Raw genomic sequence first — 141,126 nt, forward strand, 5'->3', positions numbered from 1 at the left:
TTTCACAGTGAGGTTCAATATCCACCCTAGGGTGTGTATGTATGTGTGTATTAAAGTAATTAATATATATTAATATGTAATACATATTTGTGTGTATATATACGTATACATACATACATATATTGGACTATATTCCTTTCACAGTGAGATTCAATAGCCAATGTAGGGTGTGTGTATATATATACATATACACATACATACATATATATATACACATACATACAAATCTTGCGATTTGCAACAACATGGGTAAACCTGGAGGATACTACGCTAGGTGAATAAGCTTGCCAGAGAAAGACAAATACTATATTATCTTACTTATAAGTGGGATCTGAAAAAAACAAAACAAAAAAAAAGCCAAACTCACAGAAACAGAGAGTTGAATGGTGGTTACCAGGCTAGCGGGCAGGTGAATGGGGAGAAGATGATCTAGGGTACAAACCTTCAGTCAGAAGATGAATAAATTCTGGAGATGCAATGTACAGCATGGTGGGTATAGTTAGTAATACTGTATTTAATATTTCAGACTTGAACTTTGCTATGAGAGTAGTCTTAAAATTCTCATCACATACATATACAAAGGTAAACTGTGAGGTGATGGATGTATTAAGTAACCTGATTGTGGTAATTACTTCACAGTGTATACCTATATCAAATCATCACTTTAAATACATTCAATTCTACTAGTCAATTGTTCCTCAATAAAGCTGAGGAGAAAATAAAATGAGCTCCAGGGAATGAGCTGAAGCAGAAAGATACAGGAAGGACATTCTATCTCCTGAGACAGACAGGAGAGAGCCTCAGTTGACTAGATGACCTATTGGGGAAAAAACAGAGGAAGTTCTTATATTTTGGTGGAACAAGACATTACTTATTTCTACATTGCTATTTCAGGTTTTTTAATGTTTATTTATTTATTTTGAGGTAGAGTGCAAGTGGGGGATGGGCAGAGGGAAAGGGAGAGAGGGAATCCCAAGAAGGCTCCACAACGTCAGTGCAGAGCCCAATGCGGGGCTTGAACTCATGAATGGTGAGATCATGACCTGAGCCAAAGTCAAAAATCAGACTCTTACCCAACTGAGACACTCAGGCACACCAACTATTTAAGTTCTTTAATCAAAGTCAAATTTTCTGCCTAGCATAGAAATAAATCTTTGATCCAGTGCAAGATTTATATTACAGGATGTTACAGCCACCTCTACTTAGACAAATTTTGGTTTCCCCTAGCTCAAGTAATACCAGTCTTGATATCTTGGGGAGAAAATAGCCAAATATATAATCACTCTTTATTAACCCCCATTATGACAATAGATCATATTTAGTCAAATATGACTAACTTAAGCCATATTAGTTTTATATCAAAGTACTGCAAATATCAACAATATTTTAGCAACAATATCAAATATAAGTTTATGCTTTATTTTCCAAATTTTGTCTCATAGGTAGAAGTTTAAAAAAAAGTTGCTGAAGCACTCTTATTAATATATCAAAATATTACTGAATTTTAATGAAGAAACTCTCTGGTATTTAAACAAGCCTGGCATAATTTTATTAAAAAAATCCTCTAGCATTTTCCTTAAATTGTTAAGAGTCTTCACTTCTTTTATTTTAAAGTATCTACAGCATTAAAAATATATTGTCATTACTCCACTCAAAATTTCACCAACACAGATTCTAACAATATCAATCATTACCTCAGATTTCCTACTATAGGGAATATTTTTAATAGTGGAACAGTTATAATAATAAATATAAACAAAATTAGAATTAGAGTGTTTATTGTCTGGTAACACTGATTAGAAAATAGCAATGTCCTACATAATCAGAAGATGTAGCCTCCAATCCTTATGCCATTTATTATTTATATGTTGGGTGCCTGAACATCCTATATTTTACTACTTTATGTTCAAAGGAAAGAACAGTAAGATTGTTAAACTAGCTAGGAAGGAGATTATTTAAAAGTTTTCAAAAAGTTTTAAATTAACCATAAAATCTTGTCTCAAGAGCTTTTTCAACCCCTATGATCTCAAATTACTGAACAAGTCATAATGTAAAAGTAATGAAATACGCTACAAAAATGTTCAATAGAATTTAAAAATTTAACTTAAGGGAATTTGAAAGTGCAATCATTTTCAAAGAGGCTGTAGGGATGATTAAAATCTTGAAGGAAGCCTGAAAGAAAAGGGACACAGTCATTATTGAAAATGTAATACAATGTTAACTCTCAAGTTTCATGTTTAGACTAGAAAGCTTAAGTTCAAGGCCTTTACACCAATTTTTACAGAACTGTAATGTTTTCCAACTCATGGTCCCCCCTTTGAAAAGCTGTACATGGCTAACAATGATTTTCAGCTCAAGTTAGTCACACACACAGGAGTAAATTGGAAATGAAAAGCTTCTTCAATTACCAAAACTAACATAAATGATTTATTTCCTTCTGCTGACATGAAAGGAGAAGAGTTAAATGTTTGTGAAGCATAGCATTTATGCACTCTGCACTAAGGTCAGAGAGCTCACTCAGCACAAATATTCCCAGAAAAGGTTCAACTTGGCAGAAAAGAAACCATCTATTGCAAGAGGTCACCACGTCAGCTTGGCTTTTTGTCTGCTATGAGAAAAATACTGTCCAAGTTGGTTACCATAGGCAGCAGCTGTTCTATTGAACAATACCTTCCAAAAGAGAACAGTTTCTCATATGCACCAAGGCAAACCCTCCACTTCAGACTATTCCTTGTCTTCTCTGACACCATTCTTAGCCACAATCCCATGGCTTTGCTCTTCCATCTCAAATACCTACTCCCCTACCTTAATATAGGCTTAAACCCAGCTGAAAATCACACTTGACTGATAATTAGTCAAGTCTACTGCAACCCAAACTCTTTCTAATGGCCCGTGATCCCAGCCTCCATCTCCAGCTCAACCCCTTGCTCACTCCAACCACAGTGAACTTCAGTTTCTCCAACAGCCCAAGCTCTGTGTCATCCCAAGCTCCACCTGGTAATGTTCCTCTCCCTTACTTTGCTCCTAGCTGACTCCCTGTCATATTTTGGTCTTTGCTTAAATCCTACTCCCATAAAGGGGCTCTTCCTATTTATCTTAGGCACGTTCCTCACCTTTTCTTCCCCCAATTTCAGTCCCATCGTTTCTTCTCAGCAGTATCACACTGTTTAATTATATTCCTTAGCTCCTCAATTTTTTTTTTAATCTAGGCTGAGACGGTTCTTTCTTTTTCCCCCCAGCTTTCCTGAGATATAATTGGCATATAAACTGTGTAAACTTAAAGAGTGCAGTATGTTGATTTGATACATACTGCAAAATGATTACCACCATAGCCTTAGCTAGCGCCTCCATCACCTCACATAATTAACCATTTCTCTTTTGTGTCAGAATATTTTGTATCAGAATATTTTGTGTCAGTTCTACTCCCTTAGCAACTCTCAAGTATATAAAAGAGTCTTATTGGCTATAATCACCATGCCATACATTAGATTCTCAGAACTTACTCATTTTTTTTAACTGAAAGTTTGTGCCCTTTGACCACCATCTCTTCTTCACCCCTCTCCCCCGCAATATTGTCTGTTTTATACACAACATATTCCCAATGCCTGGCACAAAGAAAATGAAATAAATGCTTATTCAATCAGATCCATCTTACCTTGACCTGTTTTCTAATTATTTTGTTCTTATCAGAATCAGAGCAAAATGAGCTCATCATTTACTCAACTTTATTTCTATTATTTGAGTTAATATGTGCCAGAAACTACTATATGCTAGAAACTTATAAGGTGCTACTACATGGCTATTATTTACTTAGAGTTTATTCTGTGCCAGGCACTGCTATAAGTACTTTACATATGTTATCGCACTGTATCACTACAATCACATAAACAAGCAACTATTTTATCCCTATTTTGAAGATGAGGAAACTTAGACATAGAGAAGTTTTAATGTGCCCAAAACATTCTAAGCAGAAAGTGATAGAGCTGAAATTCTGTACTTTATTGAATTTCCACCTTCTAATATGTACCGAGAGAGGGGAAAGAAAAGTGAGATGGAAATTCAAGGGGAAAAGGTAACATCTGCTTAAGAGAGACCAGGAAAATTTGGATGAAGGTGGCATTAAGGTGAGATTTGAAAAAAAGTTAGAGTTTTGATAAATAAATACCAGCAATTGGTGCAAGAGGCCCTTATCAGAAAGAAAATAGTGAGAACAAAGATACAGGGAAAAGAGTTTGTACAGGAAGTAGATAAAGTAAAGTTTTTACATGCCATCCCATCTCTTGAGCCCAAATAGGGAAGAATTCTTCCCTTATCACTGAGACTTTATCTGTGGTCAAAAAATGAATAAAAATATAATTAAGATTTTAAAATAATAATTACTTTGGACTTATTCTCTAAGGTTTTGGTCATCTCTATTTCTGGTGGTTATTTTCTCAGCAACTAAATTTTAAGTTTTTTGATGGTGGGCGTCATGTCTTACATTTTGGTCAGAGGGGTTATGAAAACTGACTCTTGAAAATATCAGTGGACAAGAGGAAAAGTCAGAGAAGAAAAGAGAGAGGAGTGGCACTGCACATAAGTGATATCAAAGGTATAGTGATAAAATATCATTATTGCATTCAAGGGGTTTATATTCTGTTCAAGGGGTTTGTATTTAAGAAATGAAATGATTGGTGTAAAGTCTACAAGATAGTAAGTAATATGTTAGAAGAAATACAAAGGGCTAGAGTACCAGAATTCTGCAAAGCAAATTTATTTTAAAATTAATTTTAGAAGGTATTTAACTTTTAATGGTATTTTCCAAGAGTGTTTATACACACAGCCTCTTCGACTGAGAACAGTAAATTTCAGGAATAAAAGGTACAGCATAAGGAACAGAGTCAATGGTGCTGTAATAATATTGCACGATGATAGATGGAGGCTACATTTGTGTTGAGCATAGCACAATATGTAGAGTTGTCAAATTACTATGTTGTACACCTGAAATTATTGTAACATTGTGTATCAACTATACTTCAATAAAAAATGTTTTAATTAAGGGGCGCCTGGGTGGCTTAGTCGGTTGGGCGTCCAACATTTGTTTAGGTCATGATCTCGCGGTTTGTGGGTTCGAGCCCCGCGTCGGGCTCTGTGCTGACTGCCAGCTCAGAGCCTGGAGCCTGTTTCAGTCTGTGACTCCCTCTCTCTCTGACCCTCCCCTGCTCACACTGTCTCTCTCTCTCTCTCCTAGAAATAAATAAAAAAAATTTTAAAAAATGTTTTAATTAAGAGAAGTAAAATAAATTAATCTATTCTGTATTTGGGTTATTAAAAAATAAAGTTAACCTAATGAGTCATAAAAAAAAAACAGTAAATTTCTTTGATAAGGAGTACTTATAAATGTTTCTCTGCATTAGTTATTCACATGCAACAGTGGAGAGGCTCATCTAAAACTTTATTAATGTGGTTACCATAAATTCCCCTCAGTGAATAATTCAACTCAGCAGTTGCTTTTTAAGTTCCCTGCCTCTGGCTTTCTATAATCAAAGTTCTTGACTGGAGAAATTTAAATAACTTTTTTTCCTCTTACAGTAAAAAGCAATTACTTTGAATTCCCTTTACATATTCCCACCATATTCCCATTAGAACATTTATCTAAAGTCCCAAACAACTGAATATACTCAGACACACACAGGCACACATCCACACTTAGCACTGTACTAGGGAGGAGAGGGCTGAGTTGAAGATGTGTGGTCATTCTCCCTTATACATCCTGTTGAATGAACATCATTTTTTCCTTCATTTCATTCATTCACTCTAGTGAGCCCAAGATCCAACTTCATTTTACAAGTTCTGCAACTGGAAAACTGTGCTACAAAATCATGAAGAGTCATTTGCCTCCCCCCACTTTTTTTTAGTTATGATAAACAGGGTTCTGATAACCATAGAAATCTAGAGTTTTCACAATACCTTAGAAAGTATCCAATCAAGGGAAGACCAACTTAGACACAGTATTTCCTACCCCTTCCAGGGTGGGCCTCGAACTCATGACCTTGAGATCAAGAGCCTCACAGTCCTTTGACTGAGCCAGCCAGGCATGCTCCACCATCCCACCCCCTGCCCCATGCTCCCAACTCTTGACTGCAGTCCCTAGATGCATGTCTTGCCATTACCACAAATTCAATGTGAAAATGTCATTCTTCACACTAGAACCTGCTTGTTCTTCCTCCTGTTTTCCTTCTTTATATCAATAGCATCATTATCTTCCAATCATCCAAGCTGGAAACCTTGGGGTCTCCTTCAACTCCTCCTGCTCCTTCTAAATGATGACTAGGACTTGTGAATTCTAATCTGAAGTGTGATTCAAATCTGTCCTTCTTCAAAATTTCCACCGTCCTCATTTGAGCTTTCATCTGTGCCCACTTTAATGCCTGGCACTTTTCTGGTATCTGGTCTTCTTGCCTGAATTTCTTCCCTCTAAGCCATCCATCCACCCATCCCATCTCCCTGTTCCCCCACTAATACCATCAAGGTATGTTTCCTTACAAATTTGATTGTTATTCCCCACCTCTGCTTCAAAGTGCCTCTACTTTCCTTCAAAGTAAATTCAGTGTTTCCTACTACCTTTAAAATAAAGCTCAGTTCCTAAGTGTGGATTTCAGGGTTCTTCACAAATAAGGATGAGATGCCTTTCTCAACAAAGTGTTGTGATTTAAAGCTCAGACTCTAGAACCAGATTACCCAGCTTTGTGATATTATGCAGGACTACTGCACACACCAGTGAAGGCTGAGGGTCAGAGGGGAGACATCTGACTGAGGGACGAAGGATGAACAGGAGTAGAATATACTTCTCACCAAGCTGTGTCTCAGCCCAGGACCACTACAGGTGGCATCATTTTCTATTTCACATAAAGGCAACATAAGGGCTCCAGTTCCTTATCTATAAAGTGGTGCTAATACTAAGATATCTCATGGGCTTGTTGTGAAGATTCAATGAATTAACACATGTAACTCCCTTAGAATAATGCCAGGTACATGGTAAGTGCCCAGTAAGTGTCAGCTATTAATCCTATACCTTTCCTATTCCTTATACTTTAAATAAATTGTAGGACTTACTATTTTATTCACATATAATCTGTCCTTTTTCACGAACTTCATGGGTTTCATTACTCATTCTGCTTTTTCTTCCAAAAATTCTCCCCACTAACAGCTCCAATCTCTGCCTGTAGGTATGCTGTCCACTTTCAAACTCAGCTGAGCTGTCACGATGGCTGCCATTTAGTGCTACTTAATCCTGCAAACACAAGTTCTCTATACTTTCACTCAACTCTAGGCACCTGTGGGATGGAACCTACTATATTTTATACTATGGAAATTTATACTCGTCTCAAGGTCTTATCTTCCTTAAAAGATTTTAAAGAGCCTTAAGCTACCTGTAAGTTTCCTTTGCCTGTTCCCAAGTGCCTACAGAACTATACCAACATAATAGTCAGTATTAACATAACATGCAATAATAGAACTATTTATTGAGTACCTACTATGTGCCAGGTACTATTATAAAGGGCTTTACATATTGTATTTAAGTTACTTTTCATACAACTTTTATAGAGTTATTATTCCCCTTTTATACAGGAAGACTTAGTATTTAAATAATTTGCTAAGGATTAAATAGCTGACAGGTGATGGGCAGAGAGTAGAACCTAGGAAGTTGCTGATTTAGGGACTGTATTCTTTCTATTTCATGGTGGTAGGATGTATTTTGCCTGGCTCCTTCTTTTGATCAGGAGTTACCATTTATTGATTATATATTATATTCCAGGGGCTTTTCCTACATTACGGTTATTAAGTACCTTAATACATGGTTATTATTATTCCTATAGGCATAAGGAAATCAAAGCTCAGAGATGTTAAGCTATTTACCTTAAATCTCACAGCTAACAAATTCCAGATGCAACTTTTAAAACTGGCTGCATAACTCCCCTGTCCCCACACCTCAAAAAAACAACAACAAAAATACACTTGTCATATTTTAGGAGGAGTCCCTTGAGAAAAAAAAATACTATTGCCTTTATTATGATTATGATTATGATCATATTTTATTTGTCACAAGGTTTTATTTATATAGTCCTCCTTCATTTAGACATCCTTTTGTTAGAACCATCACTGTATACACATAGAAAAAAATTTCATTCCTGCCTTATATCTTGTCAATTTTTATCTTTACATATTAACTACATAATCCTACTTATTATAAATAACTGGGCAAAAAAATGCTGTACCTCCAAGAATTTGATGGAGTTTTACATTGAAATGATTTCAATATAAGATAAAAGTTATTGACATAAAATGATTGTTTATATAAATAACACAAGGTCAGGAATATGTTGAAGGATCTATAGTTAGTACTTGCCATAAGTTTCCCCAGGTCATTGTGTTTTGCCTGGTACTTCTGTTGCTTTCCATCTACTTAGAAGGTCAAGATAAAATACTACACCTCAAGAAACAAGTAGCTATTAATATAAATACCAAAATGAATCTGAACTAAATGCACAGAAAGAAGAGAGGGGAAAGGAAAGGTACAGGATCAGAATTAGCCAGTAGAGGGGCACTTGGGTGGCTCAGTAGGATAAGCTTCGGACTCTCAGTTTCAGCTCAGGTCATGGTCTCAGTTTCATGGGTCGGAGTCCTGCATCAGACTGTGTGCTGACAATGCAGAATCTGCTTGGGATTCTCTCTCTCCCTCTCTTTGCCCCTCCCCCACTCATGCTGTCTCTGTCTCTCTCAAAATAAATAAATAAACTTAAAAAAAAAGAATTAGCCATTCCATTGGAATTTAAAGGAATACAAAAATATAATTTTGAAAAAACAAATCATGCGATGGAGATTTTACTAGAAATTGCCTGAGTATTTTTTGAGAAAATAATACTCAATACCAAATTAACATGTGTGCAGTAACTACCAAGATTATTAAAAGATCCTTAAAATATAGATATTATTTAATGTTAAATGACTTGAGTATTATTATTCAATTTTGCCAATGCTCATTATTTGATTAGGAAAATCCTATCAGTTTTGAGGAGACAAAAAGTGAACGCTGAAAATTAATAAAAACAAAGTCTTCCCAAGCAAAGAAATAACTCCAAAAGAATATCCCTCCATTATAAAAGTACTAGTTTCTAGAGCTCCTGGAGGATTCTGAGTAAAACTAGACACACTTGCAATGCATTATAAATGTGTAATTACCATTTAAATGGAGGGAGAAAAACTGGTGAGTGAAAGGAGAAAAAAGCATTTTCTTATAGCCAACCAGATGCTGGCATTTCAGGCAATGATCATCTGATCTACAGAGTCAGGTTAACAAAGCTATTGTCATTCTGCCACTCACCCTTGGCCTTTTAACTGTCAGCTATCCTCCACCAGAAGGAAACACAGGTTAAATCTTTGTCCTTGATTATCAGTCACAATTTGCTCTCTTGCTTCTCCCTTATTAATTCCTTGGGCACTCAAATTACAAAAGTGAATGAAATATGGAAGCAAATCCCTATTGGCTGTACAATCCTAACAATTAGTAAGATCCTTTCCTCTCTTCTACAGTCCAACAAAGGCTTTCCTTAATAACATCCCTGTTTGTGGATTTGTCCAGGAAGCAACTTAGATGTGAAAAAATACCGCCTTATTCCACAAAGGGATTGGACATGTAGATTTCAAAACTCTGGAAAAATATTAGTTTTTATTGGTTAGCTGCAAAATAAGTATAAGAAGGTAAAAGATTTGTCAAAAGTCACACAAAATAAGCAGAAAGACCCCTTTCCCTGTCACATGTATACTCCAGAAGTTGAATCTATTCCTTTGGGTTACTGCCACATTTCTTATCATGAGATTAGCTACTTCTTATGATGTGTCTGTAAAAACCCATTTGGGTTTATCAGGGTAGCACCATGTCGGTTGGATAAATCATTGCTTTTATTTCAAAAAACTGATTATTTCTGAAGTAAGCATATAAATATGAGCATGAAAAACCTAGTAAATCATGACATGAAAGGCTGTGCATACATGATCAACCACGTAACAAAAGTGATAGGATTATGAGTTACAAATGGCTACTTTATTCTACCTTTCTCTATGTATCTTCTTTGGCCTCTTTTATTTTGTATCTTTAAAAGAATTATCACAATTTAACGTAAAAAGTTAGGCAAATACTGTTTGGCCATTCAGTGGTCTGTTTTTGCCATCTAAACGAGGGTTCCACAAACTATGGCTCAGACCAAATCTGGCCCTCTTGTGTTTTGTAAATGAGATATTGAAACACAGCCATGCACATTCACTTATGTGTTGCCTATGACTGATTTTGCACAATGACCATGAAGTTGAATAGATGATAAGGCCCTGAAAGCCTAAAGTATTTACTTTATAGAAAATGTTTGCCATTTCTGTGATCTGAACTGTTCCCTCTCTTAGTTTCTAGAAGAAAATTTTACTCTCTGACCGCAGTCTTGTCTGCCACTCTCTGTCCCATTAGATATGCTTATTCCTACTTCCCCAAGACATCCCATTTTTCAATTACCTCCTTTTTCTAATAAACCTACCATTATCAATATATATCTTTCCATTCTCAGTCACTATCACAATATAATTCCATTCCAAAATTTATTTAACCTGAAAATACAGTTGGTCACATTGACCCAGTCTGTGCATTGGGTCAAATCATCATCATCATCATCACCATCAATTCAATAACAATGGAAAGATAGAATTGAAAGAAGTTTAAATATTTACTTAAATTGTAAAGAAAGTACTAAAGTGGTGAAGGAGGATTTTAAGGAGCAGTTGAACATTTCAAAATCCTATCGTCCCAGCATCACTATTCTTAGTACTCTACCAGATCCATGACAGCTGGTATGGTAGATGCTAGGGTGCACTGGCTGACCTCCCTTTCGGGATCAAGGCACTCATTCTTCCAGCTGCCAGGCTTGATCTCTCTCTCTCTCTCTCTCTCTCAAAATTAATAAATAAACTTTTAACAAAGCTTGTTTTTGGACAGCGTCCCACCTCTAATGATGGTTGATACAGGGGCTTGGGCTCCTTTGCCTCAATTAGGGACGCCATTGAGGTTCCAGACCTCAACTATTCCCCCTGCTCAAGTCTGCTTCTATCTTACAAGTGTTGTACCTATAAGCATTCCCCCAATAACCTCCTGCAGGCCAGTCTTTGCCTCAGAGCCTATATACCCTGGAACCCAATTTAAGACAGCTGCTTCCTACAAATGCTTTCTCACCCCCTTCTCATCACCCAAACAAAGCTTCCCCAGTCCCAGTCATTCTTGCTCTTTATGTCTCTCTCCTCATAATTCTGTGTCCTAACAAGCCTGGTCAATTCCTTTCCTCTCCATAGAGTTCACTATCTTTTCTTTAAGTTTACCTACTAGATATGAAGAAGAATCTGTAAATAGCTCTATAATTTGTGTTAGTCTGTTTTTATGTCTAACATTTTAAGATGCTGCCATATAGAAGGCAGTTTTGGACTGGAATATCAGGTCTAAATGTTTAAATGTTTCAGTTTTATTTTTAACAGAATATCTAACCAAAAAGCATTAAAAATTGTGTCTTTTACATTATGCACTTAAAAGTCTTTATATGATCATTAAAAGGACAAATGTATAGTGAAAGCTTAGTTGATAAGAGGGTCCGAGTACTGGGTGAGGGTTTGGGCAGAATGACCTTTGTATGATGAGATGTAAGTGCCAAGATTCTGTGACTATGCTAGTAATACTGGTAGTAACAGTGTTGAGGAAAATTCTAAAAGTTTTATGTGTAAAATCTCATTTTGTCCTCAGAGCTACCCAATTATTTAGTCACTATGACTAAATAGTATTAACAAATGAGTAAACTAAGGCACAGACAGATTAAGTTACTTGTCCAATATGACATACTTAGTAAACAAAGCCCAGATTTCAAGTAAGGCAGCCTGACTGAGGAGCTATCATAGCTCCTTTTTTTGCTGCCTGCTATTACATGTTTTCAGGCACTGGAAATTATTTACATTTTACAGATTTGGTTTCCACTTACTTTCTTAATAACTCTGATTACATTTCTTAGAAGTTCCTTAATAAGAAGGAAAAGGCATACAGACAATTCACGCAATATAATTTGGAAACTTACCATTAAAGAAACTCCCTCTTTCTCTCTCTGGAAGATCTATCTTTTTCAGTTATCTATTCATCATATTCTATTAAAAAAGAAAATCAATTTACCTTTTCAAAGTCTTTCTAAAAAGTCAATGATGACTGACCTAACTTCTAAAGTGTTAAACACAATTATTTATAAATAACAATATGATTCCTACTATAAGATCTTTTTTCAGATTTTATTTTTATTTTTAAATTCTTTTAAAAAATATAATTTATTGTCAAATTTGTTTCCACATATTACTGTGATTTTAACATTTAGGGCTCACAGAGGCATAAGGCATTACCAACTTCAGTATGAATTTAACAAAGCAGAAAAGGTCAAATATTTGGTGGTGACCACAAGACTAGTTGTCTCCAGTGACAGAAAACTTATGGATGCATAATGAATCCATAATTTTAGCAAATCATCTTCTGAATTCACTTTCTAAAGAAGTATAGAAACAGGGACCGAGGGGTGACATTACCATCACTCCTGGAAAATAACTGTGGCTGAGGAGCATCATGGTCAAATAACACAGTGTATAATTTTTTTTTTTAATTGGTTCCTTACATTCCTATTCCACAAATCAGAAGTCTGCTTATTCTATGCCTCAAATAAATGCTCATAAGGCTACCAAATGCAAATAGGCTGGTTATCAGTAACCTCCCAATTTGCAAACCCAAAAGACACCCATGAATTTCACTCCCTCCATATTCAGACCCTCCTTTTCTGATCTCCATGGCACCACTGTCTTCCATTTTCCATCTTCAATTCCTTTTGACGAAACCTGTCTCCTTTACTCAACCCCTTAATGCAAGCATTCCCCCTGGGTTTGCAGATTATTCACTTGGGCGAAAAATAATCCTGCCTGTGAATTTGATTACATTGTATTCTCTACAATGAATCTAGTGTAACTGATTGTTCTCAATCTGTGAATAGATAACTGTTTCTACCAAAACAAATAAATACCCAACCTTGTGCTCTTTTCAGAGCATTTCTCCTAGCCCAGTTTGCTGTGAAGTTTTAAAATGAGGGAGGAAAAAATGAAACACAGAACTATTCTCTTCAGTCCTCCTGTTTGATTTCAGTCCCAGGAAGCAGCAATCACCCTGCACTTCAGCTCCCCAACTCAGAATGGCTTTTTGGAACAGCTTATAATCCTGTTACCAACAAAACAATTTCAACATAAGAAGATCCAGAAATTGTCAATGGAGTGTGTAATGTGCTTGACATTTCCTCCTTGCCCTTACAAAATTTACCTTGTTTCCTGTTCAGATTTAGTATTCTGTCCTGGAGGGCCAGAACAGCACAATAACCTGGAGGCCTCCCTCTCTCTCCCGGCAAATTACTTGTAATGGTAATTATAAAGCGCTTTGTAGGGCTGTTTTTTCAGTCATATTTTGATCTAAAAATTTTAATGGTCCAACTACCCAGGTGAAAGGGGGTGCAGAGGGCACAGTTCTGACTTCAGCTGGGGTTCTAGGACCCAGGCCTGGGTAGCAGGGGAGTAGGAGAGCCAGCCCAGGAGCTGTGCATGATGAGCTGAGGCAGCAAAGACTGGAGTTTTGTTAAGTAAGGGAAAGTTTAAAGAATCAGGCTGAGAAGGGTGGATAAAGGGTCAGTCAACTAGGTGAAATGAAGTAAATTAATGTGGGGAGAGCTTCCAAGGACTCCTCAAGGCAAAGGTCATCTGCTGTTGAGTTGCTTTTGTGGAGTGGGAGATGGGGGAGCTGAGAAAGTTATTAATATCCAGTATGGGTTGGATATTTTTACCTCTTTCTATCAACATGGTGGTTTTTGCCAATCATACATGAACTGTTGAGGTTATAAAAATGTGTCTTAGAAATTAGAACAAAGAAATCTACTGTCATGTTTCCCACTCATACTTTAATTTTGATGCCTGGAATAAGTAAGGGAAGGACTCCTAACTGTGGGTTACTGAGTGTCTGGTACATCCCATCAGGTAAATGAAAACACTTGCCAGCAGCTATAGTCCCATGGCAAATATAAACTGTGTGTCGTCTTCCAGAAATGATGACCTGAGCTCTGTTCAAAGCGATGATGAACTTTGAATTAATGAGGTTTAAGTTCAGAATAGTTAAGGTTATAACTAAGATTACAGTTGACACTTGAACAACATGCAGGTACTAACTGGATGACTGAAAATTCAGGTATAATTTTTGACTTCCCCAAAACTTAACTTCTAGTAGCCAACTAATGACAGGAAGCCTTACCGATAACATAACACAAATTGTTTATGCTATATGTATTGTATACTGTATTCTAACAATAAAGTCAGCTAAAGAAAATGTAATTGAGAAAATCATAAGGAAGAGAAAATATATTTACAGTACTGTACTGTATTGATCAAAAAAATTTTCATGTAAATGGACTTACACAGTTTCGAACCTGTGTTATTTAAGAATCGACTGTATTTCATTTCATTAGACTGCATTTCTGCAATTTTTTTTATTACCATTTCTTTATTAAATTAAATGCTCCTTTTACTTTCCAGCAGGAGAATTTCAGTGTTTGATTAAAAACACCACAATTAAAATACATGAAATATTAATGAAAATATCAATAATTTAGCAGTAGAATTAATAATTGTTTGTTTACTTGTCTGTGTCCCCTACTAGGATATAAGCTCCATGAAAGTGAGGGTTTAATCTCTCCTAGTCTCAAAGCCAACACTGCCTAGAGCATAACAGATACTCAATAAATATTTGCTGAAATAGATGAGACTCAAGGAGGCACTGAGTACATTAGTAGTTAAACATTTATATTCTCTAACATTTGGAACTTTTAAAAGTGCTTTAACTTTTAAATCATATCTGCTGAATAACAAGAATATTAGATCACTGGAGTAATCAATATTTTAATGCTCCATTAGTCATTCAAAGGTATTTTTAAATGAAAGATGGATGCTTCTGGAATGCAACTAGGATCTTTGGGTTATGAAGTGCAATAAGTCCTTAATAAGACAAATTCCTCTAACAGAATCCAGTGTTCATTGAATTAACAAGGTCTAGGAGATCTTTAAAAGCAACTGAAAAAGAAGAGAAGGTAAGTGAATAGCAGAGTTAACCAGAACTGAGTACAATTGTTGGACCATATTTGCAGAGAGGCTTCTAAGTTTTCTTTTTAAATTGTGTACAGAAGAAGCTCAGTGATGTATATTGGGCCAGGTCCCTACTCTCTGGTGGGCATAATTTGCCACTTTACTCAGCGCTATACTAAAAAAGTGATAACAATTTTAAGATGCCAGGATCCTGGGAAGAAAATATAAAAAGGAAAAGAACAATGTATTTGCCACAAACTCTTAACCACACGTGTAATATACCCACTGGTTACCTTTTCTGGATATATTTTTGTCCTAGAGGTAAAAAATAAGAAATAATTTCCCATCTTTTTTTAAATTAAATTTAATGTTTTTTTGAGAGTGGGATAGAGCACCACATTCGGGGGAGGGGCACACAGACAAACAGAGAAAGAGAGCGAGAGCAAGAGCAAGAGCGAGAGTGAGAGAGAGAGAGAGAGAGAGAGAGAGAGAGAGAGAATCCCAAGCAGGCTCCACATTGCCAGCACAGAGCCCAACGTGGGGCTCAAAATCATGAACCACGAGATCATGACCTCAGTGGAAATGAAGAGTCTGACACTTAACCAACCGAACCACCAAGGCACTCCATCTTCCATCTTACCTTTTCTTTTATTCCTGTTTGTTAATAAGGAAAAGACATAAAGTCTCAAAGCCAAAATACATAAAGTCCTAGACAAAGTAGAGGCCTCAGGTAAGCAAACAGAACATTTGGCTAACCCTTATCTTTTTATAAGCATGTTTTCCTTACAGATGAACCTATTACTTCTGAACCTACCTTATTTATGGGCCTTTCTATCCTTCTATGCGTCCTTCTTGGAAAAGGTGTACAATACAAGGAAAGAAAATAATAGCTTGCCAGGCTAAAGAAGAATGAAGAAAAACTAATTTTTTGGCATGTATGGACTATGGAAACAGTTTCCATATCTTTTGTGAACTCCTTTTGAAAAAGCTGCTTGAGGATATACTCCAGTAAAAGGGAGAAAAAAGAATCTTAAAAAGAGGAAGATACAGTATCCAAAAAATTCTTTTAAATCAGAAGAGCAGTAAAAGAAAACTAGTGTTTATAAATTAGAACAAGAACTCAGAAGACTTTTAGAAGAGTGTCTATAAGATGAAAAGGAGGGGCCCTAGGTGGCTTAGTCAGTTGAGCATCTGACTTCAGCTCAGGTCATGAACTTACAGTTCATGAGTTTGAGCCCTGCATCGGTCTCTGTGCTGACAGCTCAGAGCCTGGAGCCTGTTTTGGATTCTGTGTCTCCCTCTCCTTCTGTTCCTTCCCCCACTCACACTCTGTCTCTCTGTCTCTCAAAAACAAACAAAGATTAAAAAAAAAACTTAAGATAAAAAGGAGAATATTTTTCTAAATACTAAGATGAATGATCACAATAATGGGAATAAATATGCATGTCTGTCCTTGACAGGAAATAATGAAGGTAATTAAAAACCCTAGAAAATGCAGAAGCTAGATAAGAAAGTCACAATGTAACATGAAACAAGATGAAATATAGCATGATTTTTAGAAATGGAGAGTAAGGAAAGATCATCTATTTCATCTAGACACTAGATGTCACATTTCCTATTTCCACTTTGGTCTTTACTGAACAGTATTTATACAATCCTGGTATGTTTTATTACTTGTATTATTTTTAAAATTTTAGATTCAAACTATAGGGTATACATTTCAAGATATAAAGACATAATTATAGAAGCAAATATTATACACTGGATATGGTCAAATGAGTGAGAAAGCTTATAGAGTTTAGGAGATGGAGGAGAGGATACATAGAAGTACAGGGTTCCACATTTTCTTAAATAATATGGGAAAAATTGATGGATACAGAAACAGAGCACTAACTAGAACTCAAAGTAATTAAGTCAATCAAGTTGAAATGATAACCAAGAGAAGAAATGTTAGCAATCTTCAGAGCTAATAATGAAAAGCCATAGCTAAAATTCAAAAATATCAAAATGATAATACTCTCTAAGAACAAAACAAAAACAAAAATATGGATAGTGCAAGGTAAATTTTCAGCTTTCATGCTGGGGAGTCAATAGATTAACATCTGAAGTTAATAAATCAAGAAAAGGAGCCATAACCACATTGTTCCAATATAGAAAGTAACCAAAAGAACCACATTAGAATCATACTTGTAGGATTACTTCAGTTCAGGTGTCAGAGGTAGATAAGAGAGTGGAAAGGTAAACTTTCCTTTTCATTTTATAATTTTCTGTTACCTTCTGAATGTTTTATTCTTATAATATATATGTTATTTTTTATTACATAAAAAAGGTAAAACATTTCCCGATAACTAGTTTAGCATTCTCCTCAATGATATTATCCCCAAGTTCCTTCTTACTAAAGATAAAATGAACATACTTCTGCAGGTAATAGTGACAGGAGCAGCAATACCAAATGAGCAGTGTAATTAATATTATGATGAGTAGAAGCATCAGGAATCCAAACAAGTCAACTGAAATGTATGAAAAGAAATATACTTTAACAGAAGAGCAATAATTTCTTATATTTTTATCTTTTCTAGTACCGTGCAGTTTGATTCTTAAATACAAATTAACAAGTTATTGAAAATGATATACATCACGTACTCCAATAAAACTACCATTAACACTACAATCACCAACATTAGAAAACAATCTGAGCTGCTAAAAGGAGGTAGCATTCAATGTCCTTCATCTCCAAATTAGTGAACTATTAGGACACTGACTTATTTTTTTTTTCTGTATTTTCTCTCTAAATTCATTCCAGGCAACAACTCAACAGAAAATAGCAGATGTTTCGTTTGTCAGGAGTTCCTCATCAAAGAGACACCAAAGGCTTGCTGAGAAAGCAGATTTCTAGCATTTACAAATTCTACTTTCCCTCCCCATGATCATAGTATATACCTGTAAAATGAAAGTACAAGGGCAGAACATAAAATAGAAACCAGGCTTACCATTTATGCTAAACATATGAACTATTACTTGTTTATAAGCTCTTTGCTATGATCAATTATGATTTAAAATTTTTTTTTAATGTTTTATTTATTTCTAGGAGAGAGAGAGAGACAGCGCGAGCAGGGGAGGGTCAGAGAGAGGGAGTCACAGACTGAAACAGGCTCCAGGCTCTGAGCTGGCAGTCAGCACAGAGCCCGAAGCGGGGCTCGAACCCACGAACGGCGAGATCATGACCCAAGCGAAAGTCGGACGCTTAACCGACTAAGCCACCCGGGTACCCCACAATCAATTATGATTTAAATATACCTGATAGTACCTGAAAAAAAAATAGGGACTTGAGGGCCAAATTTATGTTTTTTCACTTCAATTAAGAAACAAACATATATTCTATTTTGGGTTTTCTCACATAGTTAGGGTTTACCTGGAAAGCTTTTCATTTTGCCTTTTTTGAAAACTCCTTAAAAAGGTTCTAGTGCATTTCCCTGCTTTGGTAAGTACCATATAACAAACCCAAAACACACATTACAGATATAAAGATAATTAAAGTTTGGACTCACTGTTCTGAATGGCAATTCTCAGTATAGAATAAATTAGTTGAAGAAATGTAAGTTATAGTAATGGTACTGAGCTCAATATGTCCTCACCCCTCAAGACCAGCGTATAAGAGAGTCCTGGAGTTACTGAAATAACAGAAGAGTACAAACCTCCCTTCACTGGGTGATAATTATCATACATTAAAGTATGTTAGAGCTGAAATGTAAAGTTTTTAACAGTTGGTATGGTAAGGTATCCACCAATCAGAATGAATGTTGACCTAACTTGAACCAACACTGGCTAGAAACAATCAGTATCAGCCTGTATCCAGGAAAACACCAATAAACAGATCGGCTATATTTTTAATAAATCAAATATAATAATTTATAATCCTCTAAATATAGTTAAATACAGTATTTGCAAGCTAGCTGAAACAAAAGTACATAAAAATACAAACATAGATACCTCACCTCTACAGTTTAACCAATGCATACAAATGAATCAACATTCAAAATATGGAAAACACATTTTTTTTGCAAGCCCCTTTCTACACTGCACCAAAAACACTGTATTTGGAAAGAAAAAAAAATAAAAGCAATATCCAAATATAATAACTACAATTCCAATAAGTGTTTAGTACTAGTTCCATAAACATTCCAAAAATAACAGCTATCATAGTTACCATATCATCATTACTCTTTTAATCATCATCATTATTATTATTGGTAATAGATGCTGTTGGTGGTCTGCCCTTTACCAGGCCCATGCATCCACACCCCCAATGCAACGAGTGTTGGATGCCAATGGCTCAAAATGCTCTTCTCCTTGAAATGTACTTGTGGATGGGGACCTTGTTGCCTGTGAGGTTACATCTGCCTCTGCCAATAACTGACAGATACATGGGGTTCCAATCATGTTCCAAAGTGGGCATCCTTGCCTCAGGACAGAGACAAATCTGCTATGTAATTTTTTGCCTTAGGGCTGTCTATGATTCAGGCCTAGTGTAGACTTTAGCAGAGACCATATCTTTTCTTGGTTCTTATCCCTTACTTGCCCTGAGTCCCTTTTTTTTTTTTTATTTCTTTTGATCAGTTCTTGCCACCCTCCTTCTCCTTCTGGAAACTAGATCCTCTCTCCTTTGTAGCCATCTTCTCTCAGGTCTATGTGGTTCTGCAGCTGTCAATCAGCAATTGCTCTACCACTTCTATACTACTGGAGTCATCTGACCCAGACAGTAGTATTCAGGGTAGCTCATATCACTGGCCCAGTAATTAGTGCTAGACTGGACATTAGATCCAAATAAAGCCAATTAGAATCTTCTGTGAAGTTGTATACAGACATTGGAAGGTATCTGCTAGGAGCCAGGCTCTTTCCCAGATATATGGAAAATGTCCACTTTTGCCATTGGAGAAAATGAGGTCAAAACATTGAGGGAGGCAGAGCTGAAAGATGAAAAGAGAGGAAATGGGAATAACACCCTTGGAGATTTAGCTGTGCATGATGCCAAGGCTACCCCTGGACTTCCCAATTTTATGAGTCAATAAAATCAGTTTGAACGGGGTTTCTTTTTATTAAATTAGTTTGAGTTGGGCTTCTGTAACTTACCACAAAATGATTTAACTAATACCTTAACTAAGACTAAAGAGTCTTCAAAGAGTATTCACATGATCCAGAGGAAGAGCATAATATATTCAACATCCTTAAATTGGTAATGCATAAGTTAGGATAAATTACACAGATTTTTTTATAGCAAAGAAAAGAAAATGACCTACATAAATACGACGCCATGCCAACCTGACTCTCAAGAGAATGACAAGTGAGAAGTCAGCTAAAAGATTTTAAAATGATGGTGAATATTGATCCAAGGAAAAACTAGAATATTCTTTTTAGGGTAGAATTCTATTCTAATAAGCTTATATGGACATGAAAATTGACATTTTTATGAGAAAATATCATTAAAATGAAAACAAATGCAGAAAGGGGAGGATACATAAAAATGTTTAGTGGTTTGTTAACATTGTGTAAACCAAACCATTTAATATTATACCTACAGAAAATATTAAATAACTTTATTGTGCAAAGGGATATTTTAAAGTAGTGGACATTGAGGTTTCTGGGTGGCTCAGTCAGTTAAGCATCCGACTTCAGCTCAAGTTATGATCTCATGTTTTGTGGGTTTGAGCCCTACATCAGGCTCTGTGCTGACAGCTCAGAGCCTGGTGCTTGCTTTGGATTCTATGTCTCCTTCTCTCTCTGCCTCTCCCCTGCTTGTATTCTGTCTGTCTCTCTCTCTCAAAAATAAATAATTTTTTTAAAAAAAAAGAATAGGGGATGGGAGAATAAGAAAAAGTTTTAAATAAATAAATAAATAGATAAGAGTAGTAGACATTGGGAGGATCAAAAGAACATTTACTCATGGATATATAAAGTACTGCTTTTGCTTTCTAGAGAGTGACAATTTAACTAGCAGGTATAATATGTACAATTAACAAAAAACGAAATCTCTTAAGTGGAAGAATATTGTAATTTCAAAAGGAGAGGACCAGATATAAAATGTAATAGAAGTTTAGAAGAGAAAGTATTAATGTCTAGTTGCAATGACTAGATAAGATTTCTTCCAGGGAAGAGGCAGAATTTGGCCTGAGCCTTGAGGAGAAGGGAAAATCTGCACAGGAAAGAACAGGGTCTTTGGTGTAGCAGCTATAGCAGAAGGAACAAACAGGCGTCCACCATAGCAGGAGTGAAAATCTGTCATAGTGGAAGTTTTGGAAAGGTAATGTGGAATTATTTGGAAAGGTAAACTTCTCTCAGATTGTGATGGGGTTTGAATGCCAGACTATGGAGTTTGTGTTTTACCTTAATAGGGATTCAACTGAATTATTATGAGCTAAAAGGTGACATGATGAAAGTCCTAATTGATGATAATGAACAGGCCATAAGGAAGGACTGTGGGGTAGGAAGTCTAGAATTGTTCCAGTTGAAAGAAAATAGGGAATTGACAGGACTTTGTGAAGTGTAGATGAAGAAAAAGTAAGAGAAAGGAGCCAAAGACGTCTAAAGCTATGGGTCTGGGAGAGAATATCAGAAATACATAAAGAAAGAATTAAATAAAATGAACTTCTTTGGGGCAGGTAAGAGACAAATTTAGTAGTAGAAAATGTGATCTTGAGGTGATGAAAAATTCCAGTAAGAAATGTCAATCAATTAATTTTGAATGTGACCCCAAGGCCCAGGGGGTCAATAGATCTAACAATATGAATTTGTGATTTCTTTATATGCAGGTACCAGCAGAGGTTGTGGCAGTAGGAGACATAGTACAAGGCTAAGAACATGGTATCTAAAAATGCTTAGCAGGGAGGTCCTGGGTGGCTTAAGTCATGATCCCAGGGTTGTGGGATTGAGACCTGAGTCTAGCTGAGTCTAGCTCCTAGCTGAGCCTAGAGGCTGCTTAAGACCAGACTCTCTCTCTGCCCCTCTCCCCTGCTTGCACATGCTCTCTCTCTGTGTCTCAAAAAAAAAAAAAAAATGCTTAAGTGTATGAGGACAGATCACAGAATGATGAGTTGAAATACAGAGGTAAGAAAATACAGAAGAAGATTTGGCTTTATTTTTTCCATTTGTCTATACTTGGGAAGGAAGGAACCAATGTAAAGAAATAGACTGAATTTTTCATAGAAGGAACAAAAAAATGAGAAAGGTTCTGAGTTTGTGAATGTGCATGTGTTTTCAAGTATGATGCATGCATGGAGGTAAAGACTAAGAAAATAGCCTTGGAACTGAGAATCAACTTCTTAAAGGGGAAAAGAGCATAAGAGAAAAGCTTTTGTTCAGAAAATGAGAGAACTTGAACCTGACAGATGGCCTTAAATTTCTCAAAAAAAAAAAAAAAAAATTCAACCTCTAGATGGATGGTCATGCCAAGAGCAGGTAAGGGAAATAGTTGCCTCGGAGAATAATCCATGAAACTGCTTTTCCACATTTTGTTTTTTGGCTGAGAGACTCTTGACAGGTGATATCCACGTGTTCGTTGGTATGTCCAGATTTGGATCCATGACCCTATACATCTCTCCTACTCTAGGCCCTAATACACTTATGGGTATAGGCACCGCAAAAAATTTTTCAGAAAAATAATATCAAGGTGGGCATTTTTGAGGAATGTGAGCTATGGCATTTATAAGTGCATTTTACATGCATGTAACTAATGGTCATTTTTTGTGAACTGTGCAGTAGATAAGGTAGTCTATGGAAGATTCCAAAAAACCCACTGGTTTGCTGTAACTTAATTTCTTTCTATCTTAAGCAATAATCCATATCAAGGTGCAATGAAAGAGAAAGGTGTGATTATGGAGAAAACCTAGAACCTACTCACTTGCAAAACCCAGTTTTCTAAATTGTCATTAGCAAAAAAAAAAATAAAAAATACTTAGACATGTTTTGTCATTGTGACACTGTGATTAAAAAGTATCATTCCAAGAATTCGTGGTAACATATAATGATTCTGAACAGCAATGACAGCCAGGTGAGAGTTAGCACTAAGTTTCTTAGCATGGTTTTTGAAATTTTATTTCTAATGAAGAAAAGATATCAACACAAATACAATGCTTTTCATATGCTGTGTTTATGAGCTATGTGTTGGGAGTAGTACTGAAAGTGAGTTATTTTTTATGGACATGTTTTTGGTAAGAATGTTTTCTAATTCTGAAAAGGCTAGTCATATACTACCGAATTGCAAGGAAATGTTTCAGATAGAATCTGAGGAAGATTTCCTTACAGTTAAGACAAATAAGTATATAATTTACCATTCAAACTAGAATATTTTGGGAATGAAAAGGAGTTGGTGTAATAATTTCTCCACATTAAAGGTAATGAGCACCACCATAAAATAGGACAGTCCTAGGCATACAAGGACATCTGTTGCAGTTCCTTTCAATGCAAGAACTAAGATGTTCTTGGTTGCTTCATGAATTGCCATTTATAAATTCCTACATTCCCTCTTGGAGTATGGGAGGTGGTAGACACTGTCATTAAAAGTCTGGGAAAGGGTGGGGATCATTTTCCCAAAGATGGCACCCTAATTCTGTATTGACCTTATGGAATTATCCCTTAGTTCACTTCTATGAGGTACTGGGAATATATTAAAAATCGCACTCAAATAATCATATCCCCAGAATTGCCATAATGGCTTATGTCTGTAAATATTTTAGGATAAAATTCTCTACCTTGTTACATTATAGAGTATATTATATATAGCTTAATGTCCTCTAATACTTTCTAATGGTTCAAGAGTTAATTCAAATCAATAGTTATCAAAAAACTATCATGTGCTGGGAAATGTGTGAAGTTGTTAGAGATGCAAAGATGAATGAAATATACACTCTGTCCTCAGGGAACTGAGAATAGGAGAAAGGTAAATATGCAAACAGTTTATATGATATCAGTTACAAATAAAAAATGTACATGTTCTAGGTCCCCAAACAGAAATACAAGGGAATTTAAGAGGAAGGGAAAAACGGAAAAGGATGAGTAACAATGACAGAAATTTTTATCAGTTTGGGGAGTCAAGTTTGCACCTAGAGGCTCTACTTTTGTCTATGAAATTAGAGAAAAACTCATCTGTTGATAATGAGTGAATGTGAGATAACATTGGAATGCTAACGATGGTAACAATGTTTTGGAATTGTTGCTGTGGGAAATTATCGGAAATTATAGGCAAGAAATGCATAGCACTGAAGCTCAGGTGAGACAAGAAGCTGTGAATTTGTAGTTGCACTAATACAGACTTCGATGCATTATGCTCCAGCAGCAATAGGCTAATAATGTATAGCAAATGAACAGACAGACCACAGGACCAATCAGGGAATGTAGATTCAACATAGTTACAGATGAGAAGGCAAGGACATTAGTGAAGTAGTGATTTGTTTTATCCTCCACAGTGGAATAAAATAATGGGTACAGGTAAGGATCATAAAGGCTGCTAACATCACAAAATATTCAACAAACTTATTTTCTTTCTAATGAAAATCTTCAGCATGAGATATTCCTGCCAAAAATTTAAACTGAAGCTGATCAAGCCTTGATATCTAATGATCAGCTTACCAAAAAAAAAAAAAAAAATAGGGAAAGGGGAACATGATAAAGCACATTATGGGGACATAACCAGCAAAATCCAGACTGGGAAACTGAATAGAACAAACAATTCAATTCCTACAACAAATAAGTAGCTATAAGAAAAAAGAGAGAGAAGGGGTATATAGATAAAAAGAGATTTAAGGAATATATCAGCCAACTGCAATGTATAGACTTCATTCAAATGAACTTTAAAGTTAAACTTTAAAAAATTATGAAACAAGAGAAATGTGATTATTTTCCTGGATGTTTGATGATATTAACAAGTTGTTCACTTTTAGGTATAATAATGGATTTGTGATACTTTTAAAGCAAAGTATTTATTATATATATACATATAAACACACACACACACACACACACACACACACACACACACACACCAAAAGCCAGAAAAAGAGAGAAGGGAAAAAAGAGTGAGAAATATTTGCAAGTAAAATGATATGGTATCCATATCCTTATTTGTTTCACAATAATCCATTTTGACAGGGCGAGGACATACATGAAATAAGATTGGCCAAGATGGATCTTGTGGGTTTACAGTTTTATCATACCATTTTCTTCACTTTCATATGTCTGAAAATTTCCATTGCGACATGCAAAAAATGTAGAATATTTCATTCAAGTGAACAGCCATGAGAATTTACAGGAAGGAAGGGAGTCCATAGGAGAGAGAGGGCCAATAAGCTGAGGGAAAAATGAGAGATTAAAGGACTACAGGGCAGTGCTGCTAAGGCCAAAAAGTACAGTGTAAGGGGAATGAGAATGTAAGAGCCATTGTAGATTATGCAGGGTTCAGGGTATGATGTCACTTCTTAATGCTGAGGAAGTCCAGGAACCTGAGGAAACAAGTGTGTCTGGGCCTTCACCAAGTTTGGAAAGCATGTAAATTGATGACAGGAATTGGGTGGAGAAGTTCATGAGGTAGGAGCCCAGGGCCCCATTAGATGTAGGAGTGACCTTGATGAAGAAGGGGAACAGGATGATGCATCCAGATAGCCATGACAGATACCAGTTACTAGAGTATGCCCTTATTTAATTAGTGATTTCATGTCTCTCTATCTTTGGTGTTAAGTGCAGCTTCTCCAATACTTGTTATGGTGGAATAGTTTTGTGAGGGTTTCTGCAAAGCTCTCTGTGACACCATATCCGTCATTTGTTATGGCATTTCTGCTTCCTTCCAAATCTGAAGTGAAGAATAATGATGTCAGCTACCTAATCAAGAGAGAAAGGACTTTAACTAACACTGTGGTTAAGGAACAGTATGTCATCCTTTCTAGTTCTGGGGAAACAGTAGAAAGGAGATTTTTGCTGCACCTCAAAGGGCTTATCTTTTCCTTACTTACAAAACTTTCTTCCTAAAGTGAGTATAATTCTTTCCAAACAAAAAAATTGTTTTGTTTTTGAAGCATAATATTCTAGAAGGAAGTACATGTTTGTACTAAAATTTTCTGTTGTTTATTTCCAGATTCTCAATGAATGGCTTGAAATGCTAAAATACATCTTAATAACTGCTATTAGTCATTCCTATTATAAAAAAATATTGCATAAAACAAAGCTTAACATATCTTTTAGAGTGCAACTTTAAATTGTGCAACTTTATAATATTCCCAAGACAATTTCCTCATGTATATGTTAACTTACTTTTTTATCTTCTGTGCATAGTTGACAATTTTTCTTTACAGCATATGCTATAAAATATTAAGGGTAAAATGTAAATGCAAAGACTATTTGTTGCTTAATTTTATATAAAAATGCATTTCATTTAGTCATTTATCTTTCATGGCATACTCATCCACACCCCAGTGTTTTATTTTATAATTTTCATTTATGTAGACACTTTCCCCATTGGTACTGTTTAAATCCATATCTTTCTTATTTCCTCCTATTGCTTGGAAAAACATGAAATGGCATCATCCAACCTTGATTAGACAACTAAGTTCTAAAAAATAACTTCCAAAAAATAGTAAGAACTTAAAACAAATTGGCAATGTCATTGCATATTTACAACATCATACTTTAAAAATGTCTTTTAGTAATTCCTTTGTTAATCAGCATGGTTTTTCAAGATATTCCTGGCTAACGAGTCAATTAAATATTTAAAAACTTAATTATCCATCTTGTGCCAAAAAGTCTTAAAAACTTCCCCCAGATGAAGATTTTTATTCTTCTTGTTTCATGAAAAATGATATGACTTATATTTGAAAGTTCTAGAATAAAAATGGTAAGTCTGAAAAAAAAGCCATTTTGATGTCTCTTTTTCTTACTCCAACATCTCTGTAAAGTAAGTAGAATCTGAAATTGATACCATATCTTTCATGTGATATAATAACAATAAAACTACTCTATTATTTTGGGGACAGGGTTCATAAGCTCTGTGAGAAAGGTCAGACCTTCCCATGTAATTTTAAATTGTTTGACTGGATACAGATCTGATTTGGCTGGGAAAAGAATTACAATAGTTTTTCATATTAAGTCCTATTGAATATTACTTCCCCCTACCCAAAAGTATCCCTGGAGTCCCCAAAGGGAAGTTGATTAAAAATCAAGGTAGATGAGAAAGATTCCACTGCTTCAGCTATATTGGGGACAGGGGATTTCAGGCTTACTTCAGCAGGCAGGAGCAGGGAAACAAAATGCATATATCTTAGCCACCATTCTCCAAATTCTACTTGCTTCCCACAGCTTTCTTTCTATAGTTAGCAATTTTTAGAATAATTTTAGATTTACAGAAAATTTTCAAAGAATATACAGAAAGTTCCTGTAAACCTCTCACCTGTTTCTTCTATGGCTAACATCTTAAATTATCATGGTATACTTATCAAAACTAAGAAACCAACTTTTAACTCAACTCCAAAGTTTACTAGGAGTTCATAGGTTTTTAAAGTGTTGTTTTTTTTTTTAATGTTTATTTATTTGTGAGAGAGAGAGGAAGAGAGGGAGACAGAGTGTGAACAGGGGAAGTTGCAGAGTGAGAGGGAGACACAGAATTTGAAGCAGGCTCCAGGCTCTGAGCTGTCAACATAGAGCCTGATGTGGGGCTGGAGCTCACAGACCACGAGATTATGACCTGAATGGAAGTGGCACACTTAACCAACTGAGCCACTCAGGTGCCCCACATCAGTTTTTATACTAATGTTCATTTTCTGTTCCAAGATCTAGGATCCTCTTTTGGCATTTGATCATCATGTCTCCTCTAGTGTGTGACAGTTTCTCAGCATTACCTTGTTTTTCATGACCCTGACAGTTTTGAAGTGTGTTGGCCAAATATTTTGTAGGATATTCCTCAATTTGGATTTTTCTGATGTTTTTATCATAATTAGACTGAAAATATGGGTTTTGGGGAAAGAATACTGCAGAGGTGAAGTTGACCTATCACATCATATCACCATGTACATGATATCAACGTGGTTTTTATTTAGCTTTTTTATATTTATATAGATTAGAGAAAGTTGAGACATAGGGCTACTGCTAGCACTAGTTGAAGGCAGGGTATCCTTTTGTAAACTAGAAAAAGGTGCATCTCTGAAAAAAATGGCTAGAAAAATGTAAACCCTTTCTGAGCAGCCACAGCCAGGAATTAATCCAGCTAAATGGGAAATATAAACTGCCCTTCACTCTGAGATCATATGGAATCCTTATTAATCAATTTATAAACATAAATGCTTATTCATAAGCAATTATAACCAGTTTTCACAATCCTGAAAGATTTGAAATTGTGAAATCCACTTTATTAATGAAGAAACTGACCTGAGAAAAGCCAAATAACACATTCAAGTTCACTTGCTAATAATGACAGAGTGGGGATTTGAGCTCTTTGACCACCAACACCTCTTCCTTCTCCTGGGAAATATAACCCTTCCTTCCTTTGCAGGACTTCTCTTTCCTCAGCATTAGACACATTAGACACATAGTACAATTAGTGACTGCCCTCTCCTACACAAACTCCATGGTCCCAGCCAGGCACCTAAGGCTGTGCACCTGAACCAAACAGGGCAATTCCCAGATCACACTCACTGGTTCAGGGAGAGGAAATATGACCACGTCAGGCCAATGAGAATCTTCCTCTGATGATTTACATAAACTTTGAGGGTTAAGAAGTGGCAGGGAGCCACTTTCTCTTTGTTTGTTAAGCTGAGAAGATGGAGCTCTCAGTGACCATGAAAGAAGTCCTGAGGAAGAAGCTAAAAGGAGAAAATGAAATTGATAAGCAGAGGAAAAGAGAGAAAACAGAAGAAGAAATGACCTGATGGTGATTTACTCATTTCTCAGGTCCCATGCATTCCTACTCTTGTTTCACTTACATTTCTCTTATATGTAAAATCTTGGTTTCTTACACTGTACCCCAAAACATTCCAGTTAATATAAAGTCCACATATTTGTTTCTTTCCACGAAGCCCTGGTACTTCCTTTCTTTTCATTCCTTCTACCTATCTTTTCTCCAAAATTAAAACAGGATTATTATCTTTAGGTAGTTATAAAAGTGATACATGTTCAATGTATGAAATGTGTACACATTACAAACACACTAAAATTCCACCATTAAGAAAAACTCTGATTCTTCATCTTAAACAAATTATTTCCATGCTCTCAACTTAGATTTTGCCATAATTCTGAATGGCTCCACCATGAAATCTTAAACTCCAATATTCTATTCTCTGACTAGAATCTTCCTTTCCTCTCTCACTTACATTTTGACCTCACTCAGAACTTCACTTTCTGTGACCTTTCCATTGTTTTCCAAATGTTTGCCTTTCATGGCCTCATATCCTTCTCCTTTAGCCTGAGCCTCATGTCAGTGAATGACAGATGTGGTCCTTTTCAGAGGTTTAGATTAAATATTTGCATAACCAACCTTTCCTATAGTTTTTCTTGCCCTAATTGGAGAACAAGTGAGGACAAGCTAACCTACATGATCATATTTTACATGAAGCAATAGGTTCTTTCTTTCACTCTATTCCTGAAGAAAGAGGTACTTGCTCTTTACACAGCCAGATACGAGATTCTTCCCTTACCTTAAAGGCTTAATTTTTGTATATCTATATTCTATCTAGTCCCTTCCATCATCTTGATTACATTTTTTCCCCAACTTCTGCAGCATCATTCTCTTCTAGTTCTCCCAGAACACCTCTGACCATTCTTTTTGAGTTTCCTTGACTGGCTTCATGTACTCTTATCAATGTCTGAAATGTTGCTATTCCATAAAGTTCCATCTTTGGTCCTCTTCTCCCATGAGTGAAACACCTAGGTATGCCAGGCATCAACATATATTATGCCAGATACCAAAAGAAGATCTTTCTGGTTTGACGGATACGGCAAGAGATTAATAAATTAATGATTTTAAAAAATAAAACAACTTAGTCAGACAAGCTGATTCTAATGTTTATCTGAAAGGGAAATTGGTTTTTTTTTTTAATGTTTTTATTTATTTCTAGGAGAGAGAGAGAGACAGCGCGAGCAGGGGAGGGTCAGAGAGAGAGGGAGTCACAGACAGAAACAGGCTCCAGGCTCTGAGCTGGCAGTCAGCACAGAGCCCGACGAGGGGCCCGAACCCACAAACTGCGAGATCATGACCTAAGCGAAAGTCAGACGCTTAACCGACTAAGCCACCCAGGCGCCTCTGGAAGGGAAATTGTTTTAAGAACATGTGAGAGGAAAAAAAAAAACAATGGGGGAAAATCACAAGGTTTTCTATATTATAATTCTCTGTACTGTATCCTTATATTTTATATACTTGGTCTGTTGATTTCTGATATAGGCATGTAAACTGATCCCATGTGGTTTTGAATTGGTCAAATGCTCTTTTTATTTCTGTCAACTTTTGTTGCATCTATTTCAAAACTATATTGTTTGATAAATAGTTTTGTATGTCATCTTCATGTACTGTGCTATAATATGAACATGGAATATCACTTCTACTTAAAAGATTTTCTTTGACTTAAATTCTATTTTATCTAGTATTAATATTGCCATACTTTCATTTTCAGTAGCATTTTTGAAAGGTATATTTTATTCCATAAATTTATTCTTTGTGCCTTTGTTTCCTCTATTGGTTTCTAAGTCACACTTCCTATTTCTACTTATATATAAACTATTATTTAAAAAATTTTTAGAGATATATTTTATATACCACTTTTTAATCTGCCTAATCAGGATCTACATACTCTATATATATAAGATCCTAATGTGCTTTTAATTTTTTCCTTTTCCCTCCCACACCACTTCCCAGGTAGATGTCATCTGGAATTCTAGTTACTATTAAATGATTATCACTTATTATTAAATTATTATTATATTTAAATTGCTGTAGACCTCCTATCAATCATTTAGAATTAACTTTTCAGTCATTGGTTTCTTTGTTTACTACTCTTTCTTGAATCCTCCATTTCCTTTTGGTTCATTTTCATTTGCAAAATAATATCTTTTTGAGTATATATTTCAGAGACAGTCTGTGAGTGATAGCAATCACTCTGAGTACTTAACATAGGAAACTTAGTACTGGGAACTGGGTGTACAGGTAATGGAAGAAACCAAGGAGTCTACCAAGGGAAAGACAGTGAAACTCCACTTCCTCCCAGCTACCAGCACAGCTTAGACTAGAAGAAGAGGAAGAAGGCAGCTATTGGAGCCCAAAAGAATATGTATACTTTAAAGTGTAAAAGACAAATATCCTGGTATGTTCACCATTAGCAGAAATATATGGTTGCTTACAGAGATTAGGAGAAAACCTGGAAGCCTTGCCTCATATTCAAATTATTTAGTCTTGATTGTATTTCCTCAGAGAAATCTGTCTTTTTATCTCATTCTCAGATCTTTTTTTTTTTTTTCAATTTATTCCTCAGAGAGAGAGAGAGACAGCGTGAGGAGGGGAGGGTCAGAGAGAGGGAGATACAGAATCTGAAGCAGGCTCCAGGCTCTGAGCTAGCTGTCAGCACAGAGCCCGACGCGGGGCTCGAACCCATGAACTGTGAGATCATGACCTGAGCCGAAGTTGGACGCTTAATCAACTGAGCCACCCAGGCGCCCCTCTCATTCTTAGATCTTTACTTTGAGACCAGTTTCATGGAATGGGTTCCCTAGCTCAGAGCACTGTGGGAAAATTTTCATTTGTTCCTTATGTTTCATTGGAGGGTAAATTATTCTTTTCTGTCATACTCCTTAATTTCATTATTTATTTTGTTAGCTACACACTGTTTGCATAGTTGCTCGGTTGTCTATTTTCATCTTACTAATGCTTGGATAGCTGTGTTCAGATCTTCTATTTGTGCTGACATGGTACGGGTGATACCTTGACCACCTTACAACTATCCTTGAGATATTTTTCTGAGAAACTATAGTTTTATGGTATTTTTACATTCTATTCATTCCGTTGTTTTCAGTACCTGACAAAGGGAAAGAACTCAAGTGAGGCTATGTCAGACTTGGTTAGAGTATCTGGATTCTACACTTTCTTCTGAGATTTTGCCATTTTCTTCTGCCAGGACTCTAGCTAATTGAAGGCATTTCCCATTTCCATAAGTGGAACCATAGATCTGCCCCTAAATTGAGCTTGTAGCCTAGTAACAGATGTTTCCATCAGAGACAGACTCATTGTTCAGTTTTTATTTTTCCCTTATTTCTCCTCTGTAACCATTCCCTCTGTTATTCTTCAGAACAGGGTAGAGTATAAGAAACCCACTGAATTTGCATCTCTCTAGTTCCAGTAGTCTTAATGAAAATTCTTGGAACTTAGTTACTCACTAGTTACTCTAAAGAGTGATAGTAGTATTTGGAGCACTGTCATGTTATACTATTCTATTCCTTCTCTTTTTTAAGTTTTTGGTTTTTTTTAAATTTTTATTATTATTTTTAATTTATTTATTTTGAGAAAGAGCAGGGGAGGGGCAGAGGGAGAGAGAAGGAGAGAGAGAATTCCAAGCAGGCTCCGGGGCTGTCAGCATAGAGCCTGATGTGGGGCTCTAACCCATGAACGATGAGATCATGACCTGAGCTGAAATCAAGAGTTGAACGTTTAATCAACTGAGCCACCCAGGTGCCCCATTAAGTTTTTATTTTTGAGAGAGAGAGTGCTTACACACACAATAAGGGGAGGTACAGAGAGAGAGGGAGAAAGAGAATCCCAAGCAGGCTCCACACTGTCAGTGCAGAGCCCAATGCAGGGCTCAGGTATCGTGAGATCATGACCTGAGCTGAAATCAAGAGTCTGACACAGACTAAGCCACCCAGTTGCAGATTCTGTTGCAGAATCTTTGATTTTTTTTCTCTTGGTTGCTACTTGTTTTTAGACTATGTCTCTGATTGGTTGCTCCTGATGAAAGAATTTGTCTATATTTTTGTGTGGTTTTTTAATTTATTCATTAGATACTGGGAGAAAAGATTCCTAACCCAAAGTTCCAAGTGCAACTGTAACTTCTTAGAAATTGCTCACATAGCTCTCAAATGTAAGTGAACATCAGGGTTAAAGCCTCTGGGGATCAAAGCAACCGCTTTGGGGTAGGTCTCAGTTGCTATAGAGTCATTCACAAAGTCCTGTGGGAAAGGCCTATTCACTGAGAGTGCTAGGAAGGACGGAGTTGGGGATCTCAGTGAGGGATTAGAATCAGTTTCTCAGTTTTGGAGCTGAAGGAATCATGATGTCTACGAAACCATATCCCTGTTAGATGGGAAGGTTGAAAACAAGCACAAAAGGAAAATGCCTCAGGTTAGGAAGCAAACATTTAGAGGAGGCCCAGGGCAGGCTGAACCAAGCTTTCCCTCACAAAGGGAAGCCTTTTCTTCAAAAACCTTGAACAGAGTTGGTCAGCCCTAGAATTGAGCTAACTAGATTCAGAAACCTCAGTCTTTGGAGATTAGACTATGTTATCTGTAATTCTTGATTTGTTTTTATTTTTGCTCACTTTTTTTTTTGTTCTTCATCAGCATTTTAATAAAGTCTTTTGAAAAATTCCAGTATGACTCCAGTGTGCTAGGGAACTAAAGGAAGGGTTTGTTTCCATGCTTGGGCTATATTTTCAGGCACTGTTTATGGGGAGAACATGGTGGGACTAGAACACTATTCCTCTTGGAATATGTATGGGGATGACTAAGAAGTCAAAAGAGAAAAATCAATGGGAAGGATGAAATCAAAAGAAACAAGGTAGGCCTTTTAATTCAGCCACTCCCTACTCCCTATTGTCTTAAAGGGGAGTCTCAAATCAGAGCAAAGCTGAGAGCTTTGGGTTTGGTTTTAGTAAGGAAGACTGATTCCCTTACAGATATTAACATTCTTTTAGACTCCAGAAACCAGACAGCAGAAATTCTTACAGTTTTTATACAAATGGCAATGGCTTTACAAGACATTTTCCAAATAATTCAAATCATAACTCACCCCTTATTCTCTCTATACAATTTCAATTTAGGATACTAAAAACCTTATTTCCAGGTTCATGAATTCAACTCAGCATCAATTTTAACTTCAAAATTTCTTCATTGGGAAATCTCCAGGGAAACCTTAAAGGGAAATCTCCAGACCAAAGTAAGTCTTTCCTGAGACACAAGTTAAGCAGGGGCACCTGGGTGGCTGGCTCAGTCAGTTAAGCATCCAACTTCAGCTCAGTTCAGGATCTCATCGTTTGTGGGTTTGAGCCTGGCATCGGGCTTTGTGCTGACAGCTCAGACCTTGGAGCCTGCTTCAGATTCTGTGTCTCCCTCTCTGTCTGCTCCTCCACAGCTCATGCTCTGTCTCTCTCTCTCAAAAATAAACAAACATTTAAAAAAGACACAAATTAAGCAATTTATTAACTAAAACCTTAAAACACTAAGAAAATTAGTTATGGCTATTCAGCAGAGTCTGATTAAAGCAAACCCAACAGCTTATTCAAACAGCATAAAGCTTATGTGCTATAGGTCATGCAAAAAGGGAGGGGGGAGGGGGGACATGCTTTCCCAATTTTTAAAACTGTTTTAATCGACTCTTCACATTTCTGATAAAGCCAATTAATTTGAGTCCAATTAAACTGTATTTCACCAAAAATGTCAAGAGCCTTTAAAAATATCTTCCTGCCAACACTAAATGGTAACTTTAAAGATGAAAATTTCAGCCTGCCAGGGTGGCACAACCAAAAGAAAATAGGGTGGCAGTGGTGTGTATAGGAATCAACCTCTGGGCTTGGGATGGCTCATCATCATCCAAAGATTTTTATCTCTGCTTGTCCTTCTGTCTAGAGATTAGGGAAAAATGATTCTCCGAGAAGCTGATAAGCAGCTGAATGAGAAAGAGGAAGAGGAAAACTGGCAAAAGGATTTGGCCCCATGCCCACAGCCAGCACATCTCTCCTCCAGCCTGGGTTCAGCCGGTTCCAGGCCAGTCAGACCTTGGCAGGCACCAGGTACCAGGTTGGACAGGCACGCCTGTCAGGGACTATGACCGAACCAAATTATAGCACCTTCTCAGGCAACCCCTTCTGAGCCCTGGACCCTAGCATAATTCACAGAACCTTAGAATTTGTAGCGTTCTGATCAGAATGCAGAATGTTGGTAATACAATTCTGGTTTGCCCTGGGCTCAGGTGTCCTAGGGCCCTGACCACTAGATAAAATTCTCCCACTGGACTTGATAGATCCCTGCTACCCCAATGCTTTTGGAGCAAGGCCTGGATTCTAATGCCACCAATACCATAGAAAGCAACTATACCTTTCTGTGCTCTTTTCCTCAGATATAAATGAATGTATCATCCACCCCACTCCATTGGGGGTTGCTGTGCCATAGATAAGGGGTGAAACTCACAGCTCTGTAAATCCTTGATTTTCTCCTTGACTAGTCCCTGAACCTATGGCATGCTTCAAGGTAGTTTCCCAAATATGGTATATTTTAAGTGGTATGCAGACAAATATCTTTTACATTCATAATTATGACTTTATTTTTAATGTGTATTGAAAAATTATAACTAGTAAGTACAGTCATATCATGGCAACAACATAAACTTTTCTTTTAAAATACATCTATGTTAAAATGTCAAGTTTCCGGGGCACCTGGGTGGCTCAGTCAGTTAAGCGTCCGACTTGATTTCAACTCAGGTCATGATCACATAGTCATGAGACTAAGCCTAGTATCAGGCTCCACACTGAGCATGGAGACAGCTTATGATTCTTTTTCTTTCTCTGCCCCTCTGCCCTGCTCTCTCTCAAAATAAATATTTTCTTTTAATGTCAAGTTCCAGAAATAGAAATCATACAAAATTTAAAGGATATGACAAAATTGTTTAGGTGGTTCTAGAATGACTGAAATTTGAGGAACATTGCCCCAGGGAGGAAAGGACGGGGCATGGAAATTGTCCTTCACTGGGGCCTATCTTGCTTTTTTTTTTTTTTTTTTTCCTAAAATGAATGATGAAGTTGTCCCAGCACTGCACATTCCTGGCATGTTGATCTAAACTGCACCCTGAGGATTATGATCTTTTACTGATTATAAAGATGGAGATGGGAAAAAGTGTGCAGAGTTGAGGCTTTTTCCTTGCCTATCTGCAATGCAGAGGTCTGACTGAGGATTATTAGCTATAATACAAAAAGTGTTCTTATAGACTGACAAGGATGAAAAAGAAAAACAATGGGGAAATGAACAAAAGATGTAAAGACTCTATCTATAGAAAGCAAATCCAAGTAGCCAGTGAATGTGTGAAAAAATATGCTAGACTAGGAAATTGTAAATTAAAGTAATAATTAGCTAGCACTTTGTATCCATCGGGAAGGTAAAAATATTAACAAAACTAACCCATACTGCTGGTGAAGATGTGGAGAAAAGTATTGTTTTATACTTTTTGGTGGAACTGTGAATTGTTATAATGTCTTTGGAAAGCAACTTGGCAACAGCAGTTAAAATTAAAAATACATACATTCTTTATGTGCATGTTTTTGTTTGGGAATCTGCCCTCCACCGCTGCTCAGTTTTCATGGTATGAGTGGGGCCCCAGTATCTATCCCGGAATTGGATGAAAACTAGACCTGAAAAAAAATCATAACATGGTATTTCCCTGAGGTGGGTGGGCATATGACCCAAACCAATCCAATCCAGGCCAATCTCAGGGTTTATGCTAGAAATGCTAGGACTTGTCTTTGTCTGGATTCAAACTTGAAAGGATTTAATCCCTATAGCTGCTAAAAGCCATTTTGAGACCATGTAGCATATGGCTGTGAAAATAGTCTAGTTTAGAGCATAAGTGACTGATGGCCTCTGTTATTATCCCTCAGATTCCTCCATCATATTCATACCAAAGTCATGCTTCCTATAGGCTACTCCTAGCCAAGACCAAACATGGTAAGAATACTAATGCAGAATGCCTTTAATGGAAGATTTTGGTTTAAGGACTCTCCATCAATCTGACTGAAACTTCTTTACAACTAGGCTGTACTCTTAAACTCTTCTAAACATATTTTCATTCCTTCACCTCTCCTTTACAGGATACATCCTTGTATCACTGTTTAAAGATTCTCTTCACCTTCACTAGCTCCCTCTCCTTTATCTTTCCCAACTGTTTCCCCCAATAAATCTCCTGCACTTCTAATCCCATCTTGGCAGCTGATCCTTGAAGGATACAAACTAACACAAATACTACTAGAAGTGTTCTGAGAAAACAAATGATAAGATAAAGCTTTGAAACTGGTTCAGTTACTATCCAATGGATAAAAAAGATGCCATTTTGAGCAGTATGTGGAGTATGAATAGTTTCTGAAAAGAGATGACAGCTGAATTACTAAAAAAATTCACAGGTGGTAAAATATTTTCCATTTAGAAAAATGAACTGATGGAGAGGAATGTCCTGGCAGGTGTACTGATTCAATCATTTGAAATATATGGGGGAGTAGTGCTTACAAGGACAGCAGAATGGATTGGCTATAGAGTTGTACTGATGCCCTGCAGAGGGGGTAATCAGAAACCAGGGGCCACTGACTAGAAGTTAAAGACTAAGTGGGAAAGCCAGAAGACCTCTTTAGTAGCCTTTATCCCCTGTATTGGGAATTGACACAACTAAGCAGCAGACTGAAGACCTGAGAGTGACAGAGTTCCTGAGATATTTATGTGTCTAGCCAGGCAGATAAGGCCAGAGTTCTTGCTGGGAAAACTTGGTTGAAACATGGCTTCTGTGTCTAAGTACTACCACCTGGTTTCTATTACTATGGGAACCTCATTAATCCCATGGATATTAATAAACCCAATTCTGTGACTGACTCTACTGTCAGTTTTGGTTTATAGAAGACGCTAAACTTCTTAGTGATGCAGTTCCCTTTTTACCACCAAATTCGTGATGGCCTTTGGAAATGGATGGATGCTCCAGAGGATGTGATGTTGACTCTGCAGGTGCCTCTGAAATCTCAGAGCTTGTGGAAGTGGACTCGCCATATGCTGGAAAATAAGGGTTTCAATAAGTGTCCTCTTATAAGTGTTTCAATATGGGTCCTCCCACACCCCTTCTCCTGGCTGATAGGCCAATAACTAGAATTAAATCTCAGTACAATCTAGATGAGGACATGCTGGGCAAGATAAGAGAGGAAAAAGTTATATTCCATAGTATAATTAGTTTGAATTGGCAGGAGTCAATGACTACCACTGATAATGAATCTTGAAGATGCTTGATCAAGGGGCTGGAATGGTAAACTGGAAAAGTAAGATTTCATTAACTAGGGTGTACTTTCATAGGACATGGGATTTAATACCCTGGCAAGACTCCAGAAGATGGGGCAAACTCATTATTAAGGTGACTTTTAGAAGCCTGAAGACAGCGATGGCCAGTCTTGAGGAAAGAGGTAATGAGTTGCCTACACAGGAGGAAGAGGAAAGAATAAAAATGCTGAGAGAATTGGACTCACTGAAGTAGATATATTTATTATGTGAGGCCAGAAAAACCACTAGATTAATATGTTCCAGGAGAGGGTCCAGAGAAAATATTAGGCCACCAGGAACATGCTGCTAAAAAGGGCACCAGTGTCACTAAGAAGTTCAGCAATGGAAACCATCAATTTAATATAGACTGTTGTGTAAAAACCGAATGATAATCACAAATCAAAAACCAGTAACAGTTATGCCAAAAATGAAAAGAAAGGAATCCAAGTATATCACTAAAAAAAGCCAACTAATCATAAGAGAAGAGAGAGCAAGAGAAGAAAGAAAGAGATAAATTACAAAAACAACCATAAAACAAGTAACAAAATGGCAATAAATATCTACGTATCAATAAATACTTCGAGTGTAAATGGACTAAATGCTCCAATCACTAGACATAGGGTGACATAATGGATTAAAAACAAACAAAAAACAAAACAAAAACCAAAAAACAAGACTCATCTATTTGCTGCTTACAAGAGACTCCTTTCAGGCCTAAAGACATACGTAGATTGAAAGTGAAAGGATGGAGAAGCATTTATCATGCAAATGGCTGTGAAAAGAAAGCCAGGGTAGCAATATGTATATTGGACAAAATAGACTTTAAAACAAAACTATTAACAAGAGACAAAAAGACACTTGATATAATCATCAGGGGAACAATCCAACAAGAAGATGTAACAATTGTAAATATTTATGTACCCAATATGAAAGCACCCAAATACTTAAAGCAGTATAACTATTTATACTTATATATAAAGTATATACATATGTATATACTTATATATATAAGCATAAAGAAATAATCAGTAATAGTAGGGGGGTTCAACACCCCCATTACATTAATGGACAGACCATCCAAACAGAAAATGAACAAGGAAGGCTTTGAATGACACACTGGACCAGATGGATTTAATAGACATATTCAGAACACTCCATCCTAAATAATCAGAACACACATTCTTTTCAGGTGCACATGGGATATTCTCCGGAATACATCACATATTAGGCCATAAAACAAGTATCAACAAATTTGAAAAGATCAAAGTCATCCTATGTATCTTTTCTGATGAAAACACTATGAAACTAGAAATCAACCACAAGAAAAAATCTAGAAAGAGCACAAATACATGGAGGTTAGATAAAATGCTACTAAACCATGAATGGGTCAACCAAGAAATCTAATAGGAAATTAAAAAAATACATGGTGACAATGAAAATGAAAACACAATGGTCCAAAATCTTTGAGATACAGCAAAAGCTGTTATAAGGGAGAAGTTTAGAGCAATACAGGTCTACCTCAAAAAGCAAGAAAAATATCAAATAAATAATCTTACACCTAAAGGAGCTAGAAAAACAAAAACCCTAAATAGTAGAAGAAAGGAAATAATAAAGATTAGAGCAGAATAAATTAAATAGAACTTAAAAAAAGAAAGAAAAAAAAAGAGAACAGATCAATGAAACCAGGAGCTGGTTCTTTGAAAAGGTGAACAAAATTGATAAACCTTTAGCTGGATACAGATGGAAGGAAGGAAGGAAGGAAGGAAGGAAGGAAGGAAGGAAGGAAGGAAGGGAGGGAGGGAGGAAGGGAGGAAGGGAGGGAGGGAGGGAGGGAGGAAGGAAGGGAGGAAGGGAGGAAGGAAGGAAGGGAGGAAAGAGAGAGGGGGGAATTTGTACAATCTACAAAATCAGAAATGAAAGAGGAGAAATAACAAGTGACATCCCAGAAATGTAAGGGATTATAAGAGAATATTATAAATAATTATATCCCAACAAATTGGATAACCTAGAAGAAATCAATAAATTCCTAGAAACATATACCCTACCAAAACTGAATTAGGAAGAAACAGAAAATATGAACAGACCTATTACCAGCAATGAAATCGACTCAGTAACCAAAAAACTTCCAACAAACAAAAATCCAGGACCAGATGGCTTCACAGGCAAATTCTACCAAACATTTAAAGAAGAGTTAGGGATACCTGGGTGGCTCAGTCACTTAAGTGTCAGACTCTTGATTTTGGCTCAGGTCATGATCTCAGTTTGTCAGCTGTGGGCTGACAGCATGGAGACTGCTTGGGATACTCTCTTTCCATCTCTCCTTCTATGCCCTTCCCCTGCTCACACGCACTCTCTTTCTCTCAAAATAAATAAACTTAAAAAAATAAAGAAGCAGGGGCGCTTGGTGGCTCAGTCGGTTAAGTGTCCGACTTCAGTTCAGGTCATGATCTCACAGTTTGTGGGTTCGAGCCCCGTGTCGGGCTCTGTGCTGACAGCTAGCTCAGAGCCTGGAGCCTGTTTCAGATTCTGTATCTCCCTCTCTCTCTGACCCTCCCCTGTTCATGCTGTCTCTCTCTCTCAGAAATAAATAAAACATTAAAATTTTTAAAAAAAGAATAATAACTATTCTTTTTTAATAATAACTATTCTTAATAGTTAACTAATAACCATTCTTCTCAAACTATTTCAAAAAAGAGAAAGGAAGAAAAACTTCCAAATTCATTCTATAAGGCATGCCGATACCAAAACCAGACAGACACTACAGAAACAGAGAGAGAGAGAGAGAAGAGAAGAGACAATTACATGACAAAATCTCTGAGGAACACAGATGTAAAACTCCTCAGCAAAATATTAGCAAACTGAATCCAACAATATTTTTTAAAAAAATCATTCACCACAATCAAGTAGGATTTATTCCCAGGATGCAAAGGTAGTTCAATATTCACAAATCAATCAATGCAATACATCACATCAATAAGAAAAAGGATTAAAATCATATGATCATTTTAATAAACACAGAAAAAGCACTTGACAAGTAAAACATCCATTTATGACAAAATCCTTCAACAAAGTAGGTTTAGAGGGAACATACTTCAACATAATATAGGCTATATATGAAAAAGACACAGCAAACATCATACTCAATGGTGAAAACTGAGAGTTTTGCCCCTAAGATCAGGAATATAAGAATGTCCACTCTCACCACTTTTATTCAACATAGTACTGTAAGTCCTAGTCACCGCAAACAGAAAACAAAAAGGAATAAAAGGCATCCAAATTGGTAAGAAAGGAGTAAAACCTTTACTAGTTGCAGATGACATGATACTCTATATAGAAAACCCTAAAGACTCCATCAAAAAACTACCTGAACTGATAAATAAATTCAGTAAAGTTGTGGGATACAAAATAAATGTACAGAGATCCATTCCATTTCTATGTACTAATAATAAAACAACAAAAGAAATTAAGAAAGCAATCCTATTATCAGTCACACCAAAAAGAATACAATACCTAAACTTAATATACTTATATTAAATTTAATATAAACTTAATATACAATATACAATAAAATACAATGAACTTAACCAGTGTACTCTAAAAACTATAAACATTGATGAAAGAAATTGAAAGTGACACAAAGAAATGGGAAGATATCTCATGCTCATGGACTAGAAGAGCAAATATTGTTAAAATGTCCATACTACACCAAGCAATCAACAGACTTAATGCAATCCCTATCAAAATACCAACAATATTTTTCACAGAATAGAACAAATAATCCTAAAATGTGTATGGAACCACAAAAGATCCAGAGGAGTCAAAACAGTCTCGAAGTAGAAAAACAAAGGGGAGGTATCACAATTCCAGATTTCTAGTTATAAGACAAAGCTGTAGTAATAAAAACAGTATGATACTGGCACAAAAATAGACACATATAAATTAACTGAACAGAACAGAAGGCCCAGAAACAAATCCGTGATTATATTGTCAATTAATCTTTGACAAAAGAAGCAAGGATATACAATGGGAAGTCATTTATTCAACAAAGGGTGCTGGGAAAATTGGACAGCTACATGCAAAAGAATGAAACTGGACCACTTTCTTACACCATACACAAAAATAATTTCAAGATGGATTAAAGACCTAAATGTGAGACCTGAAACCATAAAAATCCTCGAAGAGAGAACAGGCAGTAATTTCTCTGACATTGGCCATAGATAAAATCTTTTTTCTAGATAGGTTTCCTGAGGCAAGAGAAATAAAAGCAAAAATAAGTTATTGGGACTATTAAAAAAAGCCTCTGCATAGTGAAGGAAATAACCAAAAAATCTAAAAGACAACCTACTAAATGAGAGAAGCTAATTGCAAATGACACTCCCAATAAAGAACTAGTATCTAAAATATATCAGGAACTTATAAAACTCAACACTGTAAAACCAAATAATCCAATTAAAATGGACAAAAGACATGAATAGAAATTTCTGTAAGGAAGAAATACAGATGGCCAAGAAACACATGAAAAGATGCTCAACATTACTCATCATCAGGAAAATGCAAATCAAAACTGCAATGGGATATCACCTCATACCTGTCAGAATGGCTAAAATCAAATACACAAGAAACAACAAGTATTGGCAAGGATGTGGAGGAAAGGAACCCTTTGGTACTATTAGTGGGAATGCAAACTCGTGTAGCCACTTTGGAAATAATATGGAGGTTCCTCAAAGAGTTAAAAAATAGAGCTACCCTATGATCTAGTAATTGCACTATTAGGTATTTACCCAAAAAATACAAAAACACTAATTCAAAGGATACATGAACTCATATGTTTATTGCAGCATTATTTATAATAGCCAAGATATGGAAGCATCCCAAGTGTCCATCAATTGATGAACAGATAAAGAAATTGTGGTGTGTGTATATATATTTTTTCACTCATAAAAAAGAATGAAATCTTTCCATTTTCAATGACATAGACAGAGCTAGAGAGTATAATGGTAAGTAAAATAAGCCAGTCAGAGAAAGACAAGTAGTATATAATTTCACCCATATGTGGAATTTACGAAAGAAAACAAATCAAGAGAGAGAGACAAACCAAGAAATAGACTCTTAACTATAAAGAACAAACCGAGTTATCAGAGGGTAAGTGGGTGGGAGGATGGGTAAAACTGGTAAAGGGAATTAAGAGTATACTTATCGTGATGAGCACTGAGTAATGTACAGAATTGTTGAATCACTAAATTGTACACCTGAAGCTAACATAACATTGTATATTAACTATACTGGAATTAAAATTAAAAACTTAAATAAATAAATAAATAAGAAAGAAAGAAGGAAAGCTAGAAGGCAGGAAGGAGGAAAGGAAAGAAATAAAGCCAGGTAACACTTCTATTTAGAACCTTCCATCTTACTCAGAGTAATACCCAAGCTTTTTATAAAGAGCTGACACCTATGTGATCTGACACTTCCCCACCTTGCCTCTGCCTCATCTATTACTTTCCTCTTGTGTGATTAGGCTACAGCCATGCTGGCATCTTTTCTGTTTCTAACACATCATGCATACTGTAAGCTCTCTGCCTTTATGGTGGCTGGAACATACTTCCTTCAGATAGCCCCTCAGTTAACTCTCTCAGGTCCTCCAAGTCTTTGCTCAAATGGCATCTTCTCAATAAGGCTTAACCTGAACCATCTCCGAGACTACTGGAACCCACACCCCTTCATATCAGCAACCCCAGTCCCCTTATTATGCTCTGTTGTTCCCAGGCATTGTATTACCTAAAATACTATATAATTTACTTACTATGGTATTGCTTTCTTCCTTTCTTCTGTCCACTAAAATATATGATCCAAAGAGTAGGGGTTGTTTTCTCCTTTGTTTACTGATAGTACCCAAACATTAGAATAGTGCCCAGCACATAGTAGCTGCTCAACAGTTTTTAACGTTAAATCTATATCCCAAATCATTTATCACCTTAGTTCTGGTCTTATACTACTAGTTCCTTTTATTTTTTTTTTATTTTTAAAAATGTTGACTTATTTATTTAGAGAAAGAGTGCAGGTGGGAGAGGAGCAGAGAGAGTAGGAAAGAGATAATCCCAAGCAGGCTCTGTGCTGTTAGCACATAGTCTGACACAGGACTTGATCTCACAAACCATGAGATCATGACCCAAGCCAAAATCAAGAGTCGGACGCTTAACCAACTACATTACCTAGGCACCCCATCATAAGTTCCTTTTAGAAACTTTACCTGAATGTCCTTCAGACACCTTAAATTCACTACATCTAAAGTCAGAGTCATCTTCCTGTAGGGGTCAAGGACAGGCCACCCCAAGGTGGACAACTTTGGCATGACAATTATTCTGAACTGAAGACAATTGAGACCCTACAGTCTCAAGAGATACTTCTGCTCTTCCCTTAACTACACAGAATAATCTAAATTGGGGAGTCTCTCCCAGAATAAGGGTTAGTAGCAGAGATAAATTTTATTTGTGTGACCCATCTGTGTGGCAGAGAAAACATCTAATCACCAAACATCCCTGACTGTCTTTGGAATTTCCATACATATGTGGATTCCTTGTACATACACTATTAAATTTGATTTTCTTCTGTTAATCTTTCTCATGTCATTTTGATTTCTAGTCCAGCTAGAAGGACCCTTGAAGGGGACAGGAATTCTTGCTCTCTGACATTCTCTATCAAATTTGTTCTTTCTCCTGTTTTCTGAATTTGATTCATAGTATTAATATCCACCCAGTCACCTAGGAGAGAAGCCTCAAAGTCATTCTTCATTTCAAGTTTTAAAACAAATTCCTAGCCCTTTCCTAATGCTAACAGGCATTTATTGTATTAATTGTGATCCTTTAGCGATACACACATGCTTTGTTTTCATTGCCTTAGTCTCTTACATTAGTCCTCTGTGGATTGTTGTCCAATTGTTAGTGCATAAGCCTGCTCAGGCTGCCATAAAAAAATACCACAGACTAGGTGGCTTAAACAACATAAGTCTATTTTTCACAGTTCTGGAGGATAGAAATCCAAACACAGGACTGGTTTCTCCTGAGGCCTCTTTCCTTGGCTTGCAGATAGTCACTTTCATGCTGTGTTCTCACATGGCCTTTCCTCTGCGTGCATACTCCTGGTGTGTCTTCCTTATACCATAAGGACATCAATCCTGTTGGATTAGGGCCCCTCAATTATGACCTCATTTAACCTAAATTACTCCCTCAAAGTCTCTATCTTCAAAAACAGTAACATAGGAATTTAAGAGATGAATTTTGGGAGACACAATTCAGTTCCTAATAGTTAAGGCATCATGTTTTTTCCCCATCATGTGATTCTTTCTATGTCCTTTAGAATCTTTTTTTTTATCATTCCCGGTGCACAGGCAGAATTTGTTTTCTTCCTATTTTACATTTTTTCCAAATCACCTTTACTCTCGCCTTTATTAAAAGCAAATGTGTGCCCATTAAAATAGTTTTTTTCAACCCTTTAACAGCTTTTGCATTTAATAGATGGATAGAATTAATGTTTGTATAACATTTTAAAAATAGAGAAAAATAGCTCTTTTGGGTTTTGGTCACCAATTTCAATGTGTGTGTTGTGGGGAAGGGATCCTCAACACCAACAAACAATGCTCTGGACACCAGCTAGGTTTCTATAATTCAACTCAATTCTGACATTAGCTACACAGAGATAGCATTCAGATTCCACAGGTTCAGGGTTCAGTCCTACTAGATATCCCCACAAACTTCAGATACCAATCACAAACCCAGGTTATCACCTGTGCTTCTGACCAACCAACTATACATTAGAGGTTCCCACAGCTTCCTCCTTGAGTTTGATCAATTTGTTAGAGCAGCTCACAGAACTCAGAGAAACACTTTCTTCCTAATCACTCAAGACATAAATCAGGAACAGCCAGATGGAAGAGATGCATAGGGCAAGGTATGGGGAAAGAACACAGAGCTTCCAAGCCCTCTCTAGTCTTTCCTCTCTCCCCAAATTTCCAAAGGTTCACCAACCTGGGAGCTCTTTGAACCTAATCCTTTTGAATTTTTACAAAAGCTTCATGACATAGGTATGATTGATTCAACTTTGGCCACTGGCAATTGATTCAACCTTCAGTCCATCTCCCTTCCCTAGAGGTGGGGGGATGAGGGGTGGAGGAGTAGAACTGAGAGTTCCAAGCCTCTCATCACAGGGCTAGTCCCCATCTCTAGGTGAATTCTAAAAGTCACCTCATTGACATAACAAAAGACAACTTCATGGCTCTCCTCACTTAGGAAATACCAAATTAGGTAGCTCTGAGCCAGAAATATCAGATGCTTAACTGACTGAATCACTCATGTGGTTCACCCAATAAACATTTTTTAAAATAAGTAAATGAATGAATGTTTATTGTCTGTCCCCTGGCTTAAAAATCTTGCTTGGTTGAGCCTCTGACTTCAGCTCAGGTCATGATCTCATGGTTTCTGAGTTTGAGCCCTGTGTCAGGCTGTGTGCTGACAACTCAGAGCCTGAAGCCTGCTTCGGATTCTGTGTCTCCCTCTCTCTTTGCTCCTCCCCCACTTGCATTCTGTTTGTCTGTATCTCTCAAAAATAAACATAAAAAAAAAATTTATTTTAATCTTGCTGGGAGTAAAAAGGGTAAAGTACCCTACTTTATCTTATGTCTTAATGCCCAGTGAATTTCATCTGGTTCCTGAACACAATAAGGCAAACATGATAGTTTTTCTTGATTCCCCAGCTATAAGTTTATGTGAGAAATAAATTTAAATATCAAATTCTGAGTTTCTCCCATGGTTTGGCTTTTAAAAATAAAAATTTGCAGCATATTTTAAAATAGGACTAGCTCACTTATCTTTGCTTCTAGCTTTAAAAATCCACACTTTTAAATGGAAGTGATGAATTGAATTTATCTCCAAAAGAAGCACTAAAGTCAATACTTAAAACATTCAAATGTAGTCTCAAAGTTGAACTTTAATAACTAAACAGCTTGTTAGAAGGCCAGCAGATGAAGTCTCCAGGATACTACAGATTCATTAGTGAGCACTATTAAAGTCAAGGTCTAGGCCCCTGCCCCCAACACACAGAAATTATGTTTATGGTGACAGATATTACTTTGTTCTGACCATTATACCTGTCAATCTCTGAGCTGTGGAAGTTCTCTGAAATGACATTTGAGACAAATATGCAAGTGTACTCATCACTTGGTATCTAATTACAACAGTTGGCTTCATAACAGGGTTGCATCAATTTTTCAGTAGTACTGCAATAGTAGAGCAAATAGTTCTCCAAATGTCCTATTCCCTCTTACATGCCCAATCAGGGGGAAGAGAGCATGGTGGAGATTGTTTTCTTGGTATTTTGTTGTTCTAGAAAAGAAATGTTTACTATCTATTAGACATTTTTGAGGACACATAAAACATGAAAAGGACATTTCGATGAAAAACATACATTCTGGTTGGTTGTTGTTGTTAAGTGCGTTGTTCAGCAAATGTTCTGCTATATTGAGTTTCAGGCATCAGTTGAATTATATTATGGGGAAATTTGTGATTAAGGTAAGCTAACTCAAAATGACAAGCCAAGGGCTTTTAAAACCCACATTTCAATGAAATCTGGCAGCACAAAAACAGCTGCTCTAAGTCTGTTCCTCTAATATTTCAAAGGAAGACTAGCAATGGATTTCTGATACCATATGTGCCAACTGCAGAAATTCTAGAACAGCCTGAGAGACCTGGGTGAAAGGTCACACTCTACCTTATACAGATGGCACATTTAATTATTAAAGAGCAATTTTAATCATTTAATCATTCCAGACTTTGAAATGAGAGGTCTTCTCAGATATCTTGAAGCTTGCTGCAACCTAAACTCTGCCATCAAACGTCTATAGAGCCAGTAAATAGCATATGTGATTTCATATCCTAATTTGATTTACATTTTCATGTGAGTTAATTTTGTTTTGCAGGCTCTAAAAGACATTTCATGGGGGAAAAAAATTGAAGGTCATGTCTTTGGCAGAGAATTTGTCTACCCCTTGCAGGAAAATTAAATCTAAATCCTTGCTTCAGACTAAATCAGACTCCAATTCCTCTGGAGGATGGCTAAGTGGTCCCTTTTTTCAGCAGAGCTGCAAGCAGCTCTTCTAGAAAATTTTGCATCTAGCCTCAAAAAGTCTTTCAAGAAAATTCCCTTAGCTTTTGTTCATTACAAAAAATTAACAATCCCAGCAGAGTCTGGTATGTAGTGTTCAGTAATTGTTAGGCTGTCCTCTCATCCTCTCAGCAAATGCATGCATGCACACATTCACATTCATACACTGGAATTCAAATTTATGTAATTTGGCAAGAATCATGGAATAAAGTTGAGGATAATTCCACCAATCAAAGGACAAAATCAAGTGCAAATCAAAGGACAAAATCAAGTGCAATTCTTGGAATTAGTATGTCTGTTAAAATAAAAAGCTACTCTTGCTGAGTCAGGAATAATAGCAAATATTTATTGATAACTTGTATGTCAGGTACTGTGCTAAGCTCTTACCATGTTAATACTCATAACAGCTAAGATGGAAAAGTGCTATAGTTATTTCCATTTTATAAATGAGGAAACTGAGATACAAAGAAGTTAAGAGACCTCTAAGTTCATATTACTGGTAAATGGAGCCAGGATGCCAAACCAGGTCACTGAAATTTTAAAACCCACAATTGTGTCAATACCCTCCAGCTAAAGGCCACCAGGAACATACCTGAAGTTGAATAAATTGAGTATATTTCTTATTACAGAGAAGGAAGATGTACAACAGGGTGTTTGAAAGCAGTTATTACAGGATTTGGCCTTCTGTTTGGGGAAGAGCTTATGGAAGCAAGACTTTTCTCTGGATTGGATGCTCTCGGGAAATGGGGCTAATGCTATGAATGGGTATCTTAATCAATCTTATGAAGGAGGGAAGACTAGAGGGGTATAAGTGGTAAAGAAGCAGTGGTTACTCAGATTAGCCAGGATAGGGACATAGCGGGTCACAGGAAAGTAGGAAGAAGAATCAGGATTTGAACCCAGGTAGTTCACTCTGGAGTCTATACATTACCTGCTTTACAGGCAAAAACAACAGACGCACCAAAAGAAGCAAAAAATGATGGGAGAGATGTTTGGGAGAGAAACCTCCTTGGCTAAGTAGTTGAGCAGATGCAGTCTGATATCCCCAGTGAACTTGAAGGATGCTTCCCTCCACACATTCTCAGAGCCACTTTCAGAGGAGTTATCTCCTTCTGGGGTCTGAGACCCCTTTGATGCCACGCCAGGAGGCTGCTGCACTGAGCTTTGATAAAAGCATGTGGGAGAAGAGTGACATGAGTATCTATTGTGTCCTCCAGCACAGCAATTCTCCTCTTTACTTGAGTAAGAAAACCATGATTTCCTTTGGGAAGTTCTCTTCCCTAGCACATATAGTCCCAGAAGACATGGAAATGAAGGTGCCCTCCCTGCTGCCTCCTTCAGTTTACCAGCAACACATACCAAGGAGTGGCCACACTGGATGAGTCAGGCAAGTGAGTCTCTCCTTTCCAGGGGTCTGAATCTTGAATGGAGTAACAGACAGTAACAAGTGTCTGTTCTCTGCAGAGACATTGATTCATTCCTAGTGGCCTAGGTTCCCAGAACTGCCTCATCTTTTTCCCTTTGTCAACATTTCCTTTGACTCTCTGAGCTGCCTAGAATATTTCCAATCATTTTTTGCTTAAGTTAGACAATTCCTGCTGTTTGCATCCAAAGAAGCCTAATTGACATATAGATTTTATTTGATAATGTCTTTTATTGTGCAGAGTTTTGGAAAAATGTCCTTTAAAGATGTCTGTTCAAAATAATGAGAAAAGACATACGGTTAAAGCTCTGAATCCCAGTTCACATGGAAACCAGAGTATGCTTGCCCAGGAGACTTGCTTTATTAAGACTACTGGTCTTTGGCCAGTACTGATAGGTGATCAGAATAAATGGCCACAAAGATAATGTGTCTTTGACCTTGATTTTCATTATGTGACTCTTTAACTTTTCTTTTCAGTGGGAACAGATGATGTTAAGTTCACAGCTCATCTCCAACTTGTTTTATCGAAAAACAAAAATAGAACACCTTTATTTCAACTCACAAAGAAATCTGATTAGGAGCGTCCTAAATCTAAAGACTATTTCTCCAAAAAGTCCACTGTTCTATAAAATCACAGATATTCTTAAGTGGGATAATATGCTCTTCTTGAAATAATTGACCCATTTACTTCCAGTGCTTGAAGCTTATGGTGCTCCATCTGAAGTCACACCAAGCAGTCCTCTGAGACTCTAAAGTCTTAGTGTAACTGAGCAAGAAAAGAACATAGTTATAACTACTATACCTTTGGAAAAACATTCTGAATGGGAAATAGGAGGCATTTCCTGAATATATTCATTGGAATATATGTTTGTAGATATTGGAGAATGATTTTATTTTAGAAATTAGATATCCTGGGAGCTTTTTATTCTGTAAAGTAGCAGGTCAAACTGAGAAATATGATCATTTAAAAATGCTTGCCTGTGCTTATTTTCAGATGACTGCCCACATGGAAAATCCAAGAGAATCTACAAGCTATTAAAACTAATAAACGAGCTCAGAAAGTTTCCTTAATCCCAAACCAATAGTGTTCTCGTATACCAGTCATGACCAATTAGAAAATGTAATTGAAATGAAGATCCTATTCACAATATCACAAAAACTAAAGGCATAAATCCTATTAGTTTTCGATATGAAAATAAATCCCAAAACAACACTGAGTGTAAAAAACAAATTGTAGAACGGCAGATACAAGATATTTATATAAATGATAAAATTTAACTTTTTATATAAATACAAAAAATCTTATATTTAAAACAATTTAAATGCAAAAGTACTATATAAATATTTATGGATTAATATACGAAATGTAGCTTTCTGGTTTTACCTCTGGATAGTACAAGAATGGAACTGGGAAAACAGGGATTTTATTGCTTAAGAAAATATCTGAAGCAAACATGGAAAAATGTTAAGATATAGTATAGGTGGATTTTATTATCTAAAAGATCATCATTATTCTCTGTAACTTTATCTTTCATAACAAAAATTTTCCTTATTGTTCCCTTATGCCAAATGGAGAATCTGAGAATGAAACAAGAATCAGTCTAAATGTGTGGATAAATCTGGGGCACCTGGGTGGCTTAGTCGGTTGGGCGTCCGACTTTCGCTTAGGTCATGATCTCGCGATTCGTGGGTTCGAGCCCCGCGTCGGGCTCTGTGCTGACTGCCAGCTCAGAGCCTGGAGCCTATTTCAGAGTCTGTGACTCCCTCTCTCTCTGACCCTCCCCTGTTCACGCTGTCTCTCTCTCTCTCTGTCCTAGAAATAAATAAAAAAATATTTAAAAAAAAATAAATGTGTGGATAAATCTGTTGTTCCTAGAAACTTCACCAGCAATGTAGCCAGCAGATGAAATTATTATGCATGAAATAACTCAGAACCTATGTGATCAGAGTTGATGCTCTTTAAATAAACATCCATCTACATTTCCCCTTATGGAGAAACTTCTCCCTCAAGCTTTTATAAAACAGAGGTGGCAATGCTGGTCCTGGACAAGGGGGTGAGGGAAACGTTCTGAGCCTTGGTGCCAATCTTACTACTACCTGGTGACCTTGGAGAAGTTTACTTTCTCCTGTCTCCAGTTTCTTCATTTGTAAACTGTGAGTATTCCATTTCCCATTCTCACTGGCTTGTTATGTAGAGGGAATGAGATAATACGTATACAGGACTGCTTATTGCTACAAAATGTTGGGGGATTCTGTGTATACAGTTTTCACTGATTTCTAGACTGAATTTCACAAAAAGCCAAACATAGTTAAGTTGTTGGGAAGTGCAAATACAATCACTTTTTAGAGAAAAAGAGTAGAAGCCTCCTAATACTAAAGGCTCACTATCAGGAAAATGATAATTTGTAAACAGGATTTAATCCTGAGGATTATCTTTGGAAGAAAATGTACGGAAGTGTTTGTTATTTTAGTGCCTTTTCCTAACTTACTAGAGAACTTTATTTGAAGAATTTCATTCTTCTCTTATCAGACTAAGATGTTTGATAGAAATTAAGATGCCTTCGGTTATTTTTGTTGGGATAAAGGCTAACCCCTGAAATTTACTTTAATTGGAAAAAGAATGTCAACTATTTTTGTATTTTTATCCACAGATGTAAGAAGGCAATGGTTAAAAGCAATAACTCAGTAATTCCACTGGGTTTGAAACCAGACTTTGCCACTTACAATTGGATACCAAATAATTTAATCTCTCTGCTTCAATCTCTGAGCTGTTAGCCCAGAGCCCGACATGTGGCTTGAATCCACAGACTGTGAGATCATGACCTTAGCCAAAGTCGGATGCAAAACCAGGGAGCAACCCAGGCGCCCTAAGAATTTAACATTATATATATTAAATAAGTTATAAGGTCATAGAAAGAGTCTTGAAGCTTAAGCTTTATTAACTTCTTGGTATCCCTACCTCTGTTTTCCTCCACTTTCCAGGCCAAGAGCCAACTGAGAAAGTAGACACAAAAGTCACAGTTGGAGATCAAAACACAGCCAAGCAATCTGTTATTTACATTTCAAAATCCAAAATGTCCTAAACGCCAAAAATGTTTTTGTAACTAATTTGGCAGAAAAATCCAATATGATCTGAATTCCTTTGACAGTAAAACCTAATGTGATGTGATATGGTCTTAATTTATCCCACTCAGAGTGAATATTCATACCTTTTAGTACAGACATAATAGTGTTTGATAATGGAGAGCTGTCCCAGAAACTATTACTGAACCATATAACCTTTCTAAAATCTGGAAATTTTAAAGTTTGAAACTCACCTTCCTGGTCCCAGGAGTTTCAGATAAGAGATTGTGGACAGTGTCCCATTTATTACTGACAAAGCTGAATTTAGGAACACATCAGAACCCCAGAAGTACAAGGGCACAGTTCTCCAGAGCAAGCTTGGTATGCAGAGGGGTGGAGAACGCCCCCACCTTCCTGGCCTGGAGAACAAGCCTCCCTGAAGAAGGAGCTGCAGCTGCCCTTCCTTCTCTCAAACTCACCAACTGTCCCAAACTTGTCCAGAGGAGTAGGTTACTGAGGGGGCAGATTTGAGAAGTTCAAAGAATTACTCCCAAATGCTTCTGGCCTAGGGAGTCATGTGGAAACATGGGAAGCAGGAATAAATGTTCCACACTAGCAATGGAGTTATGGTGAAGATGAAATAAAATCTTAACTTAAAAAGCTTAGCTTTGTTCCTGATCCACAGGAAGCCTCAGTATCTGCTACCATCACAGGTAAACCTCCGGCACCTGAGCAATTTACTCTAGTCTCAATCTCAGGACAATGTGACCCTTTCCAATTCTGGTTTCTTTCTTGTGGGGTGAGGAAGCTGCTTGGAAGAGTTAGCATCACCCTCAAGAAGAGTGCTAGTCCTTAAGGGATAGATTTCATTTTATCACTCTTTATCTCTTATTTTCTTTGTTCTGATTTCTTTGCTTGTTTATTTTATATTCTATGTTATCTGGCTATTTTATTTATCTTGAAACCTTTGTGAATCTTTACTAACTACTTTAAATCCTTTCTGGAACAGGGTGAGTATATAAATAATTTTTAAGTAATCCAAAGAACAGCAGAAATATTTGCTACTTATTCCACATAAAATATAGATGAAATCAGTCAAGTATGGAGGAGAAATCCAAGAATTAAGAGGTTTTGCATGACTGAAATTTGGTCAGAGAAATAACTTTCATGTCAGATATCTTTGTATCCAATTATCTTCTGGCTCCATGAACCAGAAATTTCTCCTTTTAAAGGTATTAATGAAGTATATCATCTTATTTTATAAGAAATGTCTGATGAATCAAACTTTTTAAGAATGAAATCAGTCAATGGAATAGGGAATAGAGAGAAAGGCAGTGCTAGACCTTTGGGAGAATAAAACATAAGCTATGTGAAATCATACTTAAGGTTCCTTACAGAGATCTGTATATAAGAATTAATCAATTATGATGTATTTTTTACTTTTTATAATAAGTATATATGCATTGTTGAATGATTAAAAATAGAAATTAATACAAAAGAAAACAATAAAAGTTACCCAAATTCTTCAACTCCAAGATCATTAATATAGGTGTATATCCATCCAGTCATTTTTATTTGCATACTTCTTTTATTTTCTAAGCTGGGATCACATTTTACTTATTATTTTACAACTTGGCTTTTCAGCTAACTATAGATCCTAAATATCTTCCCAGGGTATTAAATATTCCTTTAAAATGACTGTTATAACATAATACATGTTCATAGTAGTATATTAAGATAGTAGAGAGTTGTAATGAGAAAAGAGTAAAATTCTGCTTATCTTACCAATATCCCATTGCAAATATGACATAAAACTAAAATTATAAAGGGAAAATTCCTGACTCCATAAAAATTTAAAACTTTGCAAAGTATAAAACACAAGGGCACCTGGGTAGCTCAGTTGGTTAAGTGTTGGACTCCATCTCACCTCAGGTCATGATCCTGTGGTTCGTGGGACTGAGCCCCACATCGGGTTCTACACTGATAGCACAAAGCCTGCTTGGGATTCTCTCTCTCACCCTCTCTCTTTGTCCCTCCCCCTCTTGTGTTTTCTCTCTCTCTCTCTCTCAAAATAAAAAAATTTTAAAAATCACGAAGTATAAACAATAAATGACAAACTGGGAAAAATGTTGTCAATGCAAATGATAAATAAGTGACTAATTTCCTCAATATGCAAAATGTTTTACACATACATACACACACACACTCAAAGATCAGTAAATTTCTAAAAATGGGATAAAGTTGTGGGTTGGCATTTCGCTGATAAAGAAATACAAGTGGCCAAACAAAAGAAAAAACAAAAGAAAAGAAAAAGAAGCCTTAAGAGGATGAAGTGAACCTTTTGTATAGAAGTGAAAATTAAAACAAAAATGAACACATTTGGTAAGATTCATTGTTGGGATGACGTAAAGAACTATCCTCATAGAGGAAGTGTAAATTGATGCAATCTTCTTTGAATGGTGAATTGGCAATAGCAACATTGTAAATACATACATCTTTTCACTCAGTGATTTTAATACTTGGTCTTTGTCCCTTATAATTAAGTATGTGAAGATATTTGTTACAGTATTTTATGAATGGCAAATTCCCATATTACATGAATTTAAGGAAAATAGCATGTGAAACCATTCACTGGAATTACTTAGTTTAACCACTAGATGTCACAATTGTCGCACAAAAATTTAGCTACAGACTGGTAAATAGAATTTGAAGGCTGGAATAAACTTTCCATATATGCTCCTTCACTTTAAAAGAATTGGTACTTGAAAAATATGGAAAAATTTGGAATAAACTTTCCATATATGCTCCTTCACCTTAAAAGAATTGGCACCTAGGTGGTCTAGTTGATTAAGTGCCCGACTCTTGATTTCAGCTCAGTGTATGATCTCACCGTTCATGAGATAGAGCCCCACGTCAGGCTGCATGCTGACAGCGCAGAGCCTGCTTGGATTTCTCTCTCTGCCCCCCTCTCTCTGCACCACCCCTGATCATGTGCTCTCTCTCTCTCAAAATAAATAAACTTTCAAAAATAAAATAATATACAATAAAATACAATACAATACAATAAAATAAAATAATTGGTGCTTATCATGCTCCCCAGTACAACTCTAAAGCAAGAACTATTTTGTATAACACAAAGTACTCTGCAAAAATAGAGTATTTCACAAAGTTATCTTCAAATTATCTTTTAAAAAATATTCTTCTCATAAAGAAGTCTCAAGTTTTCATGTGCTTTGACAAGGCTTTAGCTTAAAATGCACTATAACTGGGTAGGCTCACATGGTCTGATTTGGGAGTTTCCAGGAGAAACTCAGACTTCAAATATTCTTACCTCTTACATGAATAATACCTAAAACTCCACTGTTGCTGATTAATTTTTAGGAATTTAAGACTTTCTAATCTTTAGGAGTGGCATATTAACTGTAAAATATCTCTGGATGGAGTGACCCCTCAAGGACTTATTGCTGATTACAAATCCATTGGGCTGACCTAGGAAAAGAGATGCACTTTCCTAGGGGACAACTGCATACTAGGAAAAGATGGCTCTTAGTCTAGGCTTTGTGTGTCTCCTGTGTTGTCCTTTAACTCACTAGGACACAATTCAGTGCGATATTAACTACTGAGAAGTATGAATACCCCAGGAAACCTAAGACCTCAGACAACATTCAGCTTATCAAAATCCATACTGTCACAGGTATTTCCTACTGTTCTTCTACAAAGTTGCATATTTTATGTTGATCTAAAATAAATAAGCACAAATATATTAGGAAACAGATGTCACTTATTTGTTTATGTGCTCATAAACTAATTGCTAAGGCAAATATTGAAACCAAACCCATATTTAGTTTCTGATTAAGGAGTTCCAAATATAAAAATTGCATGTACACATGGGGCAAAATAAATGTTTGGTCTTAAAATAAAATTTTCTTCATCAAAGAAAGAAACAGGAGAGGCAAGTTGAACAGGAAAGCAAATCAACAGTGTTGGGTGATAACTTTTAGAAATAGATGCTCATTAATTTAGGTTTATATCAAGTATAAAATAAAATCATAATAATGAAAAGGGCTGAGAAGGTCTTATCTTGACAGGCCAAAATGTGGCATCAAACCTGAAGACACAGCTTTTTAATCATCTTTCATTTGAAAGGCATTATGTTAACAAAGTGGTATTTAGAAGCATATTTAGCTATAGATACTAGTAAATTCCTGAAACCTTCTGTTCATGGTACATTCTATAATTTTCAAAGCAGGCTTATATACCTTATTTTGTTTTCTCCTGAAGAATTACTTTTTTTTGCATCATATAGAAAATACTAACAGCCTGTTTATCAACTTTCTCTAGCCTATTTATAAGTTCAACTAAATTAAATATCTTTAACCTTAGATACTTTAACCTTAGGTAGATAAAGCAAAATTTATCTATTGAGTTTGTGGATAAACTTTTTGAAGTTAGAAATGACATCAGTGTCCCATTCCCCTTCCCCTCGCCCCAGGGTAGAACCCACTCACAGCTCTGGCACACATCTCCTTCAGATGGATGGGGCTTACAGCTGATGAAATAGGAATGCCTCTTCAAGAGCCATGGCATGTCCCATATGCCCTGCCCTAAATCTAAAGGTTTAGGGCTGCATCTTTTTCCTAATGTTACGGAAAAACAGTGCAATAGTTCCAAACTAGCTAAGGGCTGGGTCCTTTTTAAAGCTTTTCTTGTATGTCACTTTATTGGAGAATGATGCAAATATAGACCCTTCTCTCTTATAGGTCAGGAGTCTTTTTTTTTTTTTTTTAATGTTTTATTTATTTCTGAGAGAGAAAGAGACAGCGTGAGCAGGGGAGGGTCAGAGAGAGAGGGAAACACAGAATCTGAAACAGGCTCCTGGCTCTGAGCTAGCTGTCAGCACAGAGCCCGACACAGGGCTTGAAACCACAAACCACGAGATCATGACCAGAGCTGAAGTCAGATGCTTAACCGACTGAGCCACCCAGGCACCCCAAGGCCAGGAGTCTTCTAAGCAGAATGCACCCATGATGATCCACTAGGGCAGGGGTCAGCAAATTCCAGCCTAGCCAAGTCCAGCCCACCACTGTGTTTTAACTTTTTCTTCTATTTTTATTAAAACATATATAATATTAAATTTAACACCTTCACCATTTTTAAGTGGTTCAGTGGTATTGAATATATTCCTAATGTTTTGCGACCACAACCAAGGGTTGGGTCTTTGGAGTGTCTCCATCACCTACCCCAACTCCTGCACATCAGAGCAGAGTCAACTTTTCACTGCCCCTATCCCAACACTGCTACAGTACAAGTATTCTCATTCCCATATTTGCCTCTAAAATCCTAGAAGTAGGAGTAGGTTTTAAAACCACTGGCTCAATTACTTTATCTTACTTAGGAAGGGCAGTTTAACTAGAACACACTTATGGTTATATTGTGTTCCCTTGAATTCATAATGCATTTTTGAATGGAAACATACTTATTATCCAAATCCAAACATTAGCATAGACTTAGCTCTTGTTTTCTTTGGAGACAGCCATCTACATCTTCCATCTACAGAAGAAGATTCTGATACACAATATGACACTTTATGGCTTATGGTAACAGTAAATCAGAACTTAAAGAAAAATCCTTTGGATCCTCTCAATCACCCTTTTTGAAACAAGGCAGATCTTATTGGTCTCAGATTTGGAAACTGAGAAATAAGAATATGGAGTTCCAGATGCCTACCCTAGGTTGCCCAGCTGGTAAGACAAAGATGCAGCATTGTAGAGATCTCAGTTCTCCTGACTTCATGTCTAGGGTGCTCTCTGCTGCTTCTTACTGGAAAAGGAGGTGAGAGACAAGGCTGGATCTCATATCTATGTATATCTCTTAACCAACTTACTGTATTTTTTCCCTCAAGTCCACCAAGGTAGTGAAATCATTCCCTCTCAATTTCCATGTACAACTGAGTCTCATCATTGGTTGATTCCATATTTGTAAATTTGCCTACTCACTAAAATTTATTTGTAACCCCAAATCAATAATCATGGGCTTTCGTGGTCATTCCTGGAAAACAAGTAGAGCAGTAAAAAATTTGAATGGTGGGGCGTCTGGGTGGCTTAGTCGGTTAGCGTCCGACTTTCGCTTAGGTCATGATCTCGCGGTTCGTGGGTTCGAGCCCTGCGTCGGGCTCTGTGCTGACTGCCAGCTCAGAGCCTGGAGCCTGTTTCAGTCTGTGACTCCCTCTCTCTCTCTGACCCTCCCCTGTTCACGCTGTCTCTCTCTCTCCTAGAAATAAATAAAACATTTTAAAAAAATAAATAATAAAAAAAAAATTCAAATGGCCTTACTTGCATACTCCCAGCTGAGGTCAAAAACGGCAACACTGCCTTCTTGTTACAGCTCTCATAAAGAAGTGTTCTTTTTGCAATCTATTTAGTGCCACGTTTGTCACATTTTGGTTTTTTTTTTATTGGGGATTTTACTGTTTAAAAGCCCCTCAAGCATAGTGCTAAAGTGCTGTCTATTATCCTTAAGTGCAAGAGAGCTGTGCACTTCATAAAGGACTTCATATGTGCTTCATGAAGAAAACGTGTGTTAGATAAGCTTTGCTCAAGTATGAGTTACAGTGTTGCTGACCATGAGTTCAATATAAATGAATCAGTGATATATTAAATAAGGTGTTTTTAAACAGAAATACACATAAAACAAAGTGATAGAGACATTGACTGATGAAAATATTATGGCCAGAGCTTTCCAGGAATCTGAGGCTGTATTTTTCCCAGGAGTAATGGGTCGTTTTTCACTAATTCAGTGTTCACGGAATAAAGTGTTCACTGATAGAAAATAACTACCATTGAACACCTGGGTGGCTTAGTCGGTTAAGTGTCTAACTTTGGCTCAGGTCATGATCTCATAGTTAGTGGGTTTGAGCCCTGCATTAGTCTCTAGGTTCTCTCTCCCTCTCTCCCTCTCCTGCTCATATTCTCTCTCTCTCAAAATAAGTAAACTTAAAAATATGTTTAAAAACATTTCAACCTGCTCCTCCTCCACCCCAAGACTTTCTAATTCCCTTAAAAAAAAAAAAAGAATATAACTACCACGAATAATGAGAATTTACTGTAGACACAATCACTTATGTGTTGGTTTGAGGTATATTATCTCAATTTTGTGTAATGTCAGAACCTATCTTGGCTCCCAGTCCTCTCCCCAAAGTAAGGACAACTTGAGCTGGTCAAGATAGTACTTAAGGTTTGATTTGGGTTTGGTAAATTGGTGCTCCAATATCACTCTTTCTTCCAAAGTAGAGAATAAGTAATTGCACTTCCCTGATTGCAACTATTTGGGGGCTGGCTTACAAGATGAGGCAATTCGTTTAGTCATCTCATAAGGTTTCAAATTTATATTCCCTCCAGGCAGAGACCAGACCTGCTGCTTTGATAGTGGAGACAGTAGCAAAATCCTTTGTCCCAGGCTACCAGAAAGGACACCATAATTTATCTATCTATCTATCTATCTATCAATGTTTATTTATTTTTGAGAAGAGGGAGAGCACAAGTTGGGGAGGGGCAGAGAGAGGGAAACACAGAATCTGAAGCAGGCTACAAGCTCTGTGCTGTCAGCACAGAGCCCAACACAGGGCTTGAACTCACGAACTGTGAGATCATGACGAAGCCAAGTCCGACGCTTAACCAACTAAGCCACCTAAGCACCCCTATTTTCTTATTGTATATCTAGTCACCTTCTAAGTCACCTAGGCACACCCTATTTTCTGGGGTAATTAGGGACACTCACTAAATTCCTTGTTTCTGTACTGGAATCATGAAAAACATAGCTACTCTACACGAACTAGCTAATACTTAAGAAGACTGTTAATTTCTCTACTAAAGTCTCCAACTAAAGAAATAAGAAGGCATGAGGATCCTAGCAAAAGTGACAATAGTGGCATTGTAAATCCATAACCACAAGTAAAATGTAAAGCAAAAGCAGAATTCTGTTTTTACAAAGATACTTACTTTTATGACCAGCACTAACATCAATTAGGATCTGACATCTAGACTTGGCTTTTATGAATAATAATTATAGCAAAGCCAGGCATACTGTACTAGGTACTTTATCTGCGTTCTCTCACAATGATGTCTAATCCTCACAATAATAGCCCTAGGGGGTAGATGGCTTTGTCTTTGCTGTACACAGAAATCTGAGGTTCAGAGGGTAATTTTCCCACTGCATACAAGTAAGAGGCAGTTTGGATAGAATCCCAAATCTGCCTGTCTTCAAATTGGTTCATTGCCTTTCCCAGAGTGACTTCATGGAGGATTGGGTAGATAATCTGTGGTGCCCAGCACAAAATAAAGCAGGGCCCCTTGCTCAAAAATTAAGAATTTCAAGACAGTCACCACAGAATATTACAGTGGAGATAAGGCCCTTCTGAACATAGGCCTGCTGCACAGGTCTCATACCCATGAAGCCCATCCTGGCCCTGTGTCATGATGCCTTCCAAAAGCACAGATCTAGTGAAAATTTGAGAAGGGGATGCTCTTATTTGTCCTTGATTGTATGATTCATGTCTATGCTACCATGCAAGCCTTGCTAATTTCTCTTGACAGGCTTAGTGACTTTGCTCCTAATAAAAATTTTAGAGGCATCTGTAGAAACAAAAACAAATACATAAACACAGAAAGGCTGCCTGCCAGTTGCTTGATATGTGACTGATTAACAGCAGAGGTTTTAAGTAAAACAGATAATTTTATTTGCCAGTGGTTTTCTCTTTGGAGAATCTTAAAAGTTTGATTCCTTTACTTCCTTAACACTCATATACTTTCATTCTCCGAACAAAGTGAATTTTCATTCATCATTATTTCACAGTATCATTTCTAAGGACACACAATTTCACTCAACTTGAGCTGAACTACAGATAATTCTGCCACGAGGTCTTTAGGACTCCCTAATTCCTGCTCTGTTCTCTATCAAAGCTAGCTGAGTTCGTGGGCACTGCTGTTCTACAGGGGGAAAATTTACTGGTTTCCCCACTTTTACATAAAAATTCCACTTTTACATTTATGGCTTTCTCCTCTTTAGTGTCTAACAAGGTGTATAAGCTGGGTAGGAACAGAAGCAACTTAAAAAGAGTAAGAAAAATTAGCTTTTGATGTATTCCATTGCTGAGCCATCCCTCCACTTGGGTTCCATTTTCTCCTATGAATCTCTTTTATTCCCCAACCAAGGAGCTCAGTGTCCTTAGGCTGATAGCGTTAAGGTCTCAAGCCTCCATGTCTGGCCCCTTTTCAGGGCAAGTGTTAAGAGAGCAATCAGGTTAAATTCACTGTTATGAAATGTCTTTATAATTCAGTTTCCCTCTCTGAACCCTTATCTCACAACTGCTGCCACAGGCTTTTTCTCTTGCTATTTGTTTTTACTAGAGAGAGATATTACTTGTCAACTCAACTGACTACTGAGTCTTAGAACAAGCTATTTCCTCTTCCACATGGAAACTATCCCTTTTATTTTCTTCCTGTAGGGCTGGATGTAATTGGATGGTTAGGTAAAAACAAATTCTTTTTTTTTTAAATATTTTTTTATTTATTTCTAGGAGAGAGAGAGAGACAGGGTGAGCTGGGGAGGGTCAGAGAGAAAGGGAGTCACAGACTCTGAAATAGGCTCCAGGCTCTGAGCTGGCAGTCAGCACAGAGCCTGACGCGGGCTCGAACCCACAAACTGCGAGATCATGACCTAAGCGAAAGTCGGACGCTTAACCAACTAAGCCACCCAGGCGCCCCCAAATTATCTATTTTTTATAAGTATGGTTTATTCATTCCTGGTAACCATAAAACAGCATAACCACTATCTATATATTAATTTGGCTGTAAGCATATTTAATTTCTTTTTCAAACTCCGTGCATGTTTATTCTTCAGGTTTTTTCCTCTGGTAACAAATGTAGCCACTTACAATCTAACCAAAATTAGAACTCTGCTCCCACTCTAAACTCACATCTTTCTCACCGCCTACTTCCAATATACACACTTCAGATTAGGCTTTTTTACCACACTTGGGCAATATTCAGCACTTTTCAAGGGAATCTGGGGTCATGACTGATTTTTTCTGACATGGAGCAAGGGAAGTTCACAGTAACTTTCAGAGTAAAAAAACAGATACTCTTCAAGATTGGTCCCCTGCATTTGTTCTATGCTTTTTTTATTCGTCATCTATTGCTGTGTAACAAGCTCAAAACTTAGCATCTTACAACAAAAAGCATTATTGTTTGTGTGGGTCAGGAAGCTGGGGGCAGCTTAGCTGGGTAATTCTGGCTTGGGGGTCTCTCAATCAGGTTGCAATCAAGATGTTGATCAGGAATGCAGTCATCTGAAGGCTTGACTGGAGTTGAGGAAATCTGCTTTCCAACATGACTGGCAAGTTGCTACTGGCTATTGGTAGGAGGCCTCAATTCCTCCTGTATTAACCATAGGGTTGTCTGTGTCTTCACAACATGGCAGTTATCTTCCTCCAGAGAAAGTGATCTAAGAAGGACAGCCAGAAGCTAAAATGTCCTTTATGACCTTAACCTCAGAAGTCACAATCATTTCTGCAAAATGTTACTAGAAACACAGGTCAACCCTGCTCAGTGTGGCATGGGACCACAAAAAGGTATAAATGCTGGGAGAGAAGGATCACTGGGGGCCACTTTAAAGGCTAGTTACCCTCATGGCACTCTATCACACAGGAAATTTAAACTCCTTGAATAGAGCATGTGACCATAAACCATATGACTGAAAAGGGGTATTCCTTATTATTTACTATTGAATTTATATTTTTTTGTTACACATTATGCTTGTGAGATATTTTTAGTGTCAATAATCACTAGGAGTCTGAAAGCGGTTGGTCCAGGGGAAAAGAAATCTCCTTCTAGATAAATGTTCTGTCGCTGTGCTATGTCAGTAAGTTTGCTATGGAGTTTGCTTTGGCTGGCTCTATATTCTTGGATGTACTCCTATTACACTGATTTTCTAATCAGACTTAAGGCAAGAGCTTAGATTCTGTTCTGGAGGGTAGTTGCTGAATTATTTTTTTAAATTTATTTATTCTGAGAGAGAGAGAGAGAGAGAGAGAGAGCAAGTGGGGGGAGGGGTATGGACAGGGAGGGGGAGAGAGAGAATCCCAAGTAGGCTCTGCATTGTAAGCACAGAGCTTGATGCAGGGCTCGAACTCATGAACCCTTAGATTGTGACCTGAGTGAAGTCAGACACTTAAGCAATTAAGCCACCCAGAAGCCTCCTAAATTATTTTAAGTAGGGAAAAGGCTAGGTCATATTTGCATTTTGTTAGGTTCATTTTGTTACCTGTGTACAGAAGGGATTGGTGGTGCAAAGGGAGATAGAGCAATACTAGAGAGAGACATGCTAAGAGTCTATTTCAGAGAATCCTCTTATCACAGGTAAAGTTTTACAGCTCTCAGCACTCATTATCATTCCTCCTAATTTCCTCATCAACTAGACTGAAGCTCAACAAGCTGAAAGGAAAAAAGGAAAAGCCCTACCTTCTAGCACTTGCCAATTTCTGTGGTATACATACTTCCAACATGGCCAATTTCAAGCCACCAACGTGATGTCACGGGACAGGGAGTTGGGAAGATAAGTGTACAATTGGCCAGTACCTCCTGGCTCCAGTATCCACTGCTACCTTTGAGTTTTTTGTTTATTTTTGAAGGAAAGAGATAGAGGGTGAGCAGGTGAAGGGCAGAGACAGAAAGGGGGACACACAGAGGTGTAACACAGTTAAAGTATCAATAATGCCTTTTCCCTTAATGGGTAGCAGCTATTACCTTTTTCTATAAAGTAAAACTCTGAAGATCTGAATATATATTTTTTCTATAGAGAATTTTAATGAAGAAGGACCACTCAAAATTCCAATTACTAGATTCCTGCTAACACTACACAGTCACACTACTGGGATTTTAATACAAAATATGGAAAATTTTCTTTTTCTCATCCATCATCTCATGTTCTTCCTCAAAATTTGCTTAAGATTCATCTTATAAAACAGTCTGAAAAGTTGGCGTATTTCCAAACAGAATACAATAGACAAACCCAAGTTCCCCATTAATTGTGTATTTGGAGATGAATACCAGGCAGGCAACAGTTGTGCCTTTTCTACCTGAATTCTACAATCCTGCAGAGGTTTAGAAGAACCTTTCTGACTAGAGGGTGGGGAGACACCCAGGAGGTACAGGGAGAATGACCTTCTCCTAGAAAGGTCCCTCCAAATGTCGCAGATGGAGAGCAAGGGGAGTGAGCCCTATAAGCTAACAGGTCAGTATGTTTTAGGACTGAAGATATTTTCCTAATGAATGGAAATGGAACAGCTAAGTAAGACCCAAATCCTGTGGTTCTGTGACTTTGATTTACATCTCTTCTGGAAGGGAACTTGCACTTTTACTTTTTCAGTATGGAAGACCTGATACAACCCCTTCAAAATCCCTCCTAAAAGGGTTACCGTACACAATATTTTGGGGACAACTTAGAATATAAGTTTTTATTGCCTTTTAAAATTTTTATTTATTTATATTTTTAAATATTTTATTTATTTATTTATTTATTTATTTATTGAGAGAGTGAGAGGGTCGAGGAAGGTCAGAGAGAGAGGAGGGAGAGAATCCCAAGCAGGGTCCAAGCTGTCTGCACAGAGACGGACACAGAGCTCAAACTCATGAACGACACTTAACTTACTGAGCCACCCAGGTGCCCTATATGACTTTTTTTAAAAAATATAATTGAATAAGTGGGAGACCAGGAACAAGAAAACAAAAAGCAAATACAGAACTGACAAGTTGCACGTTTCCTCAACATTAGTCACAAGCTATGTATTTTTTTATGGAAACACCACAAAAGCAATGGTGTGGCTTTACTGCAGCACATCAGGAAGTGTCAGTCTTATTATTAATATATTTGGTCACTCAGTTTAGGTTATGTCTGGCAAGTTTATCCACTATAAAGTTAGTATTCTCTCCTTTGAAATTAATAAGTCCTTTGTAGAGCAGTATTTTGAGACTAAGTAAATACCGTTTTTCATCAAATTTTCATGAACTTTAGTTCTATTAATACTTTCTTAACTCCACCTTCTTCTCGGTATTTTACTATAACAAAAGCTTTTTTCTTTCTATTTATATCAGTATAGACACACAGAATTTTGATTTATTCAATGGATTAAACCCATTACTATTCATTTTGATGCTCAGATTGTCAAGTTTAGCCTGCCCTGCGGGAACCTCTTCAAGTTGGCTCCTATATAATTTGTTAAGTCTCCATCATTCTTTGAGCATTTTCTACTTTCTGGAAGAACAAAGTATGCTGGGCTCATCTTATACTTTCCCTATCCCAGGGCTGGAATCTGTCTTTTCTCATAGGAGATCTGTTTAGGGTGTATTTATAAAACAGTTCTTGGATAGTGGTTGCCAGTAAGCTGTATTTCTTTTCTGGTTGGTAAATCAGTCTCTTGTGAATTTGGTAGGCATTAAGGAATTCTCTAGCACTTAGTCACCCTCAGTGAACCTGTCCAACTGAGAGGCAGAGTCTGAATTGTGGTGTTAGTGTTTTCAGCTGGGGATACCCAACCTGAAGCAGTTTCAGGTTTCCAGTGCAACGTATGGCTCTTCCATCTAAGGTACTACCAAAGAGTGGGGATCCAGTAAGGAGTGCGTAATGTGAAGTATCCCAGAAGGCTGTAATCCAAAAAACTAAAAGCTCACATGAGGCTTCAGAAATTTTAAGGTGACTTACCTATCAAGACCACTTCTGGAAACCCCATGTTCTGAAGAATAAAAAAAGATCCTACTATTTAACCATTTGAGAACTCTCAATCTTCAGGAACACAGACCATTAGAAAACTCCACTGATGAGGCAAATCTAGCACACTAACTTCATTTGGTGGTTTTTTTGTGAAATGTTGAAATAGTCCAAAGTGAACTCCTAGGACTACCCTTAAAATGGGTGAAGGGTCTTGATGCTTCTGGAATAATAAATTCATGTTTTCAAATTCCTTTCCAATTGCTATTCTATAGGGCTTTAAATGGGGCTGTACTTTTTCAATTTATGTATCTTTGAGAAACATTTTTCAAAATATTTTCCCTTAAAGCATTGAGGAAAAGGATAGAAACAAAAACTTGTAAAAATACATCTTTTAATAAACATCAAGAAGTACAGTGCAGTTTCACTGAGGTTTTACATTGCAGTTTACAACAAACATTATCTATTATAGTGTATAATTACAAATAAAATAAACTCAAGAGTTTTTTTGTTTTTCTCTCCCATGGCTGGATAAACCAAATCTGGTGCATCATACCACATTTAAGGTTGTTTTCCAAGCTGGATTCTGTAAAAGGCCCTTAACATTAACAACTTGTAACAACAACAAAAAAACATATCCCCCATCACGATGATAGGTTGATGAGTACTCAAAACTACTAAAAAGAAATGTAATAGTTGCTTTCCTTTGATGGCTTTGAAGAATAGCTATTGATAGCAAATCTGAAATATTAAAGACAATAAGGGAAACAGCTGTTTCTTTTGCCCAGTATGTCCATTATAAACACTAATTTGAGTCTACAGATTATGAAAAGACTATATAAAAAATGCTTACAGGAAGAGCTGCACATTTATATTAAGATCCCATGGACTAAAACCTGTCTAGTGTATTAATGGTTGAATCTGCTTTTCTTTAACATTGTTTATACAAAGAACATGAAGATGGTAGAATTCTTGACACTTCTAGACAAATTTAGTGAGAGAGGGGACTGATACTAATTAGCACAGGAGGAAATTAATATTAATCTCAAAATTCTACCTGCCATTGTTTTGGAGTGATCAAGATTCAGCTACCTCTGGGAAGAGTAAAAAGGAATGGAACTGAAAGTAATCAGAAGCTATAACTAAAAAACCATAGTTTTGCATGCTTTATTCTGATGGTATTTAAAAATTATACAACTGGATTTATTTGCTATATACATAAACTAGGGCTGTAATTAGGAGGGGAAAAAAAGAACCACTTACATCCACAGAAGTATCAGAATCATATCCAGATCTGCAAAGAAGCATAATAACCAACTGTTTACCATGCAACTAGCTGTTTGTAAAATATGTAATGGTTAATAAAACAAAAATCCTTATGAATATAGTACTAATGTATAGCAAATGATACCAATTAAGTCAGCAGCACAAATTCATAAGGGTAAAGACCCAATATTCCTGAATTTCTAAGCATTTATCTTGGTGTTAACATGGTTGCATCTAAATGTTACCCCATTAGAGGAAAGATTTTAAATACTCCTCCCTCTTCAAAACATCATCATACTTTCAGAGGTGAAAAGGGAACAATTTAATTTCTCTACCACTTTTGCCCATTCTCATGAATCCAACAAAGTGTCATTACAGTGTCTAGGCTAAGGTAGATGCTCTGAAAGATCCAATGAACTGAATTCCTAAGTTTCAGAATATTGCTGGTATTGTAGAATAAGCCTGTCTGCCAGAAAGCCAGGTCTCTGGTTGAAATATATTCCTGGATCAATGTTTGAGAAATTAAAACCAGCTGCCAATAAAGTCAGACTGTTCCCTAATTGTTATTTAACAGTTTGATTTTATTATATTAAAATTTCTTAGTGGATGGAACGTGATCTCATACTTTTCATGTATTCTCTATAGCACCCAGTAAAGTGTTGAGCAAAGATCTATTCTCAAGGAAATAATCAGTGTTAAGGACAGAAACTGAACCAAGAGTGAATGTGGTCATGGTGAAGCCATAAATTACTTCACTCATCTTTCAAATGGCAGTCATCAGAGTGAATCTCTGATGTTGTTGCTGAAGAACAGATGCTTGTCCCCTACCACTGTCTAAAAGAGAACCAACCACTTGGGCCTCTTTCTCTTTGTCACTAAGAGATTACACAGGGGGATGAGTATTACTTGGTGGATACTATCTAGGGGGGAAAAAAGGCTTTTCTGCCTCAGAGGGGAAGCACCAGTCCATCGCATGGCCCCATTTTAACTCTAATAATATAATTTACAGAATCACTAACTTTTAAAATTATGTTAAATGTTATCCATACTAGTAGATATTTAAAATGTTAGGCTTATTCCCTCTGACATCACTTAAAATGCATTTTAATTTTAAACATTGCCATGAGGTAGAAGAAGATATGGAACTCACAAAAGAAAGTAATCTTCAAAATACCAAACTCTATTCAATACAATTAGCCCGGAGAGAGAAATAAGAAAAGTTACAGCCTTAAGCTGGTAGACTGACTACTGTTAAAATATTACCCTTATCTGAAAGAAATCTCTTATATTTGAAATTGCCCTTTTTCACAGTTTAAGGTATTATGGAAAAAGGACAATATACATTCTGAAATACTCATAAAGATCATGTACAACAGCCTCTCTTAGCCATCGTTTTTTTTACTTTACCATGTTCTAGATCACCTCAACTGAGACACAGGTCCTTTCCACTGGAATAACTGATTATGTATCACTATAGAGGTTAAAAATCCTTGTAGCATAAGAAGCAAGATAAAAGGAATGATTCACATTTGAAATAATGTACTTTTCATAAAACTAGCAGCACTTCATCCTACCAGGACATACAAATTTGGCTTCATTGACTGGTCAGAAACAAAGGAAAATGTAGAGGTCCAAAACAGCTCCTTGTACAAGGGAAATGTGAGGCTACAAATTTTCTCTGAGAACTACTTCCCCATTAGGTGGTGTGTGAAACTACTGGAATGTCAATTTCGATGGCAGAGAGGCGAGAGCGTGCTGAATAGGGCTGTGAGTAAGTATGCATACTGGGAGGATGGGAGTACAGTGGTTGCCAGAAAGGAGAAGGCAAAGATTTGCATGCACAGTACCAAATGAACAATAGAAGGGAAGTCATAAACAGGCCCCCAGCACTAGCCATGGTGACATACACTGCGTAGTCAAATGTAAAGACTGGCTCAAACTTCTTGTTCAGATGAATATTATAAAAGATGACCCAGATGGATGGGGAGAGGCTCACAGTACCTGCCAGGAAGAACAGCAGCCCGGCCACCAGGTGGCAGCCTGCACTATTGACCAAACACTTGGCCAGTTTGATGTTGGGCACTGAGGACCTGAAGGCCGTGTTACACATTCCAATCAGGCAGAGCAGCAGGGCACCCATTGCAATCAGGATGCTGAGAGGCAGGGCAAACTGGAGGACCCGCAAGTCCAGCTGGTCAACTGATGAGTACCAAGTAGTGTCATACATCAGGCAGTCACTGCTCCCATCATATCGGGCACACTTCACCCACAGGCCAGTGTAAACAGTCAGATTCTTCTCGTTTCTGTTGAATGTGATCAGTCGTAATTTCCTCCAGTTGGGAAGCAGAGTCCCCGCAAAGAGGCCTGCTACCGAGGCGATTCCACACAGGAAGGAGAGGACTGTGGCTGCATGGACATCCCGACAGCCCATGGCAGGCAGGCTTGTGCAGTACTGTCAGTCAGACTAGGGGTGACACACAAGAGGACAAATCATGAGGGGGCAACAGAAGAACAGAGCAGGAAGGGTGGTGCTGATTGGCAGCACAACTAATGATGTCAATGCAAAGAGGGAAATTCTGCCCTGTTTCCTATGTATAATATGAATGTATATAAATACATATGCATGTGACCTTAGAGCACAGGTACACTCACATATGCTTGGTTACCACTGACTGGGTCATGTAGCAACTGAAGTCGTTGAACATGAGTACTTTTCTTCAAATATGAGTATTTTGAAGAAATATTGATGGTTTGAAGAAATACTTAACATAAGTATTTTCCTGCAAATCAGAGGAACAATCAAAATAATTTCATATTCTCTTATTATCACATTTGAAAGTCTCTCAGCTGTCACTGGTCACTCATTCAACGCACATATATCAAGTACTTTCATGTGTCCAGCATTCAAATATATAAGGTCGGAGGACTCATAACTGTCAGCTATAAAAAACACAAACTCAGCCTCCAATGCTCATGAAATGTAAAATGAAACCAGCATGCAGTTGAGGTAAAGGCAGATCATAAAAGACAAAGATGTAGGGAAAGAAGCTTTACAAGACAGCAGACTGGCTGAGGGGGGACTCTGAGCCAGACTGCTAGCATTCTTATCCCCACCTCCTCACTTACTAGCCAAGTGATGTTGGGACAGCTACATAACTTCTCTGTAATTCATTTTCCTCATCTGTAAAATGGAAAAATAATAGTACCTACCTCACAGAGTGGTTTTAAGTATTCAGTGAGTTAATATAATGTCTGGCACATTGGTAAGAGCAATTCAAGTGTTAACTACTTCTTAGCACTCAGTGACTAGCTCAGTGCCTGCCACACTGGAGCAGTTTAAAGAATGTTTGCTAAATAAATGTTAAATAAGAAAAAGCAACATCTAATTATTTCATTCCTATATACTAGGCACACTGATAATTACAAAATCTAATGAACTCCTCTCCAATGAATTACTCAAATGAAAAGAAGAGACAAAGACCCCTGAAATTGGTCTGCTGAACTACTTTCTGGCTGATTTAAGCTGACTGGCATGTACTTCAGGTTATCACACTATTGGTTATTGGTTATTATATGATTAGTGCTCATATGAGATGAATGCAAAGATTCTTGAAGTAATGAGAACCTATCTATCTCTACTAATGCTACTGTAAGAAAAGGAAAAAAAAAAAAGTAGCCAGGCCTTTCTCTCATTCCAAATTAAAAGACTGTGTTCTTTCTCTATATACGACAAAGAGTAAGAACCAGTACGTTATTCAGCTTTAAGAGTTTAAAACTCATCTTCCAAACCACTCAGATGTATCTTCTCTGCCTTCTATCATACTCCCAATGAGGCAACACAACAGACTAATAAGGTAGCATATTTACTTCTTTCAGTCAGATAATGAAGAAGGGGCATCTTCTCATACATACTGTATGTTTGTGTTCAGAGTACCCATCATCCTTTGCAGAGTCAAACAGTATCTACCGCAATGGTGGAGTAGCATTCCCAGGAGTTCAGGGGCCAGAAAGAAGACCAAAATGCTAAACTGGGTTGGGACTTAATCAAATGTGAATGGGAAGGCACAATGTTCTTTAGAAAACAACGTATTTGCATAATAATCTAATCACATAAACTAGGATTAATTTTACTAGCAGAAAACATATAGGTATGTGTACATATTTATATAATTGTACAATATAAAATCAAAGTTTAAGCACAAGTGAATTATTTTTCAAAGTATTCAAGGTAAACATAATTAGTTCTAAGTTTCTCCATTAATATTAGTTTACCACTTGTTTATTATGTTGTCTTCTGTCAGTATTACCAGAATAGCAATTGTTTACAAATATGTTACAGATGAAAACAAAACAAAGGAATTAGAGTCCAAATTTATATTTTTCATTCAAACTGGGGGGAAAAACTGTCTTGCTTTTTTAGCAACCAAACACCTTGTTCCAGCAATGGAAACTGGTGCAGGTTTGAGGATGTTTATACTGGAAAACGCTACTAATGATGTCAAGCTCCAAATTTCAGTTTCTTGTTGGTTTTTGTTCATTTACCTGTCTGTCTCCCCCATATGCTGTTAGCAACTTACACATAAGTCATTCTGGCAATAGTGGAATAAAGAAGTACTGGCACTATTCCAAGACCACAGTAACTCACAAAGGTAGGCTACTGATAATGTAGCATAGAACAAGGAAGTAGCTATTACTAAGTAATAATTCACTCAATGAATTAATTTATTCAACTGAGGTATTTATTGAGTATCTAGCACATGCAAAATACTGTTAGGCTCTGGATAGACACTGAGGCCAATAAGATCTGGACCTTACTCCAATGTGGTAACAATCAGACTGAGGGAAAGAATATGCTGCCTTATGAGAACTCAAAATACTAACATCAATGAATTATATGATTAGTACCTATCAGCTGATTATTGCTAGATATTAGACAAAGTGAACCAGTAAGGTACCTGTTTATAAAAATGTATGGGTTAGAGAAAGGGTTAGAGAAAGACTGAGCAATGAAAGAGAATGATGATTTGATTAAAGTTATAAAGATGTAAGAAAAAGTTTCCCTCTGTTTTTCTCAAAGTTTCAGAACTCTTTTAGGCAATGCACTCAGCATCCTAACCCAATCGTAAATTCCCTCTTGCTTTCAGAGACAGGGGTCAAAAACTTGGGAGTATCAATACGATTGAGATTTCTCCAATCAAACTGCCTTGTACCACTAATTCCTACAATACAAAATGAATGAGAAACAAGATCAGAATGAATGACTTTAATATTAATAAATAAATTTCTTTAGTTTTTAGGCTATTGACTATCAAATGACATTAATGAACAGTGATGGGTCAATATTTACTTCAGAATCAAGTGTGTTAATACTTATCTTGCATCAAATCAACACAAAGGTTACATCAGTCCCCTGAACTTGCTTTTACTGAAGCATTCTTAGCTCAGATCACAGAGACTGAGTAAAAGTCATAATTTACACAGCCAACAAAAAATACAATGGCGTTTTTCACATGGGAAATACTATTAACCCCAATTCTTTAGCTAATTTCAACCTCATTGCTGGTATTAATGTCCTTGCTCTTTGTAACTTTCTTTGGCTGCTTTACTTTTTATGACCTGTTCTTAACTCCACATATGCATGATTTGATAAGTCATATATCTCATATATAGAGTCATATGTAGTCATATATAGAGGGATGAAATAACATTTTATAGGGATAGTTCGGAAAAGAAATATATTTAATGATTTAAAACTGAAAACAATGCTCTTAGGTTAGGATTTTTCATATTAAGAGAGTGAAAGATCTCTACTCTTGTGCTATGCCAATTAATTCTTAATTCAAAATAATAAAATGCAAATCTGATTATTTCACTTTTTTTTTTTTTTAAAGATTTTAAGTGATCTCTACAGACAACATGAGGCTCAAATGCATAACCCTAAGATTAAGACTTGTATGCTCCATTGACTGAGCCTGCCAGGTGCCCCTCACTACATTTCTTACATTGAATAGCTTCCTACTTCCCTCAGAATATAATTTCTAAATTTCAAAACTTTCCCATGTTTTCCAGAGTTTCAAATCCCATCATCTGGTTCCTGCCATATTCTCAATATCCTTATGTATCATCTTCCCATCTAACATGCTACAGACTATGTAGCCATATTGCTTTTCTTTAACTCTTCAAATTTTGCACTTTTAAATTGGCTAAGGGCTTTAGTTCATGCTATTTTTCCTTCCAGAACTTTCTTAATTTCATTCTATTCTTTGCTTACCTAACAGGTATTCCATCTTTCTAATTTCCAGGGAGGCTGGACCTAAACTCTGTTTTGTCTTCTCCTATCCTTAAACTTCCTCCATCCCACCCCCCACCCCCGCCCCGTTCTGGTTATATGCCCTGAAAGCACCTTTGTAGTTTTTCTTTGGTAGCAGTGATTATGCTTATAATTTTTAATTCAACATTTATCTTTTCTACCAGATTGAATTCCAGGAGAACAGAGAGCCTTCTCTTTTGCTCTGTCCCACACTGGTACACAGAAGTCACTCAATTATTTCTTAAAGAAATGAACAAACAAATAAATGTAAGGTCCATATGGATATAGTCAGGATCCAGAGAGAAAGTTACAAATTTGCTCTGTTATCAGTTTCTTTCATTCATTCACTCACTTATTCATTCATTCATATCCTGGATTTTGAAGTCTCAAAGTTGCTTCTAAACCATGCCTCCACTTTCCACTCACATGGCCAGTCTCTCCTATTTTGTTAAAACAAAGTTCATTTTCTTCCCCTAAAAACTTTCCAAGATACATGAGGCCATTCCCAAGTATTTACATAGAGACAATTCTTCTAGAAATACATATCTAAGTTTGGCAACGCTAGTTAACTTCCACCGTGGTCAATAGGTTAATCAACTATGAATGTGCTGAACCTGATGTTTTCAACTTAATAGGCATATTACTAGTGGATATATTCCTTCTTTATTAAGAGTGATCAATGTATCAAATTAATGTTTATCAAAGCAAAACTATTTTTAAAACAAAATTATTTATTTTATTTGTATTTATATTTTCTTTTTAAAATAGCAATGGAGAAAAAAGATAAACACCTTTTAGCCACATGAAAATCCCTTATTAGACTGTAGAGAGTATGCAAGGTTAAAAACACACTAACAAATCTAAGTAGCACTCCTGAACACTAGCTAGGTCAAATATAAGATGTCTGGGCTTGTTGTTTCCATGCGGGACACAACTTGGTATTACGGTCCCAGCAACCAAAGGCCCATATGCCAGTTACAACCTGAGCAAGTCATCCTCTGAACTCAAATATCTCACCTGCAAAATACCACTCAAGGTAGCTGTAAGATCACGAACAGTAAAGCCCTTTGTAAAACAGAGTATGTTCAGAAATTTAAGTTTATAATGATTAGTAGGCTTATTTATTTTCTTTAGCTAGGAATACACTTTTCTTCTGGATCTTAGCAAACAATCACACACGGTTACAGCCATATAACAGTTAATAACAGAGCATTCTCTTTGGAGTAGCTACTGACCAAATCAAATAAGGACTCTTTCAAAATAGGCACTTCACATTTGTCATCTATCTGTTCCATGGTGACTCTCAGAGAAGCAGATGGATAAAATTTGGTACACAGATAAAGGTGATCAAATGTATCATTTCAAATAAAAATATTTCCAAAAGGATATCTAAGCTTTTGAATAGTGTTCAAAGAAGCCTAAGGCAAGAATAATGGTTAATAGCATTAGAAATTCACAGACCCATCACTATGTAATTTTTTTCAGGGACAATCCCAGGAATAGCTATATGAGAACACATGTGTAACAGCAGCTAAATTAATTTTTGACAGTAACACTAGCAGTCCCTTCTATCAGTAATTTGAGCTTTTTAAGAAACTGCAGGTCAATCATTGCATTCACAAGTGAGATCTATCTTATAACTTTATCTTGCTGAACAAGAGAAAAGCATGACAACTCCCATATGGTGGAAAAAGGAAAAGGAGTAAAATCAAAGGATGTACTTACTCTTTGAGGTACCTGACAGCTCTAAAACAACCTTAATCAACTTAGAAGAAATATATGCACGTCTGAATAGACAGTAGAAATGACCTGGGCCTAAAGAAATAGGAAAAATGTTCCAAATTAGTATGATACTTCCTTAAATTATGTGTGTATATGTATACACACACAGACATAACAAACACACACATATATACAACGGGTTTGTTAGATCTTTCTTATGGCTAGGAATAAGGAGAGTCAAGGAAATGCTATGCAGTTACTTGTCTCAAAGCAAAAGAAATTTATTGTTTCTTTTGTACCTTTTAAAAGGATACTGGTAACAAAATTAGGCTCAACAAAAGTTGATCTGCATTGTGCATCCTAAACTTTGCAACTAGAATGCTTTTTTGAGTTTACAATTCCACCAATGGCTCTATCTGCCATTTAAGTATGTTTCCATAGATCTATTTTAAGCACCAACAACTTCCTTTTCAAACTATTTATCACAAATAGGTAGGATGAGGATGCAAGCTTGTAAATGCTTCAGAACTTCCTGGATCAAGGCATTTATCACTAGACCTATTATTATTATTATTATTATTATTATTATTATTTAGAATGTTGTCCTCAACCTGCACAGAAGAGATTTCAATCAAATTATGATTTTTCTTTTCCAAATGTATGTTTCTTGAGTTGGTATCAAGCATAACTGCTCACTCCAAATTAAGATAAGTTGATTTACAATTAAAAACACACATTAGGATGCCTGAGCTGTCATTTTAAGTGGAGTCACCAAGTCTGGCCTTCCTCTAACATGGTGACGAGCCCAATACCTATTTCACACAACTTGGGCTTCAGAGTAGAGAAAACCAAGCTTCCAGAACAACCCACACTCCCTCTCCTCTCTTCCCTTCAAGCCCTGTCCTTAGGAGCACCAGAGCTAGCAGAAAGAAAGAAACTTAAAAAAAAAAAAAAAAAGCTCTCCTGGTTAGAGCCAATGGAAAGAGATCGCAACAGTGACTGTTCACGCTCTCCGAACAAGCCCATCCCTGCAACACTGAGTGGGTTTGAACCGAGAGCAGGTCATCATTATACAACCAGCTGGTGATTCAAAAATAGCAACTTCCAGCTCCACACCTCACACCCCGCTAGCCAAGTGCAAGCCCTTGGCTGCTCCGGCAAGACACCTCGATATCTCCATACTCCTGTGTACAAAATAATTTTTTAAAGCCCTATCAAATACCTCCTCACTCAATTTTCACGTCCACAGATGTGGTCAACAGTTTTCGGTGTCCTTGAATCCCTTCGACTTAGCTATTTTACACAAAATCCTCCACTATTTACGCAAAAGACTCAGAAATCGGATTCTTGACCACACCTACCTGTTCCTCACAGGCAAGACATTTCACTCGCCGACACTGAGGAGCTTCTTACTGCGTCTCCCTCGCAGCGTCCCAGGAAGTGCGTTCCCAGCGAGCCGCACCGGAGACTTCTGGGAGCTTATTCAGGTTCTCCCGAGACCCTAATCAGGGATGCCCTGACTGACTGAGAAACTACAATTCCCAGAATCCACGGGGACGCCGGCCGCAGGCAACATCCTGCGACCACCTCTCGCTTGTCTCTCCAACCTCCAGCCCCCTTATTCCTCTGGCACCTTCAGTTCCGTTCGGGTTTGAGTTACAGGTGTTAAAAAAAAAAAAAGTTAAACAAAAGTAAAAATAGTTTTGAGTTGGGCGCTCAAGTAAATATTTACTACTAAATGTGATCTCGCTTTAAGATTTGTTAGCAAAAATCCTTAAATAATTTTTTCCACAGAACATTTACGGAGGCACAAAGTGGAAAACAGCTCAAACTCTGGAACTGATTTTGAAAAATTTCAAAGATACAGAGAAATCTTTGAATTTGAATGGCACAACGAACGCCCGTATACTTACGCTCTAGATTGAACAATTATCAACATTTGCCACATTTATATATGTATGTGATCACTAAGATAAGGCATCATGATGCTTCAGCATCCTTTGTTTTAAATCTTTTAAAAGATATTTAATTGCTTAGTTTTATATCGAGTTTTATTACGTATTAGTTGAGTGGCCTTGAGCTAGCTACCTCTCCCTGAGGTTATCTGTAATGAGGATAAGATTACCTGCGTCATAGAATTGTCTTGAAAATTAAAGGGACTTAATACAGGCAAAGCGCTGAGCACATAACTAGCTATTAGATATTTGAACTAACTTTACTCTTCTGCACATTTTCAAAACCCTGTCCCTTTCTTTATGGCTTCTCCTAAATATGAAGTACTGTATTCGTGAATATCTTAATTAAAATTTCAGAAGTCTTGTGTAGGACAGATCTGATTTCTTTTTCATATATACAGGATGTAGAAGTGTCATGATGCCTACTAATTTCAAATGATCACACACACAAATAGAAATAAAGTAAATGTGGCAAATGTTGGTAACTGTTGAATCTAGAGAGAGGAAGTATAAGGGCGTTTATTTACTATTCCAACTTTCTGTATCTTTAAACATTTTCAAGTAGAAAGTTTGGGGGGGGGAGAGAAGCATCATAGTTTTAAACAAAAGTAAAGGATGGCATCCATCCCTATCCCACTCTGCACCTGTACTTAACTTGGGCAAGTTAAGTAACCTTGTGGCTCAGGATCTTATCTGAAGTAATAATATATATACATCAAAAAATAATGGTAAGGATTGAATGAGTTACTATACATAAAGAAGTTTACAACAGTGTCTGACACTGTTTTTGTTTTTTTTTAACCATTTTTCATTTTGTGTTGCTCGAGGGAACTTTATTAGTGATGGAAAAGGGGGAAAGTCTATCTACTATTACCACCTTCTCATATGCCGTACTGCTTCAGAGGATGGATAGAATTATCTAAGACCAGACGCTATCCAATCCCAAGACTAGACCTAGAAATGGAATTACAAAAAATAGAGATTGGGTAATTTGAGCTCAATGATGGATAATGGCAGTATGACACAGTATAACTCACTTCTTTGCTCTGAACTTCAGTTCTTTCATCTGTGAAACTGAATTGAATCCAATAACTGTGTACAAAATCATTTTATAATTTATTTCCTAATCACTAATGAATACTACCTGGTTAGCAGACTTTAGCTGGGAAGAATATGCAGTTGATTATAATAGAAAAGTAACAGCACCAAAAGGAAGGGACGACAACACTATTTTTAAACTAATTAATGTGTTCACACATCTGTGGTTAGCCTGGCCTTTGATATAGCAAAGATGGAACAAAATTCGTATATACATACCCTGGAGGCACTAGAATATTGGAGTATCATTCTCAGAAGTACTTTAGGTAAGCCTTTATATCAGCAGTTAACAATCCTGGTTTTCCATTTTTTTCTCAAAAGAGACTCCTTTCCCAGCCCCATACCCCATGGAGACTTTTTAAGGAGTAAGTCAAATCCCTTAACAAACTCACTTCAGTATATCGCCACCAAAATTCTACAAAGGTCTGCTTACTGTATTAGTTTCCTATTGCTACTGTACCAAATCACCACAAAATCCGGTCGCTTAAAATAACACAAATTTATTATCTTACAGTTCTGAAGGTCAGAAACATGACACAGATCTCACTGGGCTAAACTAAAGGCGTTGGTAGGGCTGCATTTCTTTCTAAAGGTTTCAGGAAAGTGATGTTTCTTTGTATTCTCCAGCTTCCTGAGGACACCTGCATTCCTTGGCTTATGGCCCCCTTCCATTTTCAAACAGCAGTAGCTGGTTGAGTCTTTCAACATCTAAATCATCTCACTCAGACATTCTTCTGTATCTCTCTGTCATCTTTTAAGAACTCTTGTGATTACACTTGACGCACTTGAACCACCCAGGATAATTGATTTTATGGTCATCAGATGAGCAACCTTAATTCTCTCTTGCCATATAACAGAGCATATTCACAGATTCTCAAGATGAGGATGAGGACATCTTTAGGGGACCGCTATTCTGCCTGCCACAGTCACTAATAACTCCTTTGAGTTGAATCCAAGAGGGCTCTTTTGGGTCCTAATTCTCTTCCACCTCCTTCAGGTCCACATTGCACAGTTCTGACTGCCTTTTTCCACCCCCTAAGCTCTGCTTTCTCAGTTTTGGAAACATCAACATTTCTACCTCTTCTAGTTTACCTGATTTGTTCCCTGTCCACCTGTTGCTTTCACTTTCTCCTCCCCCCATTTTTCAATTACCAAAAATCTCTGTCCTTGGGGCCCTCTCTGTCAATAAAAACTTCTTTAGAGGGTAACCTGAAATTCCAAAATCCACATGTCTGGCCAAGACTTTTCATAACTTTAAGACTATTTCCAACTACCAGCTCATATTATTAACTGCTATTAACTTTAATTTCAGCATTCTCGAAGTAGAAGTTAATGCTTATACTCCTTATGGCTTCCAACATTCCTTGTTTTTTCAGTGGTTTCCCTTTATCTTATGTTTTTTAAATCTTCATACCTTTCAGTTAAATTAGGAACCACATCTTAATTCTTCCTTTGAAATACCATTTGACTCCTTATTCACTACAAAAAATTGTTACAATCCTATTTAAGCCCTTGCCTTTTCATACTAAGATATGTGCAATAATCTCCTTATGTATATATTGTCAACTTAAAAATAATGGAACATTGAATATGTATTACATTCCAAACACATTTTCTATGAATTATCTAATTTTAATTTAATCATAATAACTCCATATTAATGACAAATTGAAATGCAGAGAGGTTAACTGATGTGCTCAAAATTAATAAGCAGTATGTGGTAGGTATTCCTAAAAGGTTGCTGTCACCATTCAGAATTCTCCAGATCAGGGCAGTCTCCTTATTTTGGATTTGTGTGTCTAAAACTATACTTACTCGAAATGGCCATTGAAGATATTTTGAACTTGGAATGGCTTCTGACTATCCTCTTTTCCCACTCAAATCTTACCTACCTTCCCCTTGATCTGAACAATTTTATCTTCTCTAAATTATACACATCAATGCCAAACTGGAAAGCAACTGGCACATATTGTTCTCTTTTTGTTTTAGTTCTAGCTTACCATAGTATTTCCAAACTTACGACTGAAACTCAACACAAATTAATTTAAAAACTTCCTCTAAAAACTATGTTTTAGAGGAGCCAAATAAAAAATAACAACTATCTCTTAGTTGGGAAATGTAGAGAGAAATGTAGGGAAGTATTTGGGCACAATGTGTTCCTCAAAAATTCCAATGTTGGGAGTCCTAACTCTCTCGACATACCTCAGGATGAGACAGGGTCTTTACAGACATAATCAAGTTAAAAAGAGGTCATTACAGTGAGCTGTAATCCAACATGATTTGTTTCCTTATAAAAAGGAAAAATGTGGAGACAACCACACACACAGAATGCCATGTAAAGATGAAGGCAGAAATTGGGGTGTTGCTTCTACAAGCCAAGGAAACCGAAGTTGACTAGCAAACCACTAGAAGCTAGGCAGGTGACAGAATAGATTGTCTCCCAACCTCTGTCGGCACCTTGATCTCCAAATTTTAGTTTTCCGAATTGTGACACAATATATTTCTGTTAATTCCTTCAGTTTATGGTACTTTGTTACAGTATCCTTAGCAAATGAATACAGGAAATGAGTAAGGGAATAAGTTTCTGGATAATCAACCAGTGAGCTGTCATTTTAAAAATGGTTAGAACTTTGTAGTCTACTATAAAGAGATAGGATGGGGGCACCTGGGTGGCTCAGTCAGTTGGGCATCCGACGTCAGCTCAGGTCATGACCTCATGACCTCATGGTTCGTGGATTCGAGCCCCACGTCAGGCTGTGATGACAGCTAGCTCAGAGCCTGGAGCCTGCTTCGGATTCTGTGTCTCCCTCTCTCTGACCCTCCCCTGCTCATGCTGTCCCTCTCTCTCTCTCAGAAATAAATAAAACATTAAAAAAATAAATTAAAAAAAAAAAGAGAGATAGGATGACCACCCATGTTTTTAGTCTTCTTTAATAAAGTTACTGGTGAATAGAAGAGGGAAGGAAACTGAACAAAAGATTTGGCTTAAAGTAACAGAACTGAAGGCTTCTTCCTATAAATGCATTCAGGTGTCCGTTAAGTCTTTGTCATTTGCCATGCCTATTACCCCCTCCTTTTACCCCCACTACTGTTTTTAACCCAGTTTTTATAGGTAAACCTGTATATTAAATTTTTGATGAACTTGTTACAAATTTGGCATTGTTATTAGTGGTTCTTTAAAGCAGGTGAGTTTTTCTGGTTTCTGTTTTTATAGGAAAGCCCATGTGTGCACATTACATCATTCTTATAATTTCTCTTGACCTCGAAGTACTACCAGTTCATGAAAAGATTTGTTTTTGAAACTGAGGCTTGATTATTATAGAGTATTCTTATTTTGCCCCATTAGGATCTGGTTGACCAGAGGCTTTTATTTACTGACATTTAATCATGTTTCAAATCCATTCAAAGCCATAAGCTTTTACTTAGTACTGGCCCTTGACTTAAAGTACCATTTTCAATGTCTCTCAATTTGTAGCAAACCATATACAAATAAAAATGAAGGAGTATTTTAGCTTTATAATCATATCCTTTTTCCTAATATAAGAGAATTATACCATGGTCTTCAGCCTTTTATATTGGTATAATAACAGTAATAATGTTTGATAACAAATTAAGAAAATGAAGGCACTGATGAGATATTGGCAATTTCAGAAAATTCAAAAATATATTAAAATATGTGCCATGAACAAAGGAAGGTTTTGTCCTTCATTTTCAACTTTCGATGCAGTTTACAAAATAAATAGGAAAAAAAACCCAACTCTGCCATATATTGTTCCAAAATTAGTTATAATATACACTGTATAGGCTGATCTTCAAATTCTAAGTATTTTAAAAGACATAATTCAAATAATAGTTACGTTTCACATAGCCTAGTATCTGGGCAACCCAATGAATTTCATTTCTATTACAAATATATTAATAACATATACAAAGGTGATTGTTTCCTCTGAAGACTTCCAAGTACACAATTAACTCTTAATTAAGCAACAGTCATATAATGAGAAACAGAATACAAAATTTAGAACTGCCTAAAATTAATGATTGGTTATGGTCAGAAATGTTAGTGGAAATTGTCCCTGGTTTTTTGATCCTTTTCATAGCCAAGTGAGGCAATAACCCCACCTGTTACTCCTGAATATCCACAGGGAAATACTACAACTTTCCAACATACATGCTTTTCTCTCTCCTATTCTCATTTCTTTTACCTATCTGATTTTGCTTTTCCTTCAGCTAGCTTGTGATAACCACTTAAACCTAGAGAGATTCTTGATACTTTCACTCTATTTGTCAAGCTCCAATCACAAAACAAAATGCTACTCTGTAGTAGCTGTTTAAAAAAGTAAAATAAAATTTTCATTATTAATTTTGCATTAAATATTACAGCATGTTGTCTGCCAACATTTATTAACTATGTTTATCTAAATGACTTAATTACAATGTATAAACTCTTATAAGGCAAAGATTTCTTTTAAATTATAAAATACAGGGGCGCCTGGGTGGCTTAGTCGGTTAAGCGTCCGACTTTCACTTAGGTCATGATCTCGCGGTTCGTGGGTTCGAGCCCCGCGTCGGGCTCTGTGCTGACTGCCAGCTCAGAGCCTGGAGCCTGTTTCAGAGTCTGTCACTCCCTCTCTCTCTGACCCTCCCCTGCTCACGCTGTCTCTCTCTCTCCTAGAAATAAATAAAAACATTAAAAAAAAATTAAACCACCCAACTTAATAAATGACCAAAAGGCAATATAGCATAGTGTTTTAAAGAGATAATATATGAGAAAAACTCAGCACAGGATCCGGTATATGGAAACACTACCGTGTTAGATATTATGAATACCAGCACAGACCATGCACTCAAACAAAATTTCTGGATTTGTTTCACTTGTCTATTCCATAAGGAGAGACAGATTTAAACTAAATCTGATACTCAAGGGTTTAAAAATATATATTAAATTCATTTCACAACTTAGTCTTCAAACAAGATGTTACCATGTGTTTGAAAAAATGTCTTCTGTACAAGGTTTACAATTTAGACTATTGCTGACTTTCATATTTAAGCTATATTCTATGAGTTACATTATGCTGCTGCTTTGAAACATTTTTAAAAAACTTTTTATTACAGGGGCGCCTGGGTGGCTTAGTCGGTTAAGAGTCCGACTTTCGCTTAGGTCATGATCTCGCGGTTCATGGGTTCGAGGCCCGCATCGGGCTCTGTGCTGACTGCTAGCTCAGAGCCTGGAGCCTGTTTCAGTCTGTGACTCCCTCTCTCTCTGACCCTCCCCTGCTCATGCTGTCTCTCTCTCTCTCTCCTAGAAATAAATAAAACATTAAAAAAAAATTTAAAAAAAACTTTCTATTATGTAGGCTTTATTTTTATAAAAGCTGTCACTTATCTATCAATTTAAAGTAAGCTCCATGCCCAATGTAAGGCTTGAGCACATGACCCTGAGATCAAAAGTTGCACACTCTACTGACAGAAGCAGCCTGGTACCTGAAACATTATTTTAAATGTAACTTAATGATATTCCAAATTTCTAGAGATAATCTACCTTTATTAACTAAGTTTTTTATCTGAACTTTGCAAATTGTGTGAAACTACTTGGAAAATATTCCATGTGTTTATGTACATTTATGGCAAGAAAAAAAATCTTTAGCTTTCATTAACTTTCTCAAGGAAATCTCTGTACTCCATCCTCCCAAAGCAAACGAACACTGGGCAAAGATATGTAACTTTACAAGAAAACTAACTAGGTAAAAGCTTAAATAACTTTGACCTGAATTTTCCCATTATGAAGACTTTTTTCCCCAATTAAATACATTTACCACTAAAAAGAAAACATTAATTTTCCATAAAGTTCATGTTGCTATGATAAAAATAATATGGAAATGGATATATATTGCAAAAATAATGATATTACAGGTTTCTGGAATATTCTTATTCAGGGTGGAATCGTCAAAGCACAGATCCAACTTCATAGTATGATCTGATTAATACTTGACAGTGCTGATGGTAAAAACTTGTAATTCACGACGGTAAATGATATCTGACACAAGCAGCTCTTTAAGACATACTTAGACTTGGTAAAAATTTACTATACATAGCACATTTATAGTCTGGCTATTCAGTAATATAAAAATTAAGTCTTCTAGGGGTGCCTGGGTAGTTCAGTTGGTTAAGCTTCCAACTTCAGCTCAGGTCATGATCTCGCAATTTGAGTTCAAGCCCTGTGTCCGGCTCTGTGCTGACAGCTCAGAGCCTAGAACCTGCTTCAGAGTCTCCCTCTGTCTCTGCCCCTCCCCCACTCATACTCTCTCTCTCAAAAATAAACATTAAAAATTAAAAAAAAAAATTAAGTCTTCCAAAAGGTATATTTCGAAAAGTAAAAATGAAAAAAATCTTAAGGACAAAATAAATGGCACCTGATATGTTAGTATATTTATTTCAAAATAAGTCTTTAGTTTTTAAAATGTATTTTTTATAAAATAAAAAGGGATCCAGGTTTTTTCCTTCTGTTTAGAATAAAAATTAACAAACTTCCCATAACTAGAAAATACATATAATGGAACATTTTAGTGATTACATAACACAATGCTTAAGTTAGTTGTGGAGTGGTAAGCTGGGCATTGCTGACAGAGCAAATAAGATATAATTCCTCTTAATTCTCATCATACATCTACTATCCTTTGCCAGAGCAGAAAATAAGATTATGGTGTCAGAACTTCAGATATTCACAAGATGAAACTGTCTCACATTACTTTTTTTATTTATGAAATAATAAAAGTAAAAAAGAAAAATTATACTAAAGTTATAAATGTAAAACATATCCATATGAAACATGGCCATAACAATCAGTACAGATGTTCAAATTCCACATGTTCTACTCACTCTTATTTCTTTGTTGTAAAGTGGAACCAGACTATTCTAATTCCCTGATTTCTGCTACTGAATGTAAGATCCATAGGGAAGCAGATGTCTGCTCTCTTCAATCCTGTACACGCCTGACATTGGCGAGACACTTAATAAATATCTGTGCCACGAAGAAAAAAGAAATACAAAAGAAAGCCAGTGATCTGGGGCTTAGAATGGGAGGTGAGAGTGGGGAACAAAAAGCAGAACAAATAAAAGTGAAGTAATGCTTATAAAAACTCATTCACAATGTCGTATCAGAAGAAATTTAAGTAGAATACTGACATGATTTTTATTAAATACTTATTGCTATATGTAAAGACTTCACTAAGCCTTAAATTCCAAATAATTTGTAATAATTTAAAAGCAGCTTTGAAGAATAATTTTTGAAAGCTGATTAACTTGCCACTGAATACATTGTGTTAGCCAATTTGACAATAAATTATGCTTAAAAAAGCTAATTAACTTGTTACTATTAAAAAAAACTTAGAAAAGGTTTACATAATGAACTCATTTGGGTAAAAAGATAAATGAATAAAAAATTCTGCCAGAATATAAGAAACTATGAACAGTGGTTTTCTCTGGCAAGGACTAGACAGCCCACACAGATAGATGGGAACTTTTCTTTTTCCCTTTATATGCTTTTACACTGTTTAAATTTTGTATTTTACAATGAATATATATATATTATAATAAAACTCTCATTGAGAAAAAAGATCCAATTTGAATTTTTGAAACTAAGACAGAAATTTAGAAATTTTAATCTCTTTAGAATATATTGGTGATGGATAATATTATCTTTATTTTTGTAATGTGTATTTATTTTTTCAGAGAGAAAGAGACAGAGTGCAAGTGGGGAAGGAGCAGAGGGAGAGGGAGACATAGAATCTGAAAAAGGACCAGGTTCTGTGCTGGCAGGGCTCAAACCCACGAACTGTGAGATCATGACCTGAGCCGAAGTTGGAAGCTTAACCAACTGGGCCGCCCGGGTGCCCTGGATAACACTGTTTAAAGTTCACACTTCCTATTCTCTTTACTAATATATGAGAATAGGCAACAAAACAGACTAGGGCACAAAATGAGACACATACCAATCTGATCCAAAGCAGGACAAAATACTTAAGAAAGAAAATTCCTAAAAGGTGAATTTGCAAACATCTACCTGCTAGTTTCTGTTAAATATTATCAGTGATCTTTATTATAACTGACCATAAGTTGAAATTTAGGGTTTTGAGGTTTTCCAAAAAAGAAACTATTACATATTTAGTAGAATCAGGTACAGGACAGACTCAAAAATAAACCAAATCTAGTTGCTCATTCTAGTAATATTCTAGGGAAAAAAATATAGATTTCTTTTTTTAATAATGTTTTTTTTTGTGTGTGTGAGAGAGAGGGAAAGTGGGGGAGGGACAGAGAGAGAGGAGACACAGAATCTGAAGCAGGCTCCAGGAAGCAGGCTGACACAGGGCTCGAACTCAAAAACTATGAGATCATGATCTGAGTCAAAGTTGGACACTTAACCAACTGAGCCCCCCAGTATACATACGTTATGTATATGTATATATGTAGAAATAAATGATCTCACTAGAAACATTATAAATACAAACATATCAGGGGATTTTACTTTTTAGGTGAACTAGCCATTAAATTACAAATTGTCATTTTTAGCTCTCCGTTCCTTTTTTACTATCGATACACTTAACTATAAAACAAGGAAGTATGGTTCTTGAATGATGGCATATATATCAGAAGGTTAATAATAACTAACCTAGAAAACACCAAATGTGTGGAAAAGCTTTGAAATGAACACAATTTTGATATTTATTTATTTTACTTGTATATATTTGAAAGAGAGTGTGTGTGTGAGCAAGGGAAGAACAGAAAGAAAGAGAGAAGAGAATCCTAAGCAGGCTCCATGCTGTCAGTGCAGAGCCTCACACAGGGCTCAGTCTCACGAACCGTGAGATCATGACCTGAGCCTAAACCAAGAGTCAGACGTTTAACCAAATGAGCCACCCAGGAGCCCCTTGATATCATTTTTAATATATTAAAATTACACCTATCTGGGAATAGTAACAGCATTCTTTGGTGGTGGCTCATTATAAGATACTGTACTGCAAATCTGTAAATTAAGCAACTGTTTCTTATGATATGCACCATTTTCCTGGTTGGAATGTTCATCCAGAGATTTTCTTATATAGTTCTTTAATTCTTCAATTCCTTCTCCCGTAATTGCAGAGATGGGGATGATGTGTTGGAACTCCACAGTCCTCTCTGGAATCATATTTTTCTCAAATAAATGCAGAAAATCTGAAACAAAAAACTCAAAACTAAGCTGATTTCATGGTCTTTGAAAAGAAGTTAAAACTATGTTAGAGGTTTGATTTATGAATCAAGGAACCAAAAAGAGCATTTTTAATTCTTTTTTTTCCCCTTCCCTCATTAATAAGCTCTCAGAATCTTTTGTTTATATAAATGACAATGGTTAAGATTCTTGGGACATGATAGGTGCTTAGCAAGTATTTATTGGATGAATATGTTTTAAATCAAATTAAGTATAAATAAAAGATACATCATATATGATTTACTAAGAGAAGAAATAAATTTGGTTTTCTTGGAGAGTTCAATAAAGTCAGACAACATATGTGTGAAAGACATCATATATAAAAATAACATCATTCACGAGTTGGGACATTCTAGCTTGCTTCAGAATATGGGTGGCCTTTAGCTTCCCTTAACTACAGGCTTATTATCACTGGTGGTAGGAGGCATACTAAAACTGAAAAGGGTATGAGGACAGTTCAAGGGGAGATGATTTCAGATGAGTCCGGTCTATCACCCCAAAGGGACTGACAGCTATTATATTACTTTTTCCTCTTCCCTGCCTCTAAGACAATGGAAGGGGAAATAGCACTCTGATGGGATGGGTTAACATGGATATAAATAAGAAAGGCTAGACTGGGAGAGACTGGACAAGTCAACACGGAGCTTGGTATCTGAGAATCATATGCCCCCAAAGAAGTCTAAAGAAGCTAACTCAGGTATTATCACTGAGGAGACTATGTTTTGTTTTATGACAGTCCAAAATAGGAACAAACCCGAGTTACCCTCCCTCCTTATACCTCCTCTGAAAATTCCCTTTTCTGCAAGACTAATCAGCAAACAGATCTAATGACTTCTAAAGCAAGTGACATTAAGGAATAAAGACTACTGAGTAGTTCCAGGGGTATTTATATCCCACAGAGTAATTTATTAACTTAAGGACAGCTCCAAAACATAAATAACACACTGGAAAGATTTTTGAGAGGAGAGAAAGGATCTTCTGGTGCTGTCTGCTAGTCCTAGTACACTAGAATTTATTTTCCCCAATTTTTATCCCAAGAATAAAAACAGAGAAGTTAGTACCATTTACAAACATATTAGCCACCTTCTGTCCACCCTAATTTTCCTCATTTGTGAAGCGGTTCTCTACTAGATTCAGAAAAGTGAAAGCATCATCACTGTAGGATAGGAATTCTGCAAAGGTCAATATTCAAAACTGTAGAGAGTCTCTTTAAGTTCCTTTACACAAAGTGGTCCATTTAGGAACAAATTTCAAACAAATAAATCCTTTGGAAGTAACAGCATCTACTACTCTATGTAACACATACATAGGTATTCAATTCTTTTTAGAAGATTAGTACCCTTCAGAGACCTAGCATTGCAAAGATACATACCTCTTTAGAACTATCTGCTCTGGTTTTAAGTTTATGGTGTATTAGGGGAATCAAGTTCTAGAACTTGTGAAGTACGTTAAAGTAAAAAAATTTACAGGTAGATGCTTTTTCCTCTTCTGATCCAAACCCATTAATTCTTTTTCTTCCCTCCCAATATAGACAGAGTGCAAGCAGAGGAGGGGTAGAGAGAGGGAGACACAGAATACAGAGAAGGTTCCAGGCTCTGAGCTGTCAGCACAGAGCCTGACATGGGGCTCGAACACACGAACCGAGACATCACAATCTAAGCTGAAGTCAGAAACTTAACAGACTAACCCACCCAGATGCCACTAAATCCCATTAATTCTTTAAGGGCTCAGTTTAAGTTTTATTTCTTAATGAAACCTGACCTTTTATTCCGTTTCTTCTAACTTACAGTCCATATTACAATTCTGAAACTTGATTAAGTATTATGTTACAGTGTTAAAGTTTCATATGGTATACATTCTTTCTTCAGACATACTTTTTTAAGAGTAGAAACCCTCAGTTTTCTTTTCATTGATTATACCATTTAGCAGTCTCTCCACACAATAGGTAACCATTCAATTGACATTAAATGAACAAATGTTTTTACCTTTAGGATTCTGGAGTTGATGCATCAGTACGTGGAATTTATCTTGGGCACCTGGCAAGTCCATTTTATTAACTGCCAAGAGTGCAGGTTTTGTCTGAAGTTCCTCTTTGTACAACTCCAACTCCTTTAAATAAAAAAAGAAAAATCAGATAATTGTATTAAAATATCTGTATAGATCATCTATTTGGTAATATCTTACTTTACTTTGTAGGCCTGTAATCAATCTACAGCCCACTCACATTCTTGAAATGCAATTAACCCCAACAACCACAAAACTAAGTGACAAAATTCATAAAATGCTTACTGGTTAGGTGATGTGTTAATATATTTTAATTCAAATAAATAAAATGAATTTAATATATTTTAATTCAAATTGAATTTAATTCAAATATTTTAATTCAAAGTTACAGTTGTAATTTAGTGCCAAGGACCAAATACAGATATTTAGATATCTATTAAGCACACTGATAAAATTCAGAAGTAAATAATGACAATTTAATGTTAAACTTGTATTAATTTTGGAAAAAGCAAGTGTGCTTAGGAGTAAATCTTCATAACCATGGATTAGGCAATGGTGTCTTAGCTATGACACCAATGCACAACCAAAAGAAAAAACAGAAAAACAGAACTTCATTAAATGTAAAATTCTATGCATCAAAAAATATCGTAAAGGAAATGAAGACAACTGACAGACTAGTGGGTTGAGATGCCTCGGTGGCTCAGACAGTTAAACGTCTGACTCTTGGTTTCGGCTCAGGTCATGATTTCACAGTTCATGAGGTCAAGCCTGTGTGCTGACAACACGGAGCCTGCTGGGAATTCTCTCTGTCTCTTTCTTTCCCTGCCCCTCCCCTGCTTGTGCTCACTCTTGCACGCTCTCGCTAAATAAATAAAAACTTAAAAAAGAACGTGGAGAAAACTGACGGAATGGGAGAAAATCAAATCATGTAACTGAAGGGACTCGTAGCCAAAATAAAAAGAATTCTTACAACTCAACAATAAAAAGGCAAATAACTCAATTAAAGATTGGGCAAAGAATCTGAATAGACATTTCTCCAAAGACATACAAATGGATAATTAGCATATGAAAAGATGTTCAGCATCATTATAGTCATTAGAGAAATGCAGATCAAAGCCATAATGAAATACCACTTCACACCCACTAAGATAATTAAAACAAAAAAGACAGATAATAACAAATGTTGGCATTCACATGGAAAAACTGGAATGCCTCACATACAGAGCTAGTGGGATTATAAAATAGTACAATGGTGCAGCTACTCTGTAAAAGTTTCTCAGTGTTAAACACCGATTTCCCATTTTATCTAGCAACTCTACTCCTAGGTATATACCCAAGAGAAATGAAAACATGTCCATACAATAATCTGTATTCAAATGTTCACAGAAGCATTATTCATAACAGACAAAAAGTGACAAGGATATAAGATATAAAAAGTCCTGGAGGTAAGAGACATCATGCTATGTTAGAGAGAAATCATATGGCTGATAATAGAAAGTAAGGCAGGAAGGGCAGAGATGAACTGCTTGGTAGGAGCCAACCCTTGACAGACCTCAAAAATCATGTTCAGGGTAAGACTTTAACCTAACAGCAGTGGGGGACCATTGAAGCATTTTAAACAAGGAACAAACATCAGCTTGGTTCTTTCACAAAGATCACTCGAGCTGCCAAATAAAAAATGGACTAGAGAATGGTACTGTGATACCCATTGTATGGTGACAGATGGAGGCTACATTTATGGTGAGCACAGCATAACATATAGAGTTGTTGAACCACTGTGTTGTACACCTAAAAATAATATAACTTTGTGCATCAACTAAATTTCAATTAAAAAAAATGGACTGGAGAGAAGTGAGACTGGAAACAAGGAGACCACATAGGAAATCTAAACCATTCTAGTGATGAAGGGTTGATTATAACAGTGTGGATGAAGAGAAGGAGATGAATTTCAGAGAGATTTAGGATCTAGAACTGACAGGGTTAATACAGGTGGTGAGAAAGATAGAATCCAGGACCAACACCCAGGTTTCTGGTTTACATGCCCAGTAAAGTTCTTGGGGAGGATGAAGAGATTTAAAAAAAAAAGTTGTTTTATACATATTAAGTTTGAGAACCTAACGGGACATCCAATCAAAGATATCCATTAGGCTGCTGGTCTAAAGCAGAACCAAAAATTCTAATGATCAGAACAGATTTGGCAGTCATCTGTATATTACAGTATGTTAACTGTATATAATATATATACACAGTTATATATATTATATAGTTATATATAATATATTAACTGTATACAGTATATAACTCTATAATATGTACAGTATATTAGCTGTAACCAAATGCTACTTAAACAATGAACAGGAAAAAACAAAAAATAGGCCAAGAAATAATCTAAAAAGTAGGAATAAAAGTTCAAGCAAGATAAAGTCTGAGAAGTACATAACAGGGATTTGGAATCAAGGAAGATTTTATTCGTTGCAACAGTCTGAAGAGTGGGTTAATACAAAAGAAGTGGAGAAAGCAAGTTTAGATAATTCTTTGACCTCAAAAAGTAGAGGTAGCATATATATTTATTCGAATTATCTGTTACTTAATACAGTCCTATATGCTTATATATTAGACCAAATGCAGAACACAGTAAAACAGAAAACCTACTTTTGTAAGTAGTATTATGGTTTCAAAGGCAGTTCTGTATTGAGTTCGGGAAGAAAGCTGAAATCCAGAAATATCGACCTAAAAAAAAGATGGACAGAGAGAGTAACATAAAAACAACACAAAAAGTTATAAATTTCTATATTTTGAAATGTTTTCCTCTCTCAAGTTAAAAACAATTTCTCATTCTATACTTAGTAATTTAGTAATTCAAAACAAGAGAAACTGTGGTGTTAAGATAGCTACAATTATTCTGATAAAATTACAATCATAAGAAATAAGAAACTAGTATAGATAAGGCAATTTGTATGTACTTATACAGGCAATCTAATATATATTTTTAGCATCATCAATGAAGTAGGAAAGAGATACTATATAACATAGCAGAATGTTGACAATCTTAAGGAATTAAACATCTTAAGGAACTAAACCTTGACAAGTATGGCCAAACTTATATCTGATATAGTAATGCCATATCCACCCCTATAATACAAATGAATTATTTACTGTATATGACCCCTATTTAAACACTTAGTGGAGTAACATATGATACTACCTCGTCTTTAAAACTTATTATCATAAACAATTTCTAGGAAAATGAAACTCAGACTGTCACATTCATTTCAATATTACATTGGTATGCATATGACTTACTACAAAAAGTAGTTGTCTAGTTCTTTCTATATGCTTGAGGAATTTGTGGCCCATTCCTTTGTTCATATGTGCTCCTTCTATTAAGCCAGGAAGATCAGCTACTGATACCTAATACAAAGTTAAATGGGTTGTAAAAAAGAAAACAATTACATCCTCAGATTTTCATATTTCAAATATAAATAGTTCCTAATTTGTGATTACCACCTCATATTTATAAAGCCAAGATACCTTTATAAAATAAATGTACTAAGAATCAAAATACATTCTTATCAGAAATTAGAGTCCCATTTTTACTTATTAATCTAACAATCTAAGAATTCTAGGAATTAGTTTAACATTTATTAATAACTTAAATCCTTTTTACAATTCTATTAATTATAGTGTTTAATATGAACCTGTCACAGAATTTCAACTTTCCGAATTTTTAAAAGTACAGAAGGATATTGATTCAGCATTTACTTAGTATAGCTCTGTCATTACAAGTTTTAAATTCCATGTGGAATTGATTATTTGGCACCACTGTTCCTTTTCTGTTCATGTTCTACCGGGAGGACTATTGAAAATTTTTGATAAGTAAAGGATAGAATGTTCCTATAACTCCTTTTTGAAGTGTTAACCATTAATCTACATTTGTGGTTTTCAGACCTCATGGCACATTATAAACACCCAGGGATCTTTTACAAAGTAGAGATACACAGGCTCTACCCCTGAGGAATCTGGCTTCAAATCTCTGGGGACCAGGCTTATTATTGTTCTCCTGAAGCCACCAAGTTAATTCTCATGTGTTGTAAGGGATGAGAAGCACTGTTTTACACACACTACCCATGTGGATAGGATTTCAGAATTTTAAAGGAAATTGTGCAGCTACCTAGACAAAATACAAAAGAGGTCTTACATGCTAAATTTTTTTTTCATGAACTGAAATTTTGTTTGGAGGCTCTCCACTGAGAATTTTGCTACTGAGAATTAAGGTTCCTTTAAATTTACAATGTACTCTTTTCCTCTAAATATTGTCCACCATATTCCTATTATCCTATATTTATAACTTTACTTATTATGTAATATTCTCTATAATTTTTGGATGCTTTTTATTTTTTACTGTCATATCACTATGAAAAATGAATATAAATCTTTTATGTATTTTAATTATGTCAATGGATTATATGAAACTACACTGATATATCATCACCTTAAGTCCATACTTTACATTAGGGTTCACTCTTGGTGTTGTACATTGTACGGGCTCTGACAAATATATAATATGTACCCACCAGCATAGTATCACATGCAATAGTGTCACTGCCCACAAATCGTTTGTGCTCTTCTATTCATTCTTTCTTTCCCATTAATTCTTGGTAACCAATGATATTTTTGCTACATCCATAGTTTTGCCTTTTACCAGAATGCCACATAGTTAGAATCACACTGCATGCAGTCTTTTCAGATTGGCTTCTTTCAGTTAGTAATATCCATTTAAAGTTCTTCCATGTCTTTTCATGGCTTGATAGTTCAATTCTTTATAATGTTAAATAATATTCCATTATTACCACAATTTATTTATCCATCCACTTGCTGAAGGACATCATGGCTACTTACAGGTTTTGGCACTTATGAACAATACTGCTATAAACATCCATGTGCAAGCTTTTGTGTGTATGTAAGTTTTCAATTCATTTTGGTAAATACCAAGGAGAACAATTGTTGATCATACATTATATACTTTAAAAATCTTGTTACTTTCATTTTTTTATTTATTTTTACTCTAATTATTCAAACTATCTATAGTTCTTCCTTATCAAGGAAAAATAATTTTTAATAGCTAGACCAGAATCCTGTTCAATTAAAACAATTTTTTTAAAAAATTGGAATGAAATCAATTCCATGAACTTTAGAAAATGTTTTTAGGAAAGAAAAATCAATGATCAAATATGGCAATAAAATATGGACTTGCAATGAGAACAGAGATCAAAGAGATAAAGAAGATAGGATGTTGTAATGGTAAACTGGACCTAGTCTTCGGAAGGAGAAAAAGTTATACTCTTATACAATATTTTACTATGATTGCACTCAATAGAATTGATTTGATCATGGTTTCATTTCCAAAAACAAAAACCCTGCTACTTTTTTCCCCCTTAACACCACAGAAACAATCAAATACTACAAAGTCCAAGTACCAAAAGCAAGTACTTTCCCTTCTAATCAATTGTCTTACTTTAAAAATACTCACCTGTCTGAAATCGTTATACATAATTTTTCCAAGTTCAGGCTTTAATGTTGTAACTAAAAGAAAACAATAAATTGAGGCTAGAATAAAGGCTGGTACTCTCAAAATTGTCTTAGTTTCATGTATAAACAATATTTTTTGTGAACAAAAATGATTCATAAATCTTAATTCAGATACTATTCTCATTTGTTGGCATGGAAAATATAATTATAATGTGCAGAGGCATAGATCTAATATAATTAGTAGGCTTCAAAGTTCTTTTATTGTACTTTAAGGATTGTGGTAAAGGTGTTGGTGGGTACAGCAGAATTTAGGTTTCTATCACTGGATCTGTGGTTGAAACTTATCTAGTCCTTTTCTCATTCAGTTCTCTTCAAGTCTCATCAGTTCTGAAACTAGCCTCCTTCTGAGCTTTTCCTCCTCTTTCCTTCTCAAGAGTCCCTGTATCATGACAATCAATACTGGTAATGTAATTTATAGCAATTAGTCCAAAATTAACTCTACTTCCTCAGAGTCTAATTTTAGAATGGCTTGACTTTATTTTCCAGGTTAATGTACGTTTCTGTATCTTTTTATTTAATGATGGCAGAGATTCTATCACATTCATTCATTATTTAGTCTAAACCTCCATTAGATTTTATCTAGCTACAGCAGTAGCCTATTTTTCCCAGACCCATTTATGACCCATACCAATTCATTCTCTGTATTATATACAGAGAGATCTTTTTGAAAATGAGATTAAAAATGAAAAATTTATTTAATTTTAGAGACTGAAATCTAATTATTTTATCCTTTGATTAAAAGCCTATAGATATAAAGATCAAATACAGCCTAACCAGTCTATGTGATATGGTCTCTATCTACATCTCCAGCCTTATCTTGACTCCCTCTTTCCCTTACTACATGTTCTCTAAATACACAAACCTCTCTGCTATCAGAGAGCTTTTCTGTACATGCTATTTCCTCTAGCTAAAACACCTTTCACATTCACTGCCTATCACTGACTAACTCATGTATTCTTTACACCTCAGCCCTTGGGAAAGCATCGCACTTTCCCAAAGAAGTTTAAAGCAGCCACCTACACTCTTTCATAGAATCATATTATATTCCCTCAGTCATGTGTGATATATGTGCCTTCCCCTACTAGTCTGTAAGCTCAATAAGAGTCAGAACAGTATCTGTTGCTGCTTACCAACCTTTGTAACTCCAGTACCTACTATAGTTCACAGAAATAAATATTTGCTAAATGAATGAAAGAACAGTGCTTAATAAAGGGTAGATGCTCATAAAATCATAATTAAATTAAATAAATGATTGTGCAACAGAGAAACAAATGCAACAAAGCAAGTGTCTAACAAGTACTAGGAACTTTGCTGAGGGCTACAGAAGTTTCAAGGATTAATGGGAAATGCATGTGTTCTATTGGCCAAGAGTTTTCAAACTAAAGGAACGTCAGAGTTGTCATTTTATTCATACTCAAAAAAGGTTGGTCTTTAAAAATTTATCTGCACATGTTAAAATACACAACAAATTATACTTACATGCATAATCAGCAATGGCAGGTTTTGCATGAGAAACCTGACTTAGCAAAGACGATTTTCCTGCATTTGGGAATCTGAAATGGAAAAATAAAATAAGGTATTAAAACAAATACTAGTATTATTAATACTTGCTTATCTCTAAATTTCTAACATTTCAAGAGATAGATTTTTTTGGGTATTTCTGGGAATAAAAGTAGAATATAAATGAAAAATAATCCTGAAAAACCTGAGGAACAAAATATACATATGAAAAAAGTAAAGACAAATTCATGCTGAACACTAGAGATGTTTTAGTATCTCTGAGAGTAAATAATTCAGTTATCTTTAAAAAGCCTGCGGGGCACCTGGGTGGCTTAGTCGGTTAAGCATCCGACTTTTGCTTAGGTCATGATCTCGCGGTTCGTGGGTTCGAGCCCCGCATAGGGCTCTGTGCTGACTGCCAGCTCAGAGCCTGGAGCCAGTTTCAGAGTCTGTGACTCCCTCTCTCTCTGGCCCTCCCCTGCTCACGCTGTCTCTCTCTCTCTCTCCTAGAAATAAATAAAAAACATTTTAAAAAATTAAAAAAAAAAAAAGCTCTCAGAGCTTTAAAAAAAAAAAGCCTGCAAATCACAGAAAAAAGAAACTAATAAAAATACCTATAATCCACGAATTCTAGCCAAATAATGGCAAAATATTGCTTATATTGCTTTGTAGATTTTCCTTAAAACATTTTATATGGACATTTCTAAACACATACAAAAGTGGAAAGAAGTAATAAATCCCATTTAGCCATCACCTAGCTTCAAAAAATAACAACACATTCCCAAAACTTTTTTAAAGTTGGTTTATTTGAACTGGGACCCACACAAGGTCTGTATATTACAAGTGGTTGATATATCCCTTAAATGTCTTTTGGTAAAGGCCCTCCCTCTATCTTGTTTCCTCTCTGCAATTTTATTTTTAAGGAAACTGGGTCATTTGACCTATAGCAGCATTTCTTTCCCATAGTCTGGATTTTTTATTTTTTTTAATTTTTTGCTGGCACCCCCATGATGTCTTTTAGCATGCTCCGTATGCCCCAGATTTTCTAAAAATTGTTAGTTTGATATAAAGCCTTGATCAGGGTTAGTTCTGATTTTTTTTTTTTTGAAAGACTACTTTCATACTTGGTTGGCCTGCTTTTTAAACTGAATAATACATGCTGAACACCTTTCAAGGGCACACTATAATTAACTTAACTAATGTCTTATTGTTAGGCATTTAGGTTATCTCCAATTTTTTATTATTACAAATATCATGCAAAAAACCACATATATACAGCTAGAAAGACATATATCAACAGTAACAGTCATCTGCAAGTGCTAGAATCAATAGACAACTATTTTTTTGGCAAATTTTCTTTCAGCACTTATTTTTTCATTATCTAACTTTTTCTTAAAACTTTAACTACTACAGTTATTTTCCTTGAACTTTTACACACATCTTTAACCTCTTTCTTGATATACATTTCTTGATGAGAATATACTGAATTAAAATAGCTGCTTATTGTAGGGGTACCTGGGTGCTCAGTCAGTTAACAGTCTGACTCTTGATCTTGATCAGGTCAGGATCTCATGGTTGGTAAGATCCAGCCACAATGGGCTCTGTGCTAACAGCAGGGAGCCTGCTTGGGATTCTGTCTCCCTCACTCTCTGCTCCTCCCCGACTCATGTGCACTCTCTCTAAGTAAATGGATAAACTTAAAAAAAAAAAAAAAGATAAAATAAATAGATGTTTGTTTTAAAGACTTGATTTTATTGCTAAATTTACCTTAAGAAATGCCCACCATATAAGGAAAAAGTACTATAAACAGGGATTACTGAAGAGATGATTTCCTCAGTTTCATTCAGATATTTTCATTATATTTATCCAAAGAATATTTATTAAGCATTGACTTGTATCAGACAATATACTAGACATCCAAAATAAAGCAATCAATGAGACGAATGTGATCCCTGCCTTTAGGTTTCAGTGAAATTGGAAAAAGCTCTTCTTTCAAAACCTGCCAAACTTTCACTTGGAATAATGGTTTAATACTTTGGAAATATTAATTTGAAGTTCTACAAAAAATCTATAAAAAATTATTCTATAAGAATTTTATAATTATTCTACCTCTTAGTAGAGCTCTTTTAACATTAAAAATAAATCTAACTAAAATAGATCATTAAATATATCTTCCTATAATGAATTTAGAATAAAATCATGTGAGATTTTTTTAATACTCATTTTCCTGTGGAAATACAGTAATCTATCATACTCACTCAGGCTCTTGTAACTTTTTTTTAAAGTTTATTTATTTCTTTATTTAAAGTAATCTCTACACCCAACGTGGGGCTCGAATGCACAACCCTAAGATCAAGAGCTGCATGTTCTTGTGAATGAGCCAGCCAGGTGCTCCTCTTTTAACTTTTTGAAAAGCAAACTTAAATCATTTTTAGCCATGATGATCACTAATTGAACTTGCTGTTTCTTTCCATTATCTTCGTATTTTCGTAATAGATTAAATACAGAAAAATGCCAGCAACTGTTTCCGAAGAGATCAACATAGAAGAAGAAAAAGGATGCTAATGATTGAAGAACAGACACTTGAGATCTTTCCTGAAAAGTACTTAATAAAAATTTTAGAGGCTGAAATGCAACCTGTACAAAGATCAGATTTGACAAGAGCCATACAAGTATGTTAGTTATATGACACCTTTCTTCTAAGGTTCAGTTCATTCCTGAAACTAGCAAACAGGTATCTGTTTATGCTGGTATTCACAGTAGTAACTTTTTACTAATAGGTGCATAATTTAAAAGTACTAAAATACATGGGGCGCCTGGGTGGCTTAGTCGGTTAAGCGTCCGACTTTCGCTTAGGTCATGATCTCACGGTTCGTGGGTTCAAGCCCTGCGTCGGGCTCTGTGCTGACTGCCAGCTCAGAGCCTGGAGCCTATTTCGGAGTCTGTATCTCCCTCTCTCTCAGACCCTCCCCTGCTCACGCTCTCTCTCTCTCTCTCCTAGAAATAAATAAAAATATTAAAAAAAAAAAAAAAGTACTAAAGTACATATGTTAAGTATTGTACTTAAGANAAAGTACATATGTTAAGTATTGTACTTAAGAAACTTGATGCTCTTAAAAAAAAAAAAAAAAAAGAAGGGTGTCTGGGTGGCATAGTCAGTTAAGCATCCAACTTCAGTTCAGGTCATGATCTCATAGTTCATGAGTTTGAGCCCCATGTGGGACTCTGTGCTGACACCTCAGAACCTGATGACACCTTGGAAGTCTGCTTCAGAGTCTGTGTCTCCCTCTCTCTCTCTCTCTCTGTCCTCTCCTTCCCCCCCCCTCTCAAAAGTAAACACTAAAAAAATTTAAAAAAGAAAAAAGAAAAAGAAACTTGATGTTTTAATTATTGGCTGTAATATCAAATCCACTTCTGAAAAGCTTGGTATTTCACTGTAGGTACTGTAGCTGCCAATAAGTTGGCAATATAATGATGATAACGAGAGCAACTACCAGTTGTTCATTGAGCATTCATAAATCCAAGGCATGTGTTATGTTGCAAATGTGTTATCTTACTCACCAGCAATAGTTTACCAACATCTACATCCACTATTAAAAACGAGAAAACAAAAGCTTAGAGATGTTCTATAATTTATCCGACACCATCTAGGTGGCTTCCAGAGAATAGGAGATTCTGACCCACTGTCTCACTTGAGTCTCCCATCCTCATCCCACCTTTATTACTCAGCCTTGTGAGGCTCTTCTTAGTCTGTAGAGGTGTCTCTGTGAAACCTGAAACGCATTTTTATATCAAATGAGACTATGGATGGCTAGATTCTCAGTCCACAAAACCCTATTAAACCCACAACATTGTGAAATATATACAGTATTACAGAACCTGTGGCTCATAACTTGGTTTATGGAAAAGACTAAATCCAATTAGCAAGTCTGAACACCAGGATCACATCTCTCCCTGCTACAATGTGAGCAGGAATGGGGCCTTTATGAACTCTAAGCCATTGTTGTTACCTAGAGCTAGACAGGCATGGCAAGAGGTAAGGGATTCAGACTGCTGAGTCTGGTAAAGAAGCAGTGAAATGGCTGGAGTGGAAAATAAAAAGAGCTTGGAAAGAAGCTATATAAGGTGAGAAATGCAACTGGCAGTTTGAAGTAGAGCCCTCAGTAAGGCAGTCTTCCCTACCTTTTTCTTAGGTATTCCATCTGACTACTGTGTAATGCTGAAGTGCGGCCAGGGAGAAAGGGAGAGGAGAAATGCAAAGCTAAAATTTTCCTTTTCTTTTGCTCCTTTCTATCTTGCTATCTATCCCCCTCCAGTCAGATGTTAGCATTGCAAACCCCACAGCTAAATACACTGGTTGATGAAAGAATGGAAGCTGGTGAAAGAGGACAACATTGTGGGGTTGGCAGTTGAGAATGGACAGATCCTAACTAGAACATGAAGGATAGGGAAATGGTCATAGCAAGATACAATTTGATTGCTCAATAGTATCTAAGTCTGATGGTTACAATGGTCTGGATTGGCATTTAGCCACCTGATTAACAAAATATCAATACCTCTATTAAGATTTGTAAGAATATCTCAATCATTTTATTCTCTTCTTTTTATTTCCTCTTATACATTTCTTAAAATGTGGTTTGGATTTTTAATTTTATTCCTTAATATCTGGTAACATTTTTTACTTTCTTATATTATGGCATTTGATTTTTTTCTTTGTTGATTCATCCTCTAACATCCCCACTAGCCAACTCAATTGCTATGATCTTCCTTTCTTTTTACAAATAAATATTAACTATGAAACTCTATGTTTGCAATATAAAAAATGACTATACTTATCAGCATTCTCAAGTATACAAACAAAGCACAAATTCCATAAAGAACACTGGTCCAAAATTACCACTTGTATTTAATTCCTACTTAGGAACTATCTCTCTCAAATTACAATATATATATAAATGATACTTACCCTACTAGGCTTATATCAGCTATAAGTTTTAGATCAAGGTGAATGACTCGTTTCTGGCCTTTCAATGGTAAGAAATTTGTAAGTAGTTTACCACCAAGACCTCCTTCAGCTACCAAAATTCTGTCTTTCTCTTTATTGAGTTCTCCTTGAAAACAAAGAGAAAGATAACTTAGAGCAAAGATTACTAAGTGGAGCTATTTACTAATGACATTTTTTGCTTAAATTTTTTGTATAAAATTCCAGTTTATAAATCTAAAGGGCTAAACCATAGGATTAAGATTCATAAAAGTCTGATCCCAAAAAACATTTTGTAAGCAGTTGAGACTAGTTATATATTTTAAAACTGAGTAAATACTCTATTTACAATAAGCTTAAATTTGGGGTGCCTGGGTGACTTAGTTGGTTAAGCGTCCGACTTTCGCTTAGGTCATGATCTCACGGTTCGTGGGTCTGAGCCCTGCGTCGGGCTCTGTGCTGACTGCCAGCTCAGAGCCTGGAGCCTGTTTCAGTCTGTGACTCCCTCTCTCTCTGACCCTCCCCTGCTCACGCTGTCTCTCTCTCTGTCTCCTAGAAATAAATAAACATTAAAAAAAAAAAAATCATTACAATAAGCTTAAATTTAGCAGTTAATTTTGAATAATGTTTATATATAGTTTTAAAAATCTTTTATAAACTAGCAGTTGAAATAGTTTTCTTTTTTTTAATGTTTATTTATTTTTTAGAGCGCTAATAGGGGAAGACAAGAGTGAGGGGGATAGAGAATCCGAAGCAGGCTCGGGGCTGACACTGGTGAGCCCAGTGTGGGGCTTGAACTCATAAACTGGAAGATCATGACCTTAGTCAAAGTTGGACACTCAACTGACTGACTCTTGATTTTGGCTCAAGTCATGATCACATAGTTGTGATACTGAGCCCCACTCAATGCTGAGTATACAGCCTGTGTGGGATTCTCTCTCCCTCACTCCTTCTCTCTTGCTAATGTGCTATAAATACATACATACATATATACATAAGCAAGCTTAAAATTTTTCTGAAATTCAAGAGGAGCTATTCCTCACAGCTTCCAAACAATTTTAGAAAATGTGCATTTTTCTCAACCTTAGAATCCACAATACACTTACCTATAATTTTACCATTTTCATCAGTTACTGAAATACCCACAGGTACAGGAATTTCACAGTCTTTTCCTCTGGAGCCTTTCAGTGCACTAACTCTACAAAAAAAATAAATAAATAAAGCTAAATCAAAACACAGAAAACCCACTATATCAAATGGTCTATGTCCAAGCAAATGTGGTTTACAAAGACTAGCAATCAAGTTTTGGTTAATGCAGATGATAAGTGGCCAAGTATCTGTGAAGAAAATTATCCCTAATGGTTTATTTGCATTTTAGACTATCACATAAAAATAATAAAATAAAAACAAATAATAATAATAATACATAATGATTCAAATTATCAACCTAATCACCAAAAGTCATTTTAGCCCACAGTGAACTAAAATACTGTATACTTAGAATGAAGAGATCATTGCTACAACACAAATAAGCTAGAAATAAAAATAAAAATTTCTTATCCATTGAATAAGAAAGTTTTTAACACTGACCTCAAATAAAGAGTATTATAGGAGGCTCATTTATTATAGGAGGCTCATCTGACTAGTCTCATATTGTTCATGAAAGAATTAATAGGTATAGGGGCGCCTGGGTGGCTTAGTCGGTTAAGCGTCCGACTTTCACTTAGGTCATGATCTCGCGGTTCGTGGGTTCGAGCCCCGCGTCGGGCTCTGTGCTGACTGCCAGCTCAGAGCCTGGAGCCTGTTTCAGAGTCTGTATATCCCTCTCTCTCTGACCCTCCCCTGCTCACGCTGTCTCTCTCTCTCCTAGAAATAAATAAAATAAAAAAATTAAAAAAAAAGAATTGGTATAAACTTTTAACTAGTAATTTTACTTCTAGAAATTTATCCAAAAAAAAAAAACAACAAACAATCATGTAAAATACTATATACACAAGGATATATATTACATTGTGACTCTAACAGTAAAAATATCTATAATTACATCAATAAGTGAATGACAAAAATATTATCTTATTTTCCATAGTACACTAGTATGCAACTATTTTGAACAATTGTCTGGTGTGTAAAAAAAATGTTAAGTAAAAAGAAAAGGTTGGAAAATATTGTGCTTTCAATTTTGTACCCCCAATTTTTATACACATCCATATAATATACTTGCCACAAGTCAATTTGCAGAAACATACATAAAAGTTCTAGAAAAGTCAAAAAAAGATTAATAGTAGTTATCTACGGATGGAAGAATTATAGGTGATTGACTTTTTTTCACATCTTTTTACTTTATCTGATATTTTTACAATGAGCTTGAATTACCATTATATAGAGATAAAATGAAAGAAAATATACAGAGATTAAACTATACAATTACATGATAATAACTATACTAAGGCTATTATATAATCATCTACCACTTTTTCTGCCAATAATATGCACCAGACACTATTAAAAGCTTTATTTTTTTTAATGTTTTTATTTTGAAAGAGAGAGCAAAAGCACATGCAAATGAGCAGAAGCTGAGGAGGGCCAGAGAGCAGAGGAGAGAGAATCCCAAGAGATATTGTAATGGACTCACAAATAACTTGTTATATCACCGGCAGGAAATTACTTTCCATCTGGCACCAATACACCTTGATCACAAACTCCACTTGCTCCCCCCCCAATTTTGCTTACACACACGTGAATGATTATTATCTGATTTGTTTTCTTCATGTTCACCACATGTGTAAAATCTTGTTTTCCTCATGTTCACTATGAGAGTAATATCTTGTGAACTCAATAAAAACAGAGATGAAACCTATGTTCTGGGCTTTTGTCTTCTCCCAGACCTTAACTTCTCTTGTATTCAAGAGTCTCATCCTTTGGTTCTATAACCAGAAACAAAATGTCATATAAGGTAACTTGCAAATTGCTTGTAGATTTCTAAATTGACAAAAACAACATTGAACAATTGATTACAAAAACACTGAACACTGCATAATATAGTGGGCCATAAAAATGCATCTCTTAGACTTGACTGCAGGGAACATAACTGACCTATGGCTAGCTGCTGTGCTCTGAAATCTAAAGAGATAATGCTTCCCACACTCTGCTTCCAGCCAATGACTGGGTACAGCAGGGTTACTAAGTCAACCTCTTTGTAGGAAACAAAGATTCCTTTGATGGGAAACTTTTGACTATGGAATCACCATCAGCTTTGCTAAACTTTCTTAGAACTACACAGTGGACTAAAATATTGCCCTTCCTACTCTCCTTCATAAGGATTAGACTTGCAAAGTGGTCAGACAGCTTTCCCAACTTCCCCTCAAGTCCCTCCCCAATTTGCCTTTACAAGTGTTTAGGTGTTCTCCCAATAAATCTCTTGTTCATCTAATCCGACCTTGATACCTGCTTCTTGTGGGACCCAGATTTAGACACATGAAGACATAATTCATAAAGCTATAAAATAATTCATTCAAATTCTGGCATTCAGTAAGTTTATTCAACTTCATGACTTAATTTACCTGAACTCTACAGGATAAACAAGACTGTCACCTCCTCCTTGACTTCTATGACACTAAGTCTCTCCTGACTCTATTATTTTAGATCACATTTCTGTTTCTTTCCCTTAAATGTTGGTGAATAACAGAATTTGATCCTCAGTCCTCTTCTCTTTTGTAATGCACTAACCCTGGTCCATGCTTATGATTAACAAATTTATCTCTAGACCTGACCATATTCCTGAATCACAGACCTATATTTCAAGTGCTCACTTGTATCTCTACAAACCCTTCAAACCCTCTTCCTCTACATCTCAGGTGACACTTCCTACCATAATCCTTCTCAAAGAATGATACTACCATCTACCTACTCCTCGAGTCAAAACCAGGAAGTTATCCTTGATTTATTATTCTCCTACAATACTCCCATCAATCACGAAGTCTAACTTATTTCACTTTTTTAACAGGGCTCTAATCCATCCATTTCTGTCAATCCAATTCATCATTTGACTAATCTTAACTGAATATCTACTATGTACAAATCACTGTACTACACATCTGGGAAGAAATGATGATCTCAACTGTTCCCTGCCCTAATGGACCTCAACAGTAGGCTAATGAGAGCAGACAGTAATCCATTATGTGAAATATGGAAAATTAAGGGGGACCTGGGTAGCTCAGCAGTTGAGTGTCTGACTTCAGCTCAGGTCATGATCTCACAATTTGTGAATTCCAGCCCTGCGCTGGGCTCTGTGCTGACGGCTTGGAACCTGGAGCCTGCTTTGGATACTGCGTCTCCCTCTCTCTCTGGCCCTCCCCACCTTGTGTTCTATCTTTCTCTCTCCCTCTCAAAAATAAACATAAAAAAATTTTAAAAAAGGAAAATGGAAAATTATAACTGTGACAAGTCTTATGAATTAGAACTTACACATGTGAGTAGGTATGGGAATTCTGACTTAATCACGGAAATCAGGAAAGACGTGAGCTTAAATCTAAGGGATTCATAGGAGGCAACCACATGAAGGTGAGGAAAAAGTATTAGAGGAGAGATAACACAAACAAAGACCCTGTGATAGAAGACAAATACCAGTGTAAGTACTAAAAGAAAGCCAATGTGGCTGGAATGCAGAAAACACAGAATGTAGAGGGGAATGAAACTAGAAAGATAGGTACAGGTCAGACCTTGAGAACTTCATCACTTATGAAATATTGCAATATTCTGTAAATTGACCTCAATCAATACCTCCAATCCATTCTTTAACCAATTATCCCTAGAGTGATTTTCCTCAACACTAATATATTGTCGCCTGCATATTTAAGATCTCTCAATGGCTCCCCATCATTCGAAGATAATATTCAAACTGTAACACAGTATATCAGGCCCTTCATGATCTGGACTACAATGTCTTTACTTTAAAACAAGCTGCCCCATTTTTACCACAGTTATGCTGGAAATATTCATTATTTCACCAGCTTGTTCCCTCCTACCACTGCCTTTATAAATGCTGTACACTTGCCAACACACCTTTTCCTGCCTTGATTGTTGGCAACTTTCTATTCCCTTTCCAAGACCTGGTTCAAGCACCACTTCCAAAATATAGGTAACTGAGTAAGATTTTCCTTTAATTTCTTTACAATAAAAGAAAAAGTTTTTTTCCATATTTTGAGAGCAACATATGTTCCATAAAAAAATAACAAAAATTTGCAAAAAAATAAAGGGAAGGTTTTGATGTTACAGAGAGAAGACCAAAACAAGACAAAAGAGGAAAGAAAATACACAAGGGACTGATCAGTGAAACAGGTTCTAAATCTTAAGACCCTGGCAGAACCATTGGTGATGGTGGGGTGGAGTAGCACAGTTGAGATTTGAAAAAGTTTTCCTAAAGATTGTCAACAATAATTTAATTTTAGAAGAAAACAGTGGGACTTCAGATCATTTTCTGTTTCTACAGAAAAGTGCAAAGGAATATAAACAGACATTGTGAGAATTAAAAAGTTCCAAAACATTGCATAGTTACCTACCTTTTATCTTTACTAGAGTTGAGATAATTATTGTGTATGTTTGCTCAGGTACAAATATAAGATATAATTTACTTCAAATTACCAATTCAATTTTTATCTTCTAACTTTTTTTCCTCCTGGGTGGGATTATTTTTCTAAAATCAAAGTCATTCAGGCAATACTTACCGACTATTTCCTCCTTCTCCAGCCACAAACCGTTTCTGAGGATATTTGTCTTTAAGTTGTTTTAAAGTCATTTTCTTATGGGCTACAACCCAGACATCGCCACCTTTTCCACCTTCTCCACCTAAACGAGGGTAACCCATTCCACCACTTCCTCCCCTCGTGAAGAGTCTTAGGTTATCAATGAAGTTTCCATACTTAAGATAGGAGAGAAAGAGAGAGAGATCACTTAGATACCAAACATGCTTACCAACTTAGAACTCCTTGCAAGTCCTTTGTTGCCACTAAAGCACCTAAAAAAATCAATACTGCATTCTGAATGCCAAGACCATAATCTTTTCTTAGTTCATCTCTGGTCTGACCTCCCTTTCCCTTCTGATTAACTCCTTTAATACCTCTTTTTCCAATGATCAAGTATTGTTCACTTTTTGTCTCAAAGTTGCTGACGTTGCTCAACTTTTCAATCTAGACTTTCTCCTCTGGGTGACCTCAGACTGTACCAGCTAACTATCACCTAGGTGAGATATTCTCTATGTTTAGTCTGTTGGATATTCCAGGAGGAGGTAAACTTAACAGTCTAAAGCAACTAAGAGCAAAATCTGCTATTTAATTTACATTTGAAACCCCTTAAATAATCAACTTTTTCTTAGATATTAGTTGAAAAAATAATAGTCACCTCAGATACAACCATAATATGAAAAAAACCAAACCTTTCCTCAGGTAAATTCTGTTCCCCCAGGGTTCTTCCAAATAATGGAACCACAGTTTATCTAGTCATTGAGACTACATAGGGGAATCTCTCACTATACCTGCCTCTTTCCCCAAAGCTCTATTTCTCCTTTCTAGTACAACTTAGTATCTTGACCATTACATTAGCTCCTAAAATGTTCTTGCTGTGTCTAGACATTCCTTTTTCACCTCACTCTTTGTCTTGCTGCCTGAGCTTTTCTGAAAATGGATCTGATTTCTAACTATGTTTCTCCCCAAAAACCACTCATTTTTTTGTTTTTGCTGTTTATGAAACAGTCTACATTTCTCAGTAGTCAAAGCTCTTAACCTACCTTTCCAGTTTCATTTTCGTTCCTTCAACCTGTTCTCTCTCTCCTTCCTCACTTTGCCCTGTACATGATCTACTGTCCTATCTCTGTGGCACTCTGTTCATGTTTTTCCTCCAAAGTCATTTGTTCTTTTCCACCTACATGTTGTATTTTCTGATGTCTTTCTTTTTTAAAAATTTTTTTTCAATGTTTTATTCATTTGTGAGAGAGGGAGAGAGACAGCATGAGCAGGGGAGGGTCAGAGAGAGAAGGAGATACAGAATCTGAAACAGCCTCCAGGCTCTGAACTGGCAGTCAGCACAGAGCCCCATGTGGGGCTCGAACCATGAACTGGAACCGTGAGATCATGACCTGAGCCGAAGTTGGCCACTCAACCGACTGAGCCTCCCAGGCACCCCTCTGGTGTCTTTCTTAACACTTACCACTGACTATGCTGGGATTTCTCAGCAATTAGATCTTAATCTTATTACACCTTTTGAAAACTTATACTGCATTTATTGTTTACTTGTTTCCCTCACTAAACTTTTTGTAGGTAAAGATCCTATGTATTAACCTCTCAGACTATCAAAATTCCTTATAATGTCTTAAATTCATGGCCTTTAGTCATCTTATCTCTTATTATACCTTTTGAAAACTTGTACTGCATTTAGTGTTTGTTTCCCTCACTAAACTTTTTGTAGGTAAAGATCCTATATATTAACCTCTCAGACTATCAAAATTCCTTACAGAGTAATCTCTTAAATTCATGACCTTTAGTCACTTAGCATAGGTTAAGTATCAAAAACATCTGGGAGCTTTTTCCAAACTACATAGTCCACTGACCATTCTGCTATACTCTGGAGGAGGGGATGAGAATAGATAGGTTTAACCAGTATATTTAGCAAAAGTTCCTTTGGTGATTCTGATGCAGTCTAGATCTCAGATTGCAGTGGATAGGCGCACAACAAAGATTCATATATTAGGCTTTAAATATGCAAATATAGTCATGAAATATGACTATATTCATATTGTAAGGGAACAAGGTAGAAAGAATATGAAGGGGTGCCTGGGTGTCTCAGTCGGTTGAGAGGTTGAGATTCCGACTTCGGCTCAGGTCACGATCTCGCGGTTGGAGCCCCGCGTCGGGCTCTGTGCTGACAGCGAGCTCAGGGCCCAGAGCCTCCTTTGGATTCTGTATCTCCGTCTTTCTCTGACCCTCCCCTGCTCGCTCGCTCTCTCTCTCTCAAATAAATAAAATATTTAAAAAAAATTTTTTTTAAAGAAAGAATGTGGAAAAGATGAACCTGAGGAATAAAGTATTTTTCTCTGAGGGTGAAGAATTGATTCTTCCAGGCTACATCAGAAACGCATCACATATAAGTGAAGAGATTCCCCTTGCAAGCAACGTGGAGGGGAAGTGGCTGCTCACGGTAGTACCCCCACACAAGCAGCTCTTTACGACTTACCCACCAAAAAAAAAAAAAAAAAAAATAGTAGTCGTCTCTTTTTAGTTGAAACATTAGTTACCTCATATGCCCAAGTACTACCTTTCACAAGTCTCTTTTCTTTTGACTACCTATTTTCTGGGAAATAGAAGGTTAAAGTATAATTTAATTCAGAAATATTACTCAGGCCTCTACCTCCAATAAAACGAAAGTTCCTGTTTTTAAAGTTCCGTTCAATGCGTGCCACATTTTTTACTCATCTAGATTCATCAGACTCAGAGGTTTAGGAAGCAAACTTCGGAGAAGCTGACGTGTTTTTAATAACGCCAGTTAAGTTTCCAAATACATTATTAGTAAATAATAACCTCTTACAGAGGTTTTTTTTTATTTGAAACAACTGTAAATCTTTACAGTAATGATTCTAAAACTGGCACTGCATACAAAATGAACTAAATTTCTTGCAAGTGGGAAACCAATTACATTATTTTCGTTTTCTGATTGTCTTTAGAAAGCTCTTAAATACCGTCCACTTGAAGAAAACATACATAAGAACAGGCTACCGATATTACTACCTAAAAGAAAAAAGACACTGAGCCAAAAGAAAAAGTCAACCCTACACACTACGTAAACTACGTTGCATATCTAAAAGCTAGATTTCCTCAGTAACCCATTCCACGTGGACACAATTCCCCTGAAGAACCTCAAAACCTGGGCCCCTAAACAACCGTTCTAAGCGTTCCAGGTAGATACACTGTCCCATTCCTCACAAGCCAAGCCTGACTCGGAAGGACTGAGAACCATAGTAGAACACGCAGAAAAAAGGCCTCCGGAAAGAAAATGGGGGAGGGAGGGAAGAGAGGGGAACCAAAGCCTTCAGGTGGGGCTACAGGCACCAAGTTGTCGAGATTCAGGCGGAGAGGTACCAGTCACGGACCTTTCTGAACCACACGCAACTGCACCGCACCATAACTGAGACGCTCCAGCGCTGACTCCCTCGGAAAGTGTACACATTGAGGCACCGCGCAGAATTTTTACGTCACCATTGGCCGCCAACGCGATATTTCCTCTGCACACTCCGGCGGGGACCGCGCATGCGCCATATGACGGACTCCCACCGACTGGCGGGATCGCTGGCGCAGGCGCTGAGCGGTGTGCCTCAGTGGCAGGTGGAGGAAAGTGACTTCCGTTTAGGCGTAAACCTGCGAAAAACTGAGAGAACGTCGAGGGGCCGCTGTGGGAAGGGTCAGTCGAATGCAGAGTGGATACCTCGGGATTGAGCACTTTATATGGGATGGCACTGGAGACTGGACGGCTTTGAAGCAATTTTTACGCTAATTGAGGAAACCAAAGGTACCACACAGCCTTCAGTCGGTGAAGCGGAGTGGAAAAAACAAAACACACACACAAAAAGAAACACCAACAGACAATAAAACCAAACGCGTAAAAGACAGAAATTCAGCTGCGAAAGAGCCTGAAAGGCTGTTCATTCATTGACGAGTTAAGTAATCTCTAGTAAAAGCCCAGAGACCATGCATTTCAAACCTGGGACACAAATGTCAGGACCTGAGGTCTGTAACAATTTCACTGTGTGTAGTGGGGAAGGGAAATTGTCTTCAACCGTTTGTGAGACAGTAGCTTCTTGTAGGTGTGTAGACAAGGGTCTTCCTCCACTGGACGTCTGAAGCGTGCCTTTGGGAGAATTAGGGTACTTTCCCTCTGCCTGGGCAGGACCAGCAGAGAATGGCCAGATCCCAGCTGCTTCCCTCACCTCTCCCCATGGCCTCCTGTAATTAAAAACAAAACAAAACAAAACAAAACATCTACAGCCAAGTTAGACAGCCCTGCACCAAGCTGCTAATCGCACAGTAATCTTTCTTAACCACTCAGGCTGTTCATTTCTGGAATCCTTTTCATACTTCTACCCCTCATTTATTAAAGTGATTATTTGGGGGGCGCCCGGGTGGCTTAGTCGGTTAAGCGTCTGACTTTCGCTCAGGTCATGATCTCTCGGTTCGTGGGTTCGGGCCCCGCGTCGGGCTCTGTGCTGACTGCCAGCTCAGAGCCTGGAGCCTATTTCAGAGCCTGTGACACTCTCTCTCTCTCTCTGACCTTCCCCTGCTCACGCTGTCTCTCTCTCTCTCTCTCTCTCTCTGCTAGAAATAAATAAAAAACATTTAAAAATTTTTAAAAAAAGAAAGTGATTATTTGGAAATACAAAATATGAAAAAAAAAGAAAAAAAGCCCTCTCTGCTGCTACTGAAGCTCACTCTTCCCCACCAGTCAATAAAGTTGGGGTTGTCGTTTCACTTGTGATTAATTAATCGGAACATTAGGTTGTTAGTAGGTAGGAACTTAGTTTAATCTTGATAATTTTTGCTGCCATTTAGATTACTATCTTTACTGGGTCTTTTTCTTCTGTTAGAACAGTGTGAAGCCCAATCTATTTATTTATTTTCTAATTTTTTTCTTTTTAATGGACACAAGCCAAAATGATTTTCTTTCACATAACATATACACAGGAAAATCAAAAAAGCAAATCAAAATAAATGAGAAAATGATACTAAAATATCCTAAAATACAGAGGAATGTTATGTACTATAAACAGAGGAGAAAGCATATTTTGCTTGAACAAAACGTGGTCAGAATCTGAGATATTTATTACACGTACGGTTATCAGATAGTAAAAGAAACATGAAACTAGAAACTGTTGCCTTTAGGGGCGCCTGGGTGGCTCAGTCGGTTAGACATCTGACTTCGCTCAGGTAATGATCTCACGATTCGTGGGTTCGAGTCCCGCGTCAGGCTCTGTACTGACAGCTAGCTCAGAGCCTGGAGCCTGTTTCAGATTCTTTATCTCCCTCTCTCTCTGACTCTCCCCTGCTCACGCTGTCTCTCTCTTTCTCAGAAATAAATAAAAAATGTTAAAAAAAAAAAAAAGAAAGAAATGACCAAGCTTTAAAAGAAAGAAAAAAAGAAAGAAACTGTTGCCTTTAAAATGTGCAGGTAAAATGAACATGAGGTGAAATGACCCAAGGCATCATCCAGACCTGATGCAAAAATCGTTATTGGACAAAAAAATTACTACCTCCGCCATTGAGAAGACAAAACACCTTACCCATGGTTGCTCAGGAGATAAAAGTATAGGCAAAACATTAAACTTAGTAGCATTAGAGAATTTGGCATAATAGACATGATACTCCCAAATGAGTCACTGGCATAACTCACAATTTGATTTAAAAAAATGTTTAATATAAGCTAGAGTTATTCTAATAAAAAATTTTTAATAAGCATTTCATTTTGAAATAAGTTCAAATTTATAAAAGTTATAAAATAGCCCATTTCCATATACCATTTGCTCAGCTTGCCCTAATGTTAACCATTTGTCAAAACTATGGAATTTATGTTGGTATAATACCATAGACTTGATTTGATCTCATTACTTTTTCAACTACAACTTTTTTCTGTTCCAGAACATAATCCTGGATACCACATTACATTAAACTGATAAATATTTTAGTATAGCTATTACCTTGGGGATAAAATGAACAAACATATAATTAACAAATCTAACATTTAAAATTTTTGTACTGTTTAGTTTTGTCAGCAGACTAAAATGAGAACAAACTGATTATTTGCTTTATAGTTTATCTAAATTGATCTTTTGTCCTCTCACCTTCTATTAATTAGATTCCTACCTTTTTTCTATCATGCTTTTGATTCTGTCCAAGAGAAGTCAACATAACTAAGTTATAGGGTCCATATGTGAGACTGCAAAGATAGAGTCTGTCATCAATTTTATACTCCCTTGGGTATTCATTAATTTCCTGGAAATGCCAGGCTCTTCTCCTCTATACCAAAAACTAATTTTCTAGGACCCATAAGGGAACTCTTAATGTGGCCTTTTCTCCTCCAATGGGCCTCTTTAGTTCCCTCTTTTTTTTTCTCTCTCTTGTATCAAAACTTAGCAAATATATAGCTTATTTCCTGAGGATACTTCCAAGGACTGGCCAGCTATTCTGACAAAATAATTGTGTCAAGATGTTTCTAGGTGAAATTGGCATAAAGTTACTCCTAGTAAAAATAATTACATACTAAATGGCTTCCAATTACTTCATTGAGGAGAAATAACTCTATTGCTGGAATTTTCAGGGGCCATGGCAAGTCAATGGAAGAGGTTTTGGTGGATGGGCAGGTCTTCCAGATCTGCTTAAGTCAGATGCTTCCTGTGATAACAACCATGGGCCTAAAACAGGATGGACTTGGAACTAAGTGGGAAAGATGGAGGTTAAACATGTGAATAAATAGGCCTGTTTCTTTTTTATTAATTAAAAAAAATTTAATGTTTGTTTTTGAGAGAGACAGAGAGAGACAGAGAGGGAGAGGGAGAGAGGTGGAAAGAGAGGGAGACACAGAATACAAAGCAGGCTGCAGGCTCTGAGCTGTCAGTACAGACACTGACATGGGGCTTGAACTCCTAGATCCATGAGATCATGACCAGAGTCAAAGTCGGATTCTTAACCTAGTGAGTCACGCAGGCACCTCAAGTCTGTTTCTTTTCATGATATAAATAACTACTCAGATTTGCAGGAAATTTCATATACAATACATAGTTGAAAATTTAGTGCTATTTTATACTAAAGCACTATAAACATATTTTTATATTCATCTCATTTTGCTCTATTAATATACTCAGGAGGCAATATACTCTAAAGTTTAGGGGTGCCTGGGTGGCTCAGTCGGTTAAGCGTCCGACCTCGTCTCAGGTCATGATCTCACGGTTCGTGGGTTCGAGCCCCGCATCGGGCTCTGTGCTGACAGCTAGCTCACAGCCTGGAGCCTGCTTCAGATTCTGTATCTCCCTCTCTTTCTGACCCTCCCCTGCTCACGCTGTCTCTCTCTCTCTCAGAAATAAACATTTTTAAAAAATTTAAAAGAAATAAAGTTTACCCCAGAATTTGCTATGAATTAACTTTCTGCTACTCTTCAGCATCTACAGGCTTTTTTTTTTTTAACATCTACAGTTTTGTTTTGAATATTATAAATTAGCAAGAAGTAATCATTAGATTGGATTTACTAGTACTTACTAACAAAATGTTTTCTCTCTGCATCTCCTTTTCCAGAGCCACCCCAAGGACAAAATGTTGAAATAATAGTTTGTTTTCAGTATTCTCAACCTTCCCTTTCTGCACTTCTCCCCCCCTCCCCCACTACAATTACTTTTTACCACAGGTACTAACTACTCTTCTGCTATCTTCTCACAGTACCCATGAAAACTGGATCTCAGACATGAATATGATACCTGCATTTTACAACCTGACATGATTTTAACCCCATGTGTTAATTCTCTCAGGGCATCTACTTTTAGTTTTTCTATTTGTGGAATGAACAAAAGGCCCTCACTTCTACTAAAAACAATCTCAAGCTTGTGGGAAATCCTTCAGTGGGGGAATATGTGGAAAGAGGAAGGCTTCAGTATAACAGAAGGTGGCAGCTTACATTGCTTCTTAAGATTCATTCTAACTTTAATTATTTTATTAATTCTATACGAAATTGTTATTAGGCTTCACTGGTTTTCATGTACAGAGGAAATAATTTAACCCAAAGGTCTTTTTCTTTGAAATTCTTTATCTATATGATCTCTAGAGGTGTTTTATCCCTCTTAAACATGTGCATTTGATCATATCACTGTATTTTATGATCTTAGAATGACTGCTGTTGTTCCAGCCATCATATCCATGTTCCAGGTAAGAACATTTATAAAATTTCTTTCTTGGAAGTTCCATCCTTATGTCTTATTGCCACTTCAATCTTGTAGAGCTCTTTTTTTTTTTTTTTTTTTAAATAAACTGGCTACATTGTCATCTCCAACTGTTTAGGTGTGTATGTCTTGTACTTTTTAGTATTTCACAACAGGGTCCATTTGGCTCAGGCCTCAGACTCAATATATGCTCCCTGCATTTGTTAATTAATTTGTTCTCAAGAAAAACAGTGACTATATTGCTAATTCCTATGACATATGAATCACCTGAAGCGAGGCACAGAGTTATTCTCACATGTTAGCCTCATAACATAAATTCTTTCAGTTTCATGTCATTAAAAATATTGTTACTCTGAGAACAGTTATAAATTGGGGTCTGAAACTCAGTGATTAAATCAAGTTCTTCTAGGTAATAAAGGCAAATAGGTTGAACAAATGAGAGCCATATACCAGTTAAACTTCATCTCTCTAGATTAAAATGTAATAATGTCAAAGTGAGGGCCTCTGGCCACGTAATTATTGCCCTGAAATAAAACCTATGTGAATAAAAAGAGTAGATTTATTGCCTTTCTTCCTAGGGATTTATGATGTGTTCTTTCTTTGATTCATACAGCAAATACCAAATTACGAATTTATCCCATATACTCAGCTATGGGCTGGAACACTGCCATGTTACTGGAATAACTGAGCAAGAATAAGAAGAGTAGTTGTATTAATGAAATTAAGAGTAAATTCTAATATTTCTGATACCTGAATTCATAGTGAGTAGAGAAACTTATTCCTACTGAACATTATATTGCTTTGTTATTCATGCACCCTGTTTTTAATTTGAAGAATGTTATTGAAAGGTTATTTTCTTAGAAATATTTATAGAATCCTAAGAATTAGTTGAATCATATTTTTAAGACCCCCCAGTGTCAACCATCTATATTAGAGGGATAAAAGTATTTTAAGGGGCTTCCACTATACTATGAGTCATTGATTGCTCTCTTTTTAATATTTTCTTGTAATCATCTACAGGTATAAGAATGGCCATGGAATTTTCAGAAGGACCTTTGATAATACTGCTTCCTACTTGTCCAAAACAAGAGCACTCATACAGCAGGAAATTCAGTAATGTATTAAAGATTCTCATTTATCTAACCCATTTTCTTTGTTGCTTGTTACTGATACTTTATAAACAAAATCCACTGATAGTAAAATAGAATTCTTAGATAATTTGAATAATAATTCAAAATAAGGAAACAAATGTTTATATTAACATACTCATGTATTATTTTAAGTCTTTATTACTGCCTCATCATAAATTATCTAGAATATTCTCTTGGAGGGGGAGGTATTGTAAGAACATTTAAGTAATTGTCCTATTGTTAACAAAACCCAAGTTTGGATGCCCATTGCTCAATGGCTCAAGGCCAATACTCAAGATACGAGTTTTGATTGGAAAGGAATATGAGCTTTATTCAGGAGGCCAGCGACCTGGGAAGAAGATGGACTTTTGTCCAAAGGCCAACTCCTAAGTTTCTGCCTGGCCCAGAGATTTTTTAATTGGTTTAATCAGTTAAGGGAATACAGTGGCCTGTGATACTTCTTGATTATGTGCAGACTCGATGATGCCAGCTACAGAGTTATCTTGGTACTTGGAAGTTGTGCAGGAAGTTCTGGTTTCTTGGTGTCCAGGGCTGATTGTGCAAGAAGATCTGGTTCCTAGATACCAGGCAGTGGTTGTACGAGAGTACTCTATTCTTTCTGCAAAGGAGAGAAAAGCCTATAGATGCACAAAGGTCAGTAAAGTCATTTGTGTGACTTTAAAAAGAAGAAAACATTTTGCTAAAAGATTGCTGGACTAATCAGAAAGCCAAGGTGGCTTCAAGCAGACGTGCTGGCCTCAGTGGCCAAGGAAAGTTTTGGATCCTTATTCCCCAAGGCTAGTGGTCTGCAAATCTCAAAGAAGCCAGCCAAATTAGTTCTGTTGCAGATCAAGGGCCTTAAGTCAGCAGGCAAGGAGTGTGTTAACTTAAAACAAGTTAGCCTTTAAGACTGGCTGGAGTGCTGTTACACTATACATGTGTATTAGACTATCACTCCACACATGGTAAGCTACAGCTTTGGAATGGAATAGCATTTGTGCACATCATACCCATTATGTAGCCTACATAGGACACATGGCAGAGACTATACTCTGAGAAGGTGAACAACACATAACGTTTTTGAGGACATGGTTGTGTGTGCAAAAATGAAATTTATTAAGAACGTATTTTGTTCAAGAGTTGTAGAGAACATAAAAAATATATAGTGTTTTTAATCTTTCTTAAGGGTCATAGGCACCTTTAAAGAGATAATTTTAAAACATTGGATGTGTAATAATTCTGGTTGGACTTTAAATTCATTTATTTAACTAAATTCATTCATTTAAATTCATTGATTCATTCAATCTGTCTCTTCCAAAAGCACTAGGTTTCTCATTTGCTTACTGCAGAGCTCCTAGAAATTTTGGTATTCATTTCTAATATCTATTTCCCTAGCTCCCTTTCACTCTTCAACCTACTAGAGCTTTATTTCTGTTCTTAGTATTTCACTAAAGTTGCAATCACTGGATCCTTTTCTCAATTAATATTTTATTTGATCTGGAAATGTTTATTAGTGAGGCAATTATAGTTAAAAATAGTCCCAATTTTAATGACCAAACTGACAGCTAACAGATAGGAGAGGAAGAAAATGAAGATTTCAAAAGGTAATATAAAACTTTTGATTTTATATAATTCTTTTATATAATTGTTAGTAAGAAAAATTATCCTCAAACCCCAGTATGTAACAAAACTTTGTGCAAAACAACCTAGTTTGGCAATTATGCCTAAGCATTGGCCCCACTGACCTAACAGAATGCTAAGAAAGTTTCTGATGAGTCAAAATGAGGTGGCAATAGTTGAACAATGGAAAGGATGAGTCTGTATCTAGGGCAAGTAAAGGCTCTAGGGAGCATTTTAGGGTGGAATTGGTTTAAGGCTTATGTGTGAGTGATTTTTTAAAAAATTACTTTTACTTTGAACAAGCCCTAAGCATAAGACCTAATAAAACACTTTTTTTTTTTGCTTCCCATTATCTCTTTAAATGTTTCCAGTGGTGGGAGTTTTTCTACACTATTGAATTCCAGGATTCAATACAAAGTTCCAGGATTTATTTTCTACTCACTCATAGATAATAAGCATTCCTTGAAAACATTTTCAGGCCCCGAACAGTCTGGATTCAGAAATTAGAATGTTTGTTCTTTTTTTTTTTTTAATGTTTTATTTATTTTTGAGAGGGATAGAGAGACAGCACGAGCGGGGGAGGGCCAGAGTGAGAGGGAGACACGGAATCCAAAGACAGGCTCCAGGCTCTGAGCTAACTGTCAGCACAGAGCCCGATGCGGGACTTGAACCCACAAACCTTAAGATCATGACCTGAGCCAAAGTTGGAGGCTTAACCGACTGAGCCACCCAGGTGCCCCTAGAGTGTTTGTTCTTATGTAATAATGAAAACTATGCACTTAACTCAAAATTAAAATTTTCCTCCCTCTTTCAGCCAGTGCTGATTTTAGGTGCCATTTTGCTGACCTTGGTTTCAGGCCATTCTAGGTTTGGAGCATGAGAAGGAGGAAGAAAAGATAATGAGAATATTTTTACTTGAACTTGGCTTTGGTGGACTACATTTGAGTTCCTGGGATTGGCAGGTGTTTAGAGCTAACTTTTTCATGGATACTTTTATGGGTACTTGGAAGAGTCCCACCACTGAGGTCTCTCACCTCTGGTTCCCTAGTAGATAATCTGTGTTTGAACACTGCCTTGAGATTCCGTCCACCCTTGCTACCTCTAGACATGAAGGATTCACTTAGATCTTATCCTTGTGGATGCCCTTCTTGATCCCTTTCAGTAGCTCTATTGAACTGAATCCAAGGTGAGTTCTTCTTCATATACGACCCACCTCCAGCCATGGGAAACACTCATGTAGACTTTACCTTGGCAAATTGGAGAGTGCAGGGCAATCTCCAAACAATAGAAAGTCTTCTTCTTTAGCACCATCGCAATTGATAAGCCAATCTCTTGACTTCTTGATTTCTCTGAACAGGAATCAGACTGGTTATTATGCCTCACCACTATAGGAGTAAAACAGTGTGCTCTCTCAGTAGGCTTCTTGGAGGCCTCTGCACATCCAAATGAAAATGAGGAAAGTGAACAGGCATCCCCTATTCTCTGTGCATTGGGGATAGAGGACATGAGAGGTCCAAGAGTTTTGTGATAATTTCCTTCAAAATCTGAATTTCTTCACTATATTGTACACTTGAAACTGATATACCACTGTACATTACTTATAGTGGAATTAATATTAATACTAAAAAATGAAAAGAATTCTGAATTTGGGTCTGGCATCTTACTTTAGTATGAAGCGTCTACTTCATACTACTTCTTGATGTGTCAGCTATAACTTGTCAATGTCCTCAGGTATTTCTTTTTGGGGAAATAGTGAAATTTCAAATGGGGAATTGAATTTGACTGAAACATGAACACATTATTTTCTATTTTTTCTTCTCTTCATGAACTTTTGTCATCTCTTTTCTTTTTTAAATATTTATTTACTTATTTATTTTACTATTATTATTTTTAAAAATTTATATCCAAGTTAGTTAGCATATAGCACAATAATGATTTCAGGAGTAGATTCCAGTGATTCATCCTCTATGTATAAGACCCAGTGCTGGTCTCTACAAGTGTCTTTCTTAATACCCCTTACTCATTTAGCCCATCCCCCCATCCATAACCCCTCCTGCAACCCTCAGTTTGTTCTCTGTATTTAAGAGTCTCTTATGTTTTGTCCCCCTCCCTGTTTTTATATTATTTTTGCTTCCCTTCCTTTATGTTCATCTGTTTGATTTTAAATTCCACATATGAATGAAGTCATATGATATTTGTCTTTCTCTGACTGACTTATTTCGCTTAGCATAATACCCTCTAGTTCCGTCCACATAATTGCAAATGGCAAGATTTCATTCTTTTTGATTGTCAAGTAATACTCCATTGTATATATATACCACATCTTCTTTATCTGTTCATCCATCAGTGGATATTTGGGCTTTTTCCATACTTTGGCTATTGTTGATAGTGCTGCTATAAACATTGGGGTGCATATGCCCCTTCGAAACAGCATACCTGTATCCCTTGGATAAATACTTAGTAGTGCAATTGCTGGGTCATAGGGCAGTTCTATTTTTAATTTTTTTGAGGAACCTCCATACTGTTTTCCAGAGTGGCTGGACCAGTTTGCATTCCCACCAGCAGTGTAAAAGAGATCCTCTTTCTCTGCATCCTCGCCTGAGTTGTTAATGTTAGCCATTTTGACTGGTGTGAGGTGGTATCTCTTTGTGGTTTTGATTTGTATTTCCCTGATGATGAGTTTTGTTGAGCATTTTTTCATGTGTCTGTTAGCCATCTGAATGTCTTCTTTGGAAAAGTGTTTATTAATGTCTTTTGCCCTTCACTGGATTATTTGTTTTCTGGGTGTTGAGTTTGTTAAGTTCTTGATGGATTTTGGATACTTGCCTTTTATCTGATATGTCATTTGCAAATATCTTCTCCCGTTCCATCAATTGCCTTTTAGTTTTGCTGATTGTTTCCTTTGCTGTGCAGAAGATTTTTTATCTTAATGAGGGCCCAGTAGTTCATTTTTGCTTTTGTTTCCCTTGCCTCCAGAGATATGTTGAGTAAGAAGTGGCTGCGCTGGCCAAGGTCAAAGAAGTTTTTGCCTGCTTTCTCCTCTAGGGTTTTGATGGCGTCCTGCCTTATGTCTTGGTCTCATCCATTTTGAGTTTATTTTTGTGTATGGTATAAAAAAGTGGTCCAGGTTTATTTTTCTGCATGTCTCTGTCCAGTTTTCCCAGCACCATTTGCTGAAGAGACTATCTATTCCATTGGATATTCTTTCCTGCTTTGTTAAAGATCAGTTGGCCATACGTTTGTGGGTCCATTTCTGGATTCTCTATTTTGTTCCCTTGATCTAAGTGTCTATTTTTGTGCCAGTACCATACTGTCTTGATGATTACAGCTTTGTAATATATCTTGAAGACAGGGATTGTGATTCCTCCTGCTTTGGTTTTCTTTTTCATGATAGCTTTGGCTATTCGGGTCCTTTCTGGTTTCGTACAATTTTAGGACTGTTTGTTCTGGCTCTGTGAAGAATGCTGGTGCTATTTTGATAGGGATTGCTTTGAATATGTAGATTGCTTTGGGTAGTATCAACATTTTAACAATATTTGTTCTTCCAATCCATGAGCATGGACTATTTCCCCATTTTTTATGTCCCTCTTCAATTTCTTTCATAAGCTTTCTATAGTTTTCAGAGTATAGATTTTTTACCTCTTTGGTTATGTTTATTCCTAGATGTTTTATGGTTTGTGGTGCAATTGTAAATGGAATCGATTCCTTGATTTCTCTTTCTGTTGCTTCATTATTACTGTATAAAAATGCAATGATTTCTGTGCATTGATTTTATATCCTATCATTACTCTTCTTAATAATTTGTCTTCATTAATTTAGTTATGGGGAACTAAAGAATGTGTTAATATGATTTTTTTCTCTTTACAACTTTTCTTTTATAATAACTGATGTTTATTTGTAGATGATATTTCCCACCTCCTTTTTCATTATTTTTCCTTCTGAAATGTAAAAGAATTAATAATCCTTCAAGTAAATCTCTATGGGCTGATGTTGGACTATAAGAACTGTTCTCTTGTATGCCATTAATTTCAAATTTGGACTTCTCTTTGCCTACTGTGTAAATTGTCTCTCCAACAGTTAGGAATGATTACATTTCTTCATTAAGGAAATTTTCTCTCATATGAAATGTCATCGTAGGAAAAAAATGTTAATATTATCATTTGTCTTGCCATGTAAGACTTCTGACAGAAAATTCTCCCGTAGGTGAAAGGTATTTTTCTTTATCAAAGAAAAATGGTGTCTTAAAGCTGATGAACACATTTTGTTAAAAGAATATGAGATCTGTTGTTTTTGGAAATTACAGCTCAAAGAGGAGAGAAAACAACTACATCACTTTCATATTACTTCCTTCTAAGATATTAAAGTGTTGCAACAAGAAAGCAAAGATAACTACTTATAAAACATTACTCTGAAGCTGGATATAAAAGCCTGTAGCAGAATTAAAGGGGACATGAAATTGAATAATCATGACCCATTTTATTTACAAAGGAACATAGGAATTATGACTGAGTCAAAGCTATGATCCACTCAGGCCAACATTCTACTACAGCAGTAACCAAGTTTATAAAAACTGTTATCCAAGTGCTAGTCATAATATCTGAGATTTTCAGATGAAATTGTAGGGTGGTTGGAATCAGAAAGTTGAGTTCATTGAGTTAGTTTGTCCCATCACATTTTGTAAGTGTTAAATATATCCAATCTTACATCATGTCTTTTTTTTTTTTTAATGTTTTATTTATTTCTGAGAGAGAGAGATAGCGTGAACATGGGAGGGTCAGAGAGAGATGGAGACACAGAATCCGAAACAGGCTCCAGGCTCTGAGCTAGGTGTCAGCACAGAGCCCAACATGGGGCTTGAACCCACGAACTGTGAGATCATGACCTGAGCCAAAGTCTGATGCTCAACCGACTGAACCAACCAGGCGCCCCCCTTTGTGTCTTTTTAAGTAGGGCCATGATTAGGGTGGAGGTGAATAACTGTCTTCTTTCTAATGGTATTTTCATGAAGAACATGACTGGTAATTTCATACCATGTCAATTCAGCTATAACTATGGCTCCTAGAATTCCTTTAGTAGTTTCAATTTAGAGTTGGCCATTAGAGAAATTTCATGAGATTTGGAAGAGGGAAGCATCAGACATTATGTTCAGAACGTTGATGCAGGGTCCCAGGCAGCATTGTTCCATACATGTTTATGTACTTGCATGTTCGTGAGCTGTGTGTGTGTGTGTGTGTGTGTGTTTGTGTGGCTACTGATGTGCTGGCTTACCATGTTCACATGGATTAGCACCCAGGCCCACAGCTTCTCTAGCTCCCATGAGATCTCCTACTTAAGCTTTTCCAATTCCTGGGCATGTATAGCAAGTTGTTCAAAGGCAGAAAATTCTGCATATCCAAGGCCTGCTTCCTTGGAGTTTGACATAATGAGTGATCAACATAAGTTTCAGTTTGCACTCATGGAAGGAAAGTGTGTTCTTGCTTTACCCTACTGTCTGTCCAGCTTTTATTCCTGACTCTCTGACCTGCTGACTTACAATGCCTTTAGCACCTCCCCTCCCCCCCCTCCCCATAAAGGTAACAGCCTTCCACAGAGTTTTTCACACTTCTTTTTTTGGACCATTGTAACTGCCTTTTCTCTAATCCTCCACCTGTTCACATTCAGATCTTTCATTCCTCATTTTCTCTCACAATTGTGTAAATTCTAAGACCTATAATAAATCCCTTATTCCATAGTGTTTTCCTGATTGAAGTGTAGCTAACATATTGCCTGTTTATAGAAAGGATCACAAGAGACCCTTAGTTATACCTCAGTGATATAATTACTGGATTTATGAACATTTGTAGTCAGTCTATCTCTTCTCCTTGAAGTTCATCCTACACATAGGAGAAAGGATTCTTTTTTTCTTTTTCTTTTTTTCAGTCTCTTGGGGCTATCATTTGATCTCCTAAATTCAAGTGTAGGTCTAAACAAATACCCTTTCTGAAACCAAAAAGGCTATGTGCAGCTACATAATAAGGCAAGAAAGAGAAAAGGTGGTAAGAAAAGGCATACGGGGAAGCTGCCAGAGAAGTTTTGGGAGGCAGGGAGCTCAGAGTAGAGAAGAATTAGAGTTTCTGGGAATAGCTACGGTGTTAAGGAATATTAAGAGGAATGGTGACAGACTAAGAAGGTTTTAAGAAAACACTCTCTCCCTTTGACATTTTTTGTCAGTGAGAAGACCTACAAAACTGGGCACTGAATGTGTATCTAATCTGGGTCATGTGGGGTACCAGATGACCTAATCCAACCCGAATAAAGATTGTATTGGTTATGTTAGTTTGCCTTTTGACTTTGCAGAACAGTTCTTTATGCCTGGTATCTTTTTCTTTTGCTGGACCTGTTCTTCAGTATTTTGCATTCTTCTGCCTTCTCTCTCTCTGGTTCCTGGTGAACAGCCTTCCCTTGCTCCTGCACTGTGGACCTATAGAGAGGGTGCACAAAAGGAGCTGCAACCCTCTGGGTACAGAAGCTTCACTTCTTAGAGTATTGGTTGATGCATTCTATTTTCAACTTTTAGCATTTTAAAGAGATTTAGCAGCAAAGTGTGGCTCTAGAAGATTATTTTATTCTTATATAGTATTTTATTCTTATATAGTATTTATACTTTCTTAGACATTTTGCCAGATGATCCCATCTGCTTCTTAACAGGTCTCCTGTTTTTAGTTAAAATAATTGTTTCAACTGCATTTCATAAATAGGCCCTTTACTGCCCAGAATTCTACACCCCATCATGGTGGTAGATAAAGCAGATTTCCAATTTTCCTTAAATTTGGGCATAATTTTACTTGTTTCATACTGAACAAATTTCAACTAATTCAGTTAATTTCAACTAAATTAGTTGAAATTTCCAGTAGAAAGGAAATTTCACAATTGAGATAAATGTGGAAATGTAGCACCCGGATCCCTTTAAACAAGAACATGTTGCCTCATCTGCTGAGAGTGATATCAACACATAGCCTTTGGCTATAGGCCCCTTCAAGGATTGTCTCAGCTGCAAAAGGCATTTTACCCAAGGTTGTATCCATCCAGGTATGGTCTTCCAATAACTAACAGAGGAGGAAATAAAAGAGCTGACCAATTTGACCTAACATGGCTAATCGATGGGCCATTTCAGCTTCAGCACTTCTGATGGAGTTCACAGACAACTTCACTGGGAATTCATCACAGCTCAACTTTTCCCTCTGTCCAGTCCTACTTCCTTTCCCTCTAACCTACGGGTATTGATCCCAAGATCACTCCCTAACAGTCAGTCCCCTAAATGCTATTAAAGAAACTGCTTCCTGGAGAAGCCAACCTGTGACAGTGATTCTTAAAGTTCAAAATACATTCTGCTCATTGAGAAGAAATATAAAGCCTAATTTTTTTCTTCAAAATCAGGAAATCATTGATAACTTTTAAGTACAAGTAGAAGGTTAAAAGGTTACTACTAATGTAGATCTTTGCTTTCAAAATATCTGCTTCCTTTTACATTGTTCTGAATATTTTTCTTATATATCACATTTTTCCTTTAAAAATCAAGCATTTTAATGCTTTCACTGCTTAAAGATTTTATGGTATAAGGACATAAGTTTTTGAGGAAATTAATTGCAAATAGTTAGATATTTGCTTTCATTTTAGTAATATTTTCAATGGAACCCATAATAGTTTAGGATTTCTAGTGTTTTGGATGGAGCATTAATTGCTGTTTATGAGAAAAGCAAGAATAGAATTTTAGAATGCTTTAATATGAATAAAATGTCCTTAGAATGTATTCCATTTTAAAATCACTGTTTTTTATTACAAAGTAAGACAGCTCAAAATATTATAAACAAAAGAAAGAAAATGCCTTAAATTCTATTATGCAGAGAAGTAACAATTATTTATTTTTGTATATGCTATTTTAGCTTTTGAAATAAACATTCATATTAGATGATCTTCTTGTATATGTGTGTATGCTAATTGCAGTTTTAAGATACTTGATAAAACATATCTTTTAGGAATCTCTATTTTTAGCACTTTGCTAGCAAAGTCCTTAAAAACTAATGAAAAGTTATAACATTTTTTGACAATATTTTATAATATAGGATTTTGATTAACACTGGGTATCACTCCAATGAATTCAAACTAGTGATGTTTATTACTCTTAAGAAAATTCCCTTAATTATTGCAGGGTTTTTTTTTTAACCTCAATACCTGGGATTTGTTGTCTTCCTGCTTTGAAGAGTGAAGAGGTGGACACAAAATGAGCAACAAGCAGAAGTTTATTAGAGTATAAGAATAGAAAGGGAGAATAGTAGGAAAGCTCTCTTTAGATAGAGGGGACATTTGAAAGTGAATGCCAGAGGACTATAGGCAAGGGTCCTCAAGGGTCCTTGTTTTATAAGGTTCTGATCTGCCCTCCCACTTCACTTCCCCCTTATTCCTTCTCAGGTTCTACCCTTACTGGCTTGATAGCTCTGGGTGCTGGGTTGTCCATTCCTGATTGGCTCGTTTTAATTGTACGAGGGTGATCTATGGCCATATTTAGGTCTTTTGTCAAATTCCTGAGGGAAACCTGAGGGGTAGTATGTGGGGTCTATTACATTCAAGAGGAATCTTATGCCCAGGGGGTTTGCTGTGGTCAAATGCTCCCAGCATTCTTCCAAAACATGTGTTTTTCCACACCCAAGACCATAGGTTCTATCCTCTCCCTGTCTTCCCATTTTATCCTATCTTTTAGTATCATACTATAACCTCTATCTTATTCCACTCCTCCCTACAACTCCACTCTCAGGTGGCAAACAAAGCCCAATTCCAGTGAACAAAGAAACACCTCGGTTTCCATTCTCTTAACTACAAAATAAGGGCCATAGAGGAATACTGGCCCAGGAGTTGTTCTTGTCAGACTGATCCTCTTACATATAACAAAGATAAACTCTAAGTGAAAGATAAAAAGCAAATTCCCGAAGACACTAGAGAATAACCAAAAGTAAGTGAATTCTGGAGGGCAGTTGACATTTGTAAGAAGAGAGGTACTCAGAATTTTGTTTTCAGTTTCTGTCATAAGGGCAGCCCTCAATGTGCTCGCTGCAAGTTGGCTAAACATCTGATATGAAACAGGTTTTCTGGCTTGAAGAGTAAGAGAACAGAGTTTGGGATAAATATATTTGCTGGAAAGTAAGAGGGAAATCATAGGAAGGAGGGACCCAGAGAAGGGAGTCCTCAAACGTTTTATAAATCTTTTGTTGACTCCTGAACCATGACTGAACAAGACAAACTTCAAGAAGCCAAGTCCAGTGTAGAAGAGCTAACCTGATATTTGAGCTGCTGCCCGAAGAACATAGCCCAGTAAAACCAAAGCAAACAAACCTAACATTCTTAGGGTATTGAAAGCATGAAAATGCATCTCATTTTTGTGAGAAAAGATGATCAACAGAGATCAACTCAGAGATACCCAGATGTTGCTATTTAGCAGACAAAGATTGAAAGTGATTATTATAAACATATTCAAGGACATAAGAGGAAATGAACAAAATACATGATATTCAGCAGAGAAATGGAAACTATAAAAAAGAAACAAATAGAAATTCCAAAACTAAAAAAAAATGTAATACCTGAAATAAAAATTCACCAGATGAAGGGGCACTTGGGTGGCTTAGTTGGTTGAACATCCAACTCTTGATTTCAGCTAAGGTCATAATCCCAGGGTCGTGGCATCAAGCCCTGTGTTGGGCTCTGTGCTGAGTATGGAGCCTGCTTATGATGCTCTCTTTATCTTCTTCTGTCCCTCTCCCCTGCTTGCTCTCTCTCTCTCCTCAAATAACAATAGATTTTTTTAAAAGTCACCAGATGAACTTAACAGCAGAATGCAGATGACAAAACAGTCAGCAATGTTAAAGATAAGTCATTAGAAATTATCTAACCTGATACCACCTCATGCTGGTCAGAGTGGCTAAAATGAGCAAATCAGAGGACTCTAGATGCTGGCAAGGATGTGGAGAAATGGGCACCCTCTTACACTATTGATGGGAATGTAAACGTGTGCAGCCCTTCTGGAAAACAGTGTGGAGATTCCTCAAAAAATTAACAATAAAACTCCCCTATGAACCAGAAATAGCACTGCTAGGAATTTACCCAAGGGATACAGGAGTGCTGATGCATAGGGCCACGTGGACCCCAATGTTCATAGCAGCACTCTCAACAATAGCCAAAACATGGAAAGAGCCTAAGTGTCCATCAACGGGCGAATGGATCAAGAAGATGTGGTCTATCTATACAATGGAATACTACATGGCAATGAGAAAGAATGAAATCTAGCCATGTGTAGCAACGTGGATGGAAATTAAGGGTGTTATGCTGAGCGAAATAAGTCAGGCAGAGAAGGATAGATACCATATGTTTGCACATATAGGAGGATTAGGAGGAACTTAACGGAGGACCATGGGGGAGAAGAAGGGGAAAAACAGTTGGGGAAAGGGAGAGAGGCAAACCATGAGAGACTCTTGAATGCTGAGAAACAAACTGAGGACTGTTGGATGTGGGAGGGTAGGGGGGAGATGGGCATGGAGGAGGGCACTTGTGGGGATGAGCACTGGGTGTTATAGGGAAACCAACTTGACAATAAACTACTTAAAAATAAATAAAAAAATGAAAGTATAGCACAGATGAAAAAAGAAATTATCTAACCTGAAGAACACAAAAAATGTTGAAATAAAAATAAACAACGAACATATAAAAAATCTAAGATACATGTAATTGCGGCTCCCAGAAGAAGATGAGAGAGAGGAACAATGGGCAAAAACAATATCTAAGGAAAACATGGCTGAGTATTTTCCAAATTTGGTGAGAGATATAAATTTACACATTCAAGAAGTACAACAAACCCAAATAGGATAAATACAAAAAAAACCCCACACTATTGTAAAGAATTGGCTGGCCGTTGTCCCTGGTTCCTAGGAGATAACCTTCAAAATATTTGGAATCTCTTGGAACGACAGGAATGTCTTTGTTATTTATTATGGGCCCCTGGGACCATACTTGAGTTCATGCTAATAAGTTGACTCAGGATTGGTGCTGGCCACACCACAGAGACTAAGCATGGAATTTATAGGGTTGGGGTTTTGAGTTAGGTGATGTGAGCCCAACATCCAGAGAGAATAGGGTACACTGGAGATTGAGTTCAGTCGTGTGACAAATGATTTGATCACTCATGCTTATGTAATGAAACTCCAGTAAAAACTCTGGGAACTAAGGAGAGATTCCCTGATTGGTAATTAGAAATAGTGTACCTGGAAGGTGAGGTGTTCAGAGGACACTAAAACTTTGCTCTGGGTCTCTTCACTTGATTAGTCCTGATTTACATCCTTTATAGTAAAACTATAGTTATAAATATAGTGCTTTCCTGAGTTCTATGAGTCATTCTAGTGAATTATAGAGCTTTAAGGCTAATGAGAACCCATAAATGTATAGCTAGTTGGTCAAAAGCACAGCTGGCCTAGGAAGCCCAGAATTTCAGCTAATCTCTGTATTGAGGGGGGGATTGTGCCCTTAACTTGTGAAATCTGACCTAAATGTGGGTACTTAGCATCAGAGTTGTAGTACACACACTTAGGCACATTATCATTGCATTTTAGAAAAGTAAAGATATTTTAAAAGCTGTCAGAACAATGATACATTGCATACAAGGCAATTATGATTTGAATGATTGGCCACTTCTCATTATAAAAGGAGACCAGAAGACAGATGGAACGTCATCTTTAAAGTGCTGGAAGGGAGAGAGGAACAAAACCATATCAACTCAGAATTTCTACATCTAGTGAAAATGATCTTATAAAAATAAAAGTGAAATAAAATATATTTTCAGTTAAAGAAAACTAAGGGTATATGTTGATGGGGCATGCTGTACAAGAAATATTAGGGAGGTTCTTCAGGCTAAAGAGAAATAAAAACATGTAAATTTAGATCTTGGCAGAAAGAGGGGGAATGAAGAACTTTGGAAATTATAACATTGTATCATAAGATTTAGAATGAATGTAGATGTAGTACATTTGACAACTTTAGCAAAAGGGATGCAAGGGTGAGTAAATGAACTATTTTGCAAGAGTTCTACATTTTACATGAATCAATTCAATATTAACCCTAAATATCCTGTGAAAAGTGAAGGATATACTTTGTGATTCTTAACCACTACAAAATAATGCAAAGGGGTAAAATTAGGATCTTACAATACATAGCATTTATATACTTTCTATATTGCAGCTAAACTAAAGGTAAAGTAAACCTAAGATATACTTTTATTTCTTGTTCTTAAACAATGTCAACAAAATATTTTCTACTAATTTTTCTGCAAGGGTGAGGATTAATGGTCTTTTTTCAATTTTTCTCCTAAACTTTTTCTTTTTCTCTTATCTTCAGAGACAGTATTCTGTTCATCTTTGTCTCTGTGTTCCTGAAAAAAATTATGCTTTCTTTCCCTTCAATTAGTCACAGTCAAGGAGTGCTTGTTTTCTCTGCAGGGTACTTATTGGTTTCAACTTCATTTCCTGCTCTTTCTCCCTAAGGACACTGAATCACATTTTGATAAATACATCGTTATTAAGGTTTACTAGAGGCAATTGCAATTGTAGATGTTTTAAATTAATGTCTTTCATTATGAGTCAGAAAATCAATGAATTGAAAAATTATTCTCTTTGTTGGTATTCAGCATTAGTCAGTCAACATGTCCCTGCTGTGTGTGTGGAGTGCTCTTCTAAATTCTGTGGGGTGTGATGATGGCACTGTTTCCTGGAGAAGCTTGCTGTATAAAGGAGAAATGGAATAAACACAAGTGTGACAGAACTGCAACTAAGTGATTGGAAGGTAGGAAGCATGGGGGGTTGTGGGGAGTGACTAGGCTACTGGCCTGAGTAAACCAGGCAGTCTTCTGCAAGACTTGGATTTGCCTGTGGACAGCTGACAAATCCTACATGGAGGGAATATTATGGATATGAAGTAGAAATGAGCTAAGATATTGAATGCCCATTATATTCAGTCACTAGAAAAACATGAAATAAAGATAGTATTTTTATAGTAGGGAAGATGACACATTTTCATAGAGAAAAGACAACATAGGTAGTATAGATGCCAAATACAAATAAGAATAGATGCCAAGTAATGTAATGAAAATGAACACCTCGTTGCAGAAGCAAGACTGAATTAAGTAGAAGGGACTTTGAAGTAGGTTAGGGCCTAAAGTGACAGAAAGTGAGAGATGCCCTACAATATGACTCAGAGATGGAGTCTCTAGACCACTGGAATATGCTGTGAACAGGACGATCATGACAGGATGGTGATGAATGTAGTGCTGCTGGTGATGGTGATTTTAATAAAAATCATGCATGTCTTTGAAAACATATCTGAAACAAAAAACAAAAGGTTTTGTTTTTGATATAATGATAAATTAGATGAATTAGTTAACATGGCCTTACAGATAGTGACTGTTAAATCTAAACTTCTGCATGAATTTATTATAGCTATTTAAAAATGTAGTGTGTGTTTTTGAATTTCACTACTGCACCTTCTTTTTCCGAAATGAAAAATCTTATTTCAAGACCAATTCTCCTAACCTTCTCTAGTGTTTGACCAACTGCTGTCTTCTGGTTGTTGCTGTTGTTGTTCTTTTTGTTCTCTCCTCCATCTCTGTCTCCCTCTCCTCCTCCTTTTTTTCTATTTTTAAATAGGCTCCATGCCCAACATGAGGATTGAACTCATGACCCTGAGATCAAGAGTCACATACATATGCTACCAGCTGAGCCAGCCAGGTGCCCCTGGTTTTTGAATTCTATCCTCTGTTTTAGTCTGTTTGGGCTGCTATAGCAAAATACCAAAGACTGGGTAACTTATAAACAGCAGAAACATTTCTCACAGTTCTGAAGATTAGAAGTCGAAGATCAGGGTGCCAGCATAGTTGGGTTCTGGCTGAAGGCTTTCTTTGGGGTTATAGACTGCCTAATTCTTACTATGTCCTCACATAATAGAAGGCACTAAGGATCTCTCTGGAGCCTATTTAATAAAACACTAATCTCATGTGAGGGCTCCACCCTTATGACTTTAAGTATCTCTCCAAGGCCTAGTGCCATCACCTTTGTGGGTTAGGACCTCAACATATAAATTCCAGGGGTGGGGGGACACAAATATTCAGACCATAGGATCCTCCCTTTGGTTCTATGATATTATACTGCCCGAGAACTTATATATACTGAATGCTCTTTCTCTCCTTCCTTCATTGATTCCATTTGCAGTTTGTGGACTCCCTAAATTTGGGCATAGTCCTCTATCTTCATCTCAACTGTATTTTATCAATGTATATTCTCAAAGCAGTAATTTTCTATCAAAATAGAGACCTCTAAATTTAGTTATATTTTTAGCTAAATTTTAGATACTCCAGAAAATCCAAAATCAATTCTAATGCAACAAATAATAAATCAAATTTGTCCTCCCCACTAATCATCTCCCTTTCCACCTTTCATATTTGTTATTGTCACCCCCATAAGCAGGTATGCTAAAAACATTAGTTTTCTTCTTTTTCCACTTCAAATCATTGTGACTAGTCAGCAAGTTTTGTCTTTCTGTATTTGAAATATATCAGGCTGTCACTATCCTAACACTTTTATTATGCACTATTCAATACTAGAAAGGAATATATCTTACATATATATGTTGGAAACCATAATCATAAATGACTAGTCAATCTACCATTCATTGAAGGTCTTTCTACATTCTTCTAGATTTTTTTTAATCTCTGTTTTTGAGAGAGAGCAAGCAAGTGCCCATGGGAGGGGCAGAGAGAAAGAGAAAAAAACAGAAGATCAGTATTGGGCTCTGCACTGACAGCAGAGAGCCTGAGGTGGGCCTCGAACTCCCAAACCGTGAGGTCATGACCTGAGACAAAGTCGGATGCTTAACTGATTGAGCCACCCTGGTGCCCCCATTCTTTCTAGACCTCATTCCCTTGTGTACACAAACCTAACCATTCTCCTGAATTTCATGTTACTCACGTTCTTACTATTAAAATTACTTTATAATATACATGTATTTGTAAAGAACATATGGGTTCATTTTGCTTGTCTTTAAAATTTATAAAAATGGTATTTTCTGAAAATTGCTTTATTCATCTATAAAGAGTACAGCTGGAATCTATTAATTTTCACTACTGAATAAAATCCTAGTATGAGAACATACCACAGTTAATTTATCCATTCACCCGTTAATGGTCATTTTGACTGTTCTCATGTTTTTTGCTCTTATGAACAGTGCTGCTAAGAATATTACATTCTAATGTATGTTTCTTGGGACCCACATGCAAGACTTTCTTCAAGATATATTCCTGGAGTGGCGCCTGGGTGGCTCAGTCAGTTGAGTATCCAACTTCAGCTCAGGTCATAATCTCACAGTTTGTGTGTTCAAGCCCCACATTGGGCTCTGTGTTGACAGTTCACAGCCTAGAATCTGCTTTGGATTCTGTGTCTCCCTCTCTCTGCCCCTCTCTGCTTGTGGTTTGTCTTTCTCTCAAAAATAAATAAGTATTTTTTAAAATTAAAAAAATATATATTCCTATAGTGAAGAGACTTCTTGCAGGTTATGTAAGTTTAAACTTACAAAGTAGTGCCAACTTGTGTTCTAGACTAATCAAATCAATTCATGCTCCTCTTAGCTGTGTAACAGTGCCTCTTGCTTCATGTGATGGTTAATTATGAGTAAACTTGACTGGGACATTGGGTACCCAGATATTTGGTTAAATGGAAATTCTGGGTGAGTCTTTTAGAGTATGCTTGGATGAGATGAGCTATAGAACTGGTAAACTAAGCAAAGAAAGTTGGTTGTCTTCCTCCATGTGGGTGGGTATCATCCAGTCAGTCTCTAGGGGCCTAAATAGAACAAAAAGCTAGAGAGACAGAAAATTGCCTAATTGAGGTGAGATATTGTTTTGTTTTTTTTTTTTCTTTCCCTTGGACTGGGACTTAGTCCTGTTGGCTCTCCTGGTTCTCAGGTCTTTGGACTTGGACTGAAACTACACCATCAGATTTCCTGGGTCATCAGCTTGTGGAAAGCAGATCATGAGATTTATGAGTCTCCATAATCACATGAGCTAATTCCTTATAATAAATCTCCTTAAGTATATAAAGTCATAGATATATTTTTTCCCATGTTTCTCTGGAGGACTCTGCTTACCAATACTTCATATTGCTAGACTTATTTTTGCAACCTGAAAGGTATTAGTTTACATCTGATTGTGGTCTTAATTTGCACTTTCCTGCTTGTAGTAAGGTTATGAATATGTTTTGTATTTATTCATTATGCTTTCTTACTTATAAAATGCCTCTTTAAGCCTTTTGCTGAATTTTCTATTCTGGTATTTTTGCTTTTCTTGTTGATTCTGTGGAAGACCCTTCTATCTTGGATCTTAATTGCAGTCTGTTTGTGGTTATATGTACTGAAATTATTGTCTCCCAGATTACAGTTATCTTTTATTTTTACTTATGATGTCTTGTGATTAATAGAACACTATTTTTATTTTATTTTTTTATAATTTTTATTTATTTTTGAGACAGAGATAGAGAGAGAATGAGCTTGGGGGGGGACGGAGAGAGAGAGGGAGACGCAGAATCTGAAACAGGCTCCAGGCTCTGAGCTGCCAGCACAGAACCTGATGCAGGGCTCAAACACACGAACCACGAGATTATGACCTGAGCTGAAGTCAGACACTTAACCGACTAAGCCACCCAGGCACCCCAACAGAACACTAATTTAAATGTAGTTAAATATAGTAATTTTTTATGGTTTGCACTACTTATATTTTGTATAAGAAATCCTTACCAAACTCAAGATCAGAGAGTCTTCTGAATTTCTTCTTAAAGTTGTATTGCTTTGTTTTCACATTTAAATTATTAATTTACCTGTGATTAATTTTTGTGATAGTATGAGGTAAGAATCCACTTTTATTTTCTCCATATGGATAACCAATTGTCTTAGCCTTATTTATTGAAGAAGCCACTATTTTCCTACAGATCTACAATTTTGATTTTATCATATACACAGTCTCCATAAATGCATAGGTCTGTCTCAAAACTCTTTAATCTACTACATTGTTGATGTATCTATTCCTAAGGCAATAACACCCTGTTTAATTCCCTGTGAGTTTCTCTTCTTATTGTGGTTCTTTAGGGAAAATCTCAGTTATCTTGGATCTTTGCTCTATCATACAGCTTTCAGAATAACTTTTCATTATCCTGTTACAATTTTGATTGAAAATTTGTGTATATTTGGGAAGATGGATATCTTTATAGAGCACATATTATCATTATTTTTATTTAGATTTTTTAATGTCTTTCAGTAACATTTTACAAAATTTTCCATAAAGGAATTACATGCCCTTGTTAAATTTATTTCTAAACATCTTTTTGGTTGCTATTGTAAACAGTATTTCTTTTTTTTTTTTTTTTTTAATGTTTTATTTATTTCTAGGAGAGAGAGAGACAGCGTGAGCAGGGGAGGGTCAGAGAGAGAGGGAGTCACAGGCTGAAACAGGCTCCAGGCTCTGAGCTGGCAGTCAGCACAGAGCCCGACGCGGGGCTCGAACCCACGAACCGCGAGATCATGACCTAAGCGAAAGTCGGACGCTTAACCGACTAAGCCACCCAGGCGCCCCTGTAAACAGTATTTCTTTTCTAATTTTTATTTTCTGTGTGGTGCTCATATATTGAGATACACTGGATTGTGTAGATTGATCCTATATCTAGCAACTTTACAAAACTTTGCAAAACTCTTTTGTTAATTTAAATGATTTGTCTATAGGTGTAATTTATTTTATTTATTTTTATTTTTATTTTTTTATGTTTATTTATTTTGAGAGAGAGAGACTGAGACTGCGAGTAGGGGAGGGGCAGAGAGAAAGAGAGAGAAAATCCCAGCCGGCTCTACACTCTCAGTACAGAGCCCAATGTGGGGCTCGAACTCACAGACCATGAGATCATGACCCAAGCTGAAATCAGAGTCAAATGCTTAACTGACCCAGGTGCCCCTGTTTTATTATTTTTTAAACAAACACTTATACATGACATGCTTACTATGTGTTAGGCACTGTTTTAAACACTTTACACATATTTACTTAATTATCTAAACAGCCCTATGAAGCAGTTTATTTTTCATCCCCATTTTATAAATAAGGAAACTGAGTCACAAAGACATTAAGTAACTTGCCCAAAGTCACAAACTGTCATTTGAACCTAGAAGGCAGAATTTAAAACTAAGAAGTTGATCTCTAAGCTTCACGCTCAACCAATAGCTTTGCTGCTTCTTGACTAGGCTAAACATTTCTTTTTTTTCAAGTTTATTTATTTTGAGAGAGGGATAGAGAGAGAGAGAGAAAAAGAGAGAGAGAATTCTGAGCAGGCTCCGCACTGCCAATGCAGATAGGCTAAACATTCTGAATCTTTTTTTGTAGCCCGTGTACTCACTTCCTCTTTGTCTTTTTTTTTTTTTTAACCTTCTATGTAAGTATTATTTTGAATGTGAGCAGGAATAATAAGCAGCCTTTTCTAGTTCCTAATTTAAAAGACATGTTTTATCATAAGAACGATGCTTGCTTTAGAGTTTAGAGTTTTGGTGGCTATGAGGTTAAGGAATTTTTCTTCTATTCTAAGTTTGCTGTGAGTTTTTGGGGTGTGTGTGTGTGTGTGTGTGTGTGTGTTTTATCTTGAATGTGTGTTGAATTTTATCAAGCGGTTCCTCCCTTTAATTTGCTTATATGGTGAATACCATAATTGATTATCCCTAGGATAAGCCTAGCTTGATACTGATGTGTGATTTTATAAATCCTGCTGAATTTGGTTTGCTAATATTTTGTTCAGGATTTTTAAAAGATTTTATTATATATATATTTAATAAATTTATTTTCAAGTTAGTTAACATATCGTGTAGTCTTGGCTTCAGTGATTCATCTCTTACATATGACATCCAGTGCTCATCCCAGAAAGTGCCCTCCTTAATACCTGCCACCCATTTAACTCTAGCAACCCTCAGTTTGCTCTCTGTATTTAAGAGTCTCTTATGATATGCCTCTGTCTCCGGTTTTATCTTAATTTTCCTTCCCTTCCCCTAAGTTCATCTGTTGAGTTTCCCAGATTCCACATATGAATGAAATCATATGATATCTGTCTTTTGCTTAGCAAAATTCCTCCAGTTCCATCCATGTTAAGTTTTTATTTTTAAGTAATCTCTACATCCAGCATGGAGCTCAAACTTAAAACCCTGAGATCAAGAGTTGCATGTTCTACCAACAGAGTCAGCTTGGCAACCATGGGATTTTTTGTCTACACTTAATTAGTGAGATGGGCTTGTAACTTAATTCTTGTTCACACTATCCTTCTCACTTTGTGTTTTTATTTATTTCTAGGAGAGAGAGAGAGAGAGAGAGAGAGAGAGACAGCGTGAGCAGGGGAGGATCAGAGAGAGAGGGAGTAACAGACGGAAACAGCCTCCAGGCTCTGAGCTGGCAGTCAGCACAGAGCCTGACGTGGGGCTCGGAACCCACGAACGGCGAAATCATGACCTAAGCGAAAGTCGGACGCTTAACCGACTAAGCCACCCAGGCGCCCCTATCCTTCTCACTTTGGTGTAATAGAATGAGTTTAGGGGCTATATCTTTTTTTTTTTTCTAATTTTTAGGAAATATTTGATCCTTGAAAGCTGAAGTGTAAAGTCATATGGGCTTTTTTCCAATGGGAAAATTCAGTCTTGAAATGTCATTGACTATTCAGGTTTTGCATTCTTATATGAATTTTACAAATGTATTTTTCTAGGAATTTCTTAATTTCATTTAAGTTTTCAAATTTATGGTATATCATGATTTAACATGGTCACATCTTTCTAATCCTTTTTACTATCTATTGATAAGATATATACCATTTTTACTCCTAATATTATTTCAACATTCTTTTTTTTCTTGATTAGTCTCAACAAAGGTTGTCTATTTTATTATTACTTCTAAAAAGAATCAACTTGTTTTTTTTCTCTAGCTCATTAATCTATTTTTTTTTTTTTAATAAAAGCTCTTATCCTTTAGGAGTCTTTATTCTGTTATTTCTCTTCAAATTGTGAGATTTGGTTGCTTGTATCATTAATTTACAGCTTGCCTTCCTTTAAAAAAATTTTTTTTAATGTTTATTTTTGAGAGAGAGGAAGAGAGAGACAGAGCATGAGAAGGGGAAGGGCAGAGAGAGAGGGAGACAGAATTCAAAGCAGTCTCCAGGCTCCCCGCTGTCATCACAGAACCTGATGTGGGGCTTGACCATGAACTGAAAGATCATGACCTGAGCCAAAGTCAGACGCTTAACCAAATGAGCCACCCAGGTGCCCTACTTGTCTTCCTTTTTGCCACAAATATTTAAAGATGTTAATTTCCTTCTAAGGATGGTTTTATTGCTTCTCACAAGTTGTGATATGCAATATTTTTATTATAATTTTAAATATTTTATAGTTGCCATTATAATTTATTTTTAAATTTATTGTTCAAATAAAATTATGTACAAATAAAAGTATTTATTGTCTAAATTTCCAAACATATGGAAATTTCTGTTTTTGTTTTTATTTGTAAACTTTCTATCTCATAGTCAGGTAACAAAATTTGAATGATAACAATTTTTGAAATTTGTTGAGACTTGCTTTATGTCCATGAGACTTACTTTATTTCTGTTGAGAGGAATGTGTTCTCTAACTGTATAACTTGTATAACTTCTACATAAACTTGTTATTTTTGTTGTTCAAATCATCTATACTTTTAGTAATTGTTTTCTTAATCTAAAGTTTTGTTTAACCTTTTGTTATGTTGGTGAGTTTGTCCAATTTTCCCTCTACTTCTGTCAGTTTTGTGTTATATATTTTGTGGCTATGCTATGAATTGCATGTAAATTTAGAATATTTGTATCTTCTTCCTGAATTGCATCTTCTATCATTATGTAGTGTTCCTCTTTCTCCTTTATAATTTCTATTTTGCATAAATAAAACTGGTAGTTAAAAAACCAATTAACATTTCATGGTATTTCTACTTCTGTTCTGTTCAAGTTTCCCTGTTCTTATTTTTTTTGTGTGTATCTTTTCTTCATAATATATAGCAGAATTTAAAATCTATCTACATCTTCCCTTTTTTTTTTAATGTTTTATTTATTTCTAGGAGAGAGAGAGAGAGACAGTGTGAGCAGGGGAGGGTCAGAGAGAGAGGGAGTCACAGACTGAAACAGGCTCCAGGTTCTGAGCTGGCAGTCAGCACAGAGCCTGACGCGGGGCTCGAACCCACGAACCGCGAGATCATGACCTAAGCGAAAGTCGGACGCTTAACCGACTAAGCCACCCAGGCGCCCCTACATCTTCCCTCTTTTAATCGACAAGTTTTGACCATGTATATTTACTATGATTATTTAGTTCTTCCATTTTATTTTATTATTGTTTTTTAATTTGCTTATTTTGGAGAGACAGAGCATGAGCAGGGAAGAGGCAGAGAGAGAGGGAGACACAGAATTCAAAGCAGGCTCCAGGCTCTGAGCTGTCAGCACAGAGCCTGACACGGGGCTAGAACTCACCAACTGTGAGATCATGACCTGAGTTGAAGTCAGACACTTAACCAACTGAGCCACCCAAGCGCCCCTGATTTAGTTCTTCCATTTTAAATGTGCTTTCTACTTGTCACTTTTCTCTATGCTTTTTTCCTCCTTTATTCTTGCATTCTTAATTGAGTTCTATTTGCTAATTAGCTTTTCTTTCTTTTTAAAAAATATATACTTGGGGGCACCTGGGTGGCTCAGTCGGTTGAGCATCCGACTTTGG

The 141,126-nt window shown here is 36.5% G+C and overlaps 2 protein-coding genes across 3 annotated transcripts; both read right to left on the reverse strand.

Annotated features, from left to right (window-relative positions):
- Positions 1 to 67,269: 67,269 nt before the first annotated feature.
- On the reverse strand, positions 67,270 to 70,610 carry CLDN12 (claudin 12). The gene has a single exon (XM_039250035.1). The coding sequence runs from the start codon at positions 70,587 to 70,589 to the stop codon at positions 69,855 to 69,857; it is 735 nt and encodes a 244-aa protein (XP_039105966.1). The 5' UTR covers positions 70,590 to 70,610; the 3' UTR covers positions 67,270 to 69,854.
- Positions 70,533 to 111,759, reverse strand: GTPBP10 (GTP binding protein 10). 2 transcript variants are annotated; one of them, XM_039250033.1, is made up of 12 exons: positions 111,698 to 111,759; positions 108,285 to 108,478; positions 103,668 to 103,759; positions 102,547 to 102,691; positions 97,560 to 97,633; positions 96,022 to 96,074; positions 93,795 to 93,902; positions 93,144 to 93,221; positions 90,473 to 90,596; positions 88,301 to 88,453; positions 76,194 to 76,283; positions 70,533 to 70,622 (listed from the first exon to the last, which is right to left on the reverse strand). In XM_039250033.1, the coding sequence occupies exons 1-12, from the start codon at positions 111,728 to 111,730 to the stop codon at positions 70,618 to 70,620; spliced, it is 1,149 nt and encodes a 382-aa protein (XP_039105964.1). In that variant the 5' UTR covers positions 111,731 to 111,759; the 3' UTR covers positions 70,533 to 70,617. The 2 variants fall into 2 exon arrangements, with proteins under 2 accessions (XP_039105964.1, XP_039105963.1); XM_039250032.1 differs by lacking the exons at positions 70,533 to 70,622; positions 76,194 to 76,283 and having other exon boundaries at positions 88,133 to 88,453.
- Between the last annotated feature and the right edge of the window lie 29,367 nt (positions 111,760 to 141,126).

The sequence above is a fragment of the Hyaena hyaena genome, unplaced genomic scaffold (genome assembly GCF_003009895.1).
Source record: "Hyaena hyaena isolate Hyena2069 unplaced genomic scaffold, ASM300989v1 scaffold_357, whole genome shotgun sequence".
NCBI lineage: Eukaryota > Metazoa > Chordata > Mammalia > Carnivora > Hyaenidae > Hyaena > Hyaena hyaena.

What these genes read in the sequence shown, in the direction of transcription:
- CLDN12 (XM_039250035.1), bottom strand. Translation starts at nt 70,589, where the DNA reads ATGGGCTGTCGGGATGTCCATGCAGCCACAGTCCTCTCCTTCCTGTGT.
- GTPBP10 (XM_039250032.1), bottom strand. Translation starts at nt 111,730, where the DNA reads ATGGTGCGGTGCAGTTGCGTGTGGTTCAGAAAG. An exon ending in GCTGATATAAGCCTAGTAGG is followed by an intron (nt 97,634 to 102,546) that starts GTAAGTATCATT and finishes TTTCCATTTCAG; the next exon opens with ATTCCCAAATGCAGGAAAAT. An exon ending in TGCCATTGCTGATTATGCAT is followed by an intron (nt 96,075 to 97,559) that starts GTAAGTATAATT and finishes GTTTTCTTTTAG; the next exon opens with TTACAACATTAAAGCCTGAA.